This window comes from Macaca fascicularis, chromosome 6, assembly GCF_037993035.2.
Source record: "Macaca fascicularis isolate 582-1 chromosome 6, T2T-MFA8v1.1".
Lineage (NCBI taxonomy): Eukaryota > Metazoa > Chordata > Mammalia > Primates > Cercopithecidae > Macaca > Macaca fascicularis.
Genome location: NC_088380.1, coordinates 179,431,928 through 179,574,800, shown reverse-complemented (window position 1 = coordinate 179,574,800; position 142,873 = coordinate 179,431,928). Strand labels below are relative to the sequence as shown.

At 50.7% G+C, this 142,873-nt stretch overlaps 1 protein-coding gene across 1 annotated transcript; it reads right to left on the bottom strand.

The window, feature by feature from the left end:
* Positions 1-67,560: 67,560 nt before the first annotated feature.
* Positions 67,561-117,891, bottom strand: NEURL1B (neuralized E3 ubiquitin protein ligase 1B). Its single transcript, XM_045394512.3, has 5 exons — positions 117,696-117,891; positions 88,613-89,158; positions 75,054-75,773; positions 72,907-73,032; positions 67,561-72,518 (listed from the first exon to the last, which is right to left on the bottom strand). Exons 1-5 carry the CDS (start codon positions 117,724-117,726, stop codon positions 72,274-72,276), a joined length of 1,668 nt encoding a protein of 555 aa, XP_045250447.1. The 5' UTR covers positions 117,727-117,891; the 3' UTR covers positions 67,561-72,273.
* Between the last annotated feature and the right edge of the window lie 24,982 nt (positions 117,892-142,873).

Here is a 142,873-nt window from a genome sequence, read left to right as displayed (position 1 = left end):
TCTTGCTCTGTCACCCAGGCTGGAGAGTGCAGTGGTGCAATCTCAGCTCACTGCAACCTCTGCCTCCCAGGTTCAAGCAATTCTCCTGCCTCAGCCTCTCGAGTAGCTGGGATTATAGGCACCTGCCACCATGCCAGGCTAATTTTTGTATATTTATTACAGACGAGGTTTTACCACGTTGGCCAGGCTGGTCTTGAAGTCCTGACCTCAAGTGATCTGCCCACCTCGGCCTCCCAAAGTGCTGGGATTACAAGTATGAGCCATTGCACCTGCCAAGATCTGGCTGTTTAAAAGAGCCTGGCCCTTCCTCCCTCTCCCTCTTGCACCCTCTCACCATTTGATACACAGGCTCCCTTCTTTACCTTCCACCATGACTAGAAGCTTCCAGAGGCCTCACCAGAAGCTGAGCAGATGCTGGCACCGTGCTGCCTCTACAGCCCGCAGAGCCGTGAGCCAAATAAACCTCTTTTCTTTATAAATTACCCAGTCTCAGGTATCCCTTTATAGCAATGCAAAACAAACTAATACACCATGTCCTCTGGAGTAAGTAGCTGAGGCCTGGAGACGGAGAGGACTTGCCCATACCTCAGGTTTAACACAGTGTGTGTTCCAAGACCCAAGCCTGGCAGGGCCTTCCACTGTACTGGGCAAGACAAGGGTGAATCCCACCCTCACTCAGGGGCCTAACATCCCCTTTAAGTTTGGGGAAGGTAGGAAGTGCCAAGGATGGCTACTAAATGAGAAGCTCCTGCCATGGATTCCTGGAATAAAGCTTCATGTGTCCTCAGCACTTGATAGACCACTCACAGACCATTGTGACAGACCATTGTGACGCTAACTATGTAGAGATTCGCAGACCACTGTGACACTGACTATGTAGAGCAGAAAGGCTGGTTGTTCCCCAGGCTCTAGTCTTCTTTAGTAATAGGCTTTTAGCCAGGTATATGTCCCACATTCCCCAGCCTCTCTTGCAGCCAGGCATAGCTATTTGAATAAGTCAAACCTAATGTGTGTGCAACTTCCAGGGAGTGTCCTTAAAGAGAGGGCTGATACATTTCCTCCCTGTTTTGTCCTTCCTGTGGTCTGGAATACAGAGTGATGGCTGGAGCTGAGGCAGCCATTTTTAACCATGAAGTGATGTTGGGAATGTTGGCAGAGCAGCAAGACAGAAGGAGTCTCCTTCCCTTAGGACTGTTGAGGGGCAATTCTCCGTGGCATTCTTATACCTCTTGTGACACCTTTTGTGTGGAACCATCTTTTCAAGGATGCTGTATGGCAGATAGCCTGGGGGAGCAGGAATAGTGTCGCACTCTGGAGCAGAGGACAGGTTTATTTCCAGACCAGGATTATAAAGATAATGCCTTTCCCCAGGTCGAATGTTGACCAGGTTTGTTATCAGCCTCTTATGCTTATAAGATTAGGAGTTTCCTAAGCTCAGTATATCTCAGCTCTGACATGAGCCCACTGTGTGCACGGCATCCACCTGGGCCTCCTGCTCCAGCCCCATGGAACTTAGGGGGCAAGTAAACCAGAGCAAAGATAAAGCTTGTGCTGCCTACTGTGTTGTGAGTAATAAAGTCCTTTGTCTCTTACCTAAGAGTCCTGTGTCTTCTGCTAGCATCTGTGCAATTGTGATAAGCTCAGTTGTTAGTTTGCAAGTGGGAGAAAATAAATCTCAGATTCTTCGTATGTCTGACAAGGACTTCATGGAGCAGAGCACCATCATTAGCTCTGGTGCACTTTTTAAAGTTTTCCTTTTTCTAACTTCATTGAGCTAGTATTTATTTTAATAAATATATCTCACTTAAGCCTACAGTTTAATAAATTCTGACAGATTTATACAGTTTTATATATTTTTAAATTTCAACAAATGCTTACAGAGTGTATTATACCTACCAACACATTCAAGATATGGAACATATCCGTCATCAAAAATTCTTTTGTGCTCCTTCCCAATCTGTCCCTAAGCTGCCCACCTTAGTCAACTAGCATTATGCTTTCTGTCACTGTAGATTAAAGCTGTGTTTTCTAGAGTTTTCTATAAATGGAATTATATAGTATTCCTTTATCGTGTCTATTTCAATTAGCATGCTTTTTTTGATTAATCCATGTTTTTGTGTGCATCATTGACTCTTTTTTAAAAATTTTTTTCAATGGACTCCATTTCTTAGAGCAGTTTTGGCTCACAGCAAAATTGAGCAGAAGGTACAGAGATTTCGCATATACTCCCTGTCCTCACATACACTTAGACTCCACTATCAACATTCCCCACCAGAGTGAGTGGTGCATTTGTTACAGTCTGTTAACGACACTGACACATCAGTATCACCTGAAGTCCATAGTTGACATTAGGGTTCGCCCTTGGTATTGAACATTCTGTGGGTTTGGACAAATGTTTAGTGATAGGTATCCCCCATTGCAGTATCATACAGAGGAGTTACACTGCCTTCAAAATCCTCTGTACTCTGCCTGTTCAGCCCTCCCTCCCCATAACTCCTGGCAACCACTGTCTCCGTAGTTTTGCCTTTTCAGAATGTCATATGGTATGTAGCCTTTTCAGATCGATATCTTTCACTTAGTAGTATGCATTTGAGATTCATCCATGTCTCTTTTATGGCTTTGATAGCTCATTTCTTTTTAACACAGAATAAGATTTCATTCTCTGGATGTATTACAGTTTATTCACTTACCTACTGAAGGACATCATGCTTACTTCCAGGTTTTGGCAATTGTGAATCTGGATGCTATAAATATCCACGTGCAGGTTTTTGTGTGGAAATATTTTCAATTCCCTTAGGCAAATGCCAAGGAGTGCAACTGCTGAGTTGCATGGCAAGAGTATGTTTAGTTTTGTAAGAAGCTGTCAAACTGTCTTCCAAAGTGGCTGTAGCATTTTTCATTTTCACCAGCCCTGGATGAGACTTCCTATTGCCCCACATCCTCTCCAGCATTCGGTGGCATCAGAGTTTTGGATTTTGGCCATTTAACTAAGTGTGTAATTGTTGCTTTAATTTGTATTTCTCTGATGACACCTAATGCTGAGCATTTTTTCACAGGCTCGCCTGCCATCTGTGTGTCTTCTTTGTAAGGTATCTCAGGTATGTTTTATTCATTTTTAAGGTGAGTTGTTTGTTTTCTTGCTGTTGAATTTTAAGAGCTCTATGTGTGTTTTGGACGACAGCTCTTTATCAGATATATCTTTTGCAAATATTTTCTCCCAGTCTGTGGCTTGTCTTCTCATTCCCTTGAATCTGGTGGGCTTTTTGTGTGTGTGAGCAAACTGTATTTTTATCTTCCTATGTTGTTTAAGCCAGTGTGATGCTGGGCTTTTATTGGAAATGAACCTAATTCTAATACAGGAAGTCATATTTCTGCTTAGAACCTTCCAGTGGCTTGCCATCATATCCAGGATAAAGCCCAACTCTTTCTGTGTCCTCCATAGGCCCAGCTAGTCTGGGTCTCTGGCAGAGTGGTTAAGAGCAAGGCTTGTGGTTGAAATTCTAGTGGTGTTGCTTTCGATGTCTGTGACCTTGGGCAAGTTATTTAACTTCTCAGTGTCTCAGGTTCCTCATCTGTAAAATGGGTTAGTAATAGAATATAGCTCATCAGGTTGTGGAGAGAGCCAAATGGGTTGCTGTAATAAGCACAGGGTCAGGCACATGGTGAGCCCTCACTATATATCACTACGGATAGTGTCCCTTCCACTGCAAACAACACATGGGTTTTCTTTCATTTCTTCAAGAAACTGAGCTTACTCCCACCACAGAGCGTTTGCACCTTTCCCTCTGCCTGGAACTCTAACCCCTCCACCCAACAAATACACACCATGCATGCTCACATACACGCTCCAATACATGCACTCACGCATGCTCACGCTCACACATGCTCCCACCCACCTGCACATTCCTGAACACTAACACACGCACACGCTCACAAGCAATCACACACACATCCACACACGCGTAATAGTCACACTCAAATACGTTTGCTCACACAATACTCATTCCCATACACACTCATGTGCAGTCACAAACATGCACACTCACACCCGACATATTCCCACCCCTCTCCACACCCTTTTGTGAGGCTGACTTCTCCCCCTGCTCAGAAGGTCTTATCGACCGCATTACCTCCTGTGGCCTATGTTCCTCTGTCTGGGCATCCATTCCTTGGTTCCATAGCACCCTCAGCCATGGCTGTCCCATGCAGCCTGCATACCCTGAGCACACGATGGCCCAGGCACTGCTCCAGCTTCTGTTAAAGGGTGACTGTGGCTTCGTGTTGTCTCCCTGACTGCCCTGTAGGCACTTGTAGGGCAGGGACCTTGGTGGTCTTGTTCACAGTTGTTTCTCCCAGCGCCAGCCCAGGACTAGAACCTAGTGGGTACCCAAGAAATGTGTTTTGGAATAAATGGATGAGTAGATGAACAGCAAGGACCATGGGCTGTCTGCACAGGAAGGTGCCCTGTGTACACCCCCTGCCAGTGCGAGCTGAAGCGTAGTGAAGGGAAAGTTCCCCGCACAGGTCAGAACGTGCGTGGGAGGGTCCTGACGGGAACTCCACTTCCTGCCCGCTGCTGGGGTCTTGTCAGACCCTGGCAGGCAGTTCTTCTTTCTCTGCTTTTCCACAGGGCAAGGATGTGGCCTCCACATTTTTGGTGGGCTAGTTCCAGTATAGATCTCTTCTTCTTCCTCTTCTGTTTTCCCTTCAGAGAGCAGGCAGGCAGCCTGGGGCTGAATCTAGGCAGAAGCACCAGCAAATGCTTCTGCTCCTGCGTGTAACAATGACCCCCAGGTGTCCTGGCCTCCTAGCCCTGGCTCCTCACCCTGGGCAGGGCACCTTCCCACCTTCTCCCTCCCCAGGCTGTGAGGGCCAAGCCTCAAGGCTGGGCTGAGCATCTGGAACCCCATGGGTGCTCCCCAAGGATTTCCTTCCTTCCTTCCTTCCTTCCTTCCTTCCTTCCTTCCTTCCTTCCTCTTTCTTTCCTTCCTTTCTTTTCTTTCTTTCTTCCCTCCCTCCTTGCCTCCCTCCTTTCTTTTTTCTTCTTTCTTTCTTTCTTTCTTTCTTTCTTTCTTTCTTTCTTTCTTTCTTTCTTTCTTTCTTTCTTTCTTTTTCTTTCTTTCTTCTTTCTCTCTCTTTCTTTCCCTTCCTTCCTTCCTTCCTTCCTTCCTTCCTTCCTTCCTTCCTTCCTTCCTTCCTTCCTTCCTTCCTTCCTTCCTTCCTACCTTCCTTCCTTCCTTCCTTCTTTCCTTTTTGAAACAGCGTCTTGCTCTGTTGCCCAGGCTGGAATGCTGTGGCACGATCTCAGCTCACTGCAACCTCCACCACCTCCTGGGTTCAAGCGATTCTCCTGCCTCAGCCTCCCAAGTAGCTGGGATTACAGGTTCCTGCCACCACGCCCAGCTAATTTTTGTATTTTTTTTTTTTTTTTTTTTTGAGACGGAGTCTCGCTCTGTCGCCCAGGCTGGAGTGCAGTGGCCGGATCTCAGCTCACTGCAAGCTCCGCCTCCCGGGTTTACGCTGTTCTCCTGCCTCAGCCTCCCGAGTAGCTGAGACTATAGGCGCTCGCCACCACGCCCGGCTAGTTTTTTGTATTTTTTAGTAGAGACGGGGTTTCACCGGGTTAGCCAGGATGGTCTCGATCTCCTGACCTCATGATCCGCCCGTCTCGGCCTCCCAAAGTGCTGGGATTACAGGCTTGAGCCACCGCGCCCGGCCAATTTTTGTATTTTTAGTACAGACAGGGTTTCACTGTGTTGGCCAGGCTGGTCTCGAACTCCTGACTTCAAGTGATCCATCTGCCTTGGCCTCCCAAAGTGTTGGGATTATAAGCATGAGCCACCGCACCGGGTCGGATCCTCTTTCTTTATTGGCCTTGGATTCTCATTCATTTGATAGGAGGCAGATAGAGGTCAGATGTCAGATTGGGGGGAGCAGCAGACAGTTTGAAAATATTTTGAGAACGTATATTCAAACTTCTTGTTTTTTCGTTCTCAAGCTCCAGGTCCCAACAGAAAAATGCAAATTTAACAAAAATCTTCCTGGGATGGAGTGGGAGTTGCGGAGGAATAGATGCAAAGATAGAGAAGTTTGGAACCATTGTGTTAGGAATGCAGAGGACAGCTTGACATTTATGTAGTGAAAATGATATGTTAGCCGTGAATGCATGTGTGTGGCTGTTTTGTGTATGTTGAAGTGTACAGAAGGCAGGGAGAGTGTGGCTGTGTGTTCCCGTTTGTATGGATGCCCGTGAGGCTGTGGGTGATTGTCGAGGTGTGGACATGTGCAACGGTGCCGCGCTTGCCTGAGTCAAGGACATAACCATGACAGCAGGTGGAGGAGGGGATGTCTCTGGGTGGGCGGCCTGGGTGGTCCTGGCCTGATAGCCGGTTTGAAGAAGCTGAGTGGGAGCTGACCTCCTCTGTGCCCTTGGTCAGCCAGACCAGCAGAGCTCTTGGTCATTTAAGGCGCTGGCTCAGGCTGGCAGCTCAATAGGCGGTCTGGGGTCGAGATGGCGGAGGCCTTCCGGGGGGCAATGAAAGCTATTTTTAGTGGCCTGGGCTATCTCCCAAATCCTACTAACTATTTCTGGCACCAAAAGATTGCCCTGAAGGATGTGGAAAATTTTCATGTCAAGAATGTCTGGTTTCCCTTTGGCTAAGCAAGGGTGGAGCAGGGAGAGCAGGACAAAGGGCTCGAGGCCCAAGGAATTCTGGGAAAATCTCAATAGTGAGAGCATGAAATGGCCCTTGTCCTGTCCTTTAGAGAGGAGCATGGACTTTTAAAAACAGCTTCGTTACTGAGGCGGGAGAATCGATTGAACCTGGGAGGTGGAGGTTTCAGTGAGCTGAGATCATACCACTGCATTCCAGCCTGGGCAACAGAGTGAGACTCCGTCTTAAGAACAAAACAAAACAAAACAAAAACAAACAAAAAAAAACCCCAACAGCTTTGTTATGGGTGACCATCTGTCTTGGTCTGCCAGGGACTGTCTTGGTTTTAGCATGGAAATTCCTGCGTGCAGGGTTCTCAGCTCCAGCAAACTGGGACAATCAGTCACTCCGGCTCCATTTCACAGGTTTTAAAGTTCTAGAAGCTGCTGGGCGCGGTGGCTCAAGCCTGTAATCCCAGCACTTTGGGAGGCCGAGACGGGCGGATCATGAGGTCAGGAGATCGAGACCATCCTGGCTAACCCGGTGAAACCCCGTCTCTACTAAAAATTACAAAAAACTAGCCGGGCGAGGTGGCGGGTGCCTGTAGTCCCAGCTACTCGGGAGGCTGAGGCAGGAGAATGGCGTGAACCCGGGAGGCGGAGCTTGCAGTGAGCGGAGATCTGGCCACTGCACTCCAGCCTGGGTGACAGAGCAAGACTCCGTCTCAAAATAAATAAATAAATAAATAAATAAATAAATAAAGTTCTAGAAGCTAAATTATAACAATAGCTTGAACTACATGTATCGTTTTCTAGAATGTTCACAATTACCCTATCAGTACGGACTGTTATCATCTCCATTTTACGCGTAAGAAACTGAGGCACAGAGAAATGCTGCAACTTGCCTTTGCCTGGCCGCTAGCTGAGTGATGAAGCCAGGATTTAAGTTCTGTTGTGCTGGTGTCAGAGTCCACCATTGTGCTGTATGGAGAAATGATGTCTTTGGACCCAGGGAAACCTGGATTCAGTTACTTCCTAGAAAGATACTGTATTTGGCCAGGTTGTCAGGAGGATGAAAGGAGAAAACTGGCTGCTTAGGAGGTACTGGCTCTCTCTCTCTCTCTCTCTCTCTCTCTCTCTGTCTCCACAATCTTGCTATGTCACCCAGGCTGGAGTGCAGCGGTGCGATCATGGCTCACTGCAGCCTCGGGCTCCCTGGCTCAAGCGGTCTTCCCACCTCAGCCTCCAAAGTAGCTGGGACTACAGGCCTGCGCCATCATAACAGGCAAATTTTTGTATTTTTGTAGAGACAAAGTTTCACCATGTTGGCCAGGCTGGTCTCGACTCCTGGGCTCAAGCGATCTGCCGGTCTCGGCCTCCCAAAGAACTGGGATTACAGGAGTGAGCTCCCGCACCCGGCCTCTGGGCTCCACATTTCTTAGAATGGGCTGATGCGCCCATCCTCGCAGGGCTCCCGGAGGGAGGGTTCGGGAGATCAAGTGGGATCTGCTTCTCTGACTTCTCCGAAAAAGTCTCTCTCTCCCTAAGCAGGTCGGGCCCCGATCGCCAGTGAGCCTGTGCGCTGGGAGCGGAGGTGCGGACGTGCGTGCGGCCGGCCGGGGCATGAATGGAATGCGTTTGGTCCCGAGAGACGCGCTGTTCCTTCCGCAGGCCGCGCGTCAGCGACGGAGCAGGAAGGGCTGGGGCCTCCTCGCGTTCCCAACGGCCCCCTTCGGGCTGGGAAAGTGGCTGAACAATAGGGCTGCCCGGCTGGCCGCCGGGGCTGCTGGGAGGGACTGATGCCCGGGGTGTGTGTGTGTGTGTGTGTGTGTGTGTGTGTGTGTGTGTGTCCGCGCGCGCGATCCTTAGGGTAGGAGGGCCCTAGAGCCCTATGCTTCCTGAGGGGGAAAAGGGAGGACTCCTTACTGGGTTTCCCCAAGTGTCGGGCCCTTGGGCATTATTTCATGTGGTACCCACAACCACCCTGGGAGGGAGGCACTGGCATTCTCATCTGCAGAGCGGGCCACAGAGGCAAACTGGATTTGTGTCTTGCTTAGAATTTGTGCATTGTTTAGGGAGGGTCCTACTGGCATTGGCCATCTTTCAACAGTGGGTTTGGGGCTGAGGCAGGGGCCAGGGAAGAGGCTGGGAAACCTTGCCAGGTGCCCTGGAAAGCATGCATATGCACACAGCATTTGCTAAGAGAATGAGCTCTCCCCAGATACCAGGATAAAGCTGTGAGGTCACCAGCACCTCCAGTTTACACCTGTGGAGACAGGCTCTCAGAGGAACCTGCCCACTCACACTGCAAGCTCATATTCACTGTGCCAAAAAGGATTTGAATAATTAATTCTGCCTTTTCTATGTAAATGGCACCTCCAGGTAGTCAAATGGTTGATGAATGGAAGTTTCTATTTCTGCTTAAAAATGTAGAAGGGATGATAGACTAGAAGGTCATTGTTCCACTCCTGATGGGATAATGGAACTAGGCATTAGGCAACTATGGCTGCTCACATCACAAAGAGACAGAGAAGCAGGTAGTATGAGCCTCTGGGTGGAACAACGTGGCACCGCCCATGGAACAGTCTTGCCCAAAACTGTAATCTGAATCTGAACAAGTCCCTAGATTCAACCAGGTTACAGAAGCTACAGGGGACAGAGGAACATGTTAAGTGGCACCACAGGGATGTAGTCAGCACTCTTCAGATGTGGGGCATTCTATAGATAAACAACTGGTCTCTTCTACAAATAAAATGCAAGAAAAAAGAGACAAATAATAAATAAACAGTAAATAAATAAACACGGGACAGGGGTGCATCTCTAGAGTAAAGCAGATTAGGAGACATGTCAACCAGTCACCATGTCTGGATCTCATTAGGACTCTGATCTAAACAAACTGTAAAGCAAACTCACCAATCAAAAAATGAAAAACATTATGATACAATCAGGAAATTCAAATAGATCCCTAAGAACCACCTGTCTGGGACCTAGTGATCTGTTTCGAGCTAATGGTTCCAGATGGAATTCTTAGGATCAGGCAGCTTTGAGACTTGGGTAAAATGGGAACTGCCCCCAAGGCAGTGATATCTGCCTGTCTCCTGCTCCTTGGAGCTCCTGGAGGATACGTCCTTGCTGGAGAAGTCGGTCTGTGGGAGGAGAAAGGTAGGAGGGAGAGACTGTTTTCTCTTTTCTGTTATCTGCCCTCAGGGTCACTTTTTTTTTTCAGTACGTGTGTCTTATAGGTAACCAGGGTCTGGCCTTTTTATTCTGTCTGCCCAGAACCCAGTGTTTAAAATTAGGCCCCTTGAGCCAGGGGCTGCTGTAATCCTGCTCCCTGGAAACGGTGTAAGCAACAAACTTCTGTTATTGGGACATAAAGTGTGTGCTTGAATCTGGAGTGGCTCAGGATGGCTGATGTCCCATTCCCTCTGAGGACAAACCTGCCTTGATTGGTTTGGTCCCACTGAAATGCAATGTTCTGCCCAGGCCCACAGCCCTGGGTGCTGGGACTCAGGAATGGGTCTCTGATGTGGAGCCTGCATTTCTTCTTGAGATGGTCTTTTCATTTCAAAGATGGAGATATGGAGTCCCCATGAGTCCCACCCAAGGTCAAACAGCAAGTTATTATTATTTCATACATATGGGCCTTACAAAATCCTTATTTAAAATGGTTTGCTTTCATTTTTACAGGTTAAATCACATCCATAGCAAAATACTTAAAACTACTCAAGGGTCTGATCTGTGACAAGTGACTTCTATGCAAACCTACCCCCAGTCACCTCATTCTCTATTCCAGGAACTGATGTTATCAGTTTCTTGCACGTCCTTCCAGAGATGGTCTGGCCAGGCTTTCTCAGGGGGCTTCCACAAGAGAACTAGGTCTCAATGCCCCCTGTCATCTGTAGTGTGTAAGGAATTAACTTCTCTCCTCTACATCCCGACAGTACCAGGTCTGCACCATCCTTGGGCAAGCTGAGCATTAGTCCCTCATGCCATTTTCTCTGTTCTGTGGTTAGACCCTGACCCCCAGCTGCTCAATTCAACGAATTATTCCATACCTTTCTTTTTCTCTTACGTTATCCGGGAGTTGACTTACTGTGAGTTTGTGGAGAGCTGCCTCTTTGTTGCAACTGTGTGGCACCCACTGCATGCATGCAAGCAAATCATTGATCTGTTTCTTCTAATGGGCATGGAGGTTGTTTCCAATCTTTGGCCTCTATTCACAATACTTCAGTGCACATTCTCATGCACATATGTGAGGGCACCAGTGAGAAATTCCTGGAGGAATAGGACCTTACTAATTTGTGTCAGAACTGGACCTATTGCCAAAGCTTAGAGGAGCAAGGACAAAAAAGGTATTGCAGCCGGTCTAGGAAGAGCCTGGCTTAGGATATCTCATTTGCATCCTAGACATGCAAACAATCTGGAAGTTAGGGGAGAAGAACAGGAATTGCAGATGTTCAAGGAGGGGAATGAACACTTATTGTGGGCCTGCTACATGTTAGACATTTTCTATTGACTTATATAACTCTAGCAGAAGCTCTGTGAGGTGGGTGCCTGTTCCCAGAAGCTCGGAGAGGTTAAGTCATTTGTCTGGGAGCACACAGTGGGGAAGTGGCAAAACTGAGATTTGAACCCAAGTAAGTCTGAATGCAATGCCTGTGCCCCCTTTGCTCCACCACCTGGTGGCTTTCAAATATTTCCAGAATGGCCAAGGGTCAGGGCTGGCATGTTGCCCATCTCCAGACAGTGTAATTCACATCGCTGCCTGTGTGCTCAGCACCCCAAGGCATTGTGCAGTGCACAGTCTGTGAGGTTGCACATGGCAACCCCATCAGCGTGCCACACTCTGCTCTCAACAACTACAAAAATCAATAAACACAATTGCAGCTCTTAAAAGCATGCAATGGCAAAGTAGTTGATTTATGAATTCTCTTATTTGTTCATTAAGAAGTTAGTAGGCTGGGTGCGGAGGCTTATGCCTGTAATCCCAGCACTTTGGGAGGCCGAGGCGGGCAGATCACGAGGTCAGGAGATTGAGATCAGCCTGGCTAACACGGTGAAACCCCGTCTCTACTAAAAATACAAAAAATTAGCCAGATGTGGTGGTGGATGCCTGTAGTCCCAGCTACTCGGGAAGCTGAGGCAGGAGAATGGTGTGAACCTGGGAGGCGGAGCTTGCAGTGAGCCGAGATCGAGCCACTGCACTCCAGCCTGGGTGACAGAGCGAGACTCCATCTCAAAAACAAACCAACAAAACAACAATAACAAAACAAACAAAAAGTAAATGATTAGTAGACACGAAGAGGATCAAAGTTGAAAGTCTGTTTTCTCTTCGGTCATTGTGATTTAAAGATACCCTATGATCAAGGAGGATGATAAGACTGACTCTGTTGGGCAAGGCTTCTTGGAGGAGGCAATTGGGCTGGGCCCCAAAGGATGAGAAGGAGTTTGGCAGATGGGAGAGGAGTGAAGTGGGGAGTGAGGGTTCAGGAAGAGTATTTCAGGTGAGGAGGATAGCCCGCAGAAGGCACAGGGTGTGCAGTAAGCAGAGTCTTCAGGGACTGCAAGTGGTTCCCTATGACGTGGGTGGAGGGAGTGAGGGAGGAAACGAGGGGTGGGGCTGGTGGCCAGAAAGTCTGGTTGGGGGGCCCTTGGAGGGACTCAGACCACACAGACACATGCACTTGTGTGTGCAGGAGACAAAGAAGGAATCCTGGAGCCCCTACCTGAGTTTAAATCCTGATCCCGACTGTGTGACCTTGGGCAAGGCCTCTTTGTCTGCACACTGGAGGATAAAATGGGCTGTGATAAGATCCAGCAAAGGGGTCCTTGGTTGGGATCGTGTGCGCAGAGGCCAGAGCACACAGGTCACTCAGCTGTCCTTAGCAATGTGTATGCATCTCATTCACCATGACCTGCCCACCTGGGAACTCCCGGGTATGCAGAGTGGCATGGTGGGGCCAGGGGAAGGGCAGGCTGGGGCTGGCTTAGCTGGTCTGGCTTCTGCTGGGCTGGGCATGCAGACTGCTGGGAGTCTCCTTCCCACCCTCCCTGGGTGGCTCAGCTCCCTACACACTGCAGTGGGGGTGGGATGGGGGATGGGGACAAGAACGAGGAAGCCTGGCATTGAGTGCCTACCGTGAGCCAGGCCTGTGCCCAGCCCTTTATTCACATTGTCTTGTTTAACTCTCAGCAAATCAGGTACCTCATTCCCATGTCACAGATGAGGAAAATATGAAACCAGTTTACACAGGGTAAAAGGTTTCACGCCATGGCCATCTACTCTGGAGTCTGAGTTCTTTCTATTCATCTTTGAACCACCAGTTTCTTTATCTCCACTCAGGCTCAGGAGAAAATGGAGGCAGGGGCGTGGGTTCACAGCCCCCATTGATTTAGGTGCCTTCCAAGCTTGAGGTAAAGGTAGGAGCTGGGGGTATCTCCATCAACCTCTTGCACTTTATGCTCTAGTAGTTTCCTACTTCAGGCCTCCATACCTTTGCATATGCTGTTTGCTGTGCCTGGAATGTTCTGATTCCTCTCTGTCTGCCTGGCAAACTCCTATTCATCCATCAAAACCCAGATTAACCAGCACCTTCTCCTAGAAGCTGTCCATGACTTTGCCCTAGGCAGCAGCAATCCCTCCTTCCTCTGGACCACCTGTACCCCTTGTAGCATCCTTTTACTATGCCCCTTTTACCGTGGGTTGTGATTACGAAGAGGCTTATCTGTCTTTCCAGTTAGATGATTAATGGTATCAGGGCAGGGCCTGTTCTTGTTTACCTCTGGACCCTTAGTCCTTATTGCAGGGTCCAGGACATAGTAGGTGCTCAGGAAAGCCTGGTGGAATTTTTTTTGTTGTGGTTCTTGAGACAGAGTCTCACTCTGTTGCCCAGGTTGGAGTGCAGTGGTGCACCTGGCCGCCTGGTGGAATTTAATTGCGCCTGTTTGATTTGTGTAACTAGATATTGTGTGTTCAGCCAGTGCTCTGTGCAGCACCATTCTAAACACTTCTCACACATTTAATTCTCACAACACCCTGATGAGGTTGGGTCATTCTCTCCACTTCACTGAAGAGGAAACTCAGGCTCAGAGAGGTTAAGTAACCAGGGCAAAGCTTCACAGCCAGGAAGTACCATAGCCAGAGCCCAGCTGGTGTGAAGTCCCCAACCCTAGCTTATGTATTGCTATTTCCCAAACTTGCATGAGATGATTCAAACTGGTACTTGGGTTAACTTTTTAAAAAAATAATTATTTTATTTTATTTTTTTTTATTTATTTTTTTTGAGACGGAGTCTCACTCTGCTGCCCAGGCTAGAGTGCAGTGGCCGGATCTCAGCTCACTGCAAGCTCCGCCTCCCAGGTTCACAACATTCTCCTGCCTCAGCCTCCCGAGTAGCTGGGACTACAGGCACCCGCCACGTCGCCCGGCTAGTTTTTTGTATTTTTTTAGTAGAGACGGGGTTTCACCGTGTTAGCCAGGATGGTCTCGATCTCCCGACCTCGTGATCCGCCCGTCTCGGCCTCCCAAAGTGCTGGGATTACAGGCTTTAATTATTTTATTTTAATGTATGTTAGAAAAAAATACTGTATCAAATCCATGTGTTCCCATAAACCTTTATTCTTATAATTTCACTATTCATCTTTAGTATTAAGACTATATTTACTCAGTCACCTAAACTTTCAAAATAGTTACATATTTTGGAGGCTGGGCACTGTAGCTCATGCCTGTGAACCCAGCATTTTGTGGGGGCCGAGGTGGGTGGACCACCTGAGGTCAGGAGTTTGAGACCAGCCTGGCCAACATGGCAAAACCCTGTCATATAAAAATACAAAAATTAGCCAGGCGTGGTGGTGCATGCCTGTAATCACAGTTACTTGGGAATCTGAGGCAGGAGAATCACTTGAACGCGAGAGGCAGAGGTTGCAGTGAGCTGAGATCACACCACTGCACTCCAGCCTGGGCAACAGAATGACACTCCATCTCAAAAAAAAAAAAAAGTTATATATTTATGTTCATGTGGATTAGAAAACATATGTAACCTGTGCATCAAACCCATGGCCTTTGGCTATGATATAATTTCCTTTTAAAAAGTAAAGTTAGGCCAGGTGCAGTGGCTAGTACCTATAATCCCAGCACTTCGGGAGGCTGAGGCTGGAGGATTGCTTGAGACCAGGAGTTTGAGACCAGCCTGGGCAACACAGCAAAATCCTGTTCTTCCATAAAAAGTAAAAAAAAAAAAAAAAAAAAAAAGTTAGCTGGGTGCTGTGGGTCATGCTTGTGACTCCAGATACTCGGAAGGCTGAGGCGGGAGGATCGCTTGAGACCACTGCACTTCAGCCTAGCAACAGAGCAAGAAACCGAGGCTGAAAAAAAACCAAAAACCAAAAACAAAAACTCAACAAAAACCACTACAGTGTTACCAGAGTGAGGCGGGGACTCTTGCCCAGGTCCCATCGGAAGAAGTAGGGGGCAGACAGAGTGGGGCCTGAACCAGGATTGAAAGCTGTCCTGGTCCCAACTTTCCCTTTACCCAATACCTGTCCACTCCCCACCCAGCAGCCAGAGTGAGCTTCAGAAAATGTAAGTAAAATTCTGTTCCTCTATAGTGAAACCCCCTCAATGGTTTCCTGTTGCTTTTTTTTTTTTTTTTCCTAGTCTGTCGCCTAGACTCTGGAGTGCAGTGGCATGATCTCGGCTCACAGCAACCTGCATCTCCCAGGTTCAAGCGATTCTCCTGCCTCAGCCTCCCAAGTAGCTGGGACCACAGGTGCACGCCACCACTCCCAGCTAATTTTTTGTATTTTTAGTAGACATGGGATTTTACCTTGTTAGCCAGGAAGATCTCGATCTCTTGACCTCATGATCCACCTACTGTGGCCTCCCAAAGTGCTGGGATTACAGGCGTGGGCCACCGCGCCCGGTCCTGTTGCATTTAAAAAGGAAAACCTGGCCTGCCCACTGCCCCAACTTCATTTTCTCTCCTTCCCCCTTGGCTGTGAGGCAGGAACCATGTTGGCTCATTCTCTTTCCAGATCTTCACGCAGTTTGTCCTCCTCAGAGAGGCTGCGTCCCCACACCGACCACCCAATCAGAAATTCTTCTAAGTATTCACAATCGCTTCCTTGTTTAATTTAGATGAGCAGAGCCTCTAACATTATCTAGATCTTTCTTTCTTCCTTCCTTTCTTTCTTTCTCTTTCTTTCTTTCCTTCTTTCTTTCTTTCCTTCTTTCTTTCTTTCCTTCTTTCTTTCTTTTTTCTTTCTCTCTCTCTCTTTCCTTCTTTCTTTCTTTCTTTCTTTCTTTCTTTCTTTCTTTCTTTCTTTCTTTCTCTTTCTTTCCTTCTTTCTTTCTCCCTTCCTTTCTCTCTCTTCTTCTTTCTCTTTCCCTTCCTTCCTTCCTTCCTTCCTTCCTTCCTTCCTTCCTTCCTTCCTTCCTATGTATTTTTGTTATTCTGTTAGAGCAAGTACTCTTCCTTGTCACTGCTGTGTCCTCAGAACAGTGCCCAGCACATAGTAGGTGTTCAATCGATTTCTGTGGCACACACTCATGTGTAGGTGGTGCTGAGGGGCTGGGGAGTGGGCTTACACTCCGGCATCCACAACTGTGAGGTGAGCTGCTCCGAAAACAGCTGACAGATGCGAGGTTCTCCAGCTGGGCAGGCCAGGCAGCTGAAACCAAAAATGCAGACGAGATTAGTCACCCTTCGAGCCTGGTAACGCTGGCACCGAATGCACTCCCCATCCAAACACATCACAACATTGTGGGCCCCGGCGTCTCCAGGGCCCCAGGTGGCAGCTCTGGCATTTGGGAGCTGGCAGCAGCCTGGCAGGGTGGGCACTGGGGGTGGGGCAGTGGCGGGCGAGGAGCGAGGTGGGCCGGGGGCCACAGATAGCGTTCTCTGGACTGGGGACAGGTGGTGGCAAGGGAAACCGGAGGCTTCTGAGGACAAAGCAAATCTTAAGAAAAGGAGTCTTGAAGAATGAGCTCAAAGCTGTTGAAAAATAAAAATTCCACTCATAAACCAAAGCAGACCACTCGGTTGTGAAATCAATTTCCGCGACACTTGGCGTGCTTGAAAGGGGAAATTCTCTATTTTCTTTCTTTTTTGTTTTATAACAGCTTTATTGAAATATAATCACATACCATATACTTCACCCATGCAAAATGGACAATTCCATGGTTTTTAGTATATTCATAGTTGTGCAACCACCACCACAATCAGTTTAAGAACATTTTCATCACCCCAGAAAGAAACCCCTACCCCATTAGGAGTCACTCCTCTTCCCCTTCACCACCAGCGTAAGCAACCGATAATCCAATGTCTGTCTCCATAGTTTTGTCTACTCTGGACATTTTAGATACATGGAATCATACAAGATGTGACCTTTTGTAACTGTTTCCTTACACCTCGCTTCATGTTCTCAAGCCATCCACGTCATAGCACATATCAGTACTGCATTCCTTTTTAGGGCCAAATATCCATCATTGTATGAATAAACTATATTTTATTTATTCATTCTTTGATTGGTGGACGTTGGGTTGTTTCCATTTTTTTCTTTGCTATTATAAAGAATGCTGCTATGAACATTTGTGAGTGTACACGTTTTTGTGTGGATGTATATTTTCATTTCTCTTGAGTATATACCTAGTATATTCCTAGGAGCGGAAATCTGTTTTCTTTTCTTTTTTTTTTAATTTTCTTGAGACAGAGTCTCACTCTGTTGCCCAGGCTGGAGTGCAATGACATGATCTTGGCTCACTGCAACCTCTGTCTCCTGGGTTCAAGTGATTCTCCCACCTCAGCCTCCCGAGTAGCTGGGCTCACAGGCGTGCACCACCACGTCCGGCTAATTTTTGTATTTTTGGTAGAGATGGGGTTTCACCGTGTTGGCCACGCTAGTCTCAAACTCCTGACCTCAAGTGATCTGCCTGCCTTGGCCTGCCAAAGTGCTGTGATTACAGATGTGAGCCACCATGCCCAGCTACTATTTTCTTTTAAAAAGAAAAAAAAAAAATTCCCCAAGTCAAAATACATACAGTGTGGAGTGGATTTAAAATGTCAGTTGCAGTTGCAATAGCACAAGTGAACTTCACAAGTGTGGAAGCCACAGCTGTGCCTGGCACATCCTGGAAGCCCAATGAATATTTTCGAACAAATGCCCAAATGCTCACTCATTCTGTTGTCCCCAGTGAAAAGGCCTGGGAGTAGAAATGTGACAAAAATGCTACTTGAATTTAATTGATTGTTTTGGGTTTCGTAGACAAAGATGGAGAAGCACCCCCAACCCCTAGCCCCAGCATGTAAGGAACTCAGTCTAGAGGGAAACGCAGACAAGTAAACCCAGCACCAGGACACAGGAAGGACAGCAGGGAACTCTTTTCTGTCCTCCTCACTTTTGGCATTTGCTTCTTGAGCCAATGGCACTTCCCCTAAATTCCTGGTGTGGGCTGCCTCTTGTCTCCATGGGAGAACCCAGTAGGAAGAGAAAGCGCCATCTTCAGGAGGATGTTGGCCTGTACTTGGGACACACCTGCCCCTATCTTTGTGTCTGACGTTGAGGACCTATTGATCTCTTTTATGAAATAAAGAACATCCTGCCTATTGCTTTTTTCTGATTGTCAACATGCTTCCATGATTTTTTTGTTTTTTTTTTGTTTTTTTTTTTTGAGATGGAGTCTCACTCTGTTGCCTAGGCTGGAGTGCAGTGGTGCGATCTTGGCTCACTGCAACCTCTGCCTCCAGAGTTCAAGCAATTCTCCTGCCTCAGCCTCCTGAGTAGCTGGGATTATAGGTGCGTGCCACCACACCCGGCTAATTTTTGTATCCTTAGTAAAGACAGGGTTTCACCATATTGGCCAGACTGGTCTTGAAGTCCTGACCTCAGGTGATCCACCTGCCTTGGCCTCCCAAAGTGCCAGAATTACAGGCGTGAGCCACCACACCCGGCCACTTCCACGTATTTTCATTGTACCCGAAAGTACATCCAAACTGCACTGGGTGCCTCAGGTTCTGAGATTGACAGAGACAGCCCCTGTCCACCTGGACCTCCCAGCCTGGTGGGCACAACAGAGGGCCCACAAGCAGGCCCAAGGGCCCTTGAAGATATCTGTTTGAAAATATACAACCCTCTGAGTTTTACTGACTTATGAGACACATTAGTGCATCACTTCTGGTGTGCTTTTTGTTTGTAGAATTTTAATGTGTTTATTTATTTATTTATTTTTAATTTTTGAGATGGAGTCTCTGTTACCCAGGCTAGAGTGCAGTGGCGCCATCTCAGCTCACTGTAACCTCTAACTCCCAGGTTCAAACTATTCTCCTGCCTCAGCCTCCCAAGTAGCTGGGATTACAGGCACCCACCAACATGCCCGGCTAATTTTTGTATTTTTAGTAGAGACGGGGTTTCACCATGTTGCCCAGGCTGGTCTTGAACTCCTGACTTCAAGTGATCTGCCCACCTTGGCTTCCTGAAGCGCTGGATTACAAGTATGAGCCACCACGCCCAGCTCATTTATTTTTAAAGAAGATATTTGCTTGTTCATCCACAAATGTCCTCAGAAGGACAGAGAGAGAAGTAAAAGTTTCCCTTGACACTCAAGTGCCTCACAGCCTAGCAAGACAGTCAGACATAAATAAATGGGAGCCCTCTCTTTGTGCTGTAATGGGGGACCCTACAGGGCATAGTACTTTCATTCTCTCTCACATATAATTTTCTTATTCAGAATCTACAAATGCACATACACATTATTTTAGTCGCAGATCTGACATATATTCTGTCCTCATGTGGGTTATATGCAATTTTATAATTTTCACTTTTCAATGTTATATTTTTGCATCCATAAGTGAGATATTTTATATCTTATGTTTCCATTTAACGAAATATTATATCCTTTTTAAAAAGTACTTTTTTCTTGTGATTTTAATAGTAGTACATTTTCAATGGAGAAAATTTAGCAAATACAGAAAAAAAAAGACATGAAAATAAAGACCACTCATAACCTCACACCACCCAGAGACAGGAATATCAACGTGTTGCCATCTTTCCTTCTAGTCTTCCTTCTAGGCTGTCTGCTATGTTCTTATGAAGACACATGTTGTCCAATGTGCTGTTCAATTCCAGTGATACTGGTAGGGGTCTGGGTGTCCCAGCAGAGGGAAACATTTGGATAACACACCTCCCTTCCACAGGGAGCCTCTATTTCCTTCTCTCCAGGTCACTAACTCACTCTGCAGCAGCCACTGAGTGGAGGAGTCCAGGCCACTGGTCAGCCAGTGGCAGGGAGGGTTTCTGGAAGGGCCCAGGAAAGGTTCTGAACCTGGGCCCAAGGTTGGGGAGTCTGAGCTCTTGAGCCCCACCCCCAGGAGGGTGAGGAGGTGGGGAGAGCAAGGGAATTGCTGTTGAGACAGAGAGTGTCTGCCCCGGCCCCCCAAGCCAAGGTTCTAAATAAGGGCCCTGAATCTGCTGTGTCAAGCGACAGCTGAGAATCCCTGTGGCTTGGTGTCCCCGCATCCTCTGCCAGAGTCACTGGGGGGTGGAGGGTGGGAAGTGGGGTGCACCCAACCTTTACTAGTGCCCCCGACAGCCTTGCTGAGCAAAGGAACTTCTCAGAGAGAGAGAGAAAAAAAGGCCCTGGGAATGTTAAACCCAGTCTGTGAAACAGAAGTCCTGCTTCTCTCCATGGAGTGGCAGTGTGACAGTCACCATTTTTTCACCAAGGTAGGAAAGAAAGAACAACTGTGAGTGTTTGGTGCTGTGACTATTCCTGCAGAACCTTCACAACAGCTCTAGGAGGCAGGCATCACTGTCTCAATGAGAGCAAGGTGGAATCGGGGGCTGGGAGCAGAGGTGACTTGCCTATGGTCACACAGGGCTGGGGTGACTCCCCATGCTCTCCTGCCCCTGCTCTGGCCCGTCCCTGGCCCTGTGTGGGGCTTCCCTCTCTCCAGGCACCCAGCATTCTGCCTGACGAACTTCACCGCCCCGGGTTCCCACCTCTCCCTATCCCTGTGCAGGCAGGAAACGCAGGCTCCTCACCTCAGCTTCCCAGCAGCCCCAGTCTGGCCCTCCCCTGGAAATATTTATCCAGTGAATGAATAAACACAGAGAGGGGCCCTGCACATAAAACCAGGCTGGGGCAGCATCATCCAGCACAGGCTCTCCATGCCTCACGTGCAGATGCACACACGTGTGTATGTTTCTGTGTGTGTGCACGTGTGTATGTGTGTGGGGAGCCAGGAGGTGGAGTGGAGTGGTTGGACATGCAGACTCAGGAGCCAGACAGCTTGGGTCTGAATCCCAGCTTCTCAGCTGTGTGCCCTTGGGCAAGTGGCTGTCCCTCTCTGTGTCTGTCTTTGCCTCTGTGAAATAGTGGAGGGTTGTAAATAATCTCTACCTCATCATTCATGCAACAGCGCTGGTATAGAAGTTAGCCCAGTGCCTGACGCAGAGCAAAAGTTTTTAGAATGCAACAACTTATTGGGGAAACTGAGTCAAGATTACCAGATGAAGTGACTTTATGACTTTAGGCAGGGAGAGGCCACGTGCACCAAGAGGCTCTTGTGAGGAGGTCACATCAGAATTGTCCTGGAACTCTCCTGCCTGCAAGTCTTCGGTGGCTCCTCTGCTATCCGCAGAGCAGTCCAGAGGAGGTTTGTTTGTTGGCTGCGGGGCTCCCAAGGCTCCCTGTGGGCTGGAACCCTACCCACCTCTGGGGTTTGCCTCTGTGACCCTGCTCTGTTCCCACCTTCCCCACCGCGGCCTCCATCCCTTCCTGCAAGTGGATCAGCCCCAAAGCCTGCGGCTGTTTTGATGACTTTATCTCCCTCCCACCTAGGGCTGCCTCACAGCTCTTCCTCCAAAATATATGCTGGCCCAGCTGCCACCCACCCCTCCAGTGCCCACCCCTCAGGACCGCCCGGCTGTCTCTCGCCTGGCCTCGAGTCCCTCCTGGGCTTCCATCCTTGGCCACGTGGCAGCCAGAGGGGTCCTTTGAAAATATGACTCTGAGAGTGCCACCTCCCCAACACGCTTGGGGGACACCCCCAGTGCCTGGCCAGTGCACCAAGCCCCGCTGCTCAGGCCCTGCCAGCCCCTCCCTTGCCTTCACTCTCCTTACCCTCCCAGGTGCCCGCAGAGCCTGGGCACCTGCCCCACAGTGCAAGCATCTCCCCCAGGTCTCTGCCCAAATTCACCTGCTCAGAGAGGCCTTCCCTCGTCTCCCCAACTGGCCCCCCCACACACAAACACACACACACATGCACACACACATACATACACAAATACACAGATATACACACACACACTTATACATACACAGGCACAGCATACACACACAAGTCCACATACATATAATATATTGTCATAGAGTTATAGAGCTTACACTTTAGAGAGATGGACAATATTGTAAAGTTTATAAATCAGTGATTTGTGCATTTCGTACATAAAATTTAAAAAGAATATCATTTTGGGTGGAAATACGCACTTTATAAAGCTAAGGAGGTGGATGGGCGTGGTAGCTCACACCTGTAATCCCAGAACTTTGGGAGGCCGAGATGGGCAGGTCACCTGAGGTCAGGAGTTCAAGACCAGCCTGGCCGCCAACATGGTGAAACCCCGTCTCTATTAAAAATACAAAAATTAGCCAGGTGTGGTGGCGGGCACCTGTTATGCCAGTTACTTGGGAGGCTGAGGCAGGAGAATCGCTTGAACCTGCCAGGTGGAGATTGCAGTGAGCCAAGATTGCGCCACTGTACTCCAGCCTGAGCAAGAGAGCAGACACTGTTTCAAAAATAAATAAATAAATAGGAGGGAAGCAATAAAGAAGGGACTAGGGTATATATGTCACACACACACATACACACACACACGCAGCCTAGTCCCCTCTTCATCTGTTTCCTTTTTTCAAAGTGCTCATTTCCACCTGAAATTATATTCTCTGGTAATTTTATTTATGAAAGGTATAAATCAATTATTTCTAAGCTTCACAATATTGCCTGTCTCACTGAATGACAACACAAATGTTGTCTGCAGGAGAGAAGGAAGGAAAAATGAAGGAAGGGAAGAAGGAAGGAAGGGAGGGAGGAAGGGAGGGAGGGAGGGAGGGTCAGATTTGGCTGGGCAAAGACAGGAAGGAGAGGAGAGGTGAGCCCGTGCCGGCTTATCTGGGGAACAGCCTGATCCGGCTGGCTCAGAGAGAGCGCAGGCCATTGTGGGACAAGAGGCTGGGGGATGACTTTTGGAACAAAATGTGTGGAGCCTAAATGCCAGAAAAGAGAGCTGTGGAACCAAGGAGAAGATCTGTGTTTTGACCCTAAACCTTTTCCTCCCTGGAAGACAAGTGTTTAGAAAGGACAGCGGATCCCTCGGGGTCCGGTCCTGTAGAGCTGCTCATATTCCAACCTCCAGCCCACAGCCGGGGAGGGTGTGGACTCGGGGAGCTGGGGCCCGGGAGGAACTTGCAGCGTAACACCCTCTGGAATGCTGTGGCTGCAATTAACTCGCTCCAGATTCACTCAGTTCCCGTCAGAACATGAAACCAGAGGGAAAAAACCCATGAGGCCCGGATTGATCAGCGAAGAACTTAGCAACAGCACAACAAGCTGCAGCTGACCCGTCCCTGGGGCTGAGGTGCTTTCCAGCCAGGCCCAGGGGTTAGGAGCTGGGAGCTGATCTGCCGCTTCTGGCTGGTTTGTGGAGCCAGGGGCCCACCCCAAGACCTCAGGAGGTCCACCTGGCCGGCGCCAGTGGGGTGAAGCTGTGGTTCAGGCTGGACACAGAACCACAAGGGCTCCCCGGAATGGCTTCACTTCCCCATTCCACCACATGGAGAGACTGAGAAGGGTATTGTTGGCTGGTCCCTGCTCCCAGACTCAGTCACCTTGGACATCCTGGTTTGCTTCGCTGGTTGATGGACTCACTGGCTCCACACCCTTGCCAGGAGCCCACAAGGGAATCTGGGACTTCAGAGTTTTAGCAACATCCCAATCATCCGGGCATTTCTCGGTGACTCACAGCCTCCCATCTGCTCCACCATTACATCTGGATGGCCAGGAGCTTGGCTAGCTCCTGACCCAGTTCCTCCATCCTGCCTCCTCTCTCCCAGGCCGGCTTCACACTCAGTGGGCCGGCGTGATTGTACCATAAAATATCTCAAGCATATGGAAAAGTTCAGAAAATCATTTTTCAGCCAAACAGCCGCCACTCCTATTTAACCCTTAATGATCTGCCTGATTTGTTTCAGGGGGTGATGGTGGGGTGTACCCAGGCCTGTCTGGGGAGCAAGCTGAACAGCAGGGCTCTGGCAGGCACAGCGTCTTTGTGTGTGTTTAAATGTCCATCACATCCGTTGTGAATGTCTAGCAGGTCTCTGACAATAGGCCTGGCACCATAGTAGGTCCTCAGGGAGCAGTGGTTTTCCTGATATTGTTGCGTCACACCTCAAAGCCAGTGAGGCAGGCAGGTAGTCTGCAAATGAGGAAAGAGAAGCCCAGATTGGGGCTCAAGGTCACTCAGCCAGAAAGGGGACCAGGACGATGAGCCAAGTCCTTGTTGGGAGCAGAGCCATGAGAGCCACTGATAGGCTCCTCTTCCCCCCAGTGCCATCCCTTCCTGGGGGTACATGGAGGAGAGCCATCTCCACGATGAGCCCTTCGGAGGGGAGGCCGAGGGCACGATCCGGCTGGAGATCCGGGCTTGTGGGAGAAATGGCCTGGATTTCTCCGATGCAGCCATTTGGGGGATTGGAGGCAGAGGCTTCTCCAGGGATGGAGGTCTCCAGGCTTGCTCTGACGACCCCTCCCTCCCTCCCTCTGCAGCGTCTGTAATTGAGTCTGCTTGAAACTGCTCCTCGCCTTGCCTGAGTGACAGGGAGTCAGAGCAGTCTCTTCGCAGCTGGGGGCCCACAGGAGGAGTGGGTCTGGGGGTCCAGAGCTCGGAAATGCCAAGTCCCACATCTGTTTGATTGACTCCAGAGTGCCTTGACCTAGTCCATAACAGTTCAGTGCAGCTTACTAAGGACAGACCACCCATGCTGTCCCCCACGGGCCCTGTCACAGGTACCATGTAAGAGGTAGGGCAGTGAGGGGGGATCCTTCTGGAACCCCAGTCCCCAAAATGGAGTCCCTGGCCACCACTTCCGAGCTGTGTGGCCCTGGGCAGGCAGTTTCTCCTTACTGAGGCTCAGTTCATCATGTGTGAGCTGTGAGGGTTAAGTGACGAATGTGGCACATCCCTGGCACCCCAAAATGATGGCCCTTATTACAGTGGAAAGTCCAGGCGCACCTGCTACCCTTCCCCCACTGTGTTGGTCTAGAACATTGGTTCTCAAAGTGTGGTCATTGCACCACCCGCAACAGTGTTGCCCAGGAACCTGTTAGAAGTGAAAATTCCCCAGCCCCACCTCAGAACGACTGAATCAGAAACCCTGGGGTGGGGCCCAGCACTCTGTGTTGAACAAACCTTCTGGGGATTCAGACATGCACTCAGGTTTGGGGACCACTCCTTTAGGGCATCTACATAACCACAACACTTCCCTGCTCTAAACCCTTCCATGGCTCCCTATTGTTTTCTGGATAAAATTGAAAGGCTCTAACCAGCATTCGAAGCCCTCCCCTTATGGCCCGGGCTGACAGGAGGTGACAGCTTGTTTTCCCAGCCCCATGATAGGCTGCTGGAGGTGACTCATGCCTCAGACCTGTTTACCTGGTGCCCAGCCAGGCTGGCAGACAGGGGCGAGGGCAGGAGAGAAGGATGGCCCATGCTAATGACGCGTGTGGCGGTTTGAACCTGGTGGTGGTTCGAGGCTCATTCTGTTACTGCCATGTGAACTGGCCAAGTTGCTTCACTCTCTGGAGCCTCAGTGTTCTCACCTGTCCAGTGGGGATGATAACAGCTCCTCTGCCTAGGTCGGCTAGGACAAAGCACGATCACCTGTGCAAAACGCTCAGCCTGGTGCCAGCAAACAACAGGTGCCTTAGAATACTAAGGGCCCACAATCCCTTATCTTGAGGCTGGAGGTTTCAGGATTCTGGGTTGTTCAGGTTTTAAAAGGGGAAATACAGCTGACCGTTGAACAACGTGGGGATTAGGGGTGCCGATCCCCCCACACAGTCAAAATCCACCTATAACTTTGGACGCCCCCCAAACTTAATGACTGATAGCCTGCTGCTGACTGGAAGCCATAACGTAAGTGGTCAATTAACACATATTTTGTGGTTATATGTTGTATATACTATATCCTTACAATAAGTAAGTCAGAGAAAAGGAGATGTCATTAAGAAAATCATAAAGAAGAGAAAATATAGTTACTGTTCATTAAGCGGAAGTGGATCATCATAAAGATCGTTATCCTTATCCTTTCACGGTGAGTAGCCGGAGGAGGGAGAGGCAGAGGAGGGGTTGGTCCTGGTGTCTCAGGGGTGGCAGAGGCAGAAGAACATCCACGTACGGGTGGACTTACTCAGTTCAAACCTGTGTTATTCAAGGGTTAACTGTACAACCTTTATCACCTAAGACACACCCTTTATCACTTAACACATTTATGGATGGTCTTCATCCATAAACAAACACACAGCTGTTTCTGCATCAAAGCATGCATATGCAAAGTGGAAAAAAATAAAAACTATCAATATGTAGCTTCCCATTAGTTCCGGCCATGCTAAGGCTCTTGGACTTTACCCAGCAGGCAATAAGGAGCTATGGAAGACTTCAGAGCGTGGAAGTGGCACGGTCAGGTAGATGACTTAAAAGAGTGGTGCCCAAGCAGAGAATGCAGCAGAAGTCCCTCGAGGGCTTGTTAAATGCAGAATCCTGGGCCCCCCCAGTCACTCAGGCCTCCTGGCTGCTGGTGAGGACAGCACGGCGACTCTCCCGTGTTACAGAGTTTACAGGACTGTGGGGCTCAGAGAGATGACATGACTTGTTTAAGGCCTCACAGCTTGTGAATGGTGGAGCTGGGTCGTGCTAAATGAGCTCTGGGGCCAAACTTATGAACTATCTTTTGGTTTTCAGGGTTTTGGAATTATGGGTAAGGGATCGTGAGCCAGAATGGACGACCCTCGTGCTGGGCTTAGTGAGGGGTCTGTGGCAGCGCGAGAGCATAGGCTTTGGGGTGCAGATCCTGGTTCTACCATTTCTGGGTTGTTTCACTCCAGCCAAGTGACCTTGCCTCTTTGAGCCTCAGTTTCCCTATACAGAAATTGGGATTAGCCATTGTTCTTTGGTGGGGTTGAGGGAGGAAGCACTGAGACGGAGGGTGCTGGGAACCCCACTGGTGTTAGTCGTGGATTCTGCTTTCCTCTGGGGTTGTCAGGCTGCGCCCCAGAATTCCCCAGGCCCCTCCCCAAGTCCACACCCTGACGTGCCCAGGCCTGGGCCCTGGAACGAGGAGGAGCCCTTCCAGCTTGTATTGCCCAAATATTGTGGAGGCCTGTTGGTGCCTCTCCATGGTGTTGGTGCCCCTCCGTGGTGTTGGTGCCCCTCCGTGGTGATGGTGCCCCTCCGTGGTGATGGTGTCCCTCCGTGGTGATGGTGTCCCTCCGTGGTGATGGTGCCTCTTCGTGGTGATGGTGTCCCTCCGAGGTGATGGTGCCTCTCCGTGGTGATGGTGTCCCTCCGTGGTGATGGTGCCTCTCCGTGGTGATGGTGTCCCTCCGTGGTGATGGTGTCCCTCCGTGGTGATGGTGCCTCTCCCAGGTGATGGTGCCCCTCCGTGGTGATGGTGTCCCTCCGAGGTGATGGTGTCCCTCCGAGGTGATGGTGCCTCTCCGTGGTGTTGGTGCCTCTCCGAGGTGATGGTGCCCCTCCGTGGTGATGGTGTCCCTCCGTGGTGATGGTGCCCCTCCGTGGTGATGGTGCCTCTCCGAGGTGATGGTGCCTCTCCGTGGTGATGGTGCCCCTCCGTGGTGATGGTGTCCCTCCGTGGTGATGGTGTCCCTCCGTGGTGATGGTGCCTCTCCGAGGTGATGGTGCCTCTCCGTGGTGATGGTGTCCCTCCGTGGTGATGGTGTCCCTCCGAGGTGATGGTGTCCCTCCGAGGTGATGGTGTCCCTCCGAGGTGATGGTGCCTCTCCGTGGTGATGGTGCCTCTCCGTGGTGATGGTGTCCCTCCGAGGTGATGGTGTCCCTCCGTGGTGATGGTGCCTCTCCATGGTGATGGTGTCCCTCCGAGGTGATGGTGCCTCTCCGTGGTGATGGTGTCCCTCCGAGGTGATGGTGCCTCTCCGTGGTGATGGTGTCCCTCCGTGGTGATGGTGCCTCTCCGTGGTGATGGTGTCCCTCCGTGGTGATGGTGTCCCTCCGTGGTGATGGTGTCCCTCCGAGGTGATGGTGCCTCTCCGTGGTGATGGTGTCCCTCCGTGGTGATGGTGCCTCTCCGTGGTGATGGTGTCCCTCCGTGGTGATGGTGCCCCTCCGTGGTGATGGTGCCCCTCCGTGGTGATGGTGTCCCTCCGTGGTGATGGTGCCTCTCCGTGGTGATGGTGCCCCTCCGTGGTGATGGTGTCCCTCCGTGGTGATGGTGCCTCTCCGTGGTGATGGTGTCCCTCCGTGGTGATGGTTCCTCTCCGAGGTGATGGTGCCTCTCCGTGGTGTTGGTTCCTCTCCGAGGTGATGGTGCCTCTCCGTGGTGTTGGTTCCTCTCCGAGGTGATGGTGCCTCTCCGTGGTGTTGGTGCCCCAAGCTGCATGGGGGTGAGGGAGTGTCCTCTGTGTCAGGCACCCGCAGGTGCTGTCCCCATCCCTGGGACACTGCAGGAAACAGCTGGCTCGCACAGGCCAGGGCCAGCCAAGTGAACCCATAGGGGCAGCTAGGTCTTGGGCACTGGCACCCAGGCACTTTCTTGAGAATCTGCAAATGGGTGTGGATGCCTCCCACACTGGGTCATGGGTAGGGGAACGTGGGGAGGGAGAGAAGGAACTTGCATGGGTTGAAGGCTTACTGTGTGCAGTACTCAGTCCTCTATTCCGACAGCTCTAGGCAAGAGTTAAGTTACCCAGGCCCCAGTGTCCATTTGGTTCTGGTTCAAATCCCAAACTGCTGGTTCTTAGCTGTGGACCTGTCTGACCCTCAGGTTCCTCATCAGTGAAAAAGGGATGTTAACACCTACTTCACACAGTTGTTAGGAGGATTGGGAGGGATAATGTGAAGTAGGTCCGGGGCTGCTCTGTAAGTGGTGGCAGTGATCATGATTCTTCTGTTTTATGCATTGGAAAGTGAGACCCAGGGCAGGCCCAGGGTGTGTAGACCAGACAGTCCTGGGGAGGCTCTGTAAACCCAAGTCCATGTGCTCCAAAGCTACACTTTCCATCTCAACCCTGGAAACAGTCGTGTTTCAAGATCAGGGACTGACTGTGTCTCTCTGTGTCTCTTTCTCTTGAAAACCCTACTTCCAAAGTTCAGCATTTGTCAAGCATCACAGTGAATTGGAGCAGATTGGCGAGGTCAAAGTTTCCAAGGCCAGAGGTCTGGGTTCAAATCCCAGCTCGGCCAATGACCAGCTATGTGATCTTGGGCAGGTTGCTTGACTCCCTGGGCCTCAGTGTCCTTATCTATAAAAGAGTTGACAATTATATCCTTCTAGTGGCTTGGATCAGAACCTGGGGGACATCTTTAACTCTTTTCTTTTACTCACACCCAAATCAGATCCATCAGGAAGTCCAGGTGGCCCTACCTTCACATATTTCCGGAGCCCACTTGTGTCTTTCTCCTTCCAGTTTATTCCCCTGCTCAGAGCCATTGCCTCTTACCTGGCATATTGCAGGAGTCATCTGCCTGTTTTCTTTGCTCCCCACCACAGCTCCCAATAGCTCATTCCCAGTGCTCTGCAGCGGTCACCTGTTTCAATCAAAGTACCAACTGCAGTCCTCCTGTGGCCCGTGGTCCCTCCATGTGGCCTCCCCTCACCTCCCTGCCTCGTGTCCTACCACCCGCTCTTGCTCTCTCTGTCTGGGCCACACTGGCCTCCCTCTCACTGGCGGGGCCAAGTCCTGCCCTGGCACTTTGCACTGGCTGTGCCTTCTGCTGGAATGCTCTTCCCCAGACATGAGCCTTCACTTTTTCGCCTTTGTCAGGTCTTTGCTTCAAGCATTTTATTTGACCCCCATTTTTTTTTTTTTTTTTTTTTTGAGATGGAGTTTCGCTCTTGTTGCCCAGGCTGGAGTGCAATAGCGCAATCTCGGCTCATCGCAATCTCCACCTGGGTTCAAGCGATTCTCCTGCCTCAGCCTCCCTAGTAGCTGGGATTACAGTTGCCCCCCCTACACCCGGTTAATTTTGTATTTTTAGTAGAGGTGGGGTTTCTCCATATTGGTCAGGCTGATCTCAAACTTCCAACCTCAGGTGATCTGCCCACCTCAGCCTCCCAGAGTTTGACCCCCATATTTAAAGGGCAGTTTCCATCCCCCCAGGATCTCTCTGTCACCCTCCTTGTTTTATTTTTCCACATAACTCCAATCATCACTGAATATCTCCTACACTTTACTTAGTGACTGCCTCCCCTCACTAAAATGGAAGCTGCAGAGGGCAGGGTTTCTGTGTGTTTTGTTGTCTGCCGTATCCGTAGCACCTAGAAGAGTGTAGAGCCCACAGTCAATATTTAACTAACACGTGCTGAATGAATGAACAGCGCCTTCCCATAGGTTTGTTGTGAGGATTGAATGAGCTCATGAGCGGCACCTTGGCCATGTCCAGCATGGGTCAGTGCTCGGCACAGGTTTGCCTTTGCTGCAGAGGCTCGGGGCCCAGCTGGACGAAGGGTGTGCTGCTATAGGAAAAGCCAGCTCTGCCCTGTCAGGAGGGTGTCCTGGAAGTGGCTCCACACACGCAGACTCGTGAGGTTGTGAAAGGGCTCGGGTGCCCTGGGATGCTAGGCAGCCAGGTGTGGCAGAGCAGGTGTGGGGGAGGGAGGAGTGGTGGCAAATGAGGCCAGAGCTGTCACCAGTTGAGATCCTGGAATGTCAGGCTAAGGGGTTTCTCTGAGGGCCAGAGGGAGCCTCGGGAGGGCTTTGGAAAGTTGGGGAGGATGAGAACCAGGACCTGTTCCCTTTGAGGTCTTAACAGTGAAGGTCATGACTTTGAACTGGAAACTTTATTGCACCATGGGGGGTGGGGACTGAGGGGCTGAATCCTCCCTAAAGGGACAATCTCCGTACCCGCTCCCATGGCCAGGAGGGGCCCTTCTACTGCTCAAGAAAATTCTCCAGAGGCGTCCTCCTTCCATCCCATGCCTAGTGCAGTGCTGGGGAGAAGCTGCCTGTCTCTGGCGTGTTCCAGCAGAATTCCTGGGACACAGGGAGCACGGCAGGGCTGTGGGGCTCCCCTATGGGCAGACGGGACCCAGACGAGCTCTCACCAAGGAGGACCAGTGAGATGGGCTCTGTAGGCTGCCGGCTTCCAGGATGGGGCTGTTCTCCAGCTCCTCCAACACAAACTCGGCCAGCACCTGCTGCAGGGCGTCGCTGGGCACTAGGTGTGCAGCGGGATACTGCACAGGCAGACCCCTGCCCTCCTAGGCTGACAGTCTAGTATGGGAGGCAGAAAATCAACCAACGAGCAGAGAGTATTTCATTATAAATGTGAGCCCCACAATGAAGAGAATTTGCCTTTCGTGGGAGAGATTAATTTAGACTGGAAGATCGGGGAAGTCCTTTTAGAGAAAACAACATTTGAGCCAAGGTGAAAATGGTTGTTAGCAGGAGGTGTTCATACACACAGCAAGGGAAGGGCATTCCAGCAGAGGGAACAGCTGTGGCGGGGCTCAGAAGCCAGGCCCTAGTGCTGTCCAATAGGATGTTGGGTTTTCCGGGGTTGGTCAGAATCTGCATTCAGGGATCTACTTTCAAGAGCAAAGCGGTGATAAGTGAGGCTCAATGGCATGCTTACTGTGGTCTCCCCACCCTTCAAAAAACAAAAAGCACTTAATCAAATTCTCCCCTGGAGTAGGAGAAAAGGGTTTGGCCAAGCAAGGACTTGAGAGGAAGAGAGGCAGGTTTCGCATTTTTCCTCTGAAGATGAAAGCAACCTTACCAAAGAGCAGAAGGAAAATGAATTAATTAAGTCATTTCATTGATTAAAGTATGTATTGAGCACACACTATGTGCCAGGCATTGTTCTAGTGCAGGTTATATGACTGCAAATAGGACAAAGTCCTCATCTTCACAAAACTTACATGCTAGCAAGAGAGACAGGCAATGACCAAGAGAGCCAATGAAAATGTCATTTCAGGGCGTGATAAGTGCTGTGAAGAAAATAAGATGGGTAGGATGGCTGGGGGTTGGGGTAGGTGGGGGTTGGGGTTGGGGTGGGGGTAGGGGTGGGGGTGGTGGCCAGATTGGACCTCCCTGAGAAGGTGATCCTTGAGCAGAGACCTGAAACAAGCGAGAGAGGAATGCTGAGAGGATGTGAGGTAAAGTGTTCCCAGTAGCGGGAATAGCAAGTGCAAAGGCCCTGCGGCCGGGGTACTGGTGGAATGAGCCTGAGGAGCAGCAGGGAGGCAGCCGGCCGGGGTACTGCTGGAATGAGCCTGAGGAGCAGCAGGGAGGCGGCCAGCCGGGGTACTGGTGGAATGAGCCTGAGGAGCAGCAGGGAGGCGGCCAGCCGGGGTACTGGTGGAATGAGCCTGAGGAGCAGCAGGGAGGCCAGCGTGGTTGCAGCAGGGTAAGGGAGGAGAGCAGTGCTAGGAGAGGAGGTCGGAGAGGTACTGAGAGCCAGGCCATGCGGGGCTGCCAGACCCGTGTCTTTGGGGCTCTGTTACTGCCACGGATGTTCTAGCAAGGCTAGGTTCAAATCAGCAGTCTTCTCCCAGGCAAGGCCAGATAAGACACCTGCTTTGTGCAGAGGGACTGAGATCCCACAGATACCCCCCACCACTTTCTCCTCCTTCTTGTCTGAGTCTCTCCTTCTAGAATGTTCCATCAGTCCAGTTTGGGATGGCCATGGTGACTGCAGGGGTGGAAGGCTGCAGTCAGGGATCTCACTGCCTTTGGAGGGGTGCATTTGGGGGCCTGATGTCCCCTCAGTCTCAGATGTGGCTGTTCTGTCTGACTGAGGTCCTAAGACCCCAATCAATATTTACTTCACATCCCCTCTGTCCACCTCCATCAAAAGTCTCCACATCCCACACTGGATCCACTGGGAGCTCCAGTCCAGGCCGTGGCTCTGAGCCTCCCTCTGCACTTGTCCGCCTAATCTTCACCCTTTGGGTCTGGCTTCCATCGCCAGCCTCATCTCTGCTGACTTGACGCTGGCTCCATCGACTGGTGACAAGGCCCATCTGATGGCTGAGTAGCTGACCTCCCGTTGTAAATGAGAGTGTTGTGAATTTGCTCAGCATTGGTGCACATCACTGTGGCCAAGCCCCTTTGCGGGGCGATGGAGATGAAAAAGTCATCTCCCTCCAAGGAGCTTGATGGTGGCAGGGGCGGCAGAGCTGTAAAAGCTCAGCCAGGGGAGTAAATGACCCTCCGTTTACCCTGCTCCCACTACCTGCAGCCCTCTCCCTTTGGAGTATAACCTAACGTTAAAACATTTTTATTTGGAAACATTTCAAAAGATCCAAGGATAGCTTAATAAACACCTCTCTGTCCTTCACCAGTGGCTCTCAGCCATCGGGCATGCCCGCTCCCCACAGGGACATGTCTGCAGGCAATGTCTGGAAACAGTTTTGGTTGTTACAACTAGGGAACGCTGCTGGCGCCTTGTGGGTACAGGCCGGGGATGCTGCTAAACATCATACAATACACAGGGCCAGCTGTCCCCACAACACGGGATTATCTGGTCCAAAATGTCAGTTGTGACAAGCTTGAGAAACTCTTCCCTAAATTGACCAATGGCTAATGTTTGACTCACGTGCTTTCTCTCTCTCTCTTTCTCTCTGTATATACACACACACACACACGCACACACACACACACACACACACACACACTATTTTGCTTAACCCTTTGAGAGTAAGTTGTGGACATCATGATCATGACGTTTCCTCTCTAAATATTAATACTTCAGTATCCCCCGCCGCATAATCACAGTAGAAATTTGATAAGGCAACATTGCTCTGATATGAGGATCGTACATAAGTTTCTATTTAGATGTTGCCCATTTTGTCTCAATAACACCCTTGAGAGTGCTTCTTTCAACCATCCAAACTCCAGCTCGGAGTCCAGCCGATGCTCGGCTGCTGTGCCTCTTTCCCTGCTTTAATCTGGAGTAGTTGCATCCTCAGCTCTCTTCCTCATTCACAACCTTGACATTTTCTGCAGAACACAGGCTCATTGTTTTGGCATGTCCTTCAGCTCAGTTTGGGTCTGTTAGATTGTTTCCTCATGATTAGATTCAGGGTTCACATTTTTGGCAAGGATTGCACAGCAGTGCGGCCGTGTCCTTAGCACATCATATCAAGAGGCGCTCGACATTGGATGGTCCAGCTGATCCCTTGGTTAAGCTGGTATCTGCCAGATTTCTCCACTGCCAAGGGCCACTATTCCCTTTTGGGATCCATAAGCAATAGGGAGGATGATGCTCCCAGACTGTGTGTAGGTCCTGCCCACTTCCCAACAAACCTCTCTCCCTTAACCAAATCAATTTTTACTTTTACAGAGCCAAATGATTTTCTAGCTCCACCATTCTTGGGTGATTCCGACCTGATGATCCCCCGGCATCCACTGATGATAAATGAATTAATGTTTACTACAATAATTCACAAATGAGGATTGTATAAACCCATTTTTCCCTCTTCATTTATTAAGTGGCATTTTTTCCGTTAGGAAAAACTTTTCCTTCCCTCTTTCTCTCCTTCCTTTTTTCCCTTTATTTTATATTTACCAGGGTGCATTCATGGGTTCTCTTTCATTTAATATGTTATAATCCACTGCCATCATTATTCAATGCTCAATTGTCCGCGATGAGTCAATGCCCAAATTGTTCCACAGTTGGAACAGTGGCCTCTTTAAACCGGCTCCTGTGTCCTTTTGATGTGTCCCCAGCATTCTTTGTTCACTTCCTTATTTCTTGGCAAAACTTGATGTTCCAAGCTCATCTTGTATCTTTCCTGCTTTAGCCTTGGACTTGTCCATTTCCCCAAATTGCCCTGGTTCCTTTTGTTGGGGAAGGAGATTTAGAAACCAAGATTGGGGGCCAGGCACGGTGGCTCACGCCTGTAATCCCACCACTTCGGGAGGCCAAGGTGGGTGGATCACTTGAGGTCAGGAGTTCGAGACCAGCCTGGCCAGCATGGTGAAACCATGTCTCTACTAAAAATAAAAGAATTAGCCAGGCATGTTGGTATGCATCTGTAATCCCAGCTACTCAGGAGACTGAGGCAGGAGAATCGCTTGAACCTGGGGGAGGTAGAGGTTGCGGTGAGCTGAGATTGCACCACTGCACTGCACTCCAGCCTGGGTGAGGCTCTGTCTAAATAAAAAAAAAAAAAAAAAAAGAAAAGAAAAGAAACCAAGATTGGGGTGATAGGTGGGCTCGTTGACACTGGGGTGTCACTGGGCTCAGGCCCTTGCAGCAGACAGAGTATGTTTGGGTGCATTTAAGTCATGAGCTTATGCTTTTACCTGAAATTCCAGTCCAACACCACAGGCTTCTTTCTTATCTCCGCTATTCCATATCTATAGCTTCCTTGGTGAAAACCTTGACTCTCCAACATCAAGATATTTGCTCATTTGCTCAAAGCTACAATAGCCACAAAATCGTTTCAGGCTTGGTGAGCAATAAATCTACTAAATACAGTTCTATTGCCTTTAGAACAAGGGTAATGTAGTCTTCAGGCTGTTAAGAGGTTATTGTTCTTTTCCCCCCCTCTGTAGTATGACAGTGATATGATATTACTGCTGTCCAGGTAGTTAATTTGCTTTTACTGGTGATTAATTTTAGGTTTCGCCTATTCTTATTAAGTGGCTTTAATGTCTTTCTTAATCCCTGTCTTTGGCTTTGCCCATCTCGATGTTGAACAATGTCCTGACCTAAAAAATGCCAGGGGCTGGGGATGTGGATGGGGGGATGCAAATGCTGCTGGTGCTGCTGGGCACTCCCTTCGCTTTAGGCTTTCACAAAATATGGGCTGCACACTGCTGGTTCCAGGAAAGACGATTTTATATACACTCGGCGTTAAGGACATCAGTAAATCCCGCAGTGAGAAATTTGGTTTTTTCTGGCTGTCCTTCCATTCTCTGATTGCTTCAAGGAGAAAGTCTCAGGTTCGTGCTACTGTGGCTTTAACACCTCTTTACCACTTGCTGATCTACCTTCCTGACAAACAGAGAGGGGCCCTAGCACAGAGCCTGCAGGAGGCAACCACCTTGAGACAGAAGAGGTGACCTTGTTTTATTTATCTATCTGTTTCTTGGAGCCAGGCTGCCTTGTTTCAAATCATAATTCTGCTGTATTCTAGCTGTGACCTTGTGCAAGTTACTTAAGAGCCCCGTGCCTCAGTTTCCCCCTCTATATAACCAAGATACAGTGGTGTCCATCTTATAAGGTTTTCATGGGGATGAATGAGTTAATATTTCTAATGTGCTTAGCAGAGTGCCTGGCACATGGTAAGCACTTGTTATATTCATTTTTGTGTTGATGGGAAATGATTCCAGTTTTCCATTCAGGGTGGTGATGCAACGTTTCCTTTTAAGATACATTTAGTTCAGTGAGCCAATTAAAAACAAATATTAAGTTTGAAAACAAGTGCTCTGCAGATTTAGCAAAAATCATCAAAGTGCTCTGGAACTGACTGAGCTTGGAAAATAATGCTCTGGCGTTCACTGAACCGGGTCCAACAGCTTTAGCTTTGTGCTAGCCATTCATAAAATGCTTTATAAAGATTTGACTTACTTGAAGTTTTGTAACAACTCTGGGAGGTAGGAATGATGATCGTCCCTGTTCTTCCGATGAGGGGACAGAAGCACAGAGAGGTCAATTAACTGCCCCCAAATTGCACAGCCGGGAGGTGACCTTGGGCCACCTGGCTCCAGAGTTTGTGCTCTTGGCCACATGGCCAGGCAGGCCCCTTTTGCAGAAGAGAACACTTGAGGTGCCAAGGGACACCAGTGAGTCTGGGACGGATCAGGGGCTGAGCATGAGGATGTGCCCAGTGCTGCTGAGATGGACTCCAAGGCCAGGTGAGATACAGGCCCTTCTTGTCCCCTGAATGGCTCGGCTGGCCCCGTTGGGACAAACGTGCTCTCCTGTCTCACAAACAGCAAGAAATATTTCTCATGTGACATTTCTCATAAGCTGGACCACTGCTCCCTTGTGGAGAAATGTAGTCTCGCCTGAGAACCTCAGGAACCAGGAAGGTGGGACCCTGGCTCATCCCCTGGGCCCCTCCCACTGGGCTAGGCTCTTACACTCTGTCTCCCTGAGTCTTCACGACCACTCTGTGATGGAAACACAACTCTTCCGATTTACAGGTGGGGAAACCGAGGCCTAGAGCGGTGGAGAGACTTGCCCACGGTGACAGAAGAAGCAGGGTTAAAGTTTGAACGCAGGAGATGGGGATGCTTGTTGGCTGCCTACCCAGTACCCATTCCTTCTAAAAATCCCCGGATCTCCTTCTAAGTACCTACCACCCCCCACCCCCAACCACAGCCAGCATGCTTGGAGGGGAGCCCCCTCAGCTCCAAGGAGGGCTCTGATGGGCTGGAACCAGTTAATGCCTCCCATTCCCTTGGCCACAGGCATTGGTTCAGGGGTACTCATGTGACCCAAGACTGTCCAATCAGAAAAACTGCCCAATGGACTCCTGGATGAATACTGGAATACGTCCCCTCCTATAGAGGAATGAGAAGCACATGCCATGTGCTCAGGGCAACAGTGACTTGGGAACCTATGAAGAGGACAGAGGTCCTCGAAAGCTTCACCCAGCTCCTTGACAGCCTGCATCACTCTGAAGATTCAGCTCACACCAGCCACCAAGCTGCCTTGTTATCTAAGTCAGGGGGAGGCTTGGAGTTGGGTTTCCTTTCGTGCAGCTAGAAACATTCTGAAACTGCAGTACTTCCAAAGCTTGAGCCCTTTCCCTAGCATAAGTTGCTTCTCTGCATATCCGTATTCCAAAAGTCCAACACTTGGCCCCATTTTCCTCTATGTTTTGAGTTCCAGACACCAGGTTTATAAAGGATTGCTGCAGGACAACTTTTCACGAGGCGCGGACCCTTCCCAGCATGTTTCCTTGCTGCCTCAAGTTTAAAAATAATAAGATGCATGAAAGAACACTTCACAGATTGTAAGGTGCTGTCTGCCTTCCCTCCCTCCCTTCCGCAAATAATAACTAGCTGCTGTGCCAGGCATTACAGATACAGAGGTGAATAAGTCCCAAAGCTCATTCTCTTGGAATTCATAGTCCATTTGGGGAGGCAGACTAGTAACCAGCTAATTATCGCCTATGGTAATTGTCTTGATGGTAGAGTTCAGCACAGCATGTAATTGGGGCAGAAAGGAGTGGGACTACCTTGCCCCGCCTACATGTAAGTGGGTGGATCAGAGACAGTTGAGGCCAGAGCTACATCTTGAAGACATCGTAGTAATTACTGGAGTGAAGAAGGTTGGTAAGGTGTTTCCAACAGAGGGCTCAGCCTGTGTAAATGTGTGTGGGCCTTAGAAAGCACATGTGGTCTGTTTGTTCAGGAAAACATAAGCATGTCAGGGTGGTGGAGGGCAGCGTGCAGAGAGTGGAAGGTGGAGGCACAAGGTTGGAGAAGTCTGCGGGGCAGGAGATGAAGGAGCCAGAAGGCCAAGCCAGTGTCTGGGACAGGATCCTGCACCACTGGGGAGCCACCTAAGGATTCCAACAAAGAGCATGATATGGTCAGATTGAATTTGGGGAAGGGCACTCAGGGTACTCAGGACATAGCTTGGAGCGGCAGATCTGAGTCTACACCTGAGGACCCTTGAGTCTGGCCTCACGGTCCAGTACCCCAAGCCTCTGCCCCCTCCAGAGCCACTTGACCCCACCAACTCCCACCTGAGCCAACTGTGAGCCATTTTCTGGCTGAGTGGTCTTGGACAAGTCACTTCCCCTCTGGAAGCATCTGTTTCTCCATCTGTGACACCATGAGTAAAGTCCCACTGGCTTCAAGAACCATCGTTGGAAACTTAGTCATGGCACCACAAGTGAGAGTCCTTCGTGCCTATACAGGGCTGTGTTCATGTATGGAGTGGGTGTTTGTACCCAGTTTCTCAAACTCCCATGGCTCCTGGCTGAGTCAGAGCCTTGACGTGCTTTGCTGCCCTGGTCCCAGCTTCAGGGACTACACCCTCTCTCTGTTCTTTACAAGAGATGCTCTAGGTCACGTCTTGGGGTTTACTCATCATTGCTCCTTGCACATTAGATGTTACCAGAATTTGCTGGTGGCCCATCCCCAGCACTGACACCTAACCCCCTTTCCCTACCATAGCTCCACACTGGAGGACTTATTTACCTGGGTCACTGCTGCCATCTTTCATTCTGACCTCCTTCCTGTGGGTCAAAAAGCAAACATAGGCTTAGGTCAAGTAGTCTTTCAAACATCCATCCATCCGTCCATCCATCTATCCATCCATCCATCCATCTATCCATCCATCCATCCATCCATCCAACCAAGCCATCCATCCATCCATCCATCCATCCATCCATCCATCCATCCATGCATCCATCCATCTACTCATCCATCCATTCATTCATCCAATCCATCCATCCATCCTGTCCATCCATCCATCCATCCATCCAAGCCATCCAACCATCCATCCATCCATCCATCCATCCATCCATCCATCCATCCTGCCCATCCATCCATCCATCCATGCATCCATCCATCTATTCATCCATCCATCCTATCCATCCATCCATCCATCCATCCATGCATCCACCCATCTATTCATCCATCCATCCATCCTATCCATCTATTCATCCATCCATCCATCCTATCCATCTATCCAATCCATCCATCCATCCATCCATCCATCCATACATACATACATACATACATGCATCCACCCACCCACCCACCCCACCATCCATCCATCCAAGCCATCTATCCAATCCATCCATGCATCCATCCATCTATTCATCCATTCATCCATCCTGTCCATCCATCCTATCCATCCATTCCATTTATCCATCCATCCATCCACTCATCCATCCATCCATCCATCCATCCATCCATGTATCCATCCATCTATTCATCCATCCATCCTATCCATCCATCCAATCCATGCATCCATCCACCCACCCATCCATCCATCCATCCATGCATGCATCCATCTATTCATCCATCTTGTCCATCCATCATATCCATCCATTCCATCCTATCCATCCATTCCATCCATCCATCCATCCATCCATCCATCATCCATCCATCCATCCTATCCATCCATCCCATCCATCCATCCATCCATCCAATCATCCTTCCACCCATCCATCATTCATCCATTTGTCCACTATCATTATCCATCCATTTGACTTCTATCCATTCACCCATCCATTCATCTATTTGTCCGTCCATCCATCCATCCATCCATCTTCACTGAGCCCCTTCTCCATGCATACACTGTGCTCAGCTGTGGGGAGAGGGGGATGAAGATGGGCCTGTGCCTGCTCTCATGAGTGGTGTGCTTGTTCAGGAAGATGTAAGCATGTCCATGTGGTGAAGGGTAGGGTGCAAGGTTGGGGGGTTGAGGCAGGAGGCTGGGGAGACCCACTGGGGTCAGGGTATAGTCTGGTGGGGGAGATGAATGTACACAAGTAGGTCTGATAACTTTGGATGGTCAGAGTGTCATGAACGGAGGAAATAGGATCCAGCCATCCAGGGAGAGATGTGGATTGGTGGGAGTGCTGGAGGTGGAATAGAGCGGGATCCCCGAGGGATGTGGAGTGGATTTGCTGACAGGTGGGCTCAGGGGCAAACTGTAGCCAGATAATTTGTGAGGCCCAAGGAAGATAGCCTTCCAGAGGGCTCTGAGGCTTCTGGACACAGGGGACCATCTGCCCAAATGGGGAAGACCTGGGTTCAAGTCTCAGGGTTGCCACTCCCCGACTGTGACCTTGGGCAGGTCACCTCCCCTCTTGGACGCCAGTTTCATGACCTCTAGAATCCTCCTGATGGTGACAATGTACCTAAAATAGCATAAAGCAGCCCAGCCCACTGAGGACTTGCCAAATACATGCCCACTCTCACTGAGCATTCTCTCTTCCTTCTTCCACCAGTGGCCCTGGGGACTTCCAGGACCCCTGGAAACTCTGTTTTGGCTGCAGTCCCTTCTGCAGTTTCCTTGCCAATAAAATGGGACAATGCCAGTGCCTGGCACCTAGTAGGTGCTCGGTAAAGCATTAGTGGTGGCTATGGTTGCTGCAGCAGTTGACCGGCCCTTTAGTCTGTACCTCGAAGACCCGCTTCTGATTCTGACGGCATCTGCCCCCACCCGACTGCTTCCTCTTGTCTCTTCTCCATGATATGCTGGGCTGCATGTCCGAGGGTCCTTGCTCCGGTGGCCCCCTCCACACTGGCCCTTCCCTCTGACCCCCTTCCGCCTTCTCCTCACCCCATCTCCTCCATCCCTCTATCCCACTATCCTGTTGTGTTTTCTCCCGATGCTTGCCAGGATCTGAAAGCATCTTTGTTTTTGTTTTTTGTTTTTGTTTTTTTCCGTTCTCTTGTTTATTTCTGTGTCCTCACGTAGTCTGGAGGTTCCAAAGGGCACAACCTTTCAAAGGTCTTGTTCCCTGGGCACCCCCAGTTCATCGTGCCCAGCCCAGCACACAGTAGGTGCACAGTGCCTATTTGTAAGGAGGAAGGAAGGAAGGAAGGAGGGAGGAAGCAGGAGAGATAAAGGGAGGGAGAGAAAGGCAGTGGAGGGAGGCCTGTAGGGGTAGGGCGGGGTGGCAGGTGGGGAGGAGCCCCAGGCCTGCAGCCCCAGTAGTGGACCTGGGAACATTGTTGGGGTGTTCAGGATGCATCTGCCCAGGGAATTAACAGAGCTGGAAACCATCCAGGCGCCTAAGTCTGGCTTCTTCCCGATGGTGTGAAGACTTCATTCTTAGCACTTTCTTGGGAGCCAATAAGGGGTCTCTAGCGCCACCTGTCGGGCATCAGGGAAATGGCCGTACAGTCCCACCAAGGCCTGCCTGCAGCCTGGACATTCATAAATACACGCCAACAATGACAGTGACAGCAACAACAACAGCTCCGCTTTATTAAATAGTTCCTCTGCGTCAGACAGCGTACCAGGTACTAGTACCAGGTACTTTCTAGTGAAAGATATGATGTCCTAATCTCCAGACCCCTTGTAATGCGGCTGGTATTATCCTCATTTATTTATGCAGACGGATGACGAAACTGAGACTCAGAGAAAAAGAACAGCTCAGCCCAGGTTGCATAACCAGTGAGTGGCAAGTCTGGATTCTAACTCAGGTCTCTCTAGTCCCAAAGTGCAGAACCCCAAAGGGCTGAACTGTGCTCTAGAGAAAGGAAGAGCGTGAACAGGAGGGTGGGCAGGGAGGGTGGGGGGCTGGGGCTGAGGGCTCCCAGGAAGGCCCCTAGCGGTCACTCCCTTGCAGGGACTATGCTGTCCCAAGGCCTTGCTCTGAGCCCTCCTCAGGACCCCTCCCAGCCTCCCTGAGCATGAGCTCCCTCATCCAATGTCACAGTTGGGGAAACTGAGGCACACAGGGTGGAGACCCTGGAGAGGTCACCTCCCCTCTTGGATGCCAGTTTCATTACCTCTAGAATCTTCTTGAAGATGATAATGTACCTAAAAACTCATCGAGCAGCCCAGCCCACCTAGGACGTGCCAAATAAATGCCTACTCTCGCCTTGCATTCTCTCCTGCGTCTCACCTTCTGCCTTCCCGGGAGTGCTGGGCAGAGGACAGTGTGACCCCAGGCCCTGGCCTGGTTCTCTGGGGGATGCAGGCGGTCAACCGGAGAAGGGAAGACAGACATTTGCACAGGTCTCCACGGCCTATGTCAACCCCATCAAGTTCGGGGGCCTGCGGGTGAGGTTGGCAGAGCGGACTGGGAGGCCCTCTGTGGGACAGGTCCCATGGTGTGTGCTTGCCAGGCTGAGGGCCCTGCCTGCCACTGTTCAGAAGTCTGGTTACTGGAGAATGTGTTGCTGAAGTCAGAAAGCCCAGCGCTCTTTCCCCACCCTGCCACTTTCTAGCACAGTGATCCGGAGCCTCTGTTAAGGATCTTGAAATGCCTTCGCCTTTCTGAGCCTCAGGTTGTCCCTCTGTAGAACGGGAGTCGCAGTCCTGATCTTTTCAGGCTCACCTGAGAGAGAAAACATGTACACAAAACCCTGAGCACCCTCTAACTGCTTGACAAATCAGATTTTGAAGGACCCCCCAGACACATACTGGCCATGCCTCAACGCCTCTTCGATGCTGAGAAGGAGGTGTTGTGTGATGCTGCTGTCGAATTGGGGAAACTGAGTCACCAGCCGGGAAGTGTCTGGGCTCAGGCTTCAGCCTGAGTCACAGCCCTAGTGCTGGGAAACCTCCTCGCAGCCACCTCCAGACATGCTTTGTGCCTCTGTCTATGAGTGTCCTCTCCTCCCGGCCCCTCTCACTCCCTGGTCCACCAGCCTGGGGGATGCTGGCCAGAGTCCACCACAGCCAGGGCAGGCTTCATCCCTAGGATGAAGCACACAGTAGGAGCTTACTATGCATCTGATGAGCGGCTGATGCTCTGAGATACACATTTTTAATCCCGCTTTACAGGTGGGGGATTTGGAGGGGCGTGGTGATTTGCCCAAGGCCACACAGCTATGTTGGGGAAGGACCCTGAGCTTGGCGCCCATCATGGCCATCAGAGAAAGCTCTGGGTGTCCGAACTCCCTCTGGGCCGGCTGTCCAGGGTCACTCTCCCAGCTCAGACCTGGAATCAAAGGCGGCTCAGCAGGAAGCCCTTCCCATCCCACTTCCCCAGAACTAGGACACGCTTTGACGTCAACACGTCCACATTCCTGCCCTCCAGCCCCGGGGCGGGGGCACTGAATTTCCTCCCTCCAGCGCTGGCATCACAAACAGGAAGCTGGGTCATGTGTGCAGGGCCAGGCCCAAGGCCTCGGGAGGAGGAGGGGGCTAGTGTCCAATCCGGGCATCTGTTCCCTCCCTGGGGCACCCAGGAGTGGAGGGAATCCTGTTACACTGTGCCCACGGGGCCATGCTGTTCCTAGGGCTGCCTATAGAGGGCCTTCACGGACTGCTCTCCTCAGCTGGCTCCCACCAACTGGGGGCCAATATCACTGACTGACAGTAACAGCTACCTCAGATGGGGCCCTTCCGCCATGGACTTTCATGAGGTCTCTCATCTGGTGCTCGTGAATACTACTCCCCTTATCTTCCTTTGACAGATGAGGCCACTGAGGCACTGGCAGGTTATGTCTGTTGTACAAAGTCCTGCAGCCGTGGGGATGGGGCAGGGTAGGAATTTGGACCCAGGCGGTCTGGCCCAGAGCTGGTGCCAGGAGCCCACTAGGGATGGCCTCCTCATCAGCTCAGACCCTCAGGTGCAATGTTGGAACATGCAAATCTGATTATCTTGCCCATCTGGGATAATGCTTTTGCCCCAGGGACAAAATCCGTGCTCTGAGGATAGCATTCATTGCTTGTGATCTGCTGCTGGTCCCACCCCCTAAGCCCCATTTCCTGCTCTGAATGTCCCAAGCCACCTCCGATTCTCTAAACCACACTCTCCCTCTCTCTCTCTCTCTCTTTTTTTTTTCCATAATGACCGTCTTCTATTCGGGAGCAGTCCAAGGATCAAAGGAGGGACGGGGTTTGTATAGGGTCACAGATGTGTTAGAATTCACACCTGGGTCTGGCTGGTCCAAAACCTCCAGAGCCTGCAGTTCTCCAGTGTTAGGATGCAGAGGAATGGCTGGGGACCAGCTGGGATGGCAGCTGTCCAGGCCCACCCTGGAGGAGGCAGGGGAGGGTCCTGGGAACCTGCATGGCCGGTGCTTGCCAACCCTCTGCAGCCGTTGGGCTGTCTGTTGGGCTTTGAGTGGGCACAGAAGCTGCAAGATATCTTCGGGGGCTTTTCCACCTGGTGGGCCCTGCCCATGCAGGGGCTCTGGTCAGCCTGGGGCACTGGCCTCACCTGTCCCATGGAGAAGCCTGACCTCTCACTGCCCTTCCTCAGGGTCCTGCCTCACTGTCCTCACAGGTGTGTTGCCCAGGCCCGAGAAAGGGCTGGTGCAGACCAGAGGTTCTCATACTTGACTGCACATCAGAATGTTCTGGAGCGCTTTTAGCCACAGGTTGCTGGGCTCAACCCCAGAGTCTCTAAATCTGGAGGTCTAGGTGGACAGGTGTTGCTGCTGCTCCAGGGACTGCACTGTGAGAACCACTGACGTGGAGGCAGCTAGATGCAGGGGTGGCCAGTAGGCAGGCAAGGGGTGGGAAGGCATCGCCATGCTCCACTGGGTACAGCTGTGCCTCAGTTTCCCCATCTGCAGACATGGAGAACAGCAATGCCTACCTACCTATCGGAGTTGCCAGGATTGAAGGCACGTGAGAGTAAGGGACCAGTATTTGTTTTTCTTTCTCACTTAGAAGTCCCCTTCCAGGCTGGCTCCATCCACGAATGTTTGCTGTGCAGACACATCCCTTCCTACCCCAGGCCCTTGGGCTCAGTTCCTACGGGGGCAGCAAGGATTTCTGCCATCCCCCTGAGGGGCAGGGTGTCTGCTATTCACAGCTGAGAAGCTGCCGGGGAAGCAGTCAAACCAGGCCTTAGTCTCTATTTGCCCACCGTGCTTTTCAGGGAGGCCACGGCGCCCACCCACTGGACGCCCGGCCCCTTTCCCTTGCCGGGGAACCCGCCCCTGGAGTCCACGCGGCTGTCCCGCGCATCAGGCGGGCGATTTCCCGGGTTTTGGCGCCCTCTGGCGGTCAGCGAACAAAGGAACAAAGGCGAGGAAGGCAGAGAGCCTGACCCCAGGACTTTGCAGCCCCCCATCTGCGGGGACGCATTCATTTCTTTATTCACCCATCCATTCCACAAGCATTGTTTGAGTGCCACTGGGATAGGCACAGGAGGCCACATTGGACGAAGCTAGACACGATGGCTGCTCTGGCCACATTCACAGTCCATCAGGGACCGTATTCACGCACCTGCACAGATGTATTAATACAGCCTTTGTTAGAAATGGGTGGAGGAGAAATTCAGGGTGCATGAGAGCGTGTGCCCGAGGGACTGCCCGGTGGCCCAGGCAGCCAAGGCCCCCAGGGGAGAGGGCTGACTGGAAGTTATGAGCAGGGAAAGGGGCGAGTTTTCCTAGTGCACATAGCATGTGCAAAGGCCCTGGGGAGGCAGGAAGTCTGCTGAGTGTGAAAGCTGGATACGTCGGATGGGAGGAGGCAGCTGTGGAAGAATGGCTGGGAGGGCGGCAGGCCTGATTTCACAAGGCCTTCTCAGCCTCAGTGAGGAGATTCATTTATCTCCTTGGCACATCGGGGTGATGCGTGGTTAAGGGGGTGATCTCTGGCTCCAGGCTGCCTGGGTTTGAGTCCTGTTTTTACCTAGGTCAGCTGGGTGACCTTGGGCAAGTTGCTTAAGCTCTCTGTGCCTGCTTTCTCGCTTGGGTAATGGGAGTGGTAACAGAGGCCCCTTCATAGGGCTTCCGTAACGATTACATGAATCTGCACAAGTAACGTGCCTGGAACGGTGCAGGTTCTTGGCAGTGCTCAGTGAAGGCTGGCAGATTTGTTATTGGGTTTTTCGTTTGTTTGTTTTTGAGACAGAGTCTCCTCTGTTGCCCAGGCTGGAGTGCAGTGGCGCGATCTTGGCTCACTGCAACCTCCACCTCTTGGGTTCAGTAATTCTCCTGCCCCAGCCTCCCGAGTAGCTGGGACTACAGACGTGCACCACCATGCAGGGCTAATTTTGTATTTTTAGTAGAGATGAGGTTTCACAATGTTGGCCCGGCTGGTCTCGAACTCCTGACCTCAGGTGATCCACCCATCTCAGCCTCCCAAAGTGCTGGGATTATGGGCGTGAGCCACCACACCTGGCCGATGTGTTATTGTTGTTGCTGTTATTTTTATTGGAGGGTTCTGAGCTGGGGGTGACAGGGTGAGAATCCTAGTGGCAGGAGGACTCCAGCCTCTGCATGAGACAGCTTAAAGCAGCATGGGAACAGGGAGATCTGTTAGGGGCTGCTGCAGCCCTCCTGAGGGGAGATGGAGGCCTTGTGGACAAGGATTCTGGTGGGCAGTGGAGAGCACACTCCAGATATAATTAGGAGGTAAAACCAGTGGCACTTGGTTGATGGGTTGAATGGGGGGGGTTTAGGGAGAGACAGGGTCTGATGTGACTCCACAAACCAGGACTACTCAGCTGGAGAGAATGTAAGATGAGGACCAGGGTGTTGTTATTTGATTGACTCACAGATGGAGTAATTGATTGATGCGGGGAGGTGCTGGGATTGAGTGTTGGTTTGCAGTTCCTAGCTGGTGGCTCGGAGGAGCTGTCCAGTGGCTACAGGGTACAGTGCTCTGGAGAGTGGCCCAAGGAAGAAACGGATTCTGGAGTCACCTGGGTTATTAAAGCTGCAAGGGACTGGGCTCAGTGGCTCACACCTGTAATCCCGCACTCTGGGAGGCCGAGGCGGGCGGATCACGAGGTCAGGAGTTCAAGACCAGCCTGACCAATATGGTGAAACCCCGTCTCTATTAAAAACAAACAAACAAACAAACAAAAAATTAGCCGGGCGTGGTGGTGCGCATCTGTAGTCCCAGCTACTCGAAGGCTGAGGCAGGAGAATTGCTTGAACCAGGGAGGTGGAGGTTGCAGCGAACCGAGATCGTGCCACCGCACTCCAGCCTGGGCGACAGAGCAAGACTCTGTCTCAGACAAAAAAAAATTAAAAAAGCTGCAGGGGAGGATGCCACGGTGAGAAAGGGTGTGGAGGAGGAGGAGGTGAGGGCTGATCCCGACCCCACCTGTGATGGTGGAGGCGGAGGAGGTGAGGGCTGATCCTGACCCCACCTGTGATGGCTGCTTAGAGAAGATTGGGCCAGAAGGGACCCCGAAAAGTGGATTTTAAGACAAACATTACTAAGGATAGAGACATTTCATAAGGATAAAAATTGTAGTGTACTATGAAGCTATAACAATTCTAAGTGTTTATGCTCTTAATGCCATAACTCCAAAATATATAAAGTAAAAGTCAACAGAACTAAAGGAGACGTATTCAATCCACAGTCACAGAGGAAGCCTTTTAACACAACTGAAGCAGATGACAAATTAAAAAAAATAGATTTCAACCACATGATAAACAAACTTGACCTAATTAACGTATTTCAAACACCACACTCCACAATGTCAAAATATCCATTGTTCTCAAGTACACGCAGAGCATTTGTGAAGATTTACCATGTGCCAGGGGAAAAACAAATTTCAAAAGATCAAACTGATGCAGAGTATGTTATCCAAACATTGTAGAATTATGTTAGAAACCAACAGCCAAAAGATAATTAGAAAACCCCCCCAACTACTTAGAAATTAAGCAATGCAATTCTAAATAATCTGGGTCAAAGAATAACTCAGTGGAAAAGAGAAAATATCAATACTTGGAACTAAATAAAAATGGAAATAGAAACTAAATAAAAATGGAAATACAACATATAAAAAGGTATGAGATAGATGTATTAGATTAAAGATTAGATTACAGATTAGATCATGAATCGGAAAGGAAGGAGGGTTGAAAGAAAATTAGAAAATATCTATGAGCCAGTGGGCTTTCATCATTTTAAAGATTGACCTATTTCTTTTTTGTTTTTTTAGACAGAGTCTTGCTCCGTCACCCAGGCTGGAGTGCAGTGGCGCGATCTCGGCTCACTGCAACCTCTGCCTCCTGGGTTCAAATGATTCTCCTGCCTCAGCCTCCTGGGTAGCTGAGATTACAGGTGCACGCACCACATCCAGTTAATTGTTTTGTATTTTTACTAGAGACGAGGTTTCACCACCATGTTGGCCAGGCTGGTCACAAACTCCTGACCTCAAGTGATCCACCTGCCTCGACCTCCCGAAGTGTTGGGATTACTGCTGTGAGCCACGGTGCCCGACCAGTCTGACCTATTTCTGATTTCCCCTTATTTCTAGAGAATTTCCCTTTGGGAGGGATCTCAACGGAAAACCCGGGGTGTTCACGCGTTCCCGTCAGCCTGTGGCCAGCCCTGAAGTCTGCATTTTGTCCTCAGGAGACTGTGGAAGCTCTGCTTGTCTCAGCCTTGCCACTGCTACTGCTGCTGGGTCGCTGTTCCTGAACAGGCACGCTGTTCCTGCCCTCAGGGAAAGGCAGCCTCAAACGCTGGCCCCGGAGGGCCTGTCTGCTTGGGTACTTCACGATGTCTTCACCTAGATTAAAAAATATTTCATCCAAGGACTGGGCATGGTGGCTCACACCTGTAATCCCCGCACTCTGGGCGGCCGAGGCAGACAGATCACTTGAGGTCAGGAGTTCGAGACCAGCCTGGCCAACATGGTGACACCTCATCTCTACCAAACATACAAAAATTAGCCAGACATGGTGGTGGACGCCTATAATCCCAGCTACTCAGGAGGCTGAGGCAGAAGAGTCGCTTGAATCTGGGAGGCGGAGCTTGCAGTGAGCCGAGATTGCGCCACTGCACTCCAGCCTGGGTGACAGAGCAAGACTCCACCTCAAAAAAAAAAAAAAAAAAAAAAAAAAAAAAAAAAATTGTCCAGGTTCTCTAGTTGTTCTAAGTGGGAGGACTGATTTAACCGAGTTAGTGCCCCGCCCACCATGAAGGAGAAATCTTTATGTAGTCAGCCTCCAGCAACATGGGAAGTAGCTAACATAGAAAACAATAAAAGTTTACAAGGAATAAAAAAGAAAACTTGAAAAAATAACGGAGATAGCTATTATGTATCTGGAGGGGAGAATTTAATATTTGAAAGATATAAATTCTCAGTAATTACCTTAGGATGTTTATGCAATTCAAATATAAAGAATAATAGGATTTGGGGAATAGGAAAATGCACAATTTCCCCATTGGAATAGAAAGTCAAATAATAAACTGGGAGGAATATTTTTAACATATATGGCTAACAAAGGATTTTCGTTTTTATCAGCACTCTTACGAACCAGGAACGCTTTGCTTCAAAATCAGCAAAAGACAAAGAAAGGCAATTCGCAGGAAGATAGACAATACTCAAATAATAAAATGTATATGCTTGCTAATAATCAAATAACAGTAATTTGCAAGAACAATGAGATGCCATATGTCTAAAGTATCTAACTGATCAGAGATGAAAAATAAATAATACCCAGAATTGGTGAGATGGGAGAGAAGTGGATATTCTCACATTGCTGGCTTACTTGTAAATTGCCTCAGCCCTTTGGGAGAGCATTTTGGCGACATAGGTTTATCATCTCAGATCTTTGCAGAGTTTTTACCTAACAATTCCCATTCAAGGAATTTATCCTGTATAAGCAATTGTGGGATGAGCCAAAAGATGGCTTCGGGACTTGTGTGACAGCGATGTTGGCAATTGATCATTTCTGCATAGCAGGAGAATGTGTGTTATATTAACAGGGGAATGCTGAATAAATAATGCAGTACACAATCCATGCAATACCATGCAAGTCTTTTGTTCTGAGACAGGGTATCATTCTGTCGTACAGGCTGGAGTGCGGTGATTGCGACCATGGCTCACTGTGGCCTTGACCTCCTGGGCTCCGGGGATCCTCCCGCCTCAGCCTCCTGAGGAGGTGGCACTACAGGCGTGAGCCACTGCACCTGGCTGCAATTCTTAAAATTAACGAGGAAAACCTACAGCAGCAATCCAGAAAATGCCAATAGCGTGGATGAAAGGAACTCTGAGGAGCAGCCGCCCCAGAGCCGCCACTCAGCTGCGGGGGCCTCAGGAGTACTCAGGAGGAGAGGCGGTGACAGCCCTCCCTGAGGCCCCCGACCACCCCAGCCCACCTGTCAGCCTTCAAGGCCTTCCAGCAGCTTCTGGATTTCCCCCCGCACTGCCCTGTACCACCCGCTAGCCAACCCCATTCTATCCATCTCTCTCTCTCTCTTTCTCTCTCTCTCTCTCTTCTATCTCTCTCTCTCTCTCTCTCTCTCGCAGACACACCCACACCACACACTCACTCATCCACACTGACACCCACCCACCCACACATTCACACACACATTCACCCTCACACTCTCACACATCTACATTCATACACTAACACGGTTACTCACACCCCCCACACTCACATACACACTTGCAGTCACTGGCATACGCATGCACATTCCCACACCCCCAGCTCACGCGCATTTGCCCTCAGGTGCTCTCCCCAGTCCCAGTCCACGCTCCCCTCCCTCTGCGTCCTGTCTCCTCTGAGTCCAGCAGGCCTTCATGCCCCACTCCTCTGAGCCTAAAATGGGCTATGTCCTGGACATAGTGCCCTGGGTATCTCAGGTGGAAGAGGTTTCCCCACACTGGGGCCCTGGGAGCTGGAGCGGATATGTGGATTCCTGGCTCCTTCCTCTCCTTTGGGAGCCGCAGACGTCTGGCTGTGCTGCTCTCTCCCGAGTCACTGGTGCCATCTGCCGGCCCCCAGGACACCTCGTGCCCCTGACCCGCGCCTGTATTTACAGAAGACTTGAGCTTACTGGGAGGGTGGGGGAACTTTAATCCACATGGGAGTGACCCAGGCAAGTCCCCAGGCCTCACAGCTTCACCCCTTCCTCACCTGCAGCCACCTGCTCCTCCCACTCAGCCACCTGCCCCCATCGCACCATTCTCCGCCATTCTCAGAAGGGGCCTCAACTTTGATGTGTCAAGTCTAGGTCCCAGCTCTCGGCCACTACTTCCCACTCCTCCAGGCCACTTGCTCAGGATTCCTCGATGTCCAGTCCCTGGTCCTCAACCTCCAGCCAACTGGCCCCATCCTCTTCTCACCATCCATCCTGCCCGGCAGCCGTCATTTCCCACCTTCCCTAGCTCAGGTCCTGTGGTCTGCCATCCACACCTTGTCACTTCCTCCCACCCCCTGCTGTGCCCCGCTTCTTCCCTCTTGCTTGCCTGGCAAAGCCCTGACCATGGATAAACCCACCCTTTCCCCTTTCCAGGGCACTCTGGAGCAGCTGAGTGTTGCTGAGTAAAATCCCACTTGTCACAGCTCAGCTACTCTCACAAAATCCCACTGACTCAGGGCTTAAACAGCAGATGGTTATTTCCTATAGCTCTGGAGGCTGGAAGTCCAAGGTCAATGTGCTGGTGACTTGGTTCCTGGGGAGGGCTCTCTCCCTGGCTTGCAGATGGCCACCTTCTTGCTGTGTCTTCACACCATGTTGGGGACAGGAGGAAGAGGGAAAGGGATGCGGGGGTGAGGGGGCAGGGGGAGAGAGAGAGCGGGAGAGAGAAAGCGAGAGAGAGAGAGAGAGAGAGAGAGAGAGAGTGAGAGACAGCTCTCATATGTCTTCTTCTAAGGGCACTAATTCCATCACAAGGGCTCCACCAGGACCTAATTGCCTCTCAAAGGCCCCAAGTCCCAGGATCATCACATTGGGAATTTGGGCTTCAGCATATGAATTTGGGAGGGGAGGAGACATAAATACCACTGCCCAGCTGACTGAGTTCACTTTCCATTCGGTTTTATGATTCCCAAATGGTCTCTCATTGCCCTGCACTCTAACCATGGTTCTCTAGAGGACGGTTTTCCCTTGTCTGTATATTCTCAGAACCCCTTCTTCTCCCTCACTCTCAGCTGAGGCTTCCACTCATTTATCACGGAAAAATAGAAGGTCTCCAGGGGCAAGCTGCATATGCCCACCACCAAACCTACCTCCTTCCTGCATTTTCTTTCTGCCTGCCATACAGCAGCAAATGCCCTTCTCCCCACCACAGCCACCACAGCGTTTGGGCCCTGGATCCCCTCCTGCTTTCTTGGAAGCCTCACTTGTTTGGTTTTCCCTCCGTTCCACATCACCAATGTCTTCTTCTTTAGGTGATCCTCATCAGCACACATGCTAGGGCAAGGGCTGGCAAACTATAGCTCATGGGCCAAATCTGGCCCACCAATTGTGTTTTTAAATAAAGTTTTATTGGAATACAGTCCCACTCATTTGCTTAGGAATTGTCTGTGATTGCTATCAAACTACAATGATGGAATTGCATAGTTGTGCCAGTAAATCATATGGCTTGCAAAGCTGAAAAACTTTATCATCTGTCTCTTACAGAACAAGTTTGTTGACATGTGCACTAGAGCAATGGTTCTTAGTTGTGATTCAGCATTGCTCATGAGGAGGGCTTTGGAAAATGGGGGATGGCTTTTATTTATTCATTATTTTATTTTACTCATTTCTTTTTTTGAGACAGGATCTCACTTGGTCACCTAGGCTGAAGTGCAGTGTTGTGATCACAGCTCACTGCAGCCTCAACCTCCTGGGCTCAAGCAATGCTCCCACCTCAGCTTCGTGAGTAGCTGGGACCACAGGAATGAACTACCACACCCAGCTAATTTTTTATTATTTTATTTTATTTTTTGAGACAGAGTCTCTCTCTGTCGCCCAGACTGGAGTGCAGTGGTACAATCTTGACTCACTGCAACCTCCACCTCCCAGGTTCAAGCGATTCTCCTGCCTCAACCTCCCCAGCAGCTGGGATTATAGGCGTGTGCCACCATGCCTGCCTAATATTTTCGTATTTTTTAGTAGAGACGGGGTTTCACCATGTTGGCCAGCATGGTCTCGAACTCGTGACCTCAGGTGATCTATCTGCCTAGGCCTCCCAAAGTGCTGGGACTACAGGCGTGAGCCACTGTGCCTGGCCTAATCTTTTTTTTTTTTTTTTGTAGAGATGGGTTCTCACTATATTGCCCAGGCTGGTCTCAAACTCCTGGCCTCAAGTGATCCTCCTTGGCCTCCCAAAGTACTGGGGTTACAAGCATGAGCCACCGAGCCTGGCCCTGCAATAGCTCTTGTCAAGCTCCCAGGACCTTCCTATTGTGAATCCAAAGGCCACGTCTCCATTCCCATCTTTCAGCACATCTTTCAGCAGTGTCTTCACTGTTGACTTCTCTCTCCTTGAGAAACTCTTCCCTCAGCTCAGGGCCACCACCCCAGCCTGGTTTTCCTGTCGCCTGCACTGGCCTCTTCTGTTCAGGATCCTTTGCTGGCTGCTCTTTCTCTACGTGATCTCAGAATCTTTGACATCCTCAAGGGCAGTCCCGAGCTCCCGTCCTCTCTCCACACGTGCTCTCTCCAACGGATCTCACACCATTTGTGATTTTCAGCACCGTCAATGTGCTGTTGACCCCTATACTTATGTCTTGAATCTAGACTTTCCCTCTGGCTCCAGACTCATAGTCTAGCTGCCTACACAACCCCTCTCTTAAATGTCTCACGGACATCCCACCATGAATGTATCCCAAACATAACGTGTGGGTTTTCCTGTAACGCCTGCCCTCCCACCGTCCCAAGTGCCCTGGCACCACCGTCCCACACAGGTGCTCAAGTGGGAAATGTAGGGTTCGTCCTTCTCCCCCCACCCCACCATTCAGCCTGCCAGCACATTCTGTAACCGCCCAAGGGGTTTGCCTTGCCCGCTGCCTAGACAGAGCTGATTTATTAAGACAGGGGAATTGCAATTGAGAAAGAGTAATCCACACAGAGCCGGCTGTGTGGGAGACTGAAGTTTTGTTATTACTCAAATCAGTCTCTCTGAAAACTCGGGGATCAGAGTTTTTAAGGAGAATTTGGTGGGTAGGGGGCCAGTGAATTGGGGGTGCTGATTGGTTGGTTTGGGGATGAACTCATAGGGCGTCGAAGCTGTTCTCTTCTGCTGAGTCAGTTCCTGGGTGGGGGCCACAGAATTGGTTGGCAGGTCCAGGTGGGGCCATTTAGTTGATAGAAATGCAAAATCCTAAAAAGACACCTCCAAAGGCCGATCGTAGGTTCACAATAGTGATGTTACCTTCAAGAGTAATTGGGGAAGTTGTAAATCTTAGGACTTCCGGAATAATGGCTGGTAATATTTGGAATTCCAGCCCCTCTCACCTTGACTTGGTGGCTGGTAGCCTTTCATTTGTTTTACAAGAACAGTTTAGCCTTTTGGGAAGGCCTATTTTATAAACCATACACTAAATTCCTTCCCAAAGCGAGTTCAGCCTATGCCCAGGAACGAACAAGGACAGTTTCAAGGTTAGAAGCAAGATGGGGTCAGTTAGGTCTGGTATCTTTCACTGTCGTAATTTTCTCAGCTATGATTTTTGCAAAGGCAGTTTCCATTCTGTTTACTCTGCCCCCAAAATACATCCTCCCTGCTATGATCTGAATGTTTGTATCACTCCAAAATACATGTTTAAATTCAACCCCACTGCCCACCATGCAATGGTGTTAGGAGATGGGGCATTTGGGAGGTGATTAGGTCATGAGTATGAAGCCTGTGCGAATGGGATTAGTGCCCTTATAAAAGAGTTCCCAGAGACATTCCTTGCCCCTTGTACCATGTGCGGACTCAGCGAGAAGTCACCGTCTGTGAGAAAGTGGCCCTCACCAGGCACAGAATCTGCTGGCACCTTGATCTTGGACTTCCCAGCCTCCAGAACTATGAGAAAGAAGTGCCTGCTGTGGACAAGCCTCCCAGTCTATGGTATTCTGTCAGAGCAGCCCAGATGGATAAGACACACCCTCCGTCGAGTTATGTCTATTGGCTTCACAGCCCCTGAGTGCAGACCTTCTGCATCTCTGTCCTGGGCTACTGCACTAGCCCAGCACATCCCTGCTTGGCCTCCCCCACCCCAAGGTCATTATCCCAGCCTTCTTCAAAGATGGATTGAGCACCTACCACGTGCCACGTGCTGGGAATAAGAAGTGAAGGGGAGAGGGCTGTCCCTGCCCTCCCTTACCCTCTCCGTCGTGAGGGGGAAGCTAAACTGACAAAATGTGATAAATGTTCCAAAGAATAGAAACAGAGTGGTTGGGTGCAGTGGCTCATGCCTGTAATCCCAGCACTTTGGAGTCTGAGGTGGGAGGTCCGCTTGAGACTAGGAAGTCAAGGCCGCAATGAGCCCTGTTCTTGCTATTGCACTTTAGCCTGGACAACACAGCAAGATCCTGTCTCAAAAACAAAACAAAACAAAACAAACAAACCAAAAAAGCAGGGTGCTGAGATAGACAAAGGTCTCCATAGTGTGGTTACAAAGGGTCCTTCTGAGCAAGTCACATTTCAGTTGAGACTTCTATGCAGGTCATGCAAGGCCCTGCGGGCCCTGGTAAAGAGCTTAGAGTTTGATACGAGAATCTCTGAGGGATTTTAAGCAGAGGAATGATGGAATCTGGTTTTATGTTTTAAGAAAATCCCGGCCAGGTGTGGTGGCTCACGCCTGTAATCCCAGCACGTCGGGAGACTCAGGCGGGTGGATCACCTGAGGTCAGGAGTTTGAGACCAGCCTGGCCAACATAGTGAAACCCCGTCTCTACTAAAAATACAAAAATTAGCTGGGCTTAGTGGTGGGCGCCTGTAATACCAGTTACTCGGGAGGCTGAGGCAGGAGAATCACTTGAGCCCAGGAGGTGGAAGTTGCAGTGAGTTGAGATTGTGCCATTGCACTCCAGCCTGGGCGACAGAGTGAGACTTTGTTTCAAAAACAAAAGAAAAAGAAAAATCCCTGCTGTGGCTGCGTGGACAATGAATTTGGCTGGGGCGGGGTCCGGTGGAGGTGGGAGGCACTGACGGGCCGGGCCACAGTTCTCGGCCAAGGGAATGAGGTCAGCCTGTGCGATGCACAGGGACAGGGCGGGGTGGGATGGTGTCCCTGAGGAAGACTGAGGTGCTGTTTCCAAGACGCTGGGCAGGAGAAAAATAACAGCTGTCCACTTCAGTGACCAAGGCGGTGTGTCTAAAAGGGAATATTATGCAAATAAAGAGTGTAAGAAAATAAAGGACCTTCCACACCTGGGGCACGTGGGGCTCAGTAAATGTTTTTTAACCGAAGAGCTGATCCAGGTATAAGCTATGGAAGGCGGTGCACACCAGGCAAATAGAAATCTCTCTTCCCTTCTGATTCAGGAGGAGGTGGAGGAAGAGGCAGGAACTGTCTGCTGTGTTTTCTTGAGGATGTGGCATTTGTAAAGCTGTGATCCATGTGCCAGTGTGAGGAAAGTCCTGTGAACACAAAACCAGCAGTGCCCACAGGGCGCCGTTTCTCTACTGTAATTCCCAGTCATCATCAACGGGACTGACACCCTAGCTTCGTCTCCCACCTACTGTGTCTTCCAAATGCCGCAAAATCCTCCCTCCAGCCCCAGCCGGCACACCTCTTACACTTTTCCCCTTCTGCCCACCCTCCCCAGAACCCTCCCAAAAAGTGGAGAGGGGAGAAGTGGAACAAACTAAGCAGCAGGACGGAGGCGCGAAAGGCTCAGCATGCACCCAGGTGGAAGGAACGTCCCAGGCATGGCCTGACGCTGATGTCTGCCGCTGTCAGAAAGAACTTCCTCTTAGGATACCTTCCCCAAGTCCTGTCTTCCTCACCTGCCATGTGGTCATTCGTTTAAGTGAAGAAATATTTGTGGGGTGCCCGCTAAGTGCCAGGCACTGTTCTGAGCATTAGGGATGCCACCGTGAACTAGATCTCATCCCTGTTCTTGAGGAGCTGCTAGTTACGGAAGGAGACAGAGAAGTGTAGAACATGCTTACGGATTAACCCAGCCGGGTGATGTGGGAGCAGGGGGGGGGTCTGTCGGGGAGGGCTTTCTGGAGGAGGTCATATGGAAACTGAGGTTTGGATGGTGAGCAGGTAAGTAGGCATGATTCAGGCTATGTGTGTGAGTGTGTGTGTGTGCGCGCGTGTGTGTGTGTGTGTGTACTTGGGGTGCGGGTGGGAAACTTCCAGACTGAGACAGACACCTGTGTGCAACAGGTGTGAGTCCCAACCCATAAACTCGGGCATGCATGAAATAAGCTTGCTTTCCCAACAACTTAATTTCTATTTTGCGACTGCATTTCACTGGGGTTCCTGCCCTTTCCCTCAAGGTCACGGCCAAGTTCCAGAGGTATAGCGCCAAGGCGTTGATGGGGAGTAGGAGCAGAACACTATTCTGCCTGCTCCCCTGGCAGCCCAGGCCGCTCTGAGAGCATCAGTTATGCAGTAAATCCAGAGTCCTTTCTGTTTGCTTTCTGCCCTGAGGCATCTTTCCATTGAGTAGGGAAGGAGGGGAAGGTTCCAGGTAAGCAGGGGAAATGCCAGGGGTCAAGAGGACTCAGTGAGTATCTGGAACCACGAGCAATCTGCATCTGTAGAGGCGGTTCAAGCTGGCTAGGGTACTGCAAGGTGCAGGGTGGCTGTGGGGGCTGTGGAGGAGCAAGGCAGGAGGCAGGAGAAGCCAGAGGAACAGATATGACAGAACTTGGATGTCCTGCCACAGAGGCTGAGCCTGGTTCTGACTCCCAAGGTTTCTGTGAACACCAAGCCACACATCCCAAAGCAGCCCTGGCATTCCGTTTTGCAGAGAAGGGGTGGGCCTGTCACACCCTCATTTACCCGGGAAGGAGGGGTGGGCCGTTCTCATTTATTCGGGAAGGAGGGGAGGGCCCTTCTCATTTATCCGGGAAGGAGGGGAGGGCCCTTCTCATTTATCCGGGAAGGAGGGGAGGGCCCTTCTCATTTATCCGGGAAGGAGGGGAGGGCCGTTCTCATTTATCCGGGCTGGAGGGGAGGGCCGTTCTCATTTATCCGGGAGGGAGGGGGAGGGCCGTTCTCATTTATCCGGGAGGGAGGGGAGGGCCGTTCTCATTTACCCGGGAAGGAAGGGAGGGCCGTTCTCATTTACCCGGGAAGGAGGGGAGGGCCCTTCTCATTTATCCGGGAAGGAGGGGGTGGGCTGAGCCTGGCAGCTGTCGTTGCTCTCTACAGCAGGGGTGGGCTCTGTAGGCTCTTTAAGGGGTGGGAGTCTCATAACGCCACTGGAGCCCCGAGAGAGGCAAACTCTTCGCGGTTCAGGGTTATTCTCTACCAGTTCCTAGAGGTCCGAGGGTAGCAAGTGCCAATGGCTGTGCTGGGGTCACAGAGCTGACAGGGCTCATATCTCATCCACACCCAGGGCATGGCTCCTTCTTCCCTGGCAGACAAGTGGGGAATGGTAAGTAGTCCTTGGAAACTCTCTTGTGATTTAATTTGACTTAACTTCTTAGCATTAGTAGGTCAATTTTGCAATTTATTAGTCAAACCACGCCCCTGGGGAGAGGCTTAGCAGCTGAATCAGAGCGTGTTTTCTATTTTACATGAAGGAGGAGAGGAAAGCAAAAAGAACTATTTAAAAAGAAATATTCAAAAGCAACCCTCAAGGTGGAGTTCAGCATCCTCTCCAAACCAGCTTCTTCGTATACCTTTTGTTGTGGTGGTGGTTATTGGCCTGATGGGCCACTCAAGCTGGAATAAGCTTCCCCTGCGCCTTTGCTGTGCTCTTCCATCTGCCTGGTAATCCTTTCTTCCTCAGCTCCACCTGGAGGCTATCACCTCCCCCTTCAAAATGCTCCTCCAAGTTTCCTCTTCCTGGACACCTCCCCGACCCTCTCGGGTTAGTCAGGGCTCCCACAATGTCCTGGGTTTACCCTGGCCAGAACACTGGTCATTCTGTTGTAACCTCTGCTTCCATTTCTGGCCCTGGTCCCTGACAATGAGGATGGTAAGAGCAGAGATTTGTCGTGTTAGATTGATTTGCTAATTCACCATGCTGTACTTTGACCACTGTCTTTTATTTTCTATTTTTTGAGATGGAGTTTCGCTCTTGTTGCCCAGGCTGTAGTGCAATGGCATGATCTCAGCTCACTGCAACCTCCGTCTCCCTGGTTCAGGTGATTCTCCTGCCTCAGCTTCCTGAGTAGCTGGGATTACATGTGCCCACCCCCACACCTGGCTAATTTTTGTGTTTTTAGTAGAGATGGGGTCTTGCCATGTTGACGAGGCTGGTCTCGAACTCCTGACCTCAGGTGATCTGCCCGCCTCGGCAGCCCAAAGTACTGGGATTACAGGCGTGAGCCCCACGGTTGGCCTGACCATTGTCTTTAGAAGATTGTCTCCTCTTGTCGGTTCTTTTTTTATGTCTTTATCTAGACCCTTGTTGCATTAAGCAATAATAACAATTTTTTTCTTATTATAACAATAAATGTTCCTTACAGAATTTTAAATTTTTTTCTTACATGTAGAGAAGCAAAAGAAGAAAATTAAACCACTCTTACTTCACCACCACCATACTTCCATCAAGATGACTTTTGTTAACATTTTGGTACATTCCTTCAGCCTTTTTTCCCATGACAAATTATTCATGTATATTTTAATGGTATCATATGGTATATATGATTTTGTAGCTTTTACATTTTTTTACTTAACAACGTATCATTAATGTTCTTCTCATACTGAAGTCAGTCCAGGGAGATACAATCCCAGATCTTGCTGTAAGGCTGGACCTGAATCTGGGAGAATATGATTCTGGGCATGTCAGGGCTACCGTGTGCAGAGGCAGTGAGAGAGGAGGATGGTGCTATCATCATTTGAAACCCATTTAGTCCAACCCCTTTCAGTGCCACACAGCCAGTAAATACCTTCCATCAAGACTGACACAGGCCAATTGTGCTGGGTTTCTGCTACTCCTGCTTGAAAGGTGGAACCTGCAGAGGTTTCCAATCTACAGAGCTTGTCACAAATCCAGAGCAAACTTTTTTTTTTTTTTTTTGTGAGACAGAGTCTGGCTGTATTGCCCAGGCTGGAGTGCAGTGGTACAGTCTCGGCTCACTGCAACCTCTGCCTGCTGCATTCAAGCAATTCTCCTGCCTCAGCCTCCTGAGTAGCTGGGATTACAGGTGCCCGCCACCACGCCCGGCTAATTTTTGTATTTTTGGTAAAGACAGGGTTTCACCATTTTGGCCAGGTTGGTCTCGAACTTCTGACCTCAAGTTATCCGCTTACCTCGGCCTCCCAAAGTGCAGACGTGAGCCACCATGCCTGGCCCCAGAGCAAGCTTCGTGAAGCAGCTGGGGCATAAATATCTCAAGCACTGGGGAGGCACTTTTTTTTTTTTTTTGGATGGTCAAAGGTGCAGTTTTAGCTGCATTGTCATTTCTGTCTATCTTTGAGGGTTTTAAAAGTATTGCATTTTCCTCCCCTACTGGTTTTATTCTAATGTGCCTGGCACAGGGTCAGACGTGCGGGTTAAACAGAGCAGGTCAGATCAGTAGGACCAGAGTAAAGAAGCATCGTGTCCATGTGCCATCCTCCCAGCGTTGCAGGGGCGGGGAGATCCTTTCCCAGCCCCAGCCCCAGCCCCAGCCCACCACACCCTCAGCTCCAGTTCACCCACAAACGCAGACTTGACCCCAGACCCAGACCCAGTGTCACCCTGACATGCCTCCTCAAGGTTACCCAGATCCACAAAGCCATTTGCAGGAGTCTGGCTTCCCGGTCGTCGCGGCTTCTGCAGGATGTGCTGGGGGGGATGGTAGGGGGAGTAAATTTGTCCAGCACCTGGACCTTGACCAATGTCTTTCGGCTCCGGTCTCTGCCACTTCTCACCATGGCCACTAGAGGGCAACAATGCTCCATCTTCTAGAAAGAAACTGTCCGATCCCTGCGCAATCCGCCCAGCAGCCTGGAAAGCCGCCTCCCTGTGCTTCAGGACTTTCCGTTTCACTGCCTTATGGTGAGGGTGCCGTAAGGGAAGCCAGAGGAGACGGAGCCCTCACCCAGGATCACTCCCGGCCCAGGCTGTTTCATTGCCCTTTGCCTGTCCGTCCATCCTTTCCTGGCGGGCCAAGGGGACCTGCCCTGTGGGAGGAAGCCTGCTCAGCAGCGCCAGCCAGCAGGGTCGTGGGAACCTCTTGGAGAAAGTCTGGTTTGTTGCAGAAGGCAAATGTCTCTTGGGACCTTTGCCCCCACCCTGGAGGGCTCCTCCAGCACGGGGGCCCATCCGCTTCTGCGTTTGGGCAGCTCCTTTCTGCAGAGAGTGCCCAGGAGGAGCTTCTGCCGGCCGAGGGCCATCCAGCCTCCAAGGTCCAGCTGGGGGGTACACTGCGGGAGGCTCCCCCAAGCTGGGTCTGTGTTCATAACAACTCCAGCTGAAATAGCTGCAGGGTGGAAAGATAGCAAGGTCAGCTGGGAGGGATGGCCCTCGACTGGGTTGTAGACAGCCCTGGGACCACCTGTCAGAGGGGACGGAGGCAGAAGGGAGTCTGCTGTTGCTCAGAGTCATGCAGGGAACTCTTCTGATGCTGATCGGGGTGGGGTGGCACCAGAAAAAGCAGACGGAGTCAGCGTGGGAAACTGTGGACAGATGGGGAAGCTGGAGAGGGCTCCCTGGGAACGTCCTGGTGTTTCTCTCCTGGGGTGGCAGTAGCAATCTCTCAGAGCCCCATCTCCATCCCTCTGAGGTGGGGTGGTTGTCCCTGGGGAACCCAAAGTGGGCTTGGGCCAGCGCTGAGGCTGTGGGGGCCAGTGTGGCTGCAGGCAGCTCCCCGCTCAGCTCAGTTGGGGAAGGCCTGGTGCTTCCCACGCCCCTCCTGGAATGCGGGGCTGCTCCTGGGAGTTGAGCAAAAGTGTGGCTTTCCCCCGGAGTCTAAGGTCGGTCAGCCTCCCAGGCCTGGGGCCAGAGCTCTCGACTGGGAGCCAAGACAAGCAAGGGGTGGGGGCCTGGGCCGGCCCCAAGGCCTGGCACGACCCTACCAGCAGCTCACCACTCCGGTTCATTCTTCGTGGAAGGGAGGAGTGCTAGTGCCAGAAATTCCACACTGGGTGTGGGTGAGGGGTGTACACACTAAGGCTCTACTGTTTGGTAGACCCTGTGTTGGGAGCCGGGGATGTGCAGCGTCACCTGTGGATGTCGCTGACGGTGTCGCAGGGCAGGCTCATTGAGGTGGCACGGGAGGCCCAGGGGCAGTGTCGCAGGCAGGGCAGGCTCACTGAGGTGGCACGGGAGGCCCAGGAGGTTGGAGGAGGATGGAGGCTGCCCCTGGCCCAGATGGGACATGGGAGGGCATGAGCAAGGGGTAGCTGGTGTAGCAGGGTCTAGAATACTCCTAAAAAGCATTTAGCACCTGCTAAATGCCAGCCACTTCTGACACAATTTGACATCCCTCTTCCTTTGAAGCTCCAGAAACTGAGGTTCAGAGAGGGTATGCAACTTGCCCAGGATCCCACAGCACAGGCAGGCCTGTCCCCTCAGCTGGAGGGAACTCAGCCACCACACTAGACCCCATCACACTGGAAACCCCAGCTCTGAGCTGAGATGCCAGGATGCAGCCTCCTAAGGGCTGAGGGAGGCTGTGGTCTTACAGGGCCCCAGGTAGGGGCCACGATGTGGAGGCTCAGAAGGGAACATCCCCATCGTGCAGCTCCAGGGAGCACGTTCACATCAAGTTTGGTATGTGAAAGGCCCTCTCAGGAGGCCCGGTGGGGAGGGCAGGCCCCCCGCTGGCTGGGGTGGAGCGTGGATGTGAACTCAGTCAGGCTGGCCCAGCCCTCCTAAGCAGGCCCTTGTGCTCCTGAAAGGATGGCCAAGGCCTTCCCTGGGCAGCCAGAGAGGCAGGAGAGTCAGGCTGTCTGTCTGGGGAGAAGGGTTTAGACCTGGGAAAGCCCAAGCTGAGAGGGGAGGAGGCTGAGCAGAGGGGATCAGGATGCCCAAGGCACTTCAGTTTGATGCAGTTCCTCCCCTACACACCCTGCCACTGGGCTTCTGGAAGCTTCTCCATAGGTGTATTTAACAGTCAAGGTTGGGGTTCTGTTCCCATAGCTCGATGCCTGGAATATTCGTGTTTTGCACATCCCTATGTGGGAGCTTCCGAGAGCCAGGAGATCCGAGCCTGAAGGAAAAGCAAAGATTCCCTGTCCCTGGAATTGAACGGATAGGCATTGTGTGAGTCAGGACACAGCTGATGTCCTTCTAGAAAAAGCCCTTCGAGGTGCTGAAGCTGCCTGTTTTTTTCTTCTTATTCTTCTTCTTCCTCTCCCTCCCCCTCCCCCTTCTCCTGACGATGAGCCCACAGACACGCTGTGATGCGGTGGAAAGAGCCAGGCCTGGTTCAAATCATGGCCCCACAGCTCCTAAACAGTGTGATCTGGGGCAGCCCTTCCCTTCCCTGTAAAATGGGACTGTAATACAACATGTGGCTGGTGGGACTCAGGGAAATCACAGGTGCAAATGTTCTAGGCCCATTTGCCCTTGGGAACCAGGGGGTCTAGGTCCAAGGACATAATTACAAACAGAAAGAGAAGAAACCTTTTGTCTTTGAGAGGCCACATAAAGTAGGAGAAAGTTACTGATTCCTTCTGAGTCTTGGCTTCTTGCCTATAAAATGAAAGTAATGATGGAGCCTATTCAGAGAACTCTTGTGAGGATGTACTGATGTCATGGATATCCTTTGCACACAGTAAGTGCTCATTAAATGATCCGGTATTATTATCATCTTTCTGGAGGATTGCTTGCCCTGCAGGAACCCAGAGAATGAGGAAAAGAGATTTGCAGGCACAGTAGTGAACCCTCCGCCCTACCGCCAGGCTAGGCGCGCTGCAGGCGGCAGGGGCTGGTGAGGATGTGTGCGCTGCAGCACTGGAGGAGGAATCGGATGTGCCAGGGAGCATGGCCCAGGTGTCGGTAAGAACACACAAGGGCAGGAGAAAGAAGGATGCCTAAACTACACCGCTGAATGATCCCGAGCCCTCATGGCCTGAATTGGATGGGTCCCACACCTCAGAAGTGCACTGGTCTGAACACGTCTGTTTAGGGGTCTGCCTTCCCCTCCAGATAGGTTGGTTCTTGAGGGTAAGAACATACCTAGTTTTGTTTCAGGTGTGGGCATGTGACAGGTTCAGAGACTGAGCTTTTGATCCAAGGAGTCAAAGGAGAGGCAGCACACGGGACTTTTCCTGAAACTTCTTTAAAGGGTCACTAAACTGGCATGATATGAGTCACTGGAGGATGTTCTGGTGGCTGAAAAGGGACAGCCTGCCTGAGAGTGCCATCAGCTCAGAGGAAGGCAGAACTGAGAGACAGAGGCAGAGGCCTGAGGACATCATGTGAATACCCAGATCTAGCTGTTCCTGAAGCTAGACTGATCTGTTCTGGGCATGAATCAGTACATTCTGCTCCCTCTCCTTTTTATTTTTATTTTTTTCTTAAGTTGGATTTCAGTCTCTTACAATGCAGTGGGCCTAGATTAATATGACCTTCTTGGCCAGGTGCGGTGGCTCACGCCTGTAATCCCAGCACTTTGGGAGGCCAAGGTGGGTGGATCATGAGTTCAGGAGATCGAGACCATCTTGGCTAACACGGTGAAACCCCATCTCTACTAAAAATACAAAAAATTAGCTGGGCGTGGTGGCAGGCGCCTGTAGTCCCAGCTACTCGGGAGGCTGAGGCAGGAGAATGGTGTGAACCCGGGAGGTGGAGCTTGCAGTGAGCTGAGATCACACCACTGCACTCCAGCCTGGGTGACAGAGCAAGACTCCATCTCAAAAAAAAAAAAAAAAAAAAAAAAAAATGACCTTCTTCTTTCTTTTTTTTTTTTTGAGACAGAGTTTTGCTCTTGTTGCCCAGGCTGGAGTGCTATGGCACAATCTCAGCTTACCACAACCTCCACCTCCTGGGTTCAAGCCATTTTCCTGCCTCAGCCTCCCTAGTAGCTGGGATTATAGGCGCACACCACCACATCCGGCTCATTTTTTGTATTTTTAGCAGAGACGAGGTTACACCATGTGGGCCAGGCTGGTCTCGAACTCCTGACCTCAGGTGATCCACCCGCTTTGGCCTCCAAAGTCCTGGGATTACAGGCTTGAGCCACCGCGCTCGGCCCTACCTTTTTTTTCTTTACTCAAAAAAGTCTTATCAGATAGCATCTGTGAAAATGTTGCCTGGTCCAGTAGAAGGACATAGTGTTGTGGGAAGGAAATCTGGAAGGGGAGAAAGGATCCTGGGTTTTGGGCAGCCTCGGCCCCTAAGACTTTGGTAAAGGGGTGTGAAATGTGTATCTGAAAGATTTTGCCTTGACTCTGGAGCAGGCCCACCTGGGCCAATCCTGCTTTCCCTTTGGCCTCCTTGCCTGTAAAATGAGAACACTATTGTGAAGATTCATTGTGAGAATGTGTGGTTTGTGATGCTTGATAAATGCTGGTTTCTCTTATCCCATTGCTTCCTAAAACTCAGTGTCACCAAGCCAGGCTGTTCTAACCATCCAGAAGGCGCAGGCCTGGGCAGCTCCCTCTCCTTGTTCACCCCACTCCCCTACTCCCCGCTCCCACTCCTGCTACCACTGCCATGTTCCACCCCAGAAATTTGGGCCCCAAAGCCTGGCCTAGAGGAAGCCCAACCAAACTGGTCAGGCTGGCCTGGCCTCTGCTAGAAACTTACAGGTCCTTATCTCCACCATGACTAAATTTGGATCTTAAACTCACAGACAATCAGCCTGGGAATTCCTGACAAATTCCAGCAAGGGCCAGCTGTTCTCTGGCTTTTGCAGAGTAGGGAGATCATTTTTTCCAAGTAACAAGTTTAAATGAAAAGTCATACTTGCTCATTATGGAAATTTGGGAAATCTGGGAAATTTTCTATAATGAGCAAGTATGAGAAAAAGGCACCAATAAGACCATCACTCAGACACAGCCCTCATGGACATTTCACTCCTTTCTTTCTGCTCTTTCTAATGCATGGGCAGGTTTTTGGGCTGTTGGTGTTTTGTCTGTTTTTTTTTTTTCATCTATGAGATCACGGTGTATGTGCAATTTTATATCTTGATTTTTTAAATCACATTTTAACATAAACCTGTGTTATAAACTAACAATCGTTGCTTGGTGCTGGGTGCCAGATGCTGTGCCTGGCACATCACTGTATGATCTCAGTAACACTTACACCCATTCTAAAATCAGGGACTATTATTGTTCTTGCTTTGAAGATGAGGAAACTGAAGCACAAGGAGGTTAAGCATCTTCCCCAATGTCTTGGTGAGGCCCTGGCAGTCTGGCTTCATGCCCATGCCATTAGCCCCATATGTATCGGTATCATGGTTTACTCGACTGTTCCCTACACAGAGGCCTGTTGTTTTTGCCCGACCTGCATGCATTCTTTTTTTTTTTTTTCCTTTGAGATGGAGTCTTGCCCTGTCACCCAGGCTAGAGTGCAATGGTGCAATCTCGGCTTACTGCAACCTCCGCCTCTCAGGTTCAAGTGATCCTCCTGCCTCAGCCTCCCGAGTAGCTGGGATTACAGGCATGCACCACCACGCCCGGCTGAGTTTTTGTATCTTGAGTAGACAGGGTTTCATCGTGTTGGCCAGGATGGTCTTGAACTCTTGACCTCATGATCTGCCCGCCTCTGGCATGCATTCTTCAGGACTCATTTTCTCTAGAGATTGCGATTCCCCACTTTCAGCCCACAGAGTTCAGACAGGGCAGCTATTGGGTGCAGGTGAGCACCCATCCTGGGTCTGACCAATCAGAACCCCGTATCTCCCTGTCCTGTGACTAGTTCCGGAGCGGACACGTGATCTGAGCTGGTCCCTGCAGGGACTGCTCAAAGGCAGGATGCTGGTGGCCCTGCAGGAGGCATCTTGAGAGCCTGCCTGGGAATGGGGCCAGATCACAGGGCTGAGCGAGAGGGGAGAGGCTAGTCCTGATGCAGCATTTCAGACCCTGGTTCCACTTGCACACAGAGTGGGTTCTGCTACTGGACTTTTCAGTTCCCTAGCTCTTTATCCCCCTAAAACCTATCTGAGTTGGGTTTCTGTCACTTGTAACCAACAGTCTTGGTGAATACACCCTGGTTGTTGGACATTAGGGTTGCTCACAACTTTTTACTCCTCTAGAAGATGCTGCAGTGAATATCTTTACATGTAGATTTCATCCTTGACTAGAATGATTTCCTTGTGATTTTCACAGAAGTGTGCTATTTGGCAAAGGCATCAAACATTGTCGGTGTTCTATAGACATTTTGCAATTTATTTCCCCAAGGCTGGCAATGATTTGGATCCTCACCTTCACTCCCCATCAGTGTATGTAAGTGGGATTTTAAAAATTGAGTTCTGAAGAGTTTTTTTTTTTAACAAGCCAAAGTTGTATTTTTTTTAAACAGGAAAATTATGTCAATATAAAACAGATAAAAACAGACAAAAATCAAAACACACAACACAGAAAAGCACAACACGCAAGACCAGTGCAAACCCTTCCCAACCCACTTCCCAGGTTTTAAAACTTTGATTACAGATCCCCAAGGATTAGACTGTATTGGAGAGGTCACAGTATTGAATCAGAAAAGAAGACATGTTTTAAAAGGTCTGTACACAGGTAGTGGTGTGTGGGGTGGGGGGATGTACACTTCATCACTCCAACATCAAAAACAGGATGCAAAAAGAATTTCAGCGATGATCACAGATTTCTAGAACCCTACCACGTATGCCAGCCCCCCCATCCCCATCCACTTTTAAAAGTTGCTTTTAAAAAGGATAAAAAGTGCACAGACACTTTCGTAAGGCACAGACAGATTGTCGCACAAGTCGTTTCATTAGGGACTCGGATAAGACAGCGAGACAGTTAAATACCAAGAAATGCCAGGAGGCCGCGTGTTCCTGAGCCGGTGCCCCGTGCCAGGACTGGGGCAGGGGCAGGGCCGAGCAGTGGGAGGTTATTGCCTCTCTGCCTCAACTGGACGGACTCACTGGGGTTCTCCTGGGCCTTGGCGACTGATTTCCAGGGCCTGAAAGCAGCAATTAGCCAACTTCCCCCCTGCGTCTCCCTGGCAGGACCTGAGGGTGGTCACCAACCCGCGGGGCTTCCGGGGGTTCTGCTTAACGCCGTTTGGGCAGCAGCTCACTGACTGCAACGTGCCCAGCATTTCCAATGCAGAGAAGGTTCTGTGAAGCGTGCAGCAGGTTCTGATCAAGAAGGCAGCCTTTGGACACCCACCTCCACGGACCCAAGGCAGCAGATGGCCAAGAGAGCCCAGTGGATTCTGCCCCAAATACCCCACTCCCCTCTTAGTGTCACCCCTGCTGGCATCACAGCTGGGGCACAGTCCTCTCTGCTCTATCCTCACACACCTCACACATATTAGGTGCTCAGCAAATGTTTGCGGAGTATCTTTGTGTGTGTATGTGGTGCTGTTTTACCAAAGCCCTGAGCACTCAGAATCTGATTTCTGGTTGACTCAGCAAACCTTTACTGAGTACCTACTATGTGTTAGGACAGGACCAGCACCAGGGGTCAGAGAAAAGTTCACCCTGTGTCCTGAACACAGGCCATGCTGATTAGTGGGCATCAAGGGACTGGAAATGTGGTGCTGTGGTGAGGGGACCAGCTCCATCCCAGGGGACTCCCCGTTCTGAGAACCTGCTAGGACAAGGAGCCAGATTTGCCTTGGAAACAGTCCAGTTTTTCAGGAGGCTCCGAATGAATGGGCACAAGACCATTGACAATGGGGTGTTTTCAGGTCTCCCCTGTCCTAGCCCTGGAGCCCCGGCTGCTGTGGCCCAGAAGAGCACACGATGGGCAGTGAGCCTGGAACAGCCAAGGGCTGGGTCACGTAAGGGGGTGCTCAAGGGGCTGGGGCCCCGCTTGAGGGGGTGGCGATCACAGGGCCTAGGAAGGTGGTAGAACAGGGCCCCAGGTCCCTCCCCAACTGTGGACACCCCTGCATAACGAGAGAGGGCCCTTGGGTTGGAGTCCAGATCTCACAGAGCTCGGCTCTGCCAGAAGGTGGGCAGTGAGCAGACGAGCCTGGAAGGGAGGCCGCTTCCCTCCCAGGGTGTGGGCAGCAGAGGGGCCCTGGCTGGGGCTGGAACCTCCACATAGGCACAGGTGCCTGGACTCTCTCCAGGTGGGTTTCAAGGGAGAAAACTCAGTCTCGAGCTTCCGGGGACTTGGAGCCAGGCAGTGGGAGTGTGGGATGTGGCACCAGACACTCCTGGGTTTGAATCCCAGCCCTGCCATCTCCTGTTGTGTGATCATGAGGTCGTTTCACTCACAGGACCTCAGTTTCCTTACCTGCCACGTGGGATAATACCAGCTTTCATAGAGCGTAAGTAGCACAATTTTTTCTTCTTCACACGTGAACGTCTCTGATTGGAAGGAGCTGTACAGTTTTAGCATCTTAGTTAAGATTGGCGGCGTTTTTTCCTTATGGTATGTAAAACAGTGTGTTTTATGACCGGCAGCGTCTTAGATGTGACTTATTATGGCAATAAGACCTGCCTCACAGGATTCACGCAGGAAGGCGCCTCTCTAGCCCAGTGCCAAGGCACACTGTAGGTGCAAAATAAAATATAGTGGCTCCTTTTCCTCTTTCTCTTGTCTCCTTCTCAAGACAGAACATAGTGGGGATGTGTGCGTCTCCTCTGTAGCACTAACGCTCAGAGCATCAGGAAACGTCTGGTTTTTAGAAGATAAACACCCCCTTACCTCCTCTTGGAAACAGGGAGGCTATTTATAGCAGCTGCAGAGCAGGTTGAATGGGCCACTACTCCCTTCTTCCCAAGGTCACAGGTCGCCAGGAGATGCCTGGTCCATCCCTGGGTCCAGGCCTCAGTCACTGGTTTCCCAGTGGAGGCTGGACGTGACCCTGGCTGGAACCCAAAGGGGCAGCGAGGAAGGGCAGGAGAGTGGAGCTGCTTTCCCCCAGGCCACTGAGACCCCACAGCTTGTGGCTGGGTCTCAGAGTAGTCAGGAGACGGTTGCCTGGAGCACCACAGGCCTGGGGAGAGGAGTCCTCCCAAGCAGGGCCTGTGCATGGCCCCGCCCACACCCAGCACATGTGGGAAACTGAATTCAGCCAGGCACCCAGGGCTGCCTGGATTCTCAAACTCTTATTTTGGCAAACACTGCGGTTCCAAAAGCTGCTCAAAAGATTCTGCTGCCAAATTAAAATGTGGGAATTTCCCCAGATTTTCTAGGGAAAAGTAAATAATCAGGGATTCTTGAGGGGGCAAGAGAGTGGGGGCCTTAAGTTAGAATCAGGTCAGACAACCGTGACCACTCCCAGCTAGAGGAGGAACAGGAGGCCCTGAACCCGCCAGCATCGCATGGGCACCAGCTGGTCTATGGGGCTGGATCTGGTGAGGGCCGGGCCCAGCTTCGCTCTGGGCACCCAGACACCCAGCAAGTGTTTATTATATGAATGCATCAACTCCCCTGTCCCTCCTTCCCTCCTTCAGCAGGACATGAACAGGTTAGGAATTGTAATACAAATGGTACTTGCTTTTTGCAAGCCGTCTCAGGCTTTTCAGAACATTGTGCTGGTCCTCCCAAGAACTCTTGGAGTTGTCAGGTTCTAGACTTCTAATTGGGGACTGAAAAATAGACAGGCCAAGGGACTTCCCTAATGGGACATCACAGAAGAGGGCAGAGGTGGCCAGAACTGGGGGCAAGAAGGGAGGGACAGGCCTGGGCCAGCCCCTCAGCCCAGGTATGATCTGCGAGTCTGCAGAGATGGGCAGGGGTGAGGGGTGGGTCAGGGCCAGGGTCCCAGGAAATCCCAGCAGGTAGGTCTGGGAAGGGAGAGAATCCCAATGCCAGCATTTGTAGTTATTGTCTCGATCATTAGTTAACATACTTATCAGTGAACACTTTCGTAACCAGCGGAGGAAGATACACTGAGAATCAGAACAAGGACCAAAAGTTGTAACCAAAGTTATAAAGCCCTCGTTCCTCCTCCTGCCAGCAGGTCCCCTGGGAATGCCAAGCCCAGGGGCCACCGCAGGAAGGTAGAGAGCTGTCTGCGTGGTGGAGTGGCCTTTCCAGCTCTAGCTGCATCACCTGCCTCTAGGATTCTCTCTCCCCCACAGAAAAACAGACCCTCCGCTGGTCTTCTCCTTGGAGACGGGGAGGAGCATTACAGAGACTTGCCTCTAGAGACAGAGACAAGGTATGATGTGTATATTATTAGACGGTCTGGGGGTGAAGGGATGAAAAGATGACACAACCCAGAGGGCTTGGCCTCGGTGCCCATCACACCTAGCTCTAAGACCCAGTAAGAAATGAAGAAGTGAATTGTTCTGTTCTCTGCCCACCTTCCCCTCAAGGAGTTGACGCTTTGGGGCTGTAAACAATGAGTTATTTTTGCCTCCCCTTAGAGAATCTGAGCATCTCTTTTCTACACCACCCCAGGGAGTTCTGTTAGGGTCAGGCTTCGTACATTCAAAACCAGCTATGTCCCATCCCCAGAAAGCAAACAACTTCTAGTCATGCCAACATCGGGGCTCCGGATTGCACGCTCCCTCCCAGAGCCGGGACCCCTGGTAAAATCGCTACACGTTCATTCTCTCTCTCACACACACATTCTCTCTGTTCTCCCTCCCTCCCCTCCCCCTCTGTCACACTCAACCCAACCCCAGCAAGAAGCATTGCACAGACAGAGGACGCTGTTTCCCAGTTGAAAGGTCACCAAGGGACAGGGTGATCTGCCAGGCAGTTCCTGAGCTTGCTCTCGGACGGCCTTTTGGGGGCAAAGCACTTTGGAGCCGGAAGCAACCCCTGCCTGGGCTGAGGCCCTGGGGGCCTCGCGACACGACTGTCACGCCTTGCCCACCACTGGAGAGACGGCCGCTGCCCGTGGACTCCCTGGCAGCCTTGTGGTTGCCCAGCCCAGGGGGGCTTCAGAAAGGTGACCTTGCTCTGGCCAAGGCCCGTGGGCAGGTTAGGCTATGGCCTGTAGATCTTAATGACGTCCTTGATGGGCCGCCGGCAGATGGGGCAGCAGGCCCGGGCCTGCCGCTTGAGCCGCAGGCCGCAGCTGTGGCACAGGCACATGTGTCCACACGTGTAGATGACCGTGTCCACCTCGCCATCGAAGCACACCGTGCACTCGCCATTCTTGATGCCTGCCGGCTCCGGTGGGGAGAACACGGGAGACACCGGGGGGCTCAGCGGGGAGCTGGGGGCCGTCACTGCCGAAAGGGAAAAGAGGACATACATTAATAATGTCTCTCTCGGGTGGGCTCTGTTGGGGCAACCCCAAGAATGCAGTGCTTCTCGGTGGGACCAGTGGGAGGACACTTTTGGGAGATACTAATTTTAGTTTACCTCTGGGTTTTGCACCTTTCTCTACCCTTCTACTCCCAAACACCAAGATAAAATGCCACCACTGTCACCCTTTGGAATGTCCTATTTAGACACTACTTCTCCCTCCGCTGAGCATACAGCTGAGGGAAGGAGAGGATGCGGGGGAAAGGCGGCCACCCTGCTCAGCCCCTGGAAGGCCGTTGGCACAGCCAGAAGAGCCAGGCCAGCTGCCAGCCCCTGCCCCTGCCCCTGCCCAGGTTTGCATTTCCTTACCCAGGGATGACTCAGATGCCGAGGAGGACTGGTTGACACTGAAGGTCATATCTGAATCACTATCGTCCTGGGAGCCGCTGAGGGACCCTGATGGAGTCGTGGTCGCAGGGCTGGACTGCAGGGTACCTGAGGCCCAAAGAGATTCCATCAGGGGCAGTGGGAGGTTGGACCTGCCCTGCTAGTCCACAGTTCTTCACTGCTTTGCACCTTAGCTTTCGCGTCTGTCTAACCAGAGGACCAGAGCTATCTCCCAGGGCTCTGCTGAGGACTGAAGAGCATGTCCAAGTGTGGTGCCTCTGCTTTTTGTCTATCCAGCCTCCATTCTCATTTCTTTCAGAAACAGCCCTGGGGTGTCCTTTTGGGATACTAATGTGCCCTCCCTCATAGGATAAGGGCCAGGAACTTATAGGAACTTCCACTCCCTGGTCTCAGTAGTAGTGATTCAGGAAAGGGCACTTAACCCACGTAAGGCCCCTGAGACCCAAGTCTGCAACTTTTACTGGAACTACTAGGAAAGAAGGAACTCATTCCATTCATTGGGGGGGAAGCCTGGAGCTGGAAGAGCCAGCCTGTGGCAAAGGCCTGCCTGAGAGTGATGCCAACACAGAGGCAAGCAGAGCTTTGAGTTGGAAAGAGAGGTGGGATCCTGCTGACATCCTTCCAGTATCTAGATCCAGCTGTTCCTGAACTCACCCAATATACTCCCAGACATTTCCTTTTTGCTTAGGGCACTGTGAGTGGGGCTTTGCCCCTTGCAAGAAGATCCCTGACTACTAGTGCTCAACATGGTTGAGTTTTCTTCCCCAAGCCTGCTGTTGGTTCAGACAATAACAGGTTATTTCTTAAGATGAAGAGATGCCCCTTCCCTTGCCCTACCTGAGAATGAATGGACAGATAATGGGCACTTCATCTCGGGCTGAAATGATGACTATGTCTGATGGTTCCTCAAAAACACAAAACAAAACAAACCTTCCCCCTCCCCAAAAAACACCTTGAATAACCACCACTGCCACCCGGCTCCTCCTCTGCCCTCATGAAGACAGCAGCAGCTGCTGTTGTTACTGTTACCACTGATTAAACCCAGGGCTGTGTCAGGCCCCGCTCAAGGCATTATATGCACCTGATTTCACCCCCATGACAACCCCATGAAGCAGGTATCCCTCTCTTTCTACACAAAGGAAACAGGCTCAGGAGACTGTGATTTGTCCAGCATCTTCAAAGCTGACCAGCGATGTGACCCTGGGACAGTCATTTAATCTCTCTGTGCTTCATTGTCTTATCTGTAGGTGGGGATAATGATACTGATTTCATAGGGTCAAAGGGAGGATAAAATTCAATGAGGGAACATATGAGCTGTTGTCTACTTCTTATTGCTTGGACTCTACTTTTTGAGCCATGAACTTGGAGCCAGGCTCTCCGGGAAGGCTTCTCTGAACATCTCCTTCACTCCACCAAGCTGGGAGAAGAGCCCCTGGCTGTAGCAAATGTCACACCGTGCAGCTCTCCATTAGGGTGTCTGTGAGCTCCTAACCGGCATGGAGTGTGTCCTGTTCTCTGCTGGCCCTATCCTGGTGCCTACGGCCGGGCCCACAGCTGGTGGCTGCTCTTTGCCTATTTGTGGCATGAATAAAGGCAAAAATTATCTCAAAATAGGATGGTTCAAGCCTCCATTCCACTTTCTGTGGACGATACTATTCTTATTTCCTCTTTCATGTGCAGTCGATTTTTTCCCTACACTTACTGTGCATTACATGTTAAAAACACCCTAATAGAGCAAATCATAACAACGGAACTAAAAATCGCACTGACCATTTACTGCGGGGATACAGCCCGCCAAACCTGGAGACCAGCCAGTTACCTATCTAGGTCGGTGGTTTATAAAATGTGGTCCAGAGAGCCGCAACGTCAGCATCCCCGGGCACCTGCCAGAAACGCACCGTGGACCCACTGAATTGGGAACTCCGGGGTGGAGCCCGGCAATTTTGGACGGGGTGGATCGTGCTGGGCGCTCAGTTGGGAAGCGCGGGCTGGCCTTGGACGGTGCAGCGCCTGGCGAGCAGGGCGGGGCCGGGGAGGAGCGCCGCAGGGCGAGAACGGGCGGGACTGGAGAGGGGCGGGGCCTCGCACACGCGGGGCAGGGGACTCACCGAGGAGGCGCAGCTGGCCCGCGACGCCGCCGCGCACGGCGAAGAAGGCCCAAAGCGCCTGCGTGGTGTCGACGCACAGCAGGCGGCCGCGCGGACGCCCGTTGACGCCTAGGAGCACGTCGCCGCCGGGCCGCAGCGTGAAGCTGAGCGCGTCGCCGCCGCTCGGCACGGGCCCGGCGCGCGCCACCACCCAGTACTCCTTGCGGTCGAGCAGCGCGTCTGGGTCGGCGGGTAGCTCGTTGGGCCGCAGCCCGCCCGGGTCGCACGACGTGATGCCGAAGGCCAGCGCGCCGGGCGCCGCCAGCCCCGGGCGGCCCACCTCCACGAAGAGGCTCTCGCCGGGCCGCAGCGGGCGTTCGGAGAAGACCAGCGTGCGGCCGCCGTCGGGCCGCGGCGCACAGGCTACTTTGCGGTCGGCCGACAGGCTCACGTCGGGCCCGCGTGTTGCGTGGAAGCGCAGGTCGGCCTCCAGCAGCGCCGGCGACGACGCGGGGCGCGGGCGCTCACGGGGCCCGCACGGGATGGCGGCGGCCGCGGCGTCAGCGGGCGGCGGGCCCGGGGCGCGGCCCAGCGCCAGGTGGCCCAGCTTGGCCACCACCTGGTTGTTCTCGAGCTCGTTGTTGTCGAAGTTGGCCGCGTCGTGGCTGCTGGGCGGCAGGCAGGCGCTGAAGCGGGCCTGGCTGAGGCGCGCGGGCGTCAGCGTGTCGGCGAAGGCGCTCTCTGTGCGGACAAAGGGAGGGACATGGTGGGGAGAGGAGGCGCGTGAGGCTGGTCGCGAGCCGCTCCTCGACCGCTGCTCCCTGCAGGCCTCCGCGACTGAGCCGGGCCTCGAGCAGCCCCCACCCCACCCTGGCTTCCAACTCTCCTTTTGCCCATCTGTGTTATTTAGGGAGTCACAGGTGCACAGAATTGCATTAAGCACAATCCTCGGTTTCCTTCACATGCTCTTACCTTTGGGACGGGCAGATAAGGCCCTTTTTAACCTGGCTCCTTCTCTTCTTCCATCCCTCCTTTTCTATCTACCCTTTCCCCTTCTCTTCCTCTTTCCGAGGCTTCCATACTTTGATTATTAAAAGGGCATCTAAAAATCGTTTATTGTCCATCTCCCCAGCTAGGACATAAGCTCCAATAAAAAGCAAACCTGTGCTCGTGGCCTTATGCAACAGGCACCTCTAAGCTTTCGCACGCTACCTCATTTAATTTACACAACCACCCTGTGAGGCATGTGCAGTTCCCTGCCATTGAGCTCACAGGGAAACTGAGGCACAGAGGGGTTGGGGAACATGACCAAGGGCACACGGCTACCCAGTGGCAAAGCCACGACTTGAACCCATGACTTGAACCCAGGCTGTCTGGCTCTAGAGTCTGGCCTCTTCAACACATGCTGCCTCTGAAAGAAGCGAGGACCTGGGTCTGTCCTCACTGCTGTGTTCACAGCACAAAGCACAGTGCCTGGCCCTGGACAGGTATTTAAGCATTGACAGAAAAGTCTACAGGAGATTGTCTCAGTTGGTAAAACAAAATGAAGGGAAAGTTTTTTTTATTTTTGAAACAGAGTTTCGCTCTTGTCACCCAGGCTGGAGTGCAATGGCATGATCTCAACTCACTGCAGCCTCTGCCTCCTGGGTTCAAGCGATTCTCCTGCCTCAGCCTCCCGAGTAGATGGGATTACAGGTGCCTGCCACCACGCACTGCTAATTTCTGTATTTTTAGTAGAGACGGAGTTTCACCCTGTTGGCCAGGCTGGTCTTGAACTCCTGACCGCAAGTGATCTGCCCACCTTGGCCTCCCAAAGTGCTGGGATTATAGGCGTGAGCCACCACGCCCGGCCAAAGGGAAAGTTCTTTAAAAGTTAGAGTTATGAAAACATTTTTAAGTAATTTTTAGTGATTTGAAAAAATGTTCTTCATATGACATAGGTAAAAAAGCAAAAATAGTGCTTAATCATTTGGGTAATACAGGTGTTCGTACTTTAGTAGATTACCTGTTTATTTTCTGCCTCCCTAGCTGGAATATGAATCTCTCGAGGCCAGGGTCTGTGTCAGTCTGGTCACCACCATGTTCTCAGGGCTTGGCAAATAGCCTTCACTATTAATAGTTTATTGGATGAATGAATGAATAAGGTCTAGAAGAGACTGCTATGCTAAATAACAACAACATCAGGAAAGAGTCATTAAAATATTTTGAAGGATTTTTTTAGTGATAACATTTTTGTTTAATAGGAAAATAAGTGTTTCTTAGACTTTTTAAACAGACCACTTTGAGCCAAGATTTTGTTAAATGTTATCATTCTATAGTATCTTGAAAAATATTTCCTCTTTTCCAAATATGAAATGAAATCATAAGAATGCACATGCTTTTTCAAACTATGACCCAGGCCCCGGTGGGTCCAAATGCACCCCCTCAGACACCTTTCACTTAAACTGGGTTTACAGCACTTGGAAAACCAGTAAATCTGGCAGTAGGAGCTGAATTCTGGCCTGGCCACAATGGGCTAAAGCTTGCCTTTGTGTTGAGGTGGTTTGATCTCTCTTGATGCCCCTGAGGTGGCCCTCTTCAAGGTCTCACCAAAAGGTGTCAGCTACTTGTTTGGGCTCTGTGGGCATCTGAGTGTGTATGCGCTTTGCCTTAGCGAGGGTGCTTCCCATAGCTCGAGGGAAGAAGTGGGGTTTCAATTTGTTTCTTTAAAAACGTATATATGTGTGCGTTTGTCTACATCTGTCTGTCTGTGTCATTTTATTTATGTGCATAGGAAATCAAGTGCTGGAGACAGACATAAGAAAATATTAATAGTAATTATCTCGGGGTGAGATTATGAAAGGCTTTTCTTTAGATATTTCTGTATTATTTAGTTTTCCTACAATAAACTTGTACGCTACTGATGTGGTTTGGATTTGTGTCCCCGCCCAAATCTCATGTCAAATTATAATCCCTAGTGTTGGAGGTGATTGGCTCAGGGGTGGACTTTCCCCTTGCTGTTCTTGTGACAGTGAGTTCTCACAAGATCTGGTGGTTGAAAAGTGTAGCGCCTCCCACTTCACACTCTTCCTCCCTCCTCCTCCCTCTCTGGCCAGGTAAGCTATGCCTGCTTCCCCTTTGTCTTCTGCCATGATTTTAAGTTTCCTAAGGCCTCCCCAGCCATGCTTCCTGTACAGCCTGGGGAACCATGAGCTAATTAAACTTCTTTTCTTTACAAATTATCCAGTCTCAGGTGGTTCTTTATAGCAGTGCGAGAACAGACTAATACAGCTACAAATTTTTAGCAGAAGAAAATTTTTAAAAATCGAGTTTTCAATTAATATTTAATATGGGAAAATACCTATAACATTAAATGAACAAAAGATTCAAAACTGAACACATGGTTTGATTCTACTTTTGTAGAAAATGTGTACGTAGGATTCATAGGAAAAATACAGAAATACATTAAAATGTGAGTGGTTATCTCTGGGTAGAAATTTGCTGCTTATAGTTTTCTAGTTTTCTCTTTTTCTCTAATGAACGTAAATTGATTCTTATAATCAGAAAAAAGGCGTATAAATAACGGTAGAATAAAACAGGCAGTTTTTTTGAAAAAGCATTTTAGACAGTACGTGTTTCTGGAAGTCTCGGTGCAACGCACTTTTCCCGGGCTCCCTGCCCCACTCACAGTTGCCCGCTCCTAAAGGCGCTGGCCTTACCCTGCTCCTGCTAACACTCTGCCTCTGCCCCCACCCCTAACTCCTCCTCCTGTCCCCCAGCGGCTCCACGCCAGAGCCCATCAGTGCAGCATCCTTATTAAGAGCGTGGCCTATGGTGACCAGCAGACTTAAGTTCAAGTCCTGGCTTTAGCTCTTCCTGGCTATGTGACCTTAGGTATGCCATTTCACCTCCCAGAGCCTCAGCTCCCTCAGCATAACATAGAGCGATAATGGTAAACACCCCCATGTTATGGAAATTACTTTCATGAAGAGTAATACAGAGCATGGCACTAAGTGCTCAAAACATTAATTATGATCATAAAAATGTAATAGAGCACTTATTGTGGGCCCAGCGCTGCTGTGTGCTGGGTGAACAGAGGTGAATACACAGGCGTGGCTCCTGTGCTCATGGAGCTCCCTTTCAAGCGGGAGAGTAAGGCTCTATGAAGCTGTCTTACAGAAAACTGTGCCAAGTGCCACCAAGAGCCTCTGTCCTATGTGGGGAAGTGTCAGTGGGGGAACTCTGAGGCTCCAAGAGGTCACAGAGCTGGAGAGTGACAGAACCGGGATTCTCTGAGGGTGTAAAAACGGGGACTAAGCAGGCCAGAAAAGGCCTCCCTGACTGATCAACGGGCTGCGACCTGGAGATAAGAGAGTGGTGGCTGGGCAGGTTCTCCAGGCACAGAGAACAGCACATGTGAAGATTCTGAGGTGCCGGAAGCATGGTGTGTCTACAAGGCTGGGTTACAATGAATGTGACATTGTGCTGGGTACCTGGCACATGGCAGCCCCTCAGAAAAGGTTGCATGGCCTCACTTATTCTCTGTGGAAGGAGCTTTGTTCCTCTTGGGCATGGGCCCTGATTGAGAGAGGCCCAAGACAGCACAGCGTCGGCCTAGGCCAGACACTTCAGAATCCATTGCTAAAAGGGGCATTTCTTCTAAAGAGAACCAGTCGGCCATAGGCAGAAATCCAGCAACATCAAGAGGCACCGAGGAAGCATGTCGAGACTGCCCAGCTTCTACCCGTGGCTGAAACAAGTACACACATAACCATATTCTCAAGCATCTACTAGACGCAGCTCCATACACCGATTGTCCCCTTCAGTCCTCACCAGTATCCTATATGACTCTGTAAAATGGGCACATTTCACAGTGGGAGAACACTGAGGCTCTGAGAGGTGGAGTGAGTTACTGAAGGCCACTTAGCCTGGGGGTGACAGATGGGATTCCAGCCCAGGCTTTGAGTCCAGAGCAAGGCCCCTGGCTAGCAATACTGCCTCCCAATGCTGCTGTTCTCGTTCAGCTCTGAGAGCTGCCCAGCACCGGGCCAAAGTCGGAGTTTCAGTCTCCCTGGGCCTAATGTCCCCACCTCCCTGCCATGAATACCCACTGAGCACCAACACACAGCAGCAATCTCCAGGCAGGTGCAAGGAGGCTGGGTACAAGGAGGCCCCTGACCTCCCACTTTCCCAAGCCACTTCCAGGGCCCAGCTCTTCCCTTTTTTCCCCTCCCCTTTCTCTCGTAGGTCCAATATATCTGGGCTGGAAGTAAAGCAGAATGTATGTCTCAAGAGAAACCATCTTTGTGTAGACATGAAAGTAAAGGCAAGGACAACTGGAGACAGAGGAACCCATCCATCAATCACCACTCTGTCTCTGCGGGACTGACTTGGGCCATGTACTAAAGACAGAAATGACAGGACTCACTGACACAGTGGATCCAAGGCAAGGAAAAGAGGAATCAAGAATGACACCTGGGTTACTGGCCAACCAACCAAGTGGGTGCTGCCACTTACTGCCAATGGCCAACCAAGTGGGTGGTGCTACGTATTGCCAATGGGGCTGGCTGAGAAGCAGGAGGTGGGGGATTCAAGAGTTGTGTCTGAGCATGTTCAGTGTGGGATGCCCCTCGGATGCAGGAGGAGAGGCTGGATAGGAGTGGGAGGCCTGGGGTTCAAGGGAGATGGGTTTGGGAGCCAACAGCCTAGATGTGAAGTCCAATGATTGGCTCAGATGACTTGGAGAAAGAGGGCAGATAGAAACAGGCTGGCTTTATGACAATCTGTTGAATGCTACAGTTGTTCTTAGATGCCTTCCAATATGCATATTGTATTACACAATTTAAGAATGTAAAAAGGAAAGAGTGAGCCCAGGATAGAACCCTGGGGCTTTCAACATAGCGAGGACAGGCAGGGCGAGGGGTGGCCAGGAAAGCAGGAGGAACGGCAGGGGCTCGGGAAGGCCCAGGAGCCACAAGCAGCAACATTCAAGCAGCCGGGAGAGGTCACCTGGGCTGAAAGTGAGGGGCCGGTAGTAGGCCCAGGATGCAGGCTCCGGGTCTGACAGGCTGAAGGTCAGTGATGGGCGGGGACGCACGCCTCAGGGCACAGCTTAAGAGGGAAAAGGAGAGGGTGGCATAACCAGCACTTAAGAAAGACCTGCTCTGAGGGAGGGAGGGCAGAGAGACAGGACTGTGGCTGGTGAGGGGCTGGCGGAGGGTGTTTAAAAAGATGGACGCCACTGGGGCTCTTCCGTGTGCTCACGGGGATGATTCAGGGGAGGCAGAGGAAGCGGACAAATGACAGGAACCATGGCCATGAGCAGGCAGGAGGAGATGGGAGCAGAGCTCCTTGTCCATGGCCATGGGGGGAAGGCTGATGGGTGGGCACCAAGGGAGAGGGGTTCTAGAAAAGAAGATGGCAAACATTGGCCTTGGTGTGCTGAGGCAGGACCCAGGTCTGTGGGCCACTGACCTCGTGCTTTTCCAGATGCCCTTCTGCCAACCAGAGAAGGCTGGACTGCAGACACAGGCCTCGTTTGGACCCTGGCCAATTCTGGATGTGACCTCAGTTTGCCCACCTGCAAAGTGGGGACCCTCATCCCATCTCAGTGGCCTGTGGGGAAGATTAAAGAGGGCAGAACACAGGGATCACGATGCGCTCAGCTCCGCGCCTGCACAGAACAGGCCTTCAGAAGCCCTTGGTGGGACAGGCTGGCGGCCATGCAGTGGCAGTCTCGCTCCAGACTGGGAAAGGACAACCCTTCAGGACACCCTGCCATGCAAATGATTTATGTTGGGGTGAGGAGGTGGGTGCTGGCCTGGTCTGTTTGGAAAAAAAGAACACTAACCGCAAAGCTAATGACTGTGTGTGGCTCCCACTGGGGCTCTGCCTAAAGCCAGCAGCACAGCAGCGATCCTCCCGGCCTGAGGTGTGCTTACAGGCCCCTCACAGAGACAGCTCCTGGCTCCACACCTCCCTCCCCCACCATGGCCACTGACCAGCTGGGAGACCTTGGGCAAGTCCCTGCCCTTCTCTGGGCCTCAGTGTCCTCTCCTGCAGCCTGGAATGGTGCGCCCAGACCTCTGAACCCTGCATTTAGCTCCATAAGTTCAAGTCTTTATCAAACACTTTGTTTATAACAATAATGAACAAACTCTGACTTTAGGACCACCAACAGTTATGTAACCTTGGTCAAGTTCTCTATCCATGTGGAGTCTGCAAATGAGTTTCCTGCCTCACAGGATTCTTGTAAGGAACAGAAGACGTGACCCACGTCAAGCTCTCAGCATTGTGCCTGGCACAGAGTAAGTGCCTAGTAACTATCTTTAACAAGGGATCTCAGCGCTTCCGAGATGGGCAAATGACTCCTTTCCAAGGCCCATGCAGGGCTGTTGCTTCTGGCTGCCTGGCATCCACTCCCTTTCTTCTGGTAATAGCACCCAGCTTTTCTTTGGAGGGAACTGCCCCACCCCCACCTCCCATTGCCTCAGGAGTTGGGAGGGGGGCCTTCACCTGGCCAATCACTTCATCTCATCCCCCTGGCCATGGAGATGGGTTCAGAGATAGGCGTGTGACTCAGGCCGGATCCATGAGGCTACATCTAGAGACAATGGGCACACCTTCTAGGAAAGCAGCTCTTCTGTTGGATTTGTTAAGCTCGTGGGACGCAAGACTGGAAATGCTGGTGGCCTTTCCTCCACCCCAAAGGGACAGTCCGGCTGAGGATGAGGCCACCAGAGAAGACGGCAAAATGAGAAATGAAGACAGACAAGTATGCCAGGTGCTGTTCTTTGGGTCCCTGCATTGAACCAGGCTTAAAGGCAACCATTCCCAGGAATTTTCAGCCACATGCTTTCTTTTTCTTTTTTTTTTTTTTCCTTAAGTGAGACTGAACTGAGTTTCTGTCCCTTGCAACCAAAGATTTCTGACAATATGGTCTGATATGCCACGACCCTCGACTGGCATTGCTTGTTCAATCTGACCAGCTTTCCACCACTGGGCAGAGGAAGGACGGCAGGGCTAACACTGACCACCCTGGAGCTGCCTAGGAAGAGGGGCAGGGCTGCCTCAAAAAAGCACGGGGCCTGAACTCAAGGACCTCCAGAAAGGGCTTCCACAGAAAAGAGACATAAGTTGAGTATCGCTGATCTGAAAATCTGAAATGTGAAATGCTACAACCTCTGAAGTTTTGGAGCACAAAACATGAAAAAACACTAATCTAGAATCATCAACAGTGATTTTCGGATATCAGATGAGTGATGCTGAAATGTTAACTATAATACAAATATTTCAAAATGCAAACACGTCTAAAATCTGAAATGCTTCTGATCATAAGCATTTCTGATAAGGGATACTCCACCTCTAATAAATGCTTCCTGGAGCCAGGGAGAGGAGAGGGAAAGGAGTGCATGGCCCAGCAGAAGCTTCCGTTCCTGGCTCCAGGAACTGCTAAATTCAGCGAAAAGTAATTTTCCTGTGCCCAGTCCCTTCTCTTTGGCCCTGAGGAGCATCTCAAAAAATCTAAGCCTCTCAGGATGGACCCACTCACTCCAGGACCCACAAGCCCCTCCTGATCTGTACCCCAGAGAACATTAAACAAGCATAGAGCAGCCCTCTGAGACAATGCGCCCGACAGTACTATCTGCGTGTGTGGCTTGGGGGACTGGTAGTAACCCAGGTGTCCATCAATGGGCAGGGGCCACAAGGGAGAAAGGAACCAGATAGGCATACAACAGTACAGATACATCCCAAAAAAGGGTGAGTGGAAAAAGAAAAACAGAATAAGATCCTTAGCACAATACCATCCATATATGCATATAAAACAAATCTACCTGTTTTTAAAAGATACATTTGGCCGGGCGTGGTGGCTCATGCCTGTAATCCCAGCACTTTGGAGGCCGAGGCAGGCGGATCACCTGAGGTCAGGAGTTGGAGACCAACCTGACCAACAGGTACCCAGTAGAAACCCCGTCTCTACTAAAAATACAAAAATTAGCCGGGCGTGGTGGCAGATGCCTATAATCCCAGCTACTCGGGAGGCTGAGGCAGAAGAATAGCTTGAACCCAGGAGGCAGAGGTTGCAGTGAGCCAAGATCGCACCATTGCTCTCCAGCCTGGGCAACAGAGCGAGACTCCAAAAGATACATTCTTGGGATTATGAATCAGAGTGATGCCTATCTGGTCAGGAGAAGGCATGAAAAGGAGTGGGGATTGAGGATGAAGCAAAACAGTTAAAGCAAGAGACAGGGTCTACATGGCCCCTGGACAGAGGAGTCCGAAGAACTTGACACCCAAGGTTCCCAAGCAAGGAGGGAGGAAGGAAGGGAGAATATACACCTACGCAAAGGGGATGCAAAAGGGATCATGAGCACAACCGTGGCAGCACCTGGGGGCCCTTAAGAAATCCTAACTCCTGGGTGCCACCCCCAGAGGTTCTGATTTAATTGGTCTGGGTGCAGCCTGGGAAATGGGATTGTCAGAGCTCCCCAGGTAAGCACAATGCGAACTAAATACTGCTGCAGCAGTCTTCCAGTCCTGGCTCTGCCACTGACCGTCTTGGTGGTTCTAGGCTCGTCACTTTCCTTCTCGGAACTCTGGATTCTTTATCTAGAAAGGGCACCCCAGGGTCTGGCCCATAGATGCAGCACTCTCTGCTGCAGCTGGACTCCATGCAGGAAGATACTGGGTTGGGCCCAGAGTTCCACCAGGCAAAAAAAAATATGTGAGGCCTACGAGCCCTTTTTTATTTCTGAGACTTTGGCTCAAGAGCGAGGGCAAATAAAACACACCCCAGCCCCACAGATGGGGTGGATGCTTCTTAGACAAGGATTGCTAGATGAAATGCAGGATGCTCAGTTACATGTTTTTATTTAATTTATTTTTTTGAGATGGAGTTTTGCTCTGTCACCCAGGCTGGAGTGCATTGGTGCCATCTCGGCTCACTGCAACCTCGCCTCCCAGGTTCAAGTAATTCTTCTGCCTCAGCCTCCCAAGTAGCTGGGATTACAGGAGCCTGCCACCAGGCCTGGCTAATTTTTGCATTTCTAGTAGAGACGGGGTTTCACCATGTTGGCCAGCTGGTCTCGAACTCCTGACCTCAGGTGACCCACCTGCCTCGGCCTCCCAAAGTGCTGGGATTACAGGCGTGAGCCTAGCCACATTTGAATTTCTGATAAACACTTTTTTTTTTTTGCATAAGTACGTCTCAAATATTGCATGGGATATGCTTGTACTAAAAAATTTTCCTAATTAGCCAGGCATGAGCCTGTGGTCCTGGCTACTTGGGAGGCTGAGGCAAGAGGATTCTTTGGCCCCAGGAGGTGGAGGTTGCAGTGAACTGTGTTCATGCCACTGCACTCCAGCCTGAGTGACAAGAATGAAACCCTGTGTCAAAAAAATTTTTTTTCCTTGTTTATCTGAAATTCAAATGTAACTGGGTGTCCTATATTTGTATTTGCTTAGTTTGACAACCCTATTTACCCAAATGCCACTTTTTTTTGTTGGTTTTCAGGCTTTATCAGGTGCGACCTGATTGTGGTGAGGGAGGAATGAAGGGGTCTCAGGGGTTTTCAATTCTAGAATTTACAACTGGGAAGCTTTACCATGTCAGCCCCTTGTTCCCTGCGATGGAAAGGAGTTCAGAGTGCTCAGGACAGCACAGAAACTGGCTGTCTCTTTACGTATCCATTGGGTACCTTGGACACCACCTTCAGGAAGCCAAATCCTCCCAGGTATTGGGAGATTGCGGGTGGGATTTTTGATGTTCTCATGGTGCCTCATCCTGTCCTGGAAACAGCAGGGTATTTGTCTCCTGCACTTAAACCATACAAAATCATGACTGCTTAGCTTCTTATGTTATTGTAACGTTTTTCCTGATTATAAATCATTGTTATCTTGGAAAAAAAAAGTCACTCATAATCCCTTTACCCAGATGTAACCAATGACAACTTGCTTTTCCTCTGGGAAGAAAATAAACACTCATTGAGCCTCAATCACGTGTCAGAAACTTCCCCTCTGTTATCTCATATAACCTTCAGAAAGGACAATAAACCTTATTGCTCTTTCTGACTGTAAAAGCAATACAAGCTCTTTACATATATGTATTTTTAAAAGGTGACTCAGAGATATAAGTAAAATTCACCCATGATCTTATCACCCATGGATGAAATTCCTTCTAATCCCATTTTCCTCTTTTATGTTTGTGTTTCCTGCAGATCATATGACGCAGAGAGAAAAAAAAAAAACAGAATAATTCTGTGATCATTGTCCTGTGGCACCTGTGCCAGGTACTTTCCATCAATGAGCACAGCTCAGGGATGACCTGTAGATAAGGGAAGCTGAGGCTCACGTCTGCCATGTCACACTGACGTTCCAGCAGACTCTACCTCTCCCTTCCTAGAATGTTGTAGCAGTTCAATAAGGGTTTGCTGAATAAGGAAATGGAGTGGGGGGGGGAGTTCACCTCACAGATTTATGCAGCCTCATTAAGTCATCAGAGGCTGCTTCCAATTTGTATTTTTTAAAAAAAATCCGAATCCACTTGAGCTGATTATGGAGTGGCTGTGATTTCTTGGCTGTTACTCAGAGACATGGGCTGCGAATGAGCAGGTGAATGAGGTGGGATTGCTTCCCTGCTGGATAGGAACAAAGAGCTCCAAAAAAGATGATGGGAAATCTAGGTTTCAGAAACCTGTATCTCCTGGAGGTGAAATAACAAAGCCTTTCATGGAGAAGAGCATGAGGGGACACAGTTAAAATGCCCAAGTAAGGCTCCAGCTTGGAGGGTGGGTAGTTCTTCACAATCTGGTCTAAGCCTGGAATTTGGACACACGCTCCGGCTCACTTGCAAATGGGCAGAGCTTCTTATTTCTTAGCTGTTACTTCTTGAGTGCCTTCTCTGTGCCAGGAACTGTGCTGCATCCCTTTTAGACATCATCTCATGTAACCTTATCAATAATCCCATGGCGTGGGTGCTATCATGAGTCCATTTTGCAGATGAAAAAAAAAAAAACTGAGGCACAGAGAGGTTCAGTCACCTGGCCAAGGCCACACAGCTGGCAAATGGAGAGTCACTTCCAGAACAGAGGTCTATGTGATCCAACACCCTGTTCTTGACCACTCAGATGTTCTACTGTCTCCCTACTTCTGTGGGTTGGGGCATAGCTTGGATGCATGAATCTTTCCTCCTTGCCTAATGGTGGGCTAATGAAGGGGATGAGGTAGAGGAGCAAGAAGCCCAGGCCAGGGTTCTCCCACAAGATGCAGCTGAAAAGCCAGAAATAGCTCAAACATTCAGATATACCAACTCTGGTCATCCAGCTCATGGGATACTGCTTAGCACACTTAGCAATAAGAATGAACAAACTACTGCTACAGCAACAGTGTGGATGAATCTGAAAAATACGATGCTGAGATAAAGAAGCCAGATACCGATGGGTGAATACTGTGTGATTCCATTCACATGAAGTTCAAAAACAGGCAAAACTAACCTATGGTGAAAAATCAGAAGAGTGGCTACCTCTGGAGAAGAGAAGGCTTGACTCAGAAGGATCAACTCTGGGGTTATGGACAGGTGTATCAGTCTGTCAACATCTGCAAACCTTTAGATCCATGCATTTCAGCAATGCATGTAAGCCACACCAAGAGCTGTGTCCAGATTCCCTGACAAACCTGCTCTCCCTTTACTCCCCAAGAGGTCGAGGCTGGGCTGGTTCCGGTGCAATCTGTAGGTTTAAGCGCTAAGGTCTCAAACAGAAAGCAGATGAGTGGTTGCCTGGGCTGGAACGAGGGGACAATAGGGAGTGGCTGCTTAATGGGTAGGGTTTCCCTTTGGGGTGATGACATGTTTTAGAGCTGGATAGAGGTGATGGTTGCCAACTATATGCCACTCAGTTGTACACTTAAAAATGGTTGCTGTTCTATTATGTGAATTTTACAATTTTTTAAAAAAGCTCTTGAGATACAGGCAGCAAACTTCTACTCCCATGAATTCTCACCATCAGGATTTGGGCATTAGCGGCTGCCTCCTCTGTGAGAATCGGGCTCACACCTGTCAGCCTCCCCAGCACCCCAAGCCCCTTAATGTGGGCCAGGGTTTGCCACACCTAACTCCTCTTTGCACGTGCCGTGGAGGTACTCCACGGGTGTTTATGATCAGAGCCTAAGTTTGACGCTGAGTGGGTGAATGAACGACTAAATGAGCAAATGGAAGTGTGTGAATGAATGCGCGAAGGAGCGAGCAAATGAATACATGTGCGAATGAGTAAATGAAAGAGTGAGTGAATGAATGAACAAATAAACTAGGAAATGAAGGAATGAGTTAGTGAATGAACCTGGGCCAGAGCATGGGTTCAAGCCATGTGGGTCCCAATCCTGGCTTTGCAGCACAAATAATTTAACCTCTTCATGCCTCAGTTTTCGCATCTGTAAAACGGGAGGGTAGGTTGTGAGAAATAAATGAGTTAAAAGGCGTAAAGCGCTTAGTGCCACGCCTGGCAAAAGGAGCCCTCCGTAAGTGACTGTGGCTACTAATGAAACACACACCCACGCGCAAGGGTACCGCTGCCAGGTCCCCAGGGGGCGCCGCGCCCGCGACCTACCCAGAAGCTGCACCTCGTCGGTGATGCCGTAGACGTCAATGAGCGCCCAGAGCGGGCCGCCCACGGCCACGCCGCAATGGAAGAGCACTGGCTCGCCGTCGTTCACGCTGTAGAACACGCGGCCGTGGCGGTCCGCCCAGTAGGCCAGCACCGTGTCGCGCAGCGCCAGGTTCTCGGGCAGTGCCTTGGCCCAGTAGCCGGGCCGCGTGACCAGGTCGGGGCAGGCGTACTTGGGGATGTCCTGGGCGCTCATGAGCGACGGATCGTGCGCAGTGAAGCCGAAGCGCAGCGCGCCGCTCCAGCCCGGGCGCACTGCCACCAGGCGCAGCCGCACCTGCTCGTACAGCCGGATGGGCCTCTGCGTGAACGTGACGCCGTTGCAGAAGCTGTTGCGCCGCGTGGCCCGGCGCGAGTGGCCGTCCAGCCGCACGTTCTTGCCTTTAGCCTGCGCGTGGAAGCGCGGCGCCTCGCCCAGGACCGGGCGCCGCTCGGGACCGGGGCCACAGCACGGCCGGGTGGCCAGGAGGCGCGCCGGTGGGCTCGGGTCTGCGGAAAGAGACAGGCAGCACGGTTAGGCCTCCTTCGAACTCCTGCGGGCCCCGATTGGTCTTTATTTAATTTCATTTGAAATTCCATCTTAATTGGACTGGTTATTGATAAGAAGGTTCCAGGCTACACCAAACGGCGACCGGCCCTAACCTCTTTGCCACAGCAGTCACCATACCCATTCCACAGATAAGCAAACCAAGGTTTAGTGCGTGTGTGGTGAAGCACTAGAGCTGTTTCACTGTCAGAGGGGCCAACACCAAGAGCTTGTCACGACAGCCAGCCAGGGGCCAAATCACTTCTCTATCCCCATCAAATCCCTCCAAATCTACAAGGACCTTCCGGAGCCACCTCTGGGCCACAGAGCGCCTCCAAAAGTCCTGGATTCTTGGGGTTAGTAGTGGAGGTATTTGGCTGCTTTTCTCTGTGCAGAGCATCCAAATACCTCCCCTGCTTTTATTCAAAAGCTAAGACAGGTCAGTCAATAGAAACGGCCATGGCAGCCTGATTCCCAGCTCTGGCACTTTCTAGGTGGGAGGTATGGGGCAGAGCTGTCACTTCTCTAGCTTGTCTTTTTGCCTGGAAAACGGGGACATGACTCCACTCACTGCTGAAAGAGAATGTGGATGAAGTCCCTGGAGTACTACCTGGCACAGTGTGTGTGTGTGTAACAAAAGTCATTAATCATGATATTATTACTGATGATATATATTACTGAGGTTCCAAAGCACATCCAAGCCAGGATTCAGGGACTTCCCCTCCCCTCAGCCACAGAAAATGAAGGCATTGCTTATGAGCAACGTTGGCTTTTCTGGAACGGACACCTTTGGGGTTCATTTCTAAAGACATTCTGCTTTGAAGGACCTGGGGAATCCCGGGGTGGTCTTTCAAAGGACCTGGTCACAAAGCCAGGTGGCTCAATGTCAAGTGGGATTCTTCCTCTCTCCCTACCTTTCCTCCTCCCATCCTAGGGGCGGTTCCTGGGGGGCTCTGGGATCCTGGGGGGTGGCAGGGCGGGTGATTACTACATGAATCTCTGCTGCTCTTCACCCAGCAGCTGACTACAATTTACATGGCAAATTCTCACAAACCACAGGCCGCCCAAGGCACACAATGAGAAGAATGGCGACCCCAGGAATGAAAGACCACTCCTCCCACGCCCAGCCACGGGGCGCACTGTGCTCTGGGCGCACCACAGAGTGCAGGCGGGGGCGGGGTGGTTCGAGGAGTGCTGAGCCTAATGGGAGCTAGGGCAGGGGAAAATGAAGAGGGAGAGGCAATGACGAGGCAAACAAGACATGCAGCCCCTCCCCAGGCCCTGGAAGAAGGAAGGCCCAGTCACGGGGAGAGGAAATCATGCCTGGAAGCTGGGAGGCCGCTCTCCAAACAGAAGCTGCTGGCCCACAGAAGACAAAATATAAGGAATAAAAAAGCCAAGGTTCCACATTAGAAAGGAACATAAGGGGCTTCAGTCATTCATTCACTTAACACACATGAAGCGAGTGCGTAGTATGCACCAGGCACCATGCCAGGCACTGGGAATACAGCAATCACCAAGACAGACGAGGTTGTTGCTCTGATGGAGCTGACATTCCAGTGGGCAAAGTCAGACGATAAAAAACATACTGTCCCTGGTGGGAAGCATCACAGAGTAAAACTCAGTCAACGAGGCGGGGCAGAGACAGGTGTTTTCTTAGGACTTTGCGGAAGGGCCTCCCTGATGAGTGACTTTGGAGCCGAAGCCTGAAGGAGGGAAGCAAATGAGCTGGGAGGGTGGTTGGGGGAAGATCATTCCAGGTAGGAGGTACAGCAAGTGCAAAGGCCCTGAGGTGTGGCTGAGAAATGGCAAGGAAGCCAGTGTAGCCAGAATGGTGGGAGCAAGGAGGGAAGCGGGTAGAAATGAGATCAGAGCTGGGGTGGGGAGTGGGAAGAGCCTGTTGTTTGATTTTTCTTTAACCATTTTACTTTGAATGCGATGAGACCTTACTGAAGGTTTAGAGGACAGACATGATAGGAGTGCCCAGGCCACGGTGTGCAGAGTGGACTGCTGGGAGGCGGGGGCAAGGATGCTCAGGCCAGCAAAGCTCCTGGATTATTCCATGGCAGAGATCATGATGGCTCCTATCAGGGGTGGGTACCAGTAAAGCTGGTGGGAAGGGGTTAGATTCTGGATATGTCTTGAAGGTAGTACAGCTTTGAAGGTTTTCATTCATTTTTATATAGGAAAATAGAAAACATTCAGTCTACTTGCTTTGGACATTTCAACTATATTCAATAGATAAAACAAATTGAAAAAGGCCTTTTGGTTCTTTTTTTTTTTGAAATGGAATCTTTCTCTGTTGTCCAGGCTGGAGTGCAATGGCATGATCTCAGCTCACTGCAACCTCCACCTCTTGGGTTTAAGCACTTCTTCTGCCTCAGCTTCCTGAGTAGCTGGGATTACAGGTGTGCACCACCATGCTCGGCTAATTTTTATTTTATTTTTAATTTTTTTTTTTTAGTAGAGACAGGGTTTCGCCATGTTGCCCAGGCTGGTCTTGAACTCCTGACCTCAAGTGACCCACCCACCTCAGCCTCCCAAAGTGCTGGGATTACAGGCGTGAGCCACCGCACCCAGCTGACCTTTTGGTTCTATAACAGACACTTGAATGGGAAGCAGAATGGTGGTAAGGACAGGGTAGGGAGATACCAGTAGTAGATCCCGGAGGGCAGGGGCTTGTCCATGCCATCTTTGGTTTCTCTGGGCTCAGCACACACCAGGCTTGATAAACACCAGTTGCTGCCTGTGTTACAGTGAGAGCTTGAGCAGACCTCAGGGATCGTCTTCTCCAACAAGCCCATTTTACAGATGGGAAAATGGGCCATCAGAGGGAGAGGGGTCTGCCCAAGCTCAAGGTCAGTCAGGGTCAGGGCAGAAAGCCCTTTCTTGGGCTCTTCTGGCCAGGCCACCCCTGATGCAGGGAGGCAGAATATGGAGGTCATTTTCATGCAAGAAGGGTAAGGCCCAGGAGGGGTGGCTGAGCACCACCTCCCTCAGCGTTGGGCTGTGGTGAAGGCCTCCGCCTTTCTACACCTCCCACCACAGTTAGTCGTGGGGGCACCTGCTGTTTCTGCCTGCCCAGTATCCATCCCTCTTTTTCTGGCTACTATGCTCCAGTTTTCCTTGGGAGATCTTGCTTTCCGCCAGCTAGTAGATTGACCTCACTCCAACTCTAGAGACTAGGGTAGCCAATCAGATGATGGCAGACTTTTTGGCTAGGGGCGCCCTCTTCTGCTCTAAGCCAGGTTGAGCTGGGTTTCTGATACTAGCAACCAACAATGTCCTGACTGATAGAATCACGGCGCATTCAGACACTTCCTCTGGGCTGGTCATGTGTCATGCATTTCATCATTTAATCCTAGTAGTGTCTCTATGTGGTAAGGACTACTGTTATCCATGCCCAGCATGGATGAACAAATGGAGTTTCAGAGAGGTCGAGTCACTTGCCTAAAGTCACACAGCTGGTTTAGTTAAGGGCAGAGATGAAACCAGGGATTGAAGCCAGGTGTGTGTGATCCCAGCTCTGTTTGTTGTTGTTGTTGTTTGTTTGTTTTTTACCATTTTACCATAGTCTCTCTGCCTTTTAGAAACCAACACAAGATTGACAGAAGGGCTGGGCCATAGACCCCTAAGGCAGGAGAGGGAGACTAGAGGCTGCCTATTGACTTCCTTCATCCCTGGGCAGAATTGCCAGGCACTGGACTGGCACAGGTAGCAGACAAAATGTTCATTCCAGTGCTCATTCATTTCTTCATCCAGTACTCCTTCCTGCAGATCACACACATCCTGCCTTCGTGGAGATCTGAGTCTCTCCAGGTCAAGCAGACACACAGCTGAATGCCCAATGACAACAGGCATGATAAAGACCATCTCAGGCGATGGCACTGGGGGGACTAGGGACCTGCAGGAGGCCCTGGACTCAGCTAGGGGCTGGGAATAGTGGGATGCCCATTGAGCCAGGTCTCGAGGGAGGAGAGGGAGCCAAGGGGAACGGTAGGGGCAGAAGCAGGGAGAGGCTGGAATTTGGAGGGAGGGTAAAGTGATATGGTAGGTGTGGCAGAGGGTGTGCCAGGTTGGGCAGTCACTGCCTTGCAGAGGTGAGGGCGAGGGTGCTGCAGACATCACAGGAACCAGATGGGAAGGCCCTAAATGCCAGCCCAAGAGACTCAGACTGCACTGCACGGGCAAGAGGGAGCTACTACAGGGCTTTTGGCAAAGCAGGGCCACGGCCACGCCCACACTGCCTATCAGGGAGGGGCCTCCAGGGCAGCAAGGAGGGTGGACAGAGTCAGGCTGTGGGCCATCTCTAGAACCACGAGGTTAAGAGGAAGGGACAAATCCCAAATGAGCAGGGGAAGCAGCACCGGGTGTAGACCATCGGCGGAGGTAGCTCAGGGACAGCAGAGGCCTGTGCTGTCCATGCTCACGGTGGCCTTGTACAAGGCACTCAGCTCCTGGTGCAGCTTCGCCCAGTGCCCAGCAGGCCAAGGCCCCCTCCAGCTGCCAAATCCTCCAGGAAACATTAAATATGACCACACATCAAAAGCCCTTCTGAGCACCAGCGGCCATGGCCAGCCTTATTTGATGATTTTTATCTCCCCTCCCCTTCACTGTTGTTTTCTGACCTCATGTCTCCGTCGGAGAGTTTCTTTACAGAAGGGCTTGGGAATCCCAAGAGATGTTCTTTAAGAGCGGCCTGCAATTTAAATGAATACTGGGGTGGAGAGAAGTACTGCCTTGTTACTATAGGGGAAGTTTCCTGCAAAACCAACTATATGTTAGGATAAAATGCGGCCAAGACACCAGCGAAGTTTACATATTTGTTTAATCTTGATTATATGATCTGACTTCCTTCAGGGAATAAGAGATAAACACTCTTATTTCCAGCCCCCCACCGCCGCCCCCCGAGACCAGAGCTCTGACGTGAGATAAAGAAAACTAGAGTTAAAAAGTTTCTAAGAGGATGTGTTATTTACACAAATTGAAAATGCTTAAAATAAAAGAAAAACAACAAGCAATCTCAAATAGTACACCAGCATCTGCTTTTAGCTGGGTTCAGGGAAAGCGGTTCCTATAAGAAACAGAAAAATGTGGAGGTTGGACTCCAGGGGCCCTGTGGATCATCCTAGTTTGGAGATGTCAATGGCAAACCTGAACTTTCTCATTTAAATTGCTAAAACAAACACAACAGCCACATCATAGAAAGTTCAGAAAAGAGGAGAAAGATCTACCCCACCGCCTGCTGCCTCTCCCCACTTTTGCACCCTGTCTCTGCATTTTGCATTGTCCCAGTCCTGATCGATCTCACATGAGAACCGTGGGCTATGCCCTCACCATGTACCATGGCTGTGCTGGATTTTTTTTTGACACATGATATCAGCTAATTCTTAAAACAAACCTTCACCTACAGGATTGGGGTCTCCATTTATCCAGCAGAAAACAAGGCTCCAGGGAGCAAAGACATTTCCCCGCAGCTGCAAGGCGGCAGCACTGAGATGTGACCCAGCCTGTCTGATCCCCAGCCCGTGCTTTTCCCCATCCTAACTCTTTTCCATAAGTACCACTGAAGTACTCAGTAATGTAAGTAGTTTCCTGACTTTCTCTTTTTTTTTTTTTTTTTTTTTTGAGACGGAGTCTCGCTCTGTCACCCAGGCTGGAGTGCAGTGGCCAGATCTCAGCTCACTGCAAGCTCCGCCTCCCGGGTTCCCGCCATTCTCCTGCCTCAGCCTCCCGAGTAGCTGGGACTACAGGCGCCGCCACCTCGCCCGGCTAATTTTTTGTGTTTTTAGTAGAGACGGGGTTTCGCCGTGTTAGCCAGGATGGTCTCGATCTCCTGACCTAGTGATCCGCCTGTCTCGGCCTCCCAAAGTGCTGGGATTACAGGCTTGAGCCACCGCGCCCGGCCAGTTTCCTGACTTTCTTACCATCAGAATGCATAGCCAATTTTGTATCCTGCTTTTTCTTTTCTAACTCAACATTACATCAAAAGCATTTCCCCGCATCGCTCCCAAGCCTTCTCTGCTTGTTTCAAGGCTGTGGAATATTCCATCGAGGGCCAAATGTCCCCCACCGTTTGCCTCCTGGCAGTCACTACAACTGTTCCCCCAAATGGTCAAGTCTGTGGGTGCAGATTCTTAGCTTCTGGCGCCAGGACTAGACTCAAACAGACACCCTGTCGCTGGTAAAATAATAATAATAATAATAATAATAATAACAATAATAATAAATAAAACCTCATCTGCCAGGAAGAGGCCCCCAAACCACACCAGCGACGAAATCCCACTGGCCACACTCGCATGAAAGACCGAGGCCCTGCTGGCCTTGGGTGGGTGCTGGCCCCCAGCCAATGAGCTGCATCCCCTACTTGTGGCCAAGAATTGAGTCCAGGGACTCTAAGAAGAAGTCGGGGAGGTGCGATTTCTGTGAGGTGGGAACTCAGTGGAGACCTTTGCAGTTGCCCTTCTGGTTCATAGAAGGGAGAAGGGACAGCCCTGGCCCAAATCCCATGGCTTTTTTGTTTTTGTTTTTTTGAGATGGAGTCTTGCTCTGTCACCCAGTGGAGTGCAGTGGCGTGATCTCGGCTCACTGCAACATCCACCTCCTGGGTTCAAGCGATTCTCCTGCCTCAGCCTCCCGTGTAGCTGGGACTATAGGCGCCCGCCATCACACCTGGCTAATTTTTGTATTTTTAGTAGAGACAGGGTTTCACCATATTGGCCAGGTTGGTTTTGAACTCCTGACCTTGTGATCCACCCGCCTTAGCCTCCTGAAGTGCTGGGATTATAGGCGTGAGCCACCACACCTGGTCAATCCCATGGCTTTTTAAATTTTTTCTTGAGTTAGGGTCTTGCTCTGTCTCCCAGGCTGAGTACAGTGGCATGATCACAGCTCACTGCAGCCTCAAACTCCAGGGCTCAAGTGATTCTCCCACCTCAGCCTCCCAAGTAGCTAGGACTACAGGTGTGTGCCACCACACCTGGCTCTTTTTTTTTTTTTTTTTTTTTGTAGAGTCAGGGTTGCTGGGGCTGGTCTTGAACTCCTGGGCTCAAGCAATCCACCCACCTCAGCTTTCCAAAGTGCTGGGATTACAGGCATGAGCCACCATGCCCAGCCCAACCTCCATGGTTAATCACAGGCTGCTCCAGCCCCGCCAAGTCTAGAGGGCAGCGTCTTTCCAGGAGTTAGTCAAGGAAACAGTGCCCGGACACGAAATGCATGGCAGAGATTTGGAGGGTGGGTGATGAGTGTCTGCCTGTGGTTAGGGAGGGGGAACTCTGCTCTGGCTGTGAGGGTCACCACTGCCCAGCCTTGCAAGTCTTTGTGGAAGGCAAGTCAACATAAGAACTGCTACCTGAGTGGCTGGGAAGTTTTCTGCATGGGCTCTGGATGAAAGCCTGTGCTTTGCTACTGATTTGTCTGAAAGCCTTGAGCAAGTCACTGTACCTCCCAGAGCTGCAGTTTTGTCATCTGTAAATGGCACGTGACCTTAGACCCCTGTCTCAGGCTGCTGGCAGGGGCAATGAGAGCCTAGAAAAATCCCAGCAGAAGTCCTGGCACATAGTAGATGCTGAATAAACAACATTCCCTTCCCTTCCCCATGGGAAATAACACGTCCAACCGCTGGATAAGCCCTGCCCTCTCACCTCCATCTCTTTCTTGCTTTTTATTTCTACATCACAGTTTGAGAGGTGGTGAAAAAGAGCACAGGCTTGGAGTCAGACTTGGGTTTAAATTCTGGTTTTGCTTATTTATTAGCTGTGTGATCTTGAGGTCCATACTTAACTTCTCTTTCCCCCCCAGCCCCCAACAACCTAGAAAAGTAGGAAAAGTCATCTCTACACTGCAAGGTTGTTGTGAGGATGGCACAGAGCAAACCCATCAGACACACAGTGTGTGGCATGTAGTAGGTGCTCATTAAACGCTTGATCTCCTCCTCTAACCACCTTATTTAGTTCCTTTGACTAGGAAAGGTTTGTTCCTGGGTCAGAGATGCCTACCTGTGGCAGCTGGGAAAATACGTTCGGAAACATTTCTCCCGTGGAGGGCTCATAACCTTGGCCAGCAGAGGCCTCTTGAAAACCCTGCGGTCGCTTCCACTTGGTGTCCAAGGACAGAGGCCTATTTTTAAGCCATCCCAGCAGGTGTCCTAAATGCGCCTTGTGCCACCCCCTGAATGATCCTCACTCATCTCCCCAGCCTAGCCCTTCCTTTGATCTAAAAAGAGCCCAAGGAAATGGCAGTCACCGTCAGGAGGATGGCAGGAAGCAACAGCTCCCGATACTCTGGCCCCGAGACGCCGGCTTCCAGCCTGCCGGCGTTCCGCAGATGGCATGCTGGCTGAGGTTTTCGGCAGATTCCTCTCCACCAGGAAAGGGAATTGCCAAATGGAAGAATGGTCTATTCTGCCTCTTCCTTTGAACGTGAGGATTACACTGGAGTTTCACTGAGCCTCTGCTATGTACTGGGTACATGTCTTGGTTGATTGGATTTAATCTTTAGTAAAACTCTCCAGAGTGAGCTTTACCACCTTGATTTCCCAGATGAGGAAACTGAGGGTCTGAGAGGAGCAGGCTCATGCGCTTTCTTCCACCCCACCCCTACTTCAAGGCAACTGCCATAACCTTTGTGTTGGCGGGGTGTGGGGAATGGTTCATGGATCTTGTTAGAAGCAATAAAATGTATAGAGGCTTTCCCCCCAGAAACACACCCAGACACCATGCACAATCTGATATTCAACTTCAGGGGCTTCCTGGACCTGGACCTTCACAACATGTGTCCTTGGACTATAGATCTTGAGTGAGAAATCTCTGGTTCAAATGACATTTGCCCAAGTCCAAAATGTAAACCAGCGTTGTTGGCAGTAGGAAGCAACATGGCGCTCATGTGTGTTGGGGTGAGGGGGGCAGGCTGTGCTCTAGAGAGAAGAAAAGGCAAGGCTGGTAGTTAGCAAGGCTTCCTGCCATATCCAGAGGGGCCAAGATATCAGTCACCTTTGCCAACAAAGTTCCATTTTCCATTGATGGGTTTAAAAGTGGGCTAGAAAAAAACATAACCAGGCTGGGTACGGAGGCTCATGCCTGTAATCTTAGCACTTTGGAAGGCCGAGGTGAACAGATCACCTGAGGTCAGGAGTTCGAGACCAGCCTGGCCAACATGGTGAAACCCTGCCTCTGCTAAAGATACAAACATTAGCCAGGCGTAGTGGCGGGCACCTATAATCCCAGCTACTCGGGGGGCTGAGGCAGGAGAATCACTTGAACCCAGGAGGCGGAGGTTGCAGTGAGCTGAGATCATGCCACTGCACTCTAGCCTGGGTGACAGAGGGAGACTCCATCTCAAAAAAAATAAATAAATAAATAAAAAGAAAAGAAAAAAACATAACTAACCCTTCCTCACCTCTGCCAAATGGGGCAGTGACAGGCACTCAGGAGACAGACACTAGCTTACTGGGACTTTGTTCCCTTTTTCAGAGGCCTGGTTGGCCAGCATCCCCAAGGGAAAAGGGCCAGCCCGCGCTGGAAACTGCCACTCTGCTCTCTTTGCTTTGCAAACAAAACCCCGTCAACAGCTGCAAGGACATCCCAGAGAGAGGCCAGAGGTCGTGATGCTGCTTGTGGGGAGAAAAGCCCACTCCATCCAGGCCTAAGTGGCAGACCTCTCAGCTTGAGTGGGCTCTGATGCGAGAGTTCCCAGGGGGTGAGGTCATCCCGACGCCCCCTCAAAGCATGCTTAGCAGGGGCTGGGATTCCCAAGCTGACTCCGACCCTCTGCCGGGCCCCTTGATTGAGGCCTCTTCTTGATAAAGGGACCCAGGAAACTCCAACTTCAGAGGCGCTAGCTCCCAGGGCTAGGGCCCCACTACAGTAAGAGGTGGGGGGAATGTGCCCTCATTCCTTCTCGAGTACATCACTTCCTCCTTCATCTGACATTTACAGAGCATCTGCTCTGGGCCAGGGCCCGCGCTGGCTGCTGGGTACATGCACTGACAAGTCACATACTGTCCCTGCCCCCTCGAGCTGAAACCAGCCGCAAGGATGGACATAAGCAGACCCCATGGCTGCACAGGGTGGTGGCCAGGGAGGGCTGGGGCAGTGGCGACAGCTTCTCAGGGGGAACTGAGAAGCTGCAGAATGAGGAAGCAGGGCTGGGAGGATGATAAAGGATGGGGAAGTGTGTTTCAGGCAGAGGGAACAGCACCCGCAAAGGCCTGGAGATGAGAATCAGCTGAGAGCACTGGGGAACTGCAAGAAGTACGGGCCAGAAGGGAGAGGGGAGAGGAGTGGGAGTCAGGGGCAGTATCACAAAGGGTCTTAAAGGCCATGCAGGGAGGTTGAAGTCCTCCAGAAGGTTCTGGGGGCTGCTGAAGGGTTTGGATCAGGGAAGCAACCCCTGTGGATCCACCTCTCTGAAAAATGAGATTGAAACCCTGGGCCTTCCTTTCTTCCCTGCCAGTCAAAGTGACCCAGCATGGCAGGCGTGAGAAAACAGTCCAGGTTTTGAACATCTCTTCCAACGGTTGACGCGGTCCTGCCCCTCAGTGCCTGCTTCTCCTCCTGGCAGCCCCTGGCAGCTGCCCAGTGATAAGCTGGCTGAGGTTGCCAGGCCTGCCGTTTCTCCTTCTCTTTGTCTTGAGGACAGCCACTCCCCCAGCCTGGGTGGTGCCCAGAAGCCTGACTGCTCCCAACTTCAGCCCCAGGAGAGCACCTGCAAGGCCTGAAAGGCAGCATTTTTGGAGCAATAGACCCATTGGCCCAAGTTCCCCTGGAGCAATGCTGTTCTTGCTCCTGGACTGAGGAAATGTTCTTTACAACCCCAACAGCTGGGCAAAATGCTTGCTGGCCCCAAGGTCTCTCACATCCTGACCTGCAAGAAGAAAGCTAGACTACGTACAAGTAGCTTAATCCACCTTCTGGCACAGAGGGTGAGCAATGCCCTGGCTTCATCTCAGGCAGGAAGCTGTGGCTGGGGGTGGGGCAGGGATGGTGGTGGATGTCATCAATCAGCTTGTTTTGAGCTGCTCAAAGACCACAGTTTGGCGGAACTTGGGACGAACAATAAGCAAAGTATCTAAAAAAGGAAGAAAGTGACGATTACAGCAGGGGGATGGAGCCCCAGGGCTGAGTGTCCCTGAGGCCGGAAAAAGAATTGGGGGTAGGGCCTGATGGGAGAGGCAGACCTCCCAGGGGACAATGGCCCCCCACCCATAGGACCTTGCAGGAACCTCCTGACAGTGCTGGAGGAGGTGATGGCTACCAGACCCCCTCCCAGGGAGGAGGACGGCTCAGAGAGGTTGGGTGAGCTGCCCATGACCAGGAATTGTGGCATGGGTGTTTGAACTCATACCAGCCTGGCTCCCAAGGCTATGACAAAGATGCTGTGGCTCCTGCCGGCAAAGTGCAGAAGTCATCCCTGCAGGGGAGGAGGACAGCATAGTGCTTGACACAAGGTAGGTCAGCTAATGGCATCTTCCCAGCCATGCTCGGCTCTGAGGCCCCCCAGGGAGTGACTCTGATGCGTGTCTCGTCCTTCTCTGAAGATGCAGCCTTCTCTTCTCTCTCCTGCTCACCCACCATGCAGGGCTTCCCCCAGATGCCTGAAGGGCTCTTGAGAGCAGGTGAGCGTGGACTGGGGATGCCTGCGGGCAGCCCGCATGGCCTTCTGTCCCTTCCCCAAGAGGTAAAGGGCTACGTGCTTGGAAGGCATGCTCTGCAGCCTGTAGGGTCCAGCCCTACGGGGCTTAGTGGGTGATCTCCCCGTGTGCGGAGACGAGAGACTGTAATAAATAAAGACACAAGACAAAGATATAAAGAGAAAACAGCTGGGCCTGGGAGACCGGTAGTGGCCCCGAATGGCTGGGCGCGCTGATATTTATTGATTGCATACGAGACCAGGGGGCAGGGTAAGGAGGGTGAATCTTCTAAGTGATTGACAAGGTGAAGCAAGTCATGTGATCACTGGACAGGGGGCCCTTCTTAGGTAGCTGAAGCAGAGAGAGAAGGCAGCATACCTCAGTGTTTTCTTCTATGCACTTATAAGAAATATCAAAGACTTCAAGACTTTCACTATTCCTTCTACCACTCTCTACTACGGACTTCAAAGAGGAACCAGGACTATGGGAGGAACATGAAAGTGGAAGAGGAGCGTGACCATTGAAGCACAGCACCACAGGGAGGGGTTTAGGCCGCCGGATGACTGCGGGCAGGCCTGGATAATATCCAGCCTTCCACAAGAAGCTGGTGGAGCAGAGTGTTCCCGGACTCCTCCAAGGAAAGGAGACTCCCTTTCGCGGTCTGCTAAGTAACAGGTGCCTTCCCAGGCACTGGTGTTACTGCTTGACCAAGGAGCCCTCAAGCGGCCCTAATGTGGGTGTGACAGAAGGCTCACCTCTTGCCTTCTAGGTCACTTCTCACAATGTCCCTTCAATATCTGACCCTATACCCGCCGGTTATTCTTAGGTTATATTAGTAATGCAACAAAGAGTAATATTAAAAGCTAATGATTAATAATGTTTATAATGATTGATAATTGTCCATGATCATCTCTATATCTAATTTGTATTATGACTATTCTTATTCTAACTAGTTTCTTTATTGTACTGAAACAGTTTGTGCCTTCAGTCCCTTGCCTCGGCACCTGGGTAATCCTCTGCCCACAGGAGCCCTGATTAGAATCTCCATCCCATGTGTCCTAAGTTCTGGTGATCTGACAGTCCTTGGTTCACTGGGCCTCTCTATAGCCCTATGAGCCCATTTCACAACAGGGACTTTAGGCCCAGAGAAGGTAAGGGGCTGGCACAAGTTCATGAGGCAGATAAGCAGCAGGGTGAGGATTCGACTCAGGTCTGAATCCAAAGCCCATGCATGCTGTCGGTCATCGTGCAGAATTGCTTCCCCAGCCAACCAGTCATCTGTCATGGGGATGTGAGGTGCTGACTCAAACAGTCTATAGCAGGATTATTTGGTCCTACCGCTCAGATCAATTTTGGGAGCACAGATCCCTTGCCTCCAAGGAAAAAAGGTAATGGCCACTTACAGAGTTCCCAGCTTGTGCTGGGTTTGGACTTCTCCTAGAATCTCCTATTTATTCCTCATCACAGCCCCATTAGGGAGGGAGGGACTGTCATTATCCCCATCCTAAAGATGAGGACGTGGCGGTTGTTAGATACGAGTTTTAAATTTCTTTTCAAAGAATTAATATGTCAGTATGTTCAATTCTTTGCCTTCTACTTTTAAACTTCCTCGTAAAGCAACCTTTTTAGATTATCTACTCCACCCCTAACTCATTCCGATCACCTGCTCCCCCTAACTCATTCTGATCACCTGCTCCACCCTAACTCATTCAGATTACCTGCTACCTGCTCTGCCCTGACTCCTGCCAAAACACTCACCCCTTCATTCTCTTTAAATTAGCCAATCGGAATTAGTTTAACCTGCAGGGTCTAATCCTAGCCAATAGGGGAAAGACACAGCAGCAGAGGCCACGTGCGTCAGGGATAAGAACCCCTTCCCCTTGTCCAAGCGTGCGCTCATCATTGCTCCATCTGTAAGGGCATATCCTTCTATGAAGTAACTTGCCTTGCTGAGAATTAAAAAGAAAATTTTATATTTGAGTGCTATTCCTTTTGTGGCACCGAAACTTTATATACAACAATTTGGGGGCTCACCCGTGATTACATTCCCCTCCAGGGGTGGTCTTTGGTTCTCGTGAGGAGGTGCACCCCGTCCTATTGTGGCAGCCTCAAGGGTGAGAAATCAAGACCCACCCAGTGTGAGGAATAACCCGAGCTCTCAGTAGGTGGAAAAAAAAAAAAAGCCAAAAAATTGGCCAGCAACCTAGCTTAAAGGATCCTCACATACTGCGGTGATGACTCTGTGCATAGACCAAGGAAGGAGAAGCGGTGGAAGCTGGTAAAGTACTTCCTTGGTGGTCACATTCTAGAGGGCGAAATGTGTGTGTGCGTGAGTGATCACCAACCACGTTGCTTGTGGTGTCATTTGTGTGGATGGTGACAAGTCCTACTGCTGGACGGAGAGAGTGGGTCCTCTTCGCGGTTCCATAGCTACCTCATATGGCTTGGGGCGGATCCTGCCACAGGATTTATACCAGCACACCAACACAAAGAGGAGCTTAATTCTCCCTTGGGGAGCAGCCAGAGAGGACAGCACGAGTGGGAAGTGTGCAAAGGACCTTCAGAGGGGGAAAGAGGGGAAACAGGTCAACCTTCCAGGACAAGCAAGGCAAGACAGCCCCTGGTTTGAGGGGCTGAGCCTTCTGGGACAGGCAAGGTGAGACATCCCTGGTTTGAGGGGTTGAGCCTTCTGCTAATTTCAAGGGTTGAACCTCACACAAACCCCCACTTTCTTCTTGGGGGAAGAAAGAGTAGCTCCACTCCCGCCGGTCCCTCCCCTAGGTGAAGAGGGAGAGGGGAGAACAGCAGCCTAAGCGGCTGGCAGAGGCAAGGAAAGACCAGCAGAGAGAGAGAGGAGAGGGAAAGAGAGAGAGGAAGAGACAGACAAAAAGGGAGTCAGAGAGACACAGTCAAAGAGAAAGGGAGAGATATACAAGTAGTCAAGAAAAAAAATAATGTACCCTAGTCCTTTAAAAGCCAAGGTACATTTAGAACCTATAATTGATAATTAAAGGTCTTCTCCGTGACCCTATAACAATCCATGGTACCACTTTGTTGTCGGTGTAAACAAGAGCATAGCCCAAAAGCACTGAGGCCACTGACAACCCGTAGCCTTCTATCAAAAATCCTTAACCCAGTACCCTGCGGATGGCCCAAATACATTCAATCTGTAGTGGCAACAGCTTTGCTAACAGAAAAAAGTAGAAAAATAACTTTTAGAGGAAACCTCATTGTGAGCACACCTCACCAGTTCAGAACTATCCTAAGTCAAAAAAAAAAATAGTTTACTAACTCAAAAATCTTAAAGTATGGGGCTATTCTGTTAGATGATTTAACATTAACCACTGATAATTCCCTTAACCCAGCAGGTTTCCTAACAGGGGATCTAAATCTTAATTACCATACAAAGGTCTGACCAGACCTAGGAGGAGCTCCCTTCAGGACTGGACATAGATGGCTCCTCCCAGGTGATGAGGGAAAAAGACACAATAGGTATTCAGTAATTGATAAGGAAACTGTTGTAAAAGCAGAGTTAGGAAAATTGCCTGATAATTGGTCTGCTCAAAGTGTGAGCTGTTTCCACTCAGCCAAGTCTTAAAGTACTTACAGAACCAGGAAGGAACCCTCTATACCAATTCTAAGTTAATTTGGACTAAACGAGGTATTATTAACAGCAAAGGATAGTTGAAATCCCAAACTTATACAGTTTTCAACAAAAGTAAAGTTTGCCAAAAGTTGACAGTGCAGCATGTATTATCCTAACTTCTAATCTTATGGCTTTAGGCAGTCTAGTCCACGGACACGAAGGAAGTTCGCTTTGGGAAAGAATGGTTATCATCTCTAGGGAAAAAAAAAAAAAAAAGTCGGGGAGAATTTTTTTTTTTTTTTTTTTTTTGAGACGGAGTCTCGCTCTGTCACCCAGGCTGGAGTGCAGTGGCCGGATCTCAGCTCACTGCAAGCTCTGCCTCCCGGGTTTTTACGCCATTCTCCTGCCTCAGCCTCCCGAGTAGCCGGGACTACAGGCGCCCGCCACCTCGCCCGGCTAGTTTTTTGTATTTTTTAGTAGAGATGGGGTTTCACCGTGTTAGCCAGGATGGTCTCGAACTCCTGACCTCGTGATCCGCCCGTCTCGGCCTCCCAAAGTGCTGGGATTACAGGCTTGAGCCACCGCGCCCGGCCGGGGAGAATTTATATAAAAAGAATGTTATATGGTAAATTCTTATCCTAAAATAACTGGTTGTTTAAAGAAAGAGATGTTTGCAATAAGTCAGAAAGTTGAGGCATGTTGAAGAATTGTCTATGAAAGTCGTGAAAGAAAAAGTGTATTATAAAAAGGAATTTATGCAAGAAATGTTGTATAATTTAAAAGTAATTAAGCCTCCTGAATGTAAAACTATTGAAAAAAGTTTATGTGCAAGGTGTATAAGGAAAGTAAAATAGACTTTTAGTAAAAGGATTATAAAGAGGCCTAAGAATGGATTTTTACCTGCATTAAAAGGTTAAAATTTTTTTTTATTTTGAAGGTTTAAGCAAGTTTTAAAATGTTAATTATAAAGGAAATTCTGTGTGTAAACATACTGGCTAAAGTTAAAAGGGTATCCAGTTTTTCTGTGAACTGGACATTAAAATAACACAATGGGTTTTTCTTAAAGCACGAACCTGCTCTTTAACAAGAATTGTAAAAGGTTAAGAGTCTATAAAAATCTTGCCTCATGGTCAGACATTAAAAATTAAATATGTCTACAAAGTTTTATTAAAACTAAGTTTAACATTGATATACTAATATAAAGATGAAATTTAGCTTATCTGGTATAAAAATCATAGGAAGCATTGTCAAATATAAAATGGTGTTTGGATTTCTTCAGTATAAAAACTAATAAAAATAGGTGCTGAAGGAAATTTCTCAGAAGGCACCAGGCACTATAAAGTCCACTGCTGTCTCCAAATTTAAAACAAAAGGTCAATTTCTTAGAAATGATATACTTGGTTTATCTTCCACTCTCCTTTCCCTCAAAACTAAGTCTTTTAGCACTTGTACCACCCCTAGAATTTCCAGTAAACCAGCACCAACCTGAAGATCACATTCTCCTCAAAGGGTGGAAAGAAGGAAAACTCAAGCCAGCCTGGGAAGGACCCTACCTTGTGCTGCTTGCCACCAAGACTGCTGTTCGTACAGCGAAAAAGGGATGGACTCATCACACCCGAGTCAAGAAAGCACCACCCCCTCCAGAGTCGTGGACCATAGTCCCAGGAGAAAACCCTACCAAACTAAAGCTAAACTCTTTCATCTATCACTTTCTTCTTCCTCACTCTATTGCTGACCATCTAGTTATTAACATAACCGAGTCAATTTTGCCTCAAACTATTGCATTTAATGCTTGCCTTGTTATACCCTGTGGGGACTTGCCAAGTCAAAGACAGCTCTCTACTTCAGAAAAGTGCCGCTGTCCCTCCTGACTTTCTTCAGACTAGGCATTAGTAAATTGGGACCATTTAATCTGGGGAGATTTCGATAAAGACCCCAGTGTCAACCAGGAGGCTTGCCACCTGATGTAGAGCTTTTATGCCACAGTTGGTCCAATGTTCTGTGGACCACTAAAGAACAAGGATGGACTGCCCCAACCGGTTTTTGTAATTTCCTAAAAACCATACATTCATTTTACTAGAGGACCATAGAAGTTAAAGACTTAAACTTTGGCAATTAAGACAGAATACCAAGATGCAAATGCCTGGTTGGAATGGATTAAATATTCTATCCACACGTTAAACAAAAGCAATTGTTATGCTTGTGTACATGGCAGGCCGGAGGCCCAAATTGTCCCCTTTCCACTAAGGTGGTCCTCCAGTCGACCAGGCATGGACTGCATGGTAGCTCTTTTCCAGGATTCTACAGCCTGGAGTAATAAGTCGTGCCAAGCTCTTTCTGCTATATCCCAAAGTTCGGAACCCTGCAGGTCAGCCCCCGAGGGTCATCCAGCTTCCGTCTCCCAATAAGTTCACTTCGTGTCTCTCATGACAGAGAGGAAACTTAGCCTTCCTTGGAGACCTGAAGGGATGCAGTGAGCTTAAGAACTTTCAAGAGCTTACCAATAAGTCAGCCTTTCTTGTTCATCCCTGAGCGGATGTATGGTGGTATTGTGGTGGACCTTTACTGGACACTCTGCCGAATAACTGGAGTGTCACTTGCGCTTTAGTCCAATTGGCTACCCCTTTCACCCTGGTATTTCATCAACCAGTGGGAGGAAAAACAAGACATCATAAAGCAAGAGAAGCCCTTATGGGTCTTTTGACACTCACATCTATTTAAAAGCAACTGGAGTCCCACGGGAAATACCAGATCAATTTAAAGCCCGAAATAAAATAGCTGCAGGATTTGAGTCAATATTTTGGTAGGTGACAGTTAATAAAAATGTAGATTGGATAAACTACATATATTACAACCAACAGCGATGTATTAACTACACTAAAGATGCTGTTAAAGGAATAGCTGAACAATTAGGGACTACTAGCCAGGTGGCTTAGGAAAATAGGATAGCCTTAGACATGATATTAGCAGAAAGAGGAAGAGTCTGCGTCATGATTAGAACTCAATGTTGCACCTTCATCCCAAATAACACTGCCCCGATGGAAGTATAACAAAGGCATTGCAAGGTCTGACTGCTCTATCCAATGAGTTAGCCAGCAACTCGGGTAAATGACCTCTTTATAGGATGGCTAAAAAAGTAATTCGGTAAATGGAAAGGAATAATACCCTCAATGCTTATTTCCCTCACAGCCATAATAGGTGTACTTATTTTTGTCAGGTGCTATGTCATACCATGCATCCGTAAGTTGATACAGAGGCTCATAAAAACGGCACTTACGAAAACCTCACTTAACTATCCTCCACCTTATCCAGAGAAGCTGCTGCTTTTGGAAAATCAAGCAAAACAACTAAGCCAAGACATGTTTAAAAAAAATAGTTTGCAAAGAAAGCTGTAAGGAAATACAAGGGGAGGGGTTGTCAGATATGAGTTCTAAATTTCTTTTCAAATAATTAATATGTCAGTATGTTCAATTCTTTGCCTTCTACTTTTAAACTTCCTCGTAAAGCAAACTTTTTCGATTACCTACTCCACCCTGACTCATTCCGATCACCTGCTACCTGCTCTGCCCTGACTCCCACCAAAGCACTCACCCTGTCATTCTCTTTAAATTAGCCAATCAAAATTAGTTTGGCCTGTGCGGTCGAACCCTAGCCAATAGGGGAACGACAGAGCAGCAGGGGCCACGTGCATCAGGGATAAAAACCCCTTCCCCTCCCTTGTCCAAGTGTGCACTCACCATTGCTCCATCTGTAAGGGCACACCCTTCTATAGAAGTAACTTGCCTTGCTGAGAATTAAAAAGAAAATTTTATATTTGAGTGCTATTCCTTTTGCAGCTCTGAAACTTTATATGTAACAGCTCAGGGAGGAACAGACCTACCCACAATCATACAGCTTAGAGACAGTGGAACTGAGATTCAAACTTGGGACTGCCTCCAAACCAACGCCCTTTCTACCACCTTTCTTGAGATTCCAGCGAAAGACCCCATTTGTAATCACCTGGTGACCTTATGCCAGGTTCTGGTCCTCAGTATCCCCATATGCCACATGGGAGCTGGAATGGGGATTTGGAGTACCCTCTGGTCCTGGGAACAGAGCCTCTGAGTGACCTATCTGCAGGGCTGAAGTTCTTGCAGAGACATGGAAATTCCACTCTGCCATCTCCCGCTCTTGAATGGCCCAAACTTTAAGGGAAGTGAAGCTTTTCTGAGATGTGGAGATCTGCTTGTTTGGACTGGAAAGTTACCAGGCAGACCTGGCCATGGAGACACGAGTACAGTGCTGACCCATCTCATAAATCCATCATCCTTGTAGCAGAAGGAAAGAAAACACATGCCTGAGGGATGCAATTGTGATATAAACAATGTGTAATGTTGAGGTTGTAAACAAAGTACACTGTTTAATAGCTGTGGGCATTCTGCCAAGTGCCAATACTGCCCAAGACACCTCCACCCCACCAATTTCCCCAAATGGCTTATTCATTAAAGAACTTTCCCCTCTGCCTAGAAGTGAGGCAAGAGGCCAGCTCTGGGTGGCCCTGAGTCCTGGTAATAAGAAAATGAAAGAAGAAGGGATGAGTGGGCTGGGTCTGTGGTCCTGGGATGGCTGTCCCAAACTCTGCTCAGAAACACCTGCCGCTGTCTGAAAGTTCTGAGGCTGGGTGGACACAGGGAGGTATGAGAACTGAGCTGAGGCAGGTGGAGTCACTGTCCTGTGCCTTATATGTCCTGATCTATAAAGTGGTTCTAAACCCTCCTAGAACTGAAAGGGGGACTGTCTAAGTGAGATGTGAAGGGTGCCAGGCAGGAGTGGTGGCTCACACCTGTAATCCCAGCACTTCAGGAGGTCGAGGCGGGTGGATCACCTGAGGTCAGGAGTTCAAGGCCAGCCTGACCAACATGGTGAAACCCCATCTCTATTAAAAATACAAAATTTAGCTGGGTGTGGTGGCGGATGCCTGCAGTCTCAGCTACTCGGGAGGCTGAGGCAGAAGAATTGCTTGAATCCGGTAGGCAAAGGTTGCAGCGAGCCAAGGTTGCGCCACTGCACTCCAGCCTGGGCAACAGAGCAAGACTGTCTTAAAAAAAAAAAAAAGGCCGGGCGCGGTGGCTCAAGCCTGTAATCCCAGCACTTTGGGAGGCCGAGGCGGGTGGATCACGAGGTCAGGAGATCGAGACTATCCTGGCTAACATGGTGAAACCCCGTCTCTACTAAAAATACAAAAAACTAGCCGGGCGTGGTGGCGGGCGCCTGTAGTCTCAGCTACTTGGGAGGCTGAGGCGGGAGAATGGCGTGAACCCGGGAGGCGGAGCTTGCAGTGAGCCGAGATCACACCACTGCACTCCAGCCTGGGAGACACAGTGAGACTCCGTCTCAAAAAAAAAAAAAAAAAAGTGAAGGGCTCTGCAGGAGTTCAGCAGATGGGCGCTGGAAGGCATTGCCCGGAAGACCCCAGGGTCAAAAGGCATCTTCGTGGACAATTCATCTGAAATGCATTGGATACTCCAGGGCTTTTGCAAGAACCATGTCAAGTCCCAGCTGGGCTAATTACCTGTGTACTCCAGTGACAGGCATGCTCTCCCCGCTTTCCAGTTCCAGACAGTTCCCACAGTTAGACAGTTCCTCCTCTGGCTGAACCGGAATCTGCTCTCCTGTGATGTCTACACACTGGTCATGTCTGCACTGGGTCCACCGTGCCCTTCCCCTTCAGGTCTGCAGCTCTCAGGTCACCACGGCCCTCCCAGACTACGCTGCTGGAGAGTCTTTTCTTCCCCGGGGATGGCATGGCCTTTGCTGCCCAGAAAGCCCTCAGGGCATCACTCTCCCCTGACCTGCCTTGGCAGGGAATTGGAGATCCACACACCAGACCTTGGGGGCTACCTGCTGGGAATCTCCACGGTGAACCCACAGGCTGCCTGGAGAGGGCCCCCACCCATGCCTAGAGGTATGACGTGAGACAAAACTAAAAGAACTAGGTGAGCAATTAAAAATGAACCTGCCAAGATTTCTAAATGCTTACAGATTTCTGCCAAATACGATGAGGGCTTCCAGTGCAAATGGGAAATGGCCCCTATGGGAACCCTCCACCCTGACCCAACACTCCCGTCCACACTGACGTTCCTTCCCTGTAGCTGGAATCATGTGGGACTGCTTGAGCTGTGCTCCCTGGGAAAGTTACCTTCCCTCTCTGTGCCTATGTTCTCCCAAGAGTTGGGGCAATAATAATAGGAGCCATCTTACAGGGCTTGTCCTGATAGGCATGGATGTGCCTGCTGAGAACATGTCTGGCACAGACGGGCTACGTGATACAAGTTAGTGGTTATTCTTTTGTGTCTGTCTCCCTTAAGAGCACCCAATCCTAAGCTCAGTGTGGAGCAGCGGCTCCTCTCCCAGTGAATACATAATCCTAGCAGGTGCTACGTGTGAGCACTTAGTATCTGCTGGACACTTGGCATGCCTGAGAGGTAACATCATTCTCCCCTTTCCGTAGAAGAGGAAACCGAGGCTTAGAGAGGTTAAGTCACTTGTCTGGCTAAAAAGGGGCAAGGCCCAGACTCAGACCCGAGAAGGAAGGACCCCAGCCCGTGCAGTTACTCTGCTGCTGCTGGGGGCACAGCATGGGGACAGGATGCTTCTCACCTGCAGGACAGATGCGGGCCTGGATGACAAAGGGCTCTCACCCTCACCTGGGCCCTTGCTCACTGACTGCTGGGGGCTGCCTGGAGGTCCAGGGTGGGGGAAGGGCCTGCGAGCACCCTGGGCCCAGGGAAGGTATTGGGAGCACTGTGATGCTTGCCACTGGGGGCTGGGGGTGGCAGCATGGGCCAGTTTTTACCAGGCAGATGAGTCAGGAGCCCGAGTCCTAGTTGCGCAGGAAGAAGGAGCACAGAACGCAGCTCACCCCTTCTCCTCTCGGGCAAGATTTCCAGAGTCTGCAGGCCTGGGCTGAGGTGGGTGGGGGCAGGCGGCTTTTCTAGGTGCAGCTTCATTTTGGCTGCTGGGGACAGAAGTAATTCATCTTCAGAGGGCAAAGGGGGTGCACCTGCAAGAAGGGTGGGGCTCAGGTGCTCAGGATGAGGACAAGGGGCAGCAGCAAGTCAGCAAGAGGAGCCCCAAGGGACCCCAGGGTGCAGTGCCCCGTGGGATGGGGGGAAGGGGTGTGGAGCCCAGCATGCCTGCGATCCAATTCGCTCTGCCACTTCCTGGCCACCTGGGCTGGGCAGGTCTCACTACCCCTCTGAGCCTCAGTTTCCCCTTCTGTGACATGAGAAGACTGCCTCGCAAGGCTCTCATGATGGTTTCAATGGGATGGGATAAAGGGCCCAGTGCGGGGCAGGTGTGCACGAGCTTGGACCACCCCACAACGCTGCCCAGGTGAGCGTGTGCTACCTGCCAGGCTGCGACCTGGCGCCCTCCCTCTTCCCTCTCTGCTTTAAGCTCTAATCACACACCTGGCTTCTGGGCTTCTATTTTAAGCCCTCAGAGAGCACCATAAGTACAGAAGGCCCTTTGGTCCAAAAGAGAGGCAGAGCTGACTCTTCTCCATGGGGGAGATTAAACAGCCTGTGCTGAGCGGCCCTTGAGGTCCAGCCCAGGGAAAATGCTACGCCCCTGCTGGCAAACACAGCACATTATCCCGGTTGGGAGTGTGCTAGCTGAGAAATCCAAGCCTCCTGACTGCAGCCCGGCCTATAAGAAGCCTCCACCTATCCCCCACCTGCCCCTGCCTCCAGCCTTTCCCACTGCTGTGACCTCACATCCCATCCCCATTTACACTAGAGTCCTCAGAACTCCACAGCTCCCCCCACCTGTGCTGCTCCCCCTCCCTCAGGCCTTTGCACATGGTGCCCTGAACAGCCTTTCTCACTCCCCTTCTCCTAGCTGATGTCTCTTCTTTCCGGTGTGAGCTAGACAGAGTGCGCCTCCTCCCGGAAGCCTCCCCTGCATCATCTTCTGGGCTGTCAACTCCCTGAGCTCCCCCGACACCATGTACTTTAACTGCTGTGCCCTTGTTGGTCTCTCCTGCTAGAACTTGAGTCCCTAAACCCAGGCTGTGTTCCCCTGCCCAGCATGGAGCCTGGCCTAGAGGTTTGGTGAACACAGGAGAACTGTAAATGCAACCCACCAGGTAGATCCTTCTTAGCAGAAATCAGGTGTTCAGGAAACAGCCCAAGGAACCCTTGGGAACTGCTGTCAGTGGACAGGAAAGGGGTGCCTCCCCATCTTCAGCCCCTTGGTTTGAGGCTTGCGGTCACCTGGGGCAGGGTTTTCAAGGCAAGGGGTGAAGGGCACCTGTCAGCCACCCGCTGGAGTCCAGGGACTCCAGGAGCAGGCCCGAGGCCTCTCTTCCCAGAACCACGATGGCTACCATCCCGGGCATGTGCTGAACACTCGCTTTCTCTATTCCACATAATTCCCACCCCTACCAACCATGAAGGAGCTACCCCTAGTCTCCCTGTGAGGAAACTGAGGCACAGAGAGGTCATGCCACTGGGAATTGGCTGAGCTGAAATTTGAACCCAGGCAGCTTGACTGTAAGATGTGAGTCTAACACCATAACACCAGCCTTGCACTGCTGTAGGCCAGGGGCCTTCCAGCTCCCAACAGCTCCCGCTGTGACCCAGGGAAAGAAATGCATTTTACATGGCAACACACAAAACACACATACATCTCACACACACCCGCATGCGCAACTGAAAAGTTTATGAAGCAAAAATACTCTTACTACATAAATGCAGAAGATTTTTTAAATTCTATGTCATTAAAGATTTTTTTACAGCTGGTCACAACCCACGGTGGAGAGACCACATGGTCTGGTGGCCAGGCCTTGCTTGGAGCACTGGGTGCTGACTGTCCCTCTCTGAGTCACAGGGTAGCAGGACCTTGTGCTCTCTAGTGATGTAACCAACTGGGTGTCCCGTTCTGTTAGAGCATGTTGGCCCCTTCTACTAGGGCCAGCTCATGAGGGTAACAAGTGATTCTGATTCTACAGAATCACTGATAGAGGTGGTTCTTAATGACCTGGTAGAAGGGAGCAAGATGGGACAAGACAAGCAAGGTAAAGACCAACTGAACGTGAAGTGGTGACTGGGGAAGGAGGAGGAGAGGTAGAAAGAGGAAAGGCAATATCACTCCGTGGGCCATCCATGCAGTATTGCCGTGGCTGGAAGGAGGGTGACAAGGGTCGCTGTCCTCCCAAGAGCTGAGAAAGTCCAGATCCAGGGAAAACAGTGGCTGCCAGGCCCTAGGAGCAACACCACCCATGGCTCAGATAGGAAGGCAGGGAGCAGCAGATGTGTCCCGGGTAGGCTCAGCATCCGCATGGCCCCTTATCTGGGCCAAAAAGAGAAAGGGGCTCTGCAAGTGAGAATGTCAGAGGGTCTGGGGTAGGCGAGTGCTTCTTTGTCTGGATGCAGCACTTGCAGACTGTCCACATAAGTTAGGGGAGGCTGCTTCTCCCCTTACTCTGTGTCCTTGACCTCTCTGAGCCTCCACTTGCTGCCCTGTAAAATGGGGATAAATATAGTTCCTCTAAAGGGTTGTAATGAGGATTTCAAATAGATACTGTGGGTAAAGCCCTTGACCAAGGGCGTGGTATAGAGCGGGATCAACACACTTTCCTCACTCCAAAGTTCTGGAATGCCCGATTATTGAGCTAATACGAAAAAGCTGTTGGTTTGGCCAAGGGTGGGCCAACTTAATGATTAAAGCCAACCTGTAGTTTGAATTTAGTGTATTCTCCAACCAGAGCTGCGGGCAAGCCCCAGAGGCCAGAGGGAAGGGATTGGAATGTACTGTTAGGAGAAGAAGGGGATGAGTCCCTCCCTCCACCTCCCCTCACTCTCATCCTGGAATGCTGCCCTCCCCTATCCCTACCTGCTTATGCTTTTTTTCTCCCTTCAAAAACCCAGATGAAGGCTAACGGATTCGAGAGAGAAGGACTACACGGCATTAGGAGTCAGACAGGTCCCAGTCTTCTAAGCCCAGCTTTGCCGCTGTTTAACTGTATGCAAGTGTCTTAATCTCTTTAAAATGGAGGAGAATGGCACCTTACTTTGCAGGGTTGAGTTGCAACTGGAAAGAGAATGTAGAGCACACAGTAGGAGCTTAGTAGATATGAGGTCCTGTGCTGCACAGTTCTGTTTAAAGGGCATTTCTCGGATTATGCTGATGCACTTTGCAAGAGCTGCTAAGAGGCTTCCGCAATCGATCATAAAGAATCTTCCCTTTCTTTGGCATTTCCTTATTGTGTTGTGTAGTATGCCACGTGCATGGTGGGGAACCCAATAAATGTTATCTAAATCACGGGCTGGGAGGCCACAGCATGTCAGAATAAGAATGCAGGACTTTGGAGCCAAGTTAACCTAGATTTCAATCCCTGTTCTGCGAACTAGATGAACTGTGTGAGCTGGGACAAGCCACTTTACCTCTCTGAGCCTTGGCTTCTCAACTGTAATATGGAGATGATAATGCCTACACTCCAGGGATGTCAGAAGAATTAAATTCATCCATTCATCCCATCCAACGCATACTTACTGAACATTTACTCTGCACTAGCCACTGCTCCAGGTGCTAAACATATAGCAGTGAATAAAATGGACAAAATCTCCCTGGGGAGACAGATAAGAAACTGCTAACTACACATATAGCGTGTCGCATAGTGACACATGCTAAGGAGAAACTTAAAGCTGGGTCAAAGGAGTGAGTGGGGTTGGGGCAACAGCAGGCCCCTCATTCAAGCAGAGACCCCAAGGAAGCCTGGTGGGAGCCATGGGGAGGAGGGGAGAACAATGTGCCGGGGAGAGGGATCAGGAAGTGCAGAAGCCTTGAGGAGAAGCATGCTTGGCGTGTAAATGAAGCCACATATGCAGGAAGCCTGGCATGGAATCCAGGTGCTCAGCAAATGCCAGCTCTCTATTTCAAGTCCCGCAGAAAGAACCCCACGCATGTGTCCTTTTCCTGAGAACGAAAGCACAAGGATTCTACAGGGCAAGACTGTGCCAAGTGTTCCTTCAGCCTAAGATTCAGGCAACATTTGAGCTCCAGCACCAGTTTTTGAGCCCTTGCCAGGCACCAGTCTCTGGGATAGGCAACCAGGGATACAAGATGATCAAGACAAGGGCTCTGTCCTCAGGGAACCCCAAAGAGTCACAGAGACAGGCAATGACAATGCAGTCATTGCAACGATGAGCAGGAAGGGACTTCAGGTATCCAGGTAGCAGAGCAAAGGATGAGACTGTGGGTGGTCAGGGAAGGCTTCCTGGAGGAGGTAACGACAACTGGATTTTGAAAGGCAGACTAGACAAGAAAGGACAGTCCATGCGTGAGGACCATCACATGCCAAGCACAGAGGTATAAAAAACAGCACAGGGTGTGAAAGAAACTCATTACTGGTAGGTCGGAAAACAATTAACGGCTCTTCATATTCTTGGCACCAGCCACCCGATGTGACTCAGGAATTCCAGTTCTGACCCCTTCCTCAAACTCAGTGCAAGCTTCAAGCCCCAGAGGAGAGTCTGACTTCCCCATACTTAGACACTGCAGTGGGTAACCAACCTTAACTGCAGGCTCCCAGCCTAGGGTGGCCCAGCCCACAGAAAGAGGGTTGAGAGGGATGGAGAATACATAAATCTCCAGCTATATTTAGCCTGCCTGGCGTGTGTCTGTCCCTTTACGCACCCCAAGGCTGACCCACAGGTGGCAGAATGGCTTTTTACTAGAATAGTATAAACATTTTTAAATTAAGAAACCAAGCAAACGGGCCTGTGCTGAGGTGCCTCATCCCAGGGTCTTTATGGCGAGAATATCTGCTGCCCTATTTGCCAACATCCCCAGCTATCTCCTGACCCGCGGGTGGGTTCTCCCCCAACCTGGCAATAGCCCTGTCCACAGGAGGTAGAGGCCACCCTCCAGTAAGCAGACCTGCGTTCTAATTCCACCTCTGCCACTGACTAGCTGGTGACTCTGCTTATGACTTCAGCTCTCTGGGAACTTGAACGTTTGAGTGCAGTAGCTCAGAGGCTTGTAAAGTAGGAGTTGGCTCCTCTTCCTTAAGCTGACCCTGGGAATCCTGGGCTCAGCACTGTCCATTCCAACCCGCTCCAGGGGAAGTTATTCTTTAACTGCATGTAATGCCTAGAAGGGAGAGCTATATGGGAGTGTTATAGCAGAGATGGGGTGATATGTCCCTCTTCCAGAACCTCACACTCAATTAACCTCACAGCTGACTTGCTTCCCCACCGAGCCGAGCCTTTGTGCTTTAAACACACACACACTCCTCTCACCTTTTGCTCAAAGGATGCTACAAAGGCTCAGCCTTAAGACAAAATACTTCTAAAGACTTGGGCGTGTGAGGGGAGGGAGGGCAGACACAGGTCCCACTCCAGATTCTCCCACTACTAGCTGTGTAACCTGGGGTGAGTCATTTCACCTCTTCTGACACTCAATCTCTTTATTTGTAAAACTGGGATACACATCTTTATCGCGAAGCTTCTTTGCATACCGAGCTGGGGTATGCAAAGTGCTGGGCACTGAGCCTCCACGGGCGCGCGCGGGCGCGGGACCGCTGCTCTGTTCCCACAGTTACCATGTATTTTCCAGTAAGGCCTCCTTCTACCCCGTTACCCTGCTCCGGATAACCCTCACTCCTGTCCCCGAAATTCTGGGGGAATTTCCCCCAGACTAGGGGGCGAAGCGATCTGCAGCAGCGACTCCGAGGGGGCGAAGGAGTCCCCAGTGGAGCGGACACCAGAGGGGGGCGCAACCGGGGTGCGCGTGGGAACGTGGCCAAAGCAAGGCAGCATGTGCCGCGGGGGCGCTGGGAGGCTGGAAACTGGGGTGCCCTTGCGAGCACCCCTCACTCTCGGCAGCTGCAGTCTCGGCACCACGGGTGGCTTCTGGCCGTCGGAAGCCCTGGCGAGCCCGGCTCCAGTCACCCCCACCCAGGTCGCCTTGAGTTTGCTCATCAGCGCCCTCGGGCTGGAACAAAGGCGAGGGGGCGCGCGGCATCGCCCCAGCGGCCTTTTTTGCGCATCTGGCCAAAGCCGGGAGAATGAGGACTGGGGTCCCCAAGGTAACCAGGACGCGGCACCCGCCCTCCCGGAGCGCAAAGCCCAGCCGCGGGGCGCGCGCCGAGCTGGGGTCCGGGAGGTACCGGAGACTCCAGCCCGCTGCGCGCCGAGGGCTCCAAGGGGCGTGGGGTGGCTCTCCAGGAGTCACCCAGCGGGTCCCCCAGAGGAGAGAAGCCCGGCGCCCGCCTCCCGGGCAGGGCTCCCCGGCGTACCTGGCAGGGTCCGGTGCACCGTGTTGCCCATCGCTGCGTCGGGCGCGGCGTTGGCGGCGGCGGCGGCGCGCTCTGGGCGCGCGGAGGCTAATTACGCGGCGGGCCAGAGACCAGGACCGGGGTCGACGCTCCGGGGCATCGCCGCTGCACGGGCGAGCCGGCGGGCGGCAGCTGGGGCGGGAGCCGGGAAGGAGGCGGCGGCGGCGCCTGCGGGAGGAGGAGGCGGAGCCACCGGCCCGGGCGCGCCGGCTCCGCCCCCGCCTCCCACCGCCTGCAACAGTGCAGGGGCGGGGCCGCGGCCGCCGCATCTTTTGAAAGTTTGCACCAGGCGGCGGGAGAAGCACAGCCAAGCCTCCCGCCCTCGCCGCTCCCGCGCCCGGGCCGGGAAGGCGCGCAGGGCAGCTGGGTGCCCTCGGGTGCCAGGATCGGCAGTCTGCTGGCCTGTCACCCGTTTGTTCTAACACTTTGAGAAGGCCCACTGTGTGCCAGGCCCTCTTCCAGGCGCGGGACCCCAGCCGGCCAAGTCCTAGCCCCGGCAGACCTCTTTGGAGAGTGCTTTGGCCGCGGGGGAACTTGCACAGAGGCAGAAGGGCGCCTGGGACCGCGTAAAGGGCTTGGAGACAGTACACCCAGGGTTCCCGGGTTTGGGTGGAGTCTTTTCCATCCCTTAGGCCACATGCCGAGGAATAGAAGAAACCTAGTGTCCAAAGATTGGGAGGAGGGAACCCATATTCATTAATTTATTCGCTCATTCGTTAAAATATTTATTGAGCACATTCTATGCGCCAGGCACTGTGCTGGGCCGGGTAGATACAGACAAGGTCCCCACTGCCCTGGAGATGGCATGCTGAAGATAGAAATAACAAGCAATTACGATCACATTATATAATAATCAAAGCCGGGAAGAAAATAAAACAGATCCCAGTAGAGTGATGAGATGACATTATTTGGGGGCTTAGGGAGAATCTGGGGTGGGGGCACATAAGCTCCACCTGATGGACTAGAAGGCATTGGCCATGGGAAGAGATAGGTAGAGTGTTCCTGGCAGAGGCAGTAACAGGCATTCTTCATTCAGGCACCTGGACCACACTCAGTGGGAAGTGCAGCTGTGCCCTTCTCCAGCTCCATTTCACAGGTTGGAACACTGAGGCCCAGGAAGGGCAATGACTTCCCCAAGAAGACCCGATTCCAAATGAGTTGTTTTTTTCAATTCTATTTTCCATGCTTTTGTATCCCTTGAGACCTTATGAAATATGTATTATTACTTACATTTCACAGATAGGGAAATTGAGGCTCTGAGAGTGGAAGAGAGGTGCCCAAGACCTTCCAATGATACAGGGCAAAACTGGCCTGAAAGCTATGCGAATAAAAGCGGGATATTCAGGAGACAGCCTTCTGGATCTCCGGTGCCTTCTGTTTACCGTACATGACCCATCCCAGAGGGTTCTCGGGTCTTTAAAGTCAGCTCCAAGCTTCCACTTCCGGGAAACCTGATTCCCCACCCCACCCTGACGTCATATGTCTGAACATAAGATTGCCTTGTATTTGAGTTATAAATTTCTCATATTACAGGTGCTCGCTCAGTGACTTAATTTTTAACCCTAAAGTTCTGTTTGAGAAAGGTCCGTTAGCATGATCCTCCTTTTTTTTTTTTTTTTTGAGACAGTCTCGCTCTGTCACTCAGGCTGGAGTGCAATGGCACAATCTTGGCTCACTGCAACCTCTGCCTCCTGAGTTCAAGCGATTCTCCTGCCTCAGCATCTCGAGTAGCTGGGATTACAGGCACCCACTACCACGCCCCGCTAATTTTTGTATTTTTAGTAGAGATGAGGTTTCACCATGTTGGCCAGGCTGGTCTCAAACTTCTGACCTTAAGCAGTTCCTCTGCCTCAGCCTCCCAAAGTGCTGGAATTACAGGCCTGAGCCACCTCACCCGGCTGATCCTCCTTTAATCTATGTGAGATTGGGTTGCATATGGAGGTTGCAATTTTATAAAGGGAATCGAGGGAATTTTCCTCAGATAAGGCAATCCAAACAAACATGACTTTGTGACGGCAAAGGTTAGAGGTTGTTGTGAATAGGCCTTTTAAAGGCCACTTTCAGATACCTTAGTAAGTGGCCGGGTTGTACAGATCACATATGCTCACCTGCAGCAAATGAATCCCCACTGTCAAAATGTGATGCGGATTGGACCTGTGATGTGGAGACACAGTGCCCAGCGGTTGCGTGACACATGGATTCGAAAGCGCTGTGTGTTAGCATCTGGATCTCTGAGAGTAGGACGTGCTTTAGTAAAAAGCTGCCTGCCCCCCACCCCACACGATGGTGACACTAGTGTCAAAGCCATACAGAAATGAATTGGAATCAAATTGTTTCCTGAAATTTGAAACTGACAAAAGCGATCTTTCCATATTAGTATTTTATATGGGAATAATTGTAAATATGTTTATATAACTAAAGTAATAAATGAAATATTATAAGTAGATGGCTATTTCATCTTCACCCCATTAAGTTTATATTATTCAGCAATAAAGTGCATCTTCTCACAGGGAGAAGGGGGAGTGCCTGTAAACTTTATTTGGATTGCCTTATATTTGGGCACATACAGTAGTTGCTTACCCCTCTGAGGTCCCTCTGCACTTTGTGCTGTCCCTCAATTACACCCTCAAGACAGGTGTTGTAGCTGTTACTTTCTATCCCCTCCACTGCCAGACAGGAGGCTCCTGTGGGCAGGAAGCAAGCTGTAATCGTCTATGAAACCCCAGTGCTCAGAACAGGGCTGGCAGACACAGGTGCTCAATACACATTTGTATAAATTGACTGCAGAGATGCATTGCCCTGAGCTGAGAGAAAAACAGGAAAGAAGAAGAGAGGGAAGAAAGAAGGAATGGAGAAAGGGAGAAGGGGAATAAGAGAGGGAGAGAAGAAGGGAGAGGAGAGAAAGGGCTGTGAGGGAATGAGTTTTAGCTGTTAGTAGCCCTGCACCCTGGTTTGATGAATAGTGATATGTGTAGGGAAAGTAAGCAAATGAGCAAAATGGGGATGCATTAACAGAAATATAGTCTTTAGGACAAAGGAGGGGCTTGTTGCTCCAGTGCATGTTGGTTAAACCATTCCAGAAGTCGCTTTGGCTCTGGGCACCACACTAGAGAAGGAAGACAAAGCTGGTCCACAAAGGTGGAAGGGTGGCTTTGGGAGAGAGGGAGATCCCTGTTCCAGGAGGTGTGCAAATAGAAACCATATATTCCCTGCCAGCCAGTTGAGGAGGGGCTTCTTGAGTCACGTGTCTTCTAAAGTATACTTTCCAGTACAATCATCTATTGAGCCCCTACAACCCACATGAAGCCATGGGGGTGATTTATGGTTTGAGGTTTACAGGTCTGATTGGCCCTGCCTCTACTGACACTGAGAGGATGCAGAGGTGCTCCCCTGTCTTTGCAGCTTGTGTACCAAGCTAATCTCCTGGGATGCGGGCCTCCCATTTTTGTCGCCTCTTCCAATCTCACCTCTTCCCACTAGCTCCCAAGCAGGGCTGGCCGGGACACGGTGGAACTGCTGTCTGTATGTGTTAGGGGCCTGGGATCCAGGCACTATGTCTAATAGCAACAAGGGAAGGGAAGGGACTGTTGGACCCTGAGTGCCTGCTGCACGGGAGCCTTTATAACCACAGGAATGGAATCTGAATCTCTTCCTTCTCCAAATATTATAGTCATACCACATCCAAGGAGATAGGCTCTAGCATCCCCATTTTTCCAAACGAGGACACCAAGCCTCAGAGAGGTAAAGTCACGTGCCTAAGGCTCTGCAGCTGCTAAGAGGAGTTGGGATGTGAACCTATGTGTGCCCATATCCAAGCCTCATCTTCTTAGCAGTGTTCTTTAAAGTTAGAGAGGACAGCTCTGCCCAGGCGCCAAGGCAGCAGGCCCCCGGGGCTGGAGAGGAATGGGTGGGGTCTCAGAACCAGAACCCGCAGACACTAACGGCTTCCATAGAGCCTGTGGGACAGAGCATGGGGTGGGGACATCCTCGGGCCCGGGCAGCAGCCTCCAGTCACAGCCGCTCCTGGATTTGACTTTCACACACATACACATCTCCACCAATCACATCCAGAGTTGCACAGACTGTGCCACCCTCCTTGAGCACCAGTACCCATACATGGGTTGCAGGGGCCTCTGGGTGGGGCTGTCTCTCTTGATTATGCAGCGTCAGCAGAGCCTCCCAGGGCGTTAGGTAGTGGGAGCGCCCTGGCCAGGCTCCCTGGCATTGTTCCCTGGGGGCATGCCCTGGCAGGCTCTGCCCCATGCAATAACAGGCCATCAGGTGCATGTTGTAAAAAGGGTGCACACTGAGCTGCCGGGCCAGGCTGGGGGTATGCCCACTGTGGACACCTGCGTGAAATGACCCCTGCGTTCAGGCTGTTTGCCCAGCCTCCTCCTCACAACTCAAGAGCCGAGTATCTGGAGTCACACTGCAAAGCTCGGTTTTAAAATGGCTGCAGGAGGGCTCTGCTTTTCTGCAAACCCTGACTATGAAACCTTCCATTTCCAACAGGCCTTTACCTGAAAAAGCATCATTTTTCAGTTGCTGGTTACGAAGTGCCAACCGCATAGTGGGCCCCACGTTGCACCCTCCAAGTGATCCTTGTCACAGCCTGGCAGCATGGTCATTAACACAAGTCAATTCCCATTTTGCAGGAGAGGAAGCTGAAGCTCAGAGATGGAAAAGAGCTGCTCAGGTCACACAGCTAGAAGGAGGCAGAACTCAGAGGGTTCTTAGTCCTCTCTACAAAGGAAACAAGCTCAGGTGATGAGGCCACATGCTTGACGTGGCACAGCAGTGAGCAGAGGAGCCAGGAGCCCGCATCCCTCGGGCTTCAATACCAGCGCTCCAATAGCAAAGTCATTGAACCAAACTAAGTGTCTATCAACCAATGATTTGATAAGGAAAATGTGGTACATATACACTATGGAATACCATGCAGCCATGTAAAAGGATGAAATCATGTCTTTTGCAGCAACATGGATGGGGCTGGAGGCCATTATCCTAAGTGAAATAACTAAGAAACAGAAAATCAAACACTGGCCAGACGCAGTGGCTTATGGCTGTAATTCCAGCACTTTTGGAGGCCAAGGTGGGCATATCATTTGAGGTCAGAAGTTGGAGATCAACCTGGCCAACATGGTGAATCCCCATCTTTACAAAAAAAAAAAATACAAAAATACAAAAATTGCCAGGCATGGTGGCGGTTGCCTATAATCCCAGCTACTCGGGAGGCCGAGGCAGGAGAATCACTTGAGTACAGGGGGCGGAGGTTGCAGTAAGCAGAGATCGTGCCATTGCACTCCAGCCTGGGAGACAGAACGAGACTCCAGGTCAAACAAACACAAACGAGAAAATCAAACACTGCATGTTCTTACTTTATAATGAGAGGGGAGTGAGGGCTGAAAATTACCTATTGAGCACAATGGTCACAATTTGGGTGACAGGTGCACTAGAAGCGCAAACCTCCCCATTACACAATATAACCATGTAACAGACCTGCACATGTACCCCCGAATCTTAAATACAATATAACCATGTAACAGACCTGCACATGTACCCCCGAATCTTAAATACGATATAACCATGTAACAGACCTGCACATGTACCCCCGAATCTTAAACACAATATAACCATGTAACAGACCTGCACATGTACCCCCGAATCTTAAACACAATATAACCATGTAACAGACCTGCACATGTACCCCCGAATCTTAAACCCCCGAATCTTAATATAACCATGTAACAGACCTGCATACGTACCCCCTGTACAAGAATCTTAAATTTAAAAAGAAAAAGTAAAAACAAACCAAAAAACCCTGGTACTCTCACTGCACTATCCCCAATGAGCAAGTCACTTTTTTTTTTTTTTTTGAGACATAGTCTCGCTCTGTCGCCCAGGCTCGAGTGCAGTGGCGCAATCTCGGCTCACTGCAAGCTCTGCCTCCGGGGTTCACGCCATTCTCCTACCTCAGCCTCCTGAGTAACTGGGACTATAGGTGCCCACCATCACACCGGGCTAATTTTTTTGTGTTTTTAGTAGAGACGGGGTTTCACCGTGTTAGCCAGGAGGGTCTCGATCTCCTGACCTCGTGATCCGCCTGCCTTGGCCTCCCAAAGTGCTGGGATTACAGGCGTGAGCGACTGCTCACCTGGGATTACAGGCTGAGCAAGTCACTTTTATGTAGTAGAGTCTGGCAGCATGTACCTAGCAGCCAAGGTAAAAAAGGAAAGAAGGCTCATCCTTTGGTTTTCCTTGTCCTGTGCATGCAGACACAGGCTTGGTCCTGGGGCCAGCTCCAAAGGAAGCTCATCTGTGGTACACATTAGTAGACAGAACTTCTTCCTGAGTCTAGCCAAAGACACATCAACAGCATTTAGATGGATAGTCCCATGCTAGACATCTAAAAAGGCCAAGGACTGACATTTTCCTGAAACCCAAGGGAGGCAGCCAGCCCTGCTGGGAGCTGGGGTCATGGGTGCTCCACAGTGAACTTTCTCACAACACAGGGACAGAGCTTAGATGCTCTGAAATGCGTGTCATGGGCATGGGATAGAAGCCTGCAGCAGGGGCTGAATTGAACTGAAATCAATCTATCATCCCAATAATTAGCATCCACTGTATGATTACAATGATAATGACTATACCTCATAGCTAACATTTATTGAGTGCCAGGTATGTTCTAAGCCTCACAATAGATGTATCAACCTCACAATTACCCTATGAGATAGTACTGTCAACATGCCCATTTTACAGATGGGGAAACTGAAGCCCAGAGAGTGTACATAGCTTGGCCACAGTCATGTAGGCAGAGAACAGTTTAGCTGAACATCTTAGGTTCTGATTTCTTTCATCCTCATAATAACCCTATTAGCAGGAAAGGAAGTTAAGGGTTAAGGAGCTGCTTCTCAGACTTTTGTATTTGTCTCCTCATTTAATCCTCACCTCCTCCTGCAAGGTAGGGGCTGTTATCATCTCCATTCTACAGTGCATGCTGGGAGGCTCAGAGAGGTGAAGCAACTTGTCCAAGGCCACACAGCCAAAAGCGACAGGATCGGGACTAGAACCCAGTCCACTCTGACCCCAGAGTCTGTGCTTTCCTCCTCTTGGCCCTTCAGATGGCTGAGAGTTTGCAGAGGGCCTGGCTCATCCTACCTGCAGCAACTTGAGGGCAGGGCTGTGCTAATTCATCTGAGTCCTGTACCCAGCCCTGGCCTGGCCCTGGGGTAAACCGCTGTCCCCTCCTGACTTCCTGGAGCAGCAGAGAACCCACCCAGGGGGACGTGGACTTTCGAAGAAAAACTGGAATATTGGATTGTGTGACTCTTACGAACCCAGGCTAAAATCCTGGCTTGGCTACTCACTGAGTGACCTTAAGGGTTACATGTCCTCTCTGTGCCTCAGTGTCTACACTTGTAAAATGGAGCTGCTGAGAGTCTATGTCATATGGCATTTGGAGAAATAGATGCAGGGATCAAAAGGGGCTGGCACACAGTGAACAGTCAGTAGATGTGAGCTTGGGAAGGCCTTATCCTTCTCAGGATCTCCCCCCCGAACCCACCCCTACATGCCCATAAGCTGATTGCAGCCCTTCTCTGCTAAAACTCCCTTCCCCTGCAGAGAGGGCTTAGATGGGGCCCAGCAGCCTGGGTCTGAGTCCTGGTTCTGCCACTCTCTGGCTGGGTGACTCTGGGCAAGTTATTTCAGTCCTCTGCGGCCACTCCGCCTCCTCTGCCACATAGAGAGATCATCCGTGAGCAGGGCAGAACCCAAGCCTCCTGGCTGGGCACACCAGGTCTACTATATTCTGGCTCATGTCACCTTCTGAAGGCTGAGCACTTGCATCCTCCTGCTCTGCTGAACAATTTGCTGGCTGTGTATGTTTGTGCATGTATTTAACCTCTCTGAACATTAGTTGCCTCATCTGTAAAGTGGGAATGACAGTAGTATCTACCTCATAGGTGATGCAAACTTGCAATGAGGCAAAGCATGGAAAGTCCTCAGCACAGAGCAGAGTAGGTGCTCAATAAATGTTTACTGAATGAATGAGTGGATGGATGAACCCAGTGGCAGGGGCTGGGTTCATTCACATGTTATGGGGTATTCATTAAGGGGTCAGATTCTGGAACCAGACCATCTGGGCTCATAATCTGGCTTCCCGCCTATCTAGCTGTGTGACCTTGAGTTTGTTATTCAACTTCTCTGTGCTTACTTCTCTCGTATGTAAAATCAGCTAATAACTGTACTAGCCCTATAGGATTGTTCTGAGGATTAAATTAGATAATATGTATCAAGTATTTAGAATAGTGCTTGGCACATGGCAAGTGTTTAATAAAAGGAAGTCACCACTATTATTAATTATTATTATTCCTGGGGTCAGTTGCTTGGGTGGAGGCACATTTCTCCTAGAGGAAAAGAACAGAGTGGGGACACAGGGCGGGCCCAGTAGGTGAAGTTGCCTCTCTTGGCCCTGACCACTATGGTGTCTCCATGTCTTGGTGCTGGGCGGGGTCAGGAGCAGCCAAGTGATTGGGAACCCAAGCAGGGAACCAGAGGGGTTGGCCAGCCAGGGGCTTGATGATGCCACACTGAACTGTGCAAGTGAATCATGACTGATGGGCCTTGAACCCTTGGGTGCCTCTGTTGCTCTGTGGTCTTTCGGGCCTTCTCAGCTGCCTTGAGCTGGGGTCATTTGGGCTCAGAGCATCAGGGGAGTCACAGAAGCACCCAGGGTGACATAAGCTGCAGCAGGAACCTGAGTAGGGGGATCCCAAGTTGGGAGGGATTTAGGGCAGAACCGGGGTCCTGGACAGCAAGGACATGTGTGTCCTCCTGAACCAAACCTTGGTGTGCTGGGCCCTGTTTGTCCAGGAGACCAACCCTCATGTGCCACCCATGGACTCAGTTGGGCTCCCTGGGGAGTAGATGCAGGCCTTCCTCTGGCTCTGGCACAGATGCCACAGAGGCCAGAGGCCAGCTCTGGGCCCCTGGCTTGGGTATGCAACCAGCCCCCTTCTACCCAGCTGGGAGGATATTGACCATGTCATGTTCCTGCTCTGAGCCTCGGGCTCCTCATCTGTAGAGTGAGAACAGAAGCACCTAGAGTGGGAATGAAATGAGAAGAAGCCTGGGAAGGAGCTGGTGCAGAGTGAAGGCTGTGTCAAGACTGAGGTTAAAATTCCGTCATGTTTACAATAGGATCCAGCGTAGTGCACACTTTTTCTCTAAAGCACATCTGTCGTGTAAAGCGAGATTCAGCTGCATCTTGTGAGGTATTGCTAGGAGGCTGGTGGGGTTGGAAAAGGCAGGAGAGCAAAGGCAGACCTTGGTGGGACAAGTGGACGATCAGGAGGGTGCAACCCAGCAGGCCTCAGAAAGTGCACAAGGGGCCAGGCACGGGGTTCACGACTGTAATCCCAGCACTCTGGGAGCCTGAGGTGGGTGGACCACCTGAGGTCAGGAGTTCAAGACCATCCTGGCCAACTGGTGAAATCCCGTCTCTACTAAAAATACAAAAAATTAGCTGGGCATGGTGGCGGGCACCTGTAATCCCAGCTACACGGGAGGCTGAGGCAAGAGCATTGCTTGAATCTGGGAGGAGGCAGAGGTTGCAGTGAGCTGAGATCGCACCATTGCACTCCAGCCTGGGCGATGGAGCGAGATTTTGTCTCAAAAAAGAAAGGAAAGTGCAGCAGGGCACAGCTTGGACTCTGGGGCCAGGCTGGCGTGGGCTCAAAAGCACTGTTCTGTATTTCCCAGCCACGTGGCCTCTGGCAAGCAGCCTCCTTCACGGAGCCTCAGTTTCTTCCTCTGAAGAATGAAGAGGGTGGCAGGTTTTGTCTCGCAGGTCACTGGGAGAATAAATGAAACCAGGTGTGTGTCCCTTCTGTTGCCCCATGGCCCAGCGTGGAGACCACACTCTTCATCTCTGGGAACCACCATTACTATCTCAGGAGAGACAGTGGAACCCTGACTGCGCTCTGTGACAAGGGACCCAAGGAGTCATTATTAAGGGACCCAAGGAGCCACCCTGGCCCACACTGGAGCCTTCCTACCACAATCTGGCTCAGGCTCCAAGTCTTTGTTCTTCATCTTTTTTTTTTTGAGACAGGGTCTCACCCAGTCACCCAGGCTGGAGTGTAGTGGCACAATCTCAGCTCACTGCAACCTCTGCCTCCTGGTTTCAACCTGATTCTCCTGCCTCAGCCTCCTGAGTAGCTGAGACTGCAGGTGCATGCCACCACACCTGGCTAATTTTTGTATTTTTAGAAGAGATGGGGTTTCGCCATGTTGGCCAGGTTGGTCTCGAACTCCTGACCTCAGGTGATCCGCCCGTCTCAGCCTCCCAAAGTGCTGAGATTACAGGCGTGAGCCACTGTGTCAGGCCTGTTCTTCATCACTTTGTCTGCTCTTCTCAAGAGGACATATCTGTCTTGGGAGGCTGGAGGAGTTCGGGCATTGGCTGGGACTCAGAAAGCCCAGGACCAGCTGAGGCTGCAGCGTTTACCCATCTAGGGGGACCTCAGGCAGGCCTCAGTGTCCTCATCTGTAAAATGGCCATGAAAAGATCAGGGCTGCAAGGTTGTTGTGGGGATCAGATGGGATTCTAATGAGACTGTGACATTGAGGCTGTGGGCATCACAGTCCTGAGGTGGGATATATAGGGCCCACCTATATAAGGGAATCCAGCATTTGGTCACACAGACCCTGATTTAAATCCCAACTCTCCTTCTTACTTGCCGTGTGACCTGGGCAAGTGACCTTAGCTTGCTCAGAGCAATGGGGTCTCAGTGACAGGCCAAACTCTTGGGACACAAGGACACTGTATAAAGGAGAGTCATTAATGTCATCAGAGGTGTAAAAAGATAATCTCTGGCCCCCTGCCACTCCTGTTTGCTACCACTGGTCCCTTAACTGGGTGACGTCCCAGGGGGGCTCTCTGAAACTCCATCCCATGACTGCTGCTGGAGCACCTGCTCTGTGCAGCACCTAGCTTCAGACCCTGGGGACCACGGGATGAGCAGCCCCTCCCGCTCAGCCACCAGCAAGGACTGCCCATCACAGCCCAGCTGGTGTCAGGATGCTGCTCTGAGAGAACCAGTCAGTTAAGGTGAAGTGGAAAGAGCTGCAGGCCTGGGCCAGCTGGGAGTGGGTGACAAGGACAGAGACTTCTTCCCCCCCCAAGCACGTTCATGCTGACAGCCCATCTGTGGCAGCACTTTCAAGTTCACAGAGCCGTTTCCCGTTTGTGGCCTCTTTTCATCCTTACGGGACCCTCTTTGCCCGTTTCACTGATGAAGAAACCGCAGCTCAGAGAGTTGAAGGATTTGCCCTTTGGCCACACAGCTGGGACACGGGAGTCAGGCCCGTCCTCCACCTCACTGACTCCTCGCCTGCAGGAGGAAGAGATTCCTTAGGCCAAGAGGAAGAAGCCCACGATAGGAGGTGCGAGTGTCTCAAGAGCCAGCGGGATCCTCCATTTGCTTGGGGTGTCAGGGCAGGGTCCTGAAGCCTGAGGGTCCAGGGTTAAGTCCCAGCTTGGGCACTTACTGGGTGTGACCTTGGGCTGGTCACGTGACCTGTCCGTGCCACAGGTTCTGTATCTGTAGAATGAGTCAAATAACAGAAACTAGCTGAGGGGGCCGTGAGCATTAGATGAGTTAATAAGGCTTCAGGATTTACACAAGTGTCTGGCAATAGTAAATCCTCAAGGAACACGTGCCCCATGGCAGCCACGGTTGCAGGTTCGAACTCCTGCTATTAAACTCCTCACAGGCTTTGGTTCACATTCTTCAAGTCTGGAATCCACTTCTAGGAACCTGTCCCGAGGATGTAATCCCAGATAGATAGGGACAAAGCTAATTGACGGCCAGAGACGCTCACTGTACACCACGTACACCCACATAAAGTCACAAACACCTCCTACCGCAGTGGCTTAGTAAACAGGCTAGCCACTCAATACAATCACAAAGCTCCTGGCTGTGATATTCCCAAAGCGTTTAGAGTCACGGGGAGAAGGCTTGGGTTTTAATGTTAAGTGAGAAAGGCTGAACACAGAACTCTAAACTCAGGGTGATTTCAAGCTTGTAAAAAGAAAATAAGCAAACACAAAATGTGTATAGAAACCAGATGAAAGGCAATACAGCAAAACTTGGCCAGTGATGATAATCTGAGGAACAGGAATATGGGTGATTTTTTTTCCACCTTTGTCTACCTATTGGCCAATTTCTAAATATTCTGTAATGAGTATGTATAAAACTTTTTTTTTCTTTTTGGAGATAGGCAGAGTCTCACTGTGTCACCTAAGCTGGGGTGCAGTGGTGCAATCATGGCTTACAGCAGCCTTGAGCTCTCAGGCTCAAGCAATCCTCCTATCTCAGCCTCCCAAGTAGCTGGGACCACAGGCATGCATCACCATGCCCAGCTAAATTTTTTTTTTTTTTTTTTAAGAGACGAAGTCTCACTATGTTACCTTGACTGGTCTCAAACTCCTGAGCTCAAGTGATCCTCCCACAGTCCTGGGATTACAGGTGTGAGCCACAACACCTGACCAAAACTTTTCTAATGGGAGAGAACTCAATAGACTACTTTTGAAATGATACAGTTTTATACAGTGAGCTGAAACAGACCTGTCCTTAGCATGTTGGCATGGATTGGATTGTCAGTTTTCTAGTAATGAGTTGAACACTGGGGGCTGAGCCTGCGACAGGCAGTGTTCACTTCAGTACGTGTTTATTAGGGCCCCAACTCTAGGCTAGCCTTTGAGTGGGCCGGGGAAGAGGGGCCAGTGACAGGGCCCAGACATGGGTACAGTTTGAAGTCCCTATGATACCAGGCCAGCTGGAGGTACAGAGAAAATATTCTGGAAACATTGCTGGATAGAAGCTGTCTTCATGATTTTGCTATACCCAAATGTTGCCAGTACTATCACTCACTTAATAGGTTTTAAAAAATTGGTTCACCTAAAAAATACTCAGAAAACTATAGAATATTATTAAGAGGAAGCAAAAAATGCTAAAATAAATGAATAGATATATAATTTTCATGGTGGGACCACTCAATATTTTAAATAAGTCAATTCTCTGCAAACTGATTTATAGATTCAACACATACACCTCTAATCAAAATCCTAACAGGTGTGTGTGTGTGTGTGTGTGTGTGTCTGTGTCTGTGTGTGTGCGTCTCTGTGTGTGTGACTTGGAAAACAAATTCTAGTTTTCAAAAAAATGTATGTAGAAACACAAACGGTAAAGGATAGCCAATTTTTGAAAAGGAAGAACTTTTAGCCAGAAGAGTTGATAGCTCTTCTGGCTATCAACATCTATTATAAAGCAATGGTAAATAAGTGCAGTGTTGGCACAAGGATAGATAAATAGATCTATTTATGGGATAGATGAAAAAGTCAGACATAAATGGATGGATGTTTTATGACAAATGTGACACTGCCAAGTAGTGGGAGAGAGGCCAAGCTTTTCAGTGACTGGTGCTGGGTCAATTGGCCATCCATATGGAAAAAAAATGAAGCTTGATCCCAACCTCACACCATTCACAACATCAATTTCAGGGGAGTTGAAGACATACATGTTAAAGACAAAATGTAAAACTTCTAGAAAGTAGAGAATAGCTTCATGCCTTCAGAGCAGTAGACAGATTCTTCAACATGGCACAGGAAGTGGTGGCCATACCAAAAGGATTGATGAAATCAACTCCATTGAAATTTAAATTCTTTCTGTCAAAAGACATTCATAGGAGAGTGAAAAGGCAGGTTATAGAGTGGGGAAAGATACTTTGCCCACATACAACTACAAGAGAGCCTACTTTTTCCCCCCAGAATAAACACAACTAAAAATATGATAAAAACTAACAACTCAATATAAAATGAGCAAAGCCAGGTACTTCACAACAATGTTCCAACAGCCAATAAATATATAAAAGATGCTGAATCTTATCAATAATCAGGAAAATAAAAATTAAAGTTACAATGAAATAACCACAGCACCCCAACTAGACTGGCTGAAGTTTAAAATTTTGACAATACCAAGAGTTGACAGAAATGTGAAGAAATTTTGACAATACCAAGAGTTGACAGGAATTCTTCTACCTGGCTGATAGGAGTGTAAAATGGTACAACCACTTTAGAAAAGTATTTGGCAGTGTCTATCATAGTTAAACATACTTCTACCCCCATGATCCAGCAATTCCTCTCCTAGGCGTATGCCCAACAGAAATACTTACTTATATGAACCTAAAGACCTGCTGATGAATGCATCATAGCATTCATCAAATGCTATTCAAAACGGCCCCAAACTGAGAACAACCCAAATGTCCATCCACTGTAGAATGGATCGATAAGTTAGGAGACACTTACAAAGTGGAATACTATGCCATAATGAGAAAAAAACAAATACAGCTACACACAGCGACCTGAGTAATTCACACACATAATGTTCTGTGAAAGAAGCCAGACACAGAAGAATGCATATTACGTGACTCCATTTATATGATGTTCAAAGCCCAGCATGTGTAGGTGATAAAACTCAAAAGAAAAGCAAGAAATGGCTATCATAAAATGCAGGACGGTGATTGCCTTTGAACAGGAGGGAGGAGTAGTGATTAGCAGTGGCCCAAGGCGGGGTTCTGGGGAGCTAGAAATGTTCTATTTCTTCACTTGATGATTGCTTTTTGATAAATTATTGAACTGCGCATTTTAGTTTTCATGTGAATTTTATCCATACGCAATGGGCCCTCTCTGTGTGTGGAATTTCACAATAGGAAGTTTAAAAGAACATCTTGCAGGGCACTAAATGGAAGGAAATTTGCATCCAGGTGCTAAGGAAGCATCCCCAGGCAGGAGAGTGAGATAGCATCATAAGAAAGCCAGAAGGATGAAGCCTCATTCCATCCAGGTGCCAAACGCCCTGTACATCTTAGACTTAGAAATAAAATTCAGAAGACAGGGTTGATGCAGACACGCACATTAGCATGTTTGTAGATTAGAAAATGAACTCATATAGTTTTCTGCCTGAAAGTCAGCCTGACCTGGCTGCATGGTGTGGCTTTGCCACTCAGTGTGCATGGAAGAGTTTTCAGGCAAAGAAGTGAGCAGAACCTACGCTCCAAAGTTTTGATGAGATTTTATTTAAAGCACATGGTAAGCATACAGCATGCTAGAAATTACCTTTGCAACTATTTACACTTAGGATAAAACATTCAGATGCCAACTAAAAGCGTTTGTGTGGGGGACGTGGTTTTCAAAATTCTCTTAGGGTCTATGTGAACCCCAAATACGAAGAGCGCTTTCTTTTTGTTTGTTTGTCCATTTGTTTGAGACAGAGTCTTACACTGTCAACCAGGCTGGAGTGCAGTGGCACGCTCTTGGCTCACTGCAACCTCCGCCTCCCAGGTTCCAGAGATTCTCCTGCCTCAGCCTCCTGAGTAGCTGGGACTACAGGCGCCCATCACTATGCGCAGCTAATTTTTGTATTATTAACAGAGACAAGGTTTTTGCCATTTTGCCCAGGCTGGTCTCAAACTCCTGACCTCAGGTGACCCACCCTCCTCGGCCTCCCAAAGTGCTGGGATTACAGGTGTGAGCCACCGCGCCAGGCCAGAAGAGCTCTTTCTTAACGGGGGTGTGAGTAGACTCTGACAAGCGAAGACAAGCAGGACGGGCACTCATGGGGGAGGAACAGCACAGGCAAAGGCCTGGGAGCCAAGCTGTGCACTGTGCTGAGGATTTGGGGAGGAAGAAGAGCAGGTGTCCGGTGTGCAGGGAGCCCTGAGGGCCTCAGTGGGGGAGCAGGAAGAGGCTCAGGAGAGGGAGGACGAGCGCAGTGGAGTCAGCAAGAGGAGAAGGAGAGAGGCCGGAGCCTTTGGAGGAACAGGTGGCTGAGCAGGTGTGGAAGAAGAAAGCAAAGAAAGGGCCTTCTCTGGTCCCCTGTTGTGTGTGGCTGCAGCTCTTGAAAAGACCCCACAAAGCAGGCTCCTATCCTAGCAGCTGCCTTGAAAGGGCCTTGTGCCCACCCATCTGCCACCATCCTCCACCCCATCCCCTGTGACCGCCAGGGTCTCCCAGCAACACAAGCCCTGTCCTCGCCAGATGGGGGTTGGGGAGGGGAAAGCCACCGTGCCACCCAGCCTGGGGACAGAGGCCGAGTAGGAGACTTCACACAGCAGGCCCTGGGCCACTCCGTCCTTTATATCTCTTCTCAGCAAACTGCCAATACAAAAGATAATAGTTAAATTTTTAAAAAATTCTAATAATGCCCAGGTGGAAGACAGATGGAAGTGATGTTGCGCGCTCAGTCAGTCTCTACGGCAGCCAGTTTGCTGTGGGTTCTAGTCATCCCCTTACCTCTTCACAAACCTCCCCAGGAGAAAATAGCCAGGGCTTCAGTCAACCAACCTGGGTGTCTACCCTTCTGTGCTCCTGCTGTGTGACCTCAGGCAAGTGCTTTACCTCTCTGAGCCTCATTTCCTCACCTGCTAAATGGGGCTAGGAATAGCACCGATCTCAGAACATTCCACACTGTGAATCCCCTTTCCCCACTCCTCCCTCACCAAAGTGGAAGCCAGTGGGTGTGTCCCATAGGGAGGAAAGTTGACCACTGACCACTGTCCTCCCCCACTCAGAGGGGAGCTGGGGTCCCTGCCCTAAGTAAGGGTGCTACATGGAGTGAGACAAACGACTCAGCATGATGTGTGGGTGGGGGCGGCCCCTCCAGCCAGGGTGGTCAGAGAAGGCCTCTTTGCAAAGGGGACCTGTGAGGGGATCCGTGAGGGGGCGGGAAGGAAGCCGGGTGGGTGTGTGAGGAAGGGTACACCAGGCAGAGCCGGGTGGGTGTGTGAGGAAGGGTACACCAGGCAGAGCCGGGTGGGTGTGTGAGGAAGGGTACACCAGGCAGAGCCGGCTGGGTGTGTGAGGAAGGGTACACCAGGCAGAGCCGGGTGGGTGTGTGAGGAAGGGTACACCAGGCAGAGCCGGGTGGGTGTGTGAGGAAGGGTACACCAGGCAGAGCCGGCTGGGTGTGTGAGGAAGGGTACACCAGGCAGAGCCGGCTGGGTGTGTGAGGAAGGGTACACCAGGCAGAGGGGACTGCATGAGCTGCGAGGTGTCTTCTCAAGTGACCTTGGTATTACCTGAGGGAAGGGTGGTGGCCAAGCTGAGACATTTCACCCAGATCTTTCTGCACCCAAAGGCCTTGACCCGGAAGTGTCCCCAGCTGAAGCTGACTGACAGCCTCACCATAACTAGAGGCCGAAGCGCTCCTCCCTCCCTGGAAGACTGTGGGAAAGAGGGAAAAGTGAGCTCAGAAGGAGTCTTGCCCAGCCCCGTCCTGGGGGCCTCCCCAGCTCCCTCCGTTTCCCTATCTGTCCAGTCCCCCAGCCTCCCCTGAGCTGGCCCCTGGGGAAGGGGCTCTAGAACGAATGCTCCTCTGGCCCACCCTGGCCACTCTGAGCCGCTGTCAGAGAGTGGAGCTCCTGCCCAGCCCAGCTGGGGGGCAAAGCCCTCCGAAGTCTAAATTTCCTGGCCTCAGATGCCCCAGTTAAGGCCTTGAACCAGGGCTGTGAAATGGCCCAAGAACAGTTGCTGCATATTAGTGAGTGAATGAATGCAAGAAAGAAGGAGTAACTGAATGAATGAATGAATGAATGAATGAATGAATGAATGAATGATGGAGTAACTGAATGAATGCAAGGAATGCCCAGGCAGACAGCTAGCGTGGAGAGTGCAGGCTGGCAGGAGGCTCAGGGGAGAAGGTCAGAGGGGGACGAAGGCCGGGGCCAGGCTCAGCCAGGCCACCTTCAGCCTCACCTCCCAGGCCTCTGTGCCATCTGTAAAATGGACTCATCTGGGACTCTCCGAGCAGTGAGCACCTCACCCTCCTTCTGGCTCTCTTCTGGCCACTGGCCAAAGGCAGTCAGGCTCTGAAGGCCCTGCCCCCACTAGAACCAGGGAAGACCCTGGGATGAGCGGATCTGCTAATAGCACAGATCTCACTTCTGAGCATCACCACTTCCAGCCTCTCAGCAGCCTGCAAGGTGGGCCTCACTGTCCCTGTCTTCTAGGAGTAGAAGCAACCACCTGGACCCAGCGTCCTAGCACAAGGTTACACAGGGGAACAGAGTCAGAGTCAAGCAGGGGATTGGGACTCCAATGACCTGCCTTGCAGAGGGACCTGATTATAGGCGTGCACTGAGTGTGTGAATTTATTCAGCAGCTGCTGACCCTGAAGCGAGGCCCTGTGGCCTCAAATCCTTTCCCAGGCAAAGCTCTTCCACAGCCAGATCTCCGTGGATCTGCTCTGCTGCTCAGCCCGAGGTGGGGGTGGGAAACGTGGGGGGTGATATTTCAGGACCCATTACATGAAAGCAGACTGAGGATCCCCCTATTTTTAGCAAACAAGCTGTGCATACCTGTTTCTTCCCGACTGGGAGCAAAAGCTCAGATAAACATCCGCTCACACCAGCCCAATAATTCCTTAAATAAATTCCTGAAATAAAAGCAGATACATTTTGGCATCCCCTGTGCTCAAAATATATGCTCCCTGGATTTTTAATATCACACGAGGTCTGCATAAATTTAACCTGAGTGCATCAGCTATTGACTGTCGCATTACGTGAATCACCATTTGGGGCGTCAGGATAAGGGGAACAGATCCGCGAGCTCAGTGGGTGTGGGAGGACTGTGCTTAATCCTAGTGGTCTGTGTGAGGGATCCCAGCTCTCCTGATCCCCTAGGGAAGAGACAGCAGTCATAGTGAGATCTACACCACCGGACCGCGCTTCCTGGATCCATACTCTCAGGGCCAGAGTCCTCATTCCATGGCATGGCCCTGGTCGAGTCCCCCAAGTGGTGTCCCCTTGCTCTGTGGATAGAAGTCCACTTTCTGACCTGCCCACAAGGCCCCGTGTGACCTGGCCCCTGCGGACCTCTTGCCTGTCTCCCACCACCCTGGCCTGTGTTCACTTCGGTCCTGCCACACCAGCCTTTTTCTGCTCTTTAAGCAACACCGAGCTTCACCCAGCCTCAGGCCCTTTGCACCTGCCGTCCCCCTGCCTGAGTGTTTTCCTCAGATCTCCAAAGCAGCTTCATCTTACCACTAGGGGCTCAGCTCAAGTGTGACCTTTTTCGAGGGGCCTCTCAGACTAGATAGATTTAAGCTTCCTGCTCCTTCTCCCTCCAGCATGGGGTTATCTCAGCCCTCTGCTTTATTTTCTTCAAAGACTCTGAAACTATATTGATAGGGTTACCCATGTATTGTCTTCCTTCCCACTGGAAAGTCAGCAACATGACAGGCATCTCATCTGCCTTGTTCACAGATGTATCTTTGGAGCCTAAGTGCACACAGTGGGCGCTCAATAAATATCTGTTCAATATACAAATGAATGGTTCCTCACAGCAACTCTCACCAAAGCTTTGCTCTTTCTCCGATTTTAGAGAGAAGAAACAGGCTCAGAGGTTCAGTGACTTGCCCAAGGTCACAACAGCCCAGTCTTAGGCATCCTGCCTGGTCCCATGAGGCCCCAGCGTGGGGCTGGGGCTGAGAACCCCGCACTGAGCCCACACCCTCCTTTGCTCCTCAGTAATAAACCCTGGTGGGACAGGGAAGGAAAGGCTGAATGTTCTCCTAATTAACTAGTGCGGGGGTTGCCAGGCAGCAAGGACAGGACTTTGATCCCAGCCCACGGGTGATGGGACAAGAACTCCACCCACACAGATGATTGTGCCATTCGGGCCAGCAGCTGTGACTAGCAGCTCCCCTGAGCTTGTTGTCATAAAGTCAAGTTATTACAGGGCACCGCTGGGGCCATAAAGGGCATTGGAATGAAAGTGGGAGGAGAGGAGCCCTTTAAGAAATTTCTAAGCCAACTCCCAAAGGCTCTCACCAGCTCAGAGAGAGTGGAGCTCCACTGATGGGGCTCCTGCGCTGCCAAACGCCACTGAGGTGCTTTCCTTCCATTCCCCTCAGATCCTCCCAGTGGCCATGGGAGGCAGGTATGGTCACGGCACTGCACAACCCAAGATGCTCTTTGTTGTAAAGGGCATTCTGATCTCACACAGGTCGAAATGCAAACCCATGTGTCTTGTAGAATTGACAAAACAAAAATGTGTTCTCATCTCACAAAGATGATCCTGCTTAGAGTGGACCAGTGATGACCCCCAACAGCGGTCCTCCAGACCGCTTAGTATATATAGCTCCGTCTCCTCTCCGTGGTGCTTTCAGCCTCCAGCCTCTGTGCAGGCTGTTCTTCTGCCCGGAGTGCCCTTTCTGGTCATCCGCTCCACTTCAGCCTGGTGAATCACAGTCCGCCTTCCCCGACCCAGCCCAGACACAGCCGCCTCTGTGGCTCTCCCAGCTTCAGTTCTCAGTAGGAGGAACTCTTGTTTGCAGCGTGACCCAGAAAGGGGTTAATAAGTTCTCCAAGGAGAGCAAATGAGTCCGTCTGCAGCAACATAGATAGAATCCCCCTGTCTGTCTGCGGTGTTACAGATAGAATCACCCTGAGGGTTTCTTCCTGTGTCAGGGCCTCTCAGGCCCCAGTGGGCATAAGAGTCACGAGAGGCCGTGCATTTGAAATGCAGACTCCCTGGCCCTGCCCTAGAGATCCTGATTCTGTAGGTGTGGGCAAGGCCCTGGAATCTGCATTTTGACAACCCCATCCTGTGATTCCGTTGTCGGGAATGCTGCAAAGTGCTGCTCTAAGCCTTAGAGTCGAAGTTTGTGGCCGGGCGCAGTGGCTCATGCCTGTAATCTCAGCACTTTGGGAGGCTGAGGAGGGTGGATCACCTGAGTTCAGGAGTTCGAGACCAGCCTGGCCAACTTGGTGAAACCCCGTTGCTACTAAAAATACAAAAAAATTAGTCAGGCAAGTTGGTGGGCACCTGTAATTCCAGCTACTCTGGAGGCTGAGGCAGGTAGAATCACTTGGACCTGGGAGGCGGAGGTTGCAGTGAGCCGAGATCGCGCCATTGCACTCCAGCCTAGGCAACAAGAGCGAAACTGCATATCAAAAAAAAAAAAAAAAAAAAAAAAAAAAAAAGTTGTCTTGATCAGCAGGACGGGCCTGAAGGAGTCTCTATAAAATGCCCAATCAGTGCCCTTCTGGTTATAAAGCGGGAAAGCAGTACAATAGCAAGCACACCACCCCAAATGCTTCTTAGCAGATAGCACAGTTGTACCCAGGCTGGCTACCTTTTCATTTCTACTCGAGTTCAAACTCGTTTTCCTGTTCCCACAGCCCTTCGATTTGTGCTTGCCACAGGTTGCGAGGCAGCTTCCTGAGAACCCAGCCCTCTTTGGGGACTGGTATACAGGTCTGCAGTGTAGGTGTGCGTTGTTCATCACTCGAGCCAGCTCCCCAAGAACCCAGCCCTCTCTGGGCAGTAGTGTACAGGTCTGCAGTGTAGGCGTGGGTTGTTCATCTGCAGGTTCCCGAGGGCTGCAAAGGGGCAGCTTTAATGGTGGGGTTCTAGGCACTGTTGCGAGCTGCTGGTTGTAGGTGCAGGGGTGGGCAGTGCTTCTGTGTACATTCCTAGCACTTAGCGGGTGGTCTAGCAATGGCTTATAGAAAAACCAAAGGGCCTGGGCCTCACTCCTGAGCTCTCCTTTTTATAGCCTTGCTTGATGTTCTTATGGCTCCTCAAACATCCTTTGTCCCAAACACGAGGCTGGAGAGGACAGTGAGAGCCTGGCTGCTGAGAGGCTCTGGTCCTGACAGGTCTGACGGAGGACGATGGGAGCTGGAGAGAGATTTTGAGCAAGTGACAAATGAATTGAAGGACAGAGAGGAAGGAGACCTGTTCCCCCATGAGCAGGCGGCTGCGATGTCACATCCATGTATCTGGCACTCACAAAGTGCCCACTGATGAACGAAGGCAGGCCCCGGCCCTCAGGGGGCCCATAGCCCTACCATGGCAGCAGCCAGGGAGAGTGGCAGGCTGTGGCCAGGTGGACGTGCACTTCCTTCTGCTCTTTCAGGAAGCATAAGTTTATTTTCCAACGAACTGACAGTGAGCCTGAGAGAATCCACCCACTAGAACCTGCCTCAATTTTTGCTCCACTTCTTAGAGGCCAATGACCTAGGGCAGTTCGTGTCTCAGCTTCCACCTCCAACTTGCACCTCTAGAAAATGGGTATCAAATACCACCTGGCTCTCAGGCCTGTTGGGGAGTGTGAGCATGTCTGGAATGTGGGGAAGTGGCCTGTAAGGGTTACAGGTGGGGACTATGTCAGGGGCCCTGGTAGGAATAATGAAAGGGACCAACATTCTTTACAAGTCTCTGAAAGAGCATGGGTGCAGGTGCAATAGAGGGATAGTGGAGACTGATTTTCCTTGTGGCTGCACTGTGTGTCTGTTGTCCCAGTGCCTTCTGCCTTCCCAGCATCTGATCCAGGCAGCTTCTCCAAACTTAAAGCTAACCCGTCGCACACAAGAACCTCTCCCCCCCACAGCACCTAGAATGCCATTCACACAAATCCGATCATCTCACACTTATGCTTAAAACACTTCAGTGACTCCTTATCATCCTGGGATCAAACCCCAGTTCCCATCTGTGGCCCATTGAGCTTGGCTTGGCCTGACCTCTCTTCATCTTCTGACTTTCTCTCTCCACTCTTGGTTCTGTCTCTCCAGGCACCTGGTCTTTCCCATCTCTCCTCCTTTGTCCAGGTAGCATCCTGAAGACTTTGAGGAAGCAGGGCCTTTACCTCCCTTCCCTTCCTTCCCCACTTGCTGCAACCTCATGGACCCCTCTCCACTTGTTCTTTTTTTAAATTTTGTTTGTTTGTTTTGTTTTTTTAGATGGAATCTTGCTCTGTCACCTAGGCTTGAGTGCAGTGGTGGGATCTCAGCTTACTGTAACCTCCACCTCTTGGGTTCAAGCGATTCTCCTGCCTGAGTCTCCCAACTAGCTGGGATTACAGGCACCCGCCACCACATCTGGCTAATTTTTGTATTTTTAGTAGAGACGGGGTTTCACCATATTGGCCAGGCTGTTCTCGAACTCCTGACCTCATGATCTGCCTGCCTTGGCCTCCCAAAGTGCTGGGATTACAGGTGTGAGCCATGGTGTCCTGCCTCCATTTGTTCTTAGTGGCAGCTTTCATGGGTCCCAGTGTGCATTTATTCACGAGCTTATTTGGTTCTTGCCTTTTCCCCTAGTGTGTGAGCTCATGCAGGTAGTGGCCACAACCATCTACTAAGATCTGCAAGTTGGTGTCCCCCAGCAATTCCTCTGTTGGAATCCTAGTTCTCGATGTGATGGTATTAAGAGGTGGGACCTTTGGAAGGTGATTAGACCATGAGCGATTTGTGTCCTTATAAAAGGGACCCCAGAGAGCTGCCTTACTCCTTCCACTGTGTGAGGACACAGCAAGAAGGTGCCATCTCTGAAACCAGAACGCAGACCCTCCCTAGATGTGGAATCTGCTGGCGCCTTGACCTTGGACCTCCCAGCCTCCAGAACTGAGAGCAATCAATGTCTGTTGTTGTGAGCCACCCAGGCTCTGGTATTTTGTTATGGCAGCCCAAACCAACTAAGACAGCGTCTGTTCACTGCTATGTCCTTGGCTCCTAGCACAGAGCCAGCACACAGTAGGTGCTCAGCAAATGAACAAAGGAATGGATGGATGAAGCACAGAAGTCATTAGGTAAGAAGGACCTACTGTGTGCACAGAGCTGAGTTAAGCAGAGTGAGATGAAGGTGAGGAAAGACCATCTTTGGCCACTGGGCTAGCGTTTCCAGAAAGGACTCATTTAGCCTCCTGCATCCCCCAGAGGAGGAGACCCCTACTCCATTTCTGAGTCAGGGCTTCTGGGCCCCATTCCTTGGCCCAGACACAACTTGCTGTGTGACCTGGGCAAGTCCCTTGGGCTCTCTGGGCCTCATCCCTCACCTGGGAAATAATCATACCTACCTTTGCGTTGTTGAGGATGAAGAGAGTGATTGGAGGCAGTGGCAGGCCCTAGGCCTGATGCATAGCACGTGTTCAACAAGCGTTCCTTCCCTTCTTAGCAAACAAGATGTAATTCAGTCTGTCAGAACATGTTTCTCATAGGATTTTTATCTCTAGTCACACTAGCTAGCAGGCTTTAAAAACCACATTAATACCATATTTTTAAAAGCTGTTTTTCGAGGAGAAAATGAAGGGAAAGGAGGAAGACTTTTTTTTTTTTAGTGCCTCAGTTTAATTTTTTTTGTTTACCTATTTATTATAAAAGACATTACAAAGCACATAGATGAAGAGCCAGATGATGAGAATGATAGAGCAAGATGTGGAGTGGGGGATACGGAGCCTCCCTGCTCTCTCTGGGCGTCCCACTATCCCAGCCTCGCCATGTGTTCAGCAACCCAGAAGCTCCTCAGTTTAATTTTTAACAGAAAAGAAACGTGCTGGGGACCCCACGGACTGCAGCTCCTCCCACACGAACCCTACACCCAAGGCAGGATTCTCCTTATGTCATGTGTGCCCCCGCACAATCTGGGAAGACGGGAGGTTGTGGGGCGGAGCTGCTCGGAGAGGGCTTCCGGGCCGCAGTCGCCAGGCAGGGGACAGAACGCCCGGGGTCCTGGCTGCTGGCCCAACCCCACCTTGAGGCCGAGGAGCCTGAGGGCCGAGCTGCGCCAGAACTCAGGTCCCAAACCCCAAAGTCGCCTGTAGGGAGCTTGGGGTCCTGCCACAGCCAGTTCCGGCCGTTTCCAACTAGCCCCGCCGGGTCTCAGGTAGCTGGCCCCAAACACTCACCATTTCCAGGCTTCCAGGTGTCCTGGCTTGGGAGGAAGACATTTCTTTATGAATTCGATTTAGTGGGAAATGATGGTTTGAGTTAGGAAATTCTGTTTTTGTTGTTGTTGTTGTTTGTTTGTTTGTTTGTTTTTTGAGATGGGGTTTTACTCTTGTTGCCCAGGCTGGAATGCAGTGGCACGATCTTGGCTCATGCAACCTCCGCCTCCCGGGTTCAAGCGATTCTCCTGCCTCAGTGTTCTGAGTAGCTGGGATTACTGGGACCCACCACCATGCCTGGCTAAGTTTGGTATTTTTAGTAGAGACAGGGTTTCACCATGTTGGCCAGGCTGGTCTTGAACTCCTGCCCTCAGTGCATCCTCCTGCCTCAGCCTCCCAAAATGCTGG

What these genes read in the sequence shown, in the direction of transcription:
- NEURL1B (XM_045394512.3), bottom strand. Translation starts at nt 117,726, where the DNA reads ATGGGCAACACGGTGCACCGGACCCTGCCAG. An exon ending in GGTGCACCGGACCCTGCCAG is followed by an intron (nt 89,159 to 117,695) that starts GTACGCCGGGGA and finishes CTCTTTCCGCAG; the next exon opens with ACCCGAGCCCACCGGCGCGC. An exon ending in GGGCCAGCTGCGCCTCCTCG is followed by an intron (nt 73,033 to 75,053) that starts GTGAGTCCCCTG and finishes TTTGGGCCTCAG; the next exon opens with GTACCCTGCAGTCCAGCCCT.